Here is a 144,179-nt window from a genome sequence, read left to right on the forward strand (position 1 = left end):
CAAGGTTGTAATGTACTTGGCTTGGCCGATCCTCTCCAGAAGATCGTTAATGTGTGGCATTGGATATGCATCAAATCTTGACTGAGCATTCAGCTTTCTGAAGTCAATGCAGATGCGTAAGTTGTCATCTTTCTTCGGGACGATAACAATTGGGCTGCTCCACTCACTCTTGGAGGGTTCAGTAACTCCCAACTCCAGCATCTTCTCGATCTCTGCCTTCAGGGGTGCCACCAGCCTCTCAGGAATATGATATGGCCGCTGTCGTGAAGGTGTTTGTCCGCCCAGGCCTCTGATGGAACAATCAGAGGTACCACCCCAGAAGGTGGTGCAGCTCAGCCTGTTTGGATTCTTCCAGATGAAGCAGATCAACGCCTGCTGGCTGTGCTGACTCTCCCACCTTCGGTTCTGGTTGTTCGTCCCCCTGATCCTCTTCCACTTAACGAATCAGCAGTGATGTTTCCTGTTTGCTGGGTTGCTCTTTCCATTCCTTCAGCAGATTAAGGTGGTAAGTCTGTGTAGCCTTGCCCTTGTCGGGGTGATGAATCTCATACGTCACTGGTCCCATCTTGCGAACGACGCTGTAGGGTCCTTGCCACTTCATCAGCAGTTTGTTCGTAGATGTTGGGAGCAGTAACAAAACCTTTTGTCCAGGTTGCAGATCTGAGGTCCCACAATATCCATGGCGATGCGCTGAAAGTGGACAGATATAACAGGCAGAGGATGTAAAGTTGCCCTATCCCGTCGGCGCACAGCACTGTTTTTTTTTTACATGTGTGGCATGTGGTGCAGTATGTCTGTACATCAGTGTACATGGAGAGCCAAATAAATCGGGAGCTTATGCGTGCATAGGTCTTTTGGAGTGCCATATGTCCTGCCCATGGAACACTGTGTGCTAGGTGTAACACAAGTGGACGGCAACATGTAGGGACAACCAAACAGGTGCAATCAGGGGTTTGCATGTACAATACATCATTGATAATAACACACACACATCAGCTTGTTGTCCCTCGGACACTTTATCAAACAATGGTTTTAAAGGCTTGTCAGCTCTTTGCAATTCTGCAATATTTTCTGGGACCTGCCAGTCATGGATTTCAAGACCCTCAGTTTGGATCTTAGGGGCGGGAGTACCAAGACCTTTTTCCAGTTGCCGTTGGCAACACGTCTTTCTAGGGCCCTTAGTCCCGCCTTGCAGCAGACTATGGTGTAAGTCTGGCAACGGCTGCAGACCTGCTTTAACCTGGGCTCATGTTACAACAGGACAAGCAACATCAACATTTACAAAGGTGGTTACACAGTCTTTAGCAGAATGCAACAGTTCAGTAAGCACTGGTAAGTCTCTCCCCAAAATCATGTCAGCAGGCAAGTCATCTACAATAGCCACATTCAACAGGTAAGTTTGGTCTTGTACACACACATTAATTTCGGTTTGGGGGTACTGCTTAACATCCCCATGAACACACTGTACACTGACCAGGTTATCAAATGGAACATGTGACATATTACTTTTTTAAGCAATGCCAATGAGCTTCCAGTGTCCAAAAGAGCATTCATACATTGTCCATTCACAGTCACTTGAACATATTGTGTTATAACAACAAAAGCCAGTCAGTTTAGCTTTACGCACCGGACACACTGTTGCTTTGTGACCCAGTTGTTGGTAATAAAAGCAAACAAGTCTTTTCTCAGGAACTACTTCCTGTGACTGAGCAACATTAGAGTCAGCATGAGGTTCCCCAGAGCCAGTGGAAGAACTTCTAAAGTTACCTTTTGTGGGTTGAGATCGCTGACTACCACGGTGCGCGTTGATGTACTGCTGAGCCAGTTTAGCAGCATCAAGTCCAGTTGTTGGTAATTGCTCCAGGACTATCGTCTCAGCGATCTCCTCTTTGGTGTGCAGCTCAGGTCTCACCAAACGGCGGTATAAGTTCCACAACCGATGATAGGTTTCAGTCGATGTCTCTCCGCTTGGAATAGTAGTGGCCCGGAACCGCTGACGGTAGGTCTGTGGCGAGATGTTGAATTTTTCCAACAGTGCCTCCCTCAGGTCTTCGTAAACCTCCGCTCGGTCCTTGTCCATGGCAAGGTAGGCCTCCAGTGCTTGCCCAGACAGCAGTGGAACCAGACGATAACTCCACTCATTCTCTGGCCACCTCCAGGTTCTGGCAAGACGCTCGAAACGGCGCAAGAAGTTCTCAAGTTTCTCCCCTGTTGGAAGACTGGTAACCTTGGCTCCGTTCGTGGCGTCAGCTGGCTGTTGTACTGCCTGTCGGTTGGTGAGTCGAGTTCTCTCTGGTAAGGTGTGCTTCTGCGCTGTGCTGGCGTGGGAAGCTCCATCCGTGGACTCTCGACATCACTCGACACCTCAGCTGGCCGGACAGCTTGCAGAATTGATTCCCGCAGACTCTGTAGCTCCATTACATAGCGTTGCTCTCTTTGCTCTTGTGCGCTCAGGAAGTCTCGCATCACAGCAATCATCCCTCCACTAGATGTTGCAGCCGCGGAGACGGGTCTGACTTGAGGTGACGTGGACTTGGGACGAAATGGTGGGAGATCCTCTTCTGTCTCCTCCTCCGTAGACTCCACAGTGTCCCAGGCTAACTTCTCCTCAACCATAGCTTTGGTCTGGGAATGAAGCCCCACTCTAGGCTTCCTGCCTCTAGGCACAGTTTTGCGAGTAGCCATCCCACTTCTGACACCAAATGTGAGACAAAGGGTCTTCGCAGGCCCGCTGTCCGGCGGAAAAAAATTATGGCAATACTCGCGGTGATGTTAGGTATAAAGTGCTGTTTTTTTACAGTGCTCGAGAGGTGAAACAGTCCCAGAGGGGAAAAAAAATGACCAAAGCTATATACAAAAGTAACAAATAAGTGAAAAATGGCTAACAAAACTGCACAAAAAGAACAAAGAAAAAATATGAACCTATATACACACAAACTTCGTCAAAGGTAAGAATTGCTCACGGCACTACAGTTGCACGCTCGCTTGCCAGGTTAACTGACCGCATAGATTAGTTTGGGGCTCCTTTTTATAGTCCAAGCCCCCCTTTAGTTAAAACCATTACAAACATTGGTGAGGTAAGTATATAATTATGTACATTTTCCAATATCCCATATATATATATATATATATATATACATAAATTAACGAAATCAGAAACAAAATGCAGACAAAATAAATACAAATATAGACAAATAATAATAAACACATAACAATAACACTACATTTACATAATACCCCTTATTAACACAAACAATGGACGAGCCGACTTCCGGTTGCTTTGGCCCGACGCACGGGATGGAATGGTGTGGATATGTTTGCGTGTGTGAAAACCAGCGTGCTAATGGCGCGTGTGTGCACCCACATCGCCCCAGCAAGGAACGGAGGAATGAGGTAAGATGATGTGTGTATGAATGTATGTGTGTGTGTGTGTGTGTGTGTGTGTGTGTGTGTATGTGTGTAAGTGCTGCGCTAACCAACAGGGACAGGTCACACTGTCACAGTCAGATTAGGTCATAGGCCTACATAAGACATGTAAAGTTTCTCATTATTACGAGATGTTAAGTCATAATTACGAGAAAGTTTCTCATTATTACGAGATGTTAAGTCATTATGAGAAAGTTTCTCATTATTATGAGATGTTAAGTCATTATTATGAGAAAGTTTCTCATTATTGTGACGTAAAGAATGTTTTATTTTTTTACTCGACTGTGGCGGAAACGGGCTTCCATAGTTTAGAATTTTCAATCCCCTACTTCAAAAGCACTTATTGTTAATGATATGATTACAGACTATAACCTAGATGTGCTGTGTTTGACAGAAACCTGGCTAAAACCAAACGATTACATTACTTTAAATAAGTCCACCCCCCAAGATTACTGTTATAAATATGAACCTCGTCTGAAAGGCGGAGGGAGATGTTGCTGTAATTTATAGTAATATTTTCAGAATTACTAAGAAGTCTAGTTTCATATATAATTATTTCGAAGTGTTGGTGCTTCATGTAACAATATCTAGTGTAAATGATCACGTTTGAGATTTGTGCTGGCTACTGCAGCTATATACAGGGCACCAGGGCACCATACAGATTTTATCAAAGAATTTGCTGACTTTCTATCAGAGTTAGTACTGGCTGCAGATAAAGTCCTAATTGTTGGTGATTTTAATATACATCAATATTGACATTGATGCCGTTGAAATTATGCAGCAGAGCGATGACATCTCAGATCATTATCTAGTCTCTTGTAAACTTCATTTAGCCAAGGCTGCAAAGCCGACTTCGTGTTACAAATATGTTAGACCTATCACTTCTGCCACTAAAGATTGCTTTATTAATAATCTTCCTGATCAGTTTCATCATCTCAGCATCCCAGATAGCTTAGAAGAACTCGATATTGCGACAGAAACTTTTAACTCTCTCTCTTTTCCAGCACTTTAGACACAGTTGCTCCTTTGCGCTTAAAGAAGATTAAAGAAAATAGTCCAACGCCGTGGTACGACGAGCACACTCGGGCCCTAAAGAGAACAGCCAGAAAAATGGAGCGCAACTGGAAGAAAACAAAACTAGAGGTATTTCGCATTTCATGGAAAGAGAGCACGACTGCATACAGAGAGGCCTTAAACACTGCTAGATCTGCTTATTTTTCAACCCTATTAGAAGAAAATAAACAAAACCCTAGGTATTTATTTGAAACAGTGGCTAAACTAACGAAAAATAAAGTTTACAGCCCAGACGTTTCCAAGCAGCACAGCAGTAATGACTTTATGAACTTCTTCACTTATAAGATTGATAATATCAGGGAGAAAGTTATAACTATGCAACCGTCTACTACAGTATCGCATCAGGCAGTGCATTGTAGTCTCCCTAAGGAACAATTCGATTCATTCATTGCTATAGAAGAGGAAGAATTCGCTAAACTCGTTAAATTATCTAAATCAACATGTATGTTAGACCCTATACCGACTAAGCTACTGAAAGAGATGCTTCCAGAGGTCATAGATCCTCTTCTTAATATCATTAATTCATCTTTGTCTCTAGGATACGTACCAAAAACTTTCAAGCTGGCTATGAATAAACCGCTTGTTAAAAAAACACAACTTGATCCTACAGAATTAGTCAATTACAGGCCGATCTCGAATCTACCTTTTCTGTTAAAGATTCTAGAAAAGGCGGTATCTTCACAACTATGTTCCTTTTTAGAAAGAAATGATATCTGCGAGGATTTTCAATCAGGATCACAAGTCTTATCGATAACAAGTTCAGTATGGCGTACCACAAGGCTCAGTACTAGAACCGTTGCTGTTCACTCTGTACATGCTACCCTTGGGAGATATCATTAGGAAGCATGGCATTAGTTTTCACTGTTATGTTGATGATACGCAGCTCTATATCTCTTCACACCCTGACAAAACTTACCAATTCACTAAATTAACGGAATGCATAGCTGATTTCCAGCAATTTCCTACTACTTAATTCTGAAAAAACAGAGATTCTAATTACTGGACAAAAACTTCCTCATGTAATAACCTAGAATACTGTCTAACACTTGATGGCTGCTCTGTGAAGTCTTCGTCGTCGGTTAGGAACCTGGGTGTGGTCTTTGATACCAATCTTTCATTTGAAAGTGACGTGTCTAGTATCTGTAAAACCGCAGTTTTTCACCTTAAAAATATATCTAAATTACGTCATAAGCTCTCAATGAAAAATATAGAACAATTAGTTCGTGTTCATGACATCAAGGCTAGATTATTGTAATGCTATTGTGGGTGGTTGCCCTGCACGCTTAATAAAACTACAGCTGGTCCAAAGCACAGCAGCTCGAGTTCTTACCAGAACCAGGAAGTATGATCATATTAGCCCGGTTCTGTCAACACTGCACGGGCTCCCTATTAAACATCGTATAACTTTTAAAATATTGCTGATTACTTACAAAGCACTAAATGGTTTATCTCCGCAGTACTTGAGCAAGCTCTTAACACATCTAACACATCTCTTAACACTCACGTCTATTGCGATCTCAAAATTCCGGCCAGTTGATAATATTAACAATAGAATATCAAAATCGACTGCAGGCGGTAGATCCTTTTCCTATTTAGCACCAAAACTTTGGAACAGTCTTCCTAACATTGTCAAGGAAGCAGACACACTCTGTCAGTTCAAATTTAGACTAAAAACACATCTCTTTGACCTAGCATACACATAACACATTATAGACTTCTATAATTCAATGTTAGGCTGCATAGATTAGGTCAGCCGGAACCGGGAACACTTCCCATAAATCCTGATTTACTTGTTACATCATAAGAAGGATGGCGTCTAGGCTAATATTAGTCTCTCTGTTTATCCGAGGTTTACCGCAGTCCACCGGATCCAGGCCAGATCCAGATCCGATGAAGGACCTGCGCCTGGACACGATGACAACGCAGTCCTGAAGTGTCAACCAGTCCCTACCTGTTTACTGAAGTCAGCCAGATCCCGGCCGTATCCAGATCAGATGGTGGACCTGCACTTGGACCCATCCATGACGCATCCCTGAGGTGCCAGCCTCATCAGCCCTGTGAAGGCCTCACCGACACGACAGCCATCGGCACTGATCCTTAACAAACTCGTCTCCATACCGGCGTGATGACTCCGACTTCCAACCAGATGGAACTGGATAAATATTCTGAATGTTCTGATCCAATCTGACTTCTGACCTGTAATGCTGCCTGAATCATAATCATACACTGTTAACTCATTGGCCAGAGGAGAACTGGCCCCCGACTGAGCCTGGTTTCTCCCAAGGTTTTTTTCTCCATTCTGTCACCTGATGGAGTTTTGGTTCCTTGACACTGTTGCCTTGGCTTTTGGCTTGCTTAGTTGGGGACATTTCATATTCAACAATATTATTGATCTGCCTTACTTAGGGTGGATGATGATGCAATCTTCTTCTAGAAACAAACTTTTTTGTATTATTTTCATGTAATCACTGTGAAGCTGCTTTGATACAATCTGTATTTTAAAAAGCACTATATAAATAAAGGTGACTTGACTTGACTTTCAGAACCACTGTAAAATCTGCTGAAGTTGTCACATACATTGCTGAATCATTAGGGGGCGCCATTTCCATTATGATAAATGCTTGTTTTTCTCTGCTTTATTTTAGATGTATTCCATGTTAGATTGACAGGAGAGAGTCTTGGTCCATATTCATCCACTGATATTATGTGAACGCTAATACAGAGAAATAATACTGTAAGTGTCCCATTGTGGATGTTAATGTCAAAGGAATCATCCTTCTCATGAAGACTATGTTTTCCTGTCGTGGATCTCCAGCAGCGCAGCATCCCCATCTGTCAGATTCTTAACATGTCTGGTCTTGCAGGTACAGTGTGTGCAGAGCAGACGCAGGTGCAAGACTGTTATTCCATATGTTTCTGAAATATTTTCCACTGATGATAAGTCAGATAACAGAGAGTTGTTCTGAGAAGCAACATATAATTAACGTGTCAATAATTTCTAAGTCATGGTCTAAGTTTTTTAAGCATTTTGGACAGTATTTAGGTTTTTTATAAAAATTTTAAACATGGTTTTTCATTGTACATCCATATATATATATATCGTAATGATAAAATAACTAAATAAAATAAACATAAAATGGCTAAAATACAGTAAGAAATTTGTTGGAGGGTTAGAGCTAAACATTAAAAGCTGATTGTTAAAAAAAGGCAAATGAATGAAATTGTTCATTTTTTTTCAGTTTCTCTACTCATCTCATTTTGAGTCCAGCATAGTGTGACAAAATGCATAGATATGGATCAAAAATGCATAAAATGTGGCAGCTTTTCATTTCAGTGAATATACACCTACAATAAAAAACAAATATTACAATACAATTTGTTGCATTTACAACTATTTCGACTAAATAAGTGTAGAGTGGGGGGAAAACAATTAGTGGCTTTTTCTTTTTTCTTTCTTTTTTTTATATATATATTTTTATTTATGCTTTATTTGCACATTCAGTTTGCAGTGTGGAACAACATAAGTAGAACACAACAATAAGTAATAAGAATATCAGAAGTATAAAGAATAGTAAAAGAAAACACTTCACCAACACCATAGCACAAAACAAAAACCGAACTAGACAGTAAAATAAACGAGAATGGGAAAAAAAAGAAGGAGGCCATTACTTTAAAAATAAATGTAAACATTAAGTACTTAGTGCAAATTGTACATGTTCTGAGTGCTTTTGGGTTTGAGTAAATCAAGTAATGTTTTATCTTGTGTAATACCAAAACATAGGTTTACAATTTAAAACCGTACATTTATGAATGTAAAATCTACATAGGAAAATAATTAGATTTTTTATAAAGCAGGCATTTGAATCTGCTTTAAAAAAAATCCCCAAATAACAGTTTTTGGATTCATTGAGAGATTTTGCAAGATATTGCTTGAGATAAACAAACTGACATCTTTCCAAAGTTGCAGAGTATAACTGCACGACCTAAACAAATGAAGAGGAGTTTTAGTGTCATTCTGACAGAAAATAATAATTGTAAGAAATTTTTGACAGGGTAAATATTATGAATTAATTAAAAATATATTTATTTGAGGAAAAACCTTTGTTGTATGGACCATATATTTTATGATCAAAATGAACCAGTCCATTCCAATATAATTTCTTCCTTTTTTTCCCCAGTGTAACATATCTCACCAATAGGTGCGTTGACAGGTTCAAGAGAAGGTAAATAACCTAAAGAGAGAGTTTTATTTTTGAAAAGCATGAGTATGCAAGATGCAATAGCATCCATAACTGTGGCAAACTCTTTGGGAGTTACTGGTATATTATATTCTGAAAGAAACTCTGCATACCTAAAAAGTAGTCCATCGTTCTTAAAGAGCTGTTTAACATGAAATAGAGCTTATTATTGCTATGCACCGATATCGACGCGACGCACGTACAAACCTTTTTGATTGGTCGACTGGCGTCGACGTCACGATTCCATCACTCACAGCACAGACTGGTTGGGAGAGTTGTGAGTTTGTGTGTGGCGTCGTGTTGCAACTTGCTTGATAAGTGTACACACACACAGTGTCCTTCAGCAGTATTGGACGAAAAAGTGCGGGAAAATGCATTGCGTCAGTGGTAAGTATATATATGCACATTCTTAATTTGGTATAATCAATGAATGAAGTTTGTGAGTTGGAAGCAAAATGTCTTTACAAAACAAACCTCCTACAGTTAAACTCTCCAGACGCTTCTGGTTGTCCATATTGTTAAAATTATGAATTCCACCTGCTAGGAAACTGAACATCCTCTACATCCACTTCATACATCCACTAAATTCAACTTGACACCTGCTGGGTAAGAAATACTGCAAAAAGAAAGAAAAAAAGAGGCTCGGTCAGGTCTGAACAAAGATGCAGTATTTGTATCTAATGCAGTGACATTTGATTTTAATTTATTTGTTTAGGAAATTGAATTACACGTTCGTGGATTTATCTGGACTAGTAGTGTAAACCATGCTCTGCTCATCATCCACTTAATGCATTCAAATTGGAATAAACAGCAGACTAAGTGTAAATGCTTGTAACCAGTGCTGAGCTACGCAAGAGAGAAATATTACTGTAACTGAACTGAATTCACATGTTCTTTATGTGCATGCAGAAAACCCATCACTGTCATGGAGCTTATTTGTGGTAATGATAGCAGTGCCTTGTTGTAGTTGTGATGTGATGCTTTGTGTCATGTCAGTTATGCAGTCATTATGTGACAGGTGAGTCATGAGGAAATTATATCTTTGATATGATGTACACACACACTAGATGAAGTCTCTCCAGTCTTCATTTTGAAGGCACATAACCAGACTGATATCTAATCTTATCTCTGTAATACCCCTTTTATTAGATGCATATGGTTGCGGAATAAATTTATGATGGGTGACAAATTCAATAAAATGAGATATTTTGACAATGCTAATTATAATTGAAACCTTTTCGTTTTGCATGACGCTTCACCCACACCGATAGATGTCAGTATACTGTTCAAGATACAGTTCAAGATAACTGTGATATAATATTACTAAAGTATAATGGTTCCAAATGATCCATTTTGAGTTGTCAATTTAGAAAGTAAAATGGGTATTCATATTTTTTTATATATATATATATATATATATATATATACAATTTGGTGTACAAAATTTTTTAAAGTTTTGGCAGTCTGATCAAATTATGAGATGTAAGCCAGAGCCAGAGATGTAAAAAATCATGGTTATAATTATAATTCGCCGTGAGTTTGATTGACAGGTCTGACCGATCATAATGCTGAATCTGCGTTTTTTTCTGACAAACAAACCAGACAGGAGAGTTAGTAGATTAATGTTTGTGGACTTGAACTTGAAAAATAGTGTGTATTGACATCTTTTCGCGGTTGAAACGATGTTCATTCATGTTTATTATGTGCTATAACTAGTAGGAAGTGATGATCGGCTCACGTGCCGCTTGCACTGAGGCGCTACAGCGATCTGTCCCGACACAAAACAGTATTTTTTGAATTTCTTAAAAAATTACAAAATTTGAAAGCTGAGACTTGTTTCATATCAAAAGTAACCAGCTCTGTTTTGTCTGTCGGCGCATTGTTACGGACCTCTTTGCTCCGCAATGTAGCCTATTTTTCACTGTGTGAGAGCGAAATGGCTTGTCGGACGTAGCAACAGTAACTACGGGTGGTTTTTGTTAGTCTAAAAATGGCCACTTAGTTTGAGTGCACTGCATTGTGGGATATAGCATTCTGTTGGAGTGTGTTGTATATTACACGTTGTGTATATGATTTGCAATAGTTTTATCAAGTGAAATGCTGGTGAGTAACTCTCAGATCAGCTCTGCAGATGAAGTTCACGTGTTTATGTCCTCATGTAGTGAGAAGGCAGACGCCGAAAACACGAGCGTCACGCGTCCTTCAGTGTGTGGCTGCATCCAAAACCGCATACTCTCTTGAGTAGGTACTGTTGTGTGTAGTATAGATGTAATCTGGACGTACTACATTCACCATGTTGTCATTATCATGTGACCTACCAGCTTCAGTTGCATTGCTTCACTGCCATTCATTAATCCTCTCCTGTGGCCTCATGGGATAGTAAAGTGTCCATCGTATGCACACTTCAGAATCTCACTGGAAATAGTCGGTCATCCGGGTACTTTATGCCGACTCTTTTATGAGTACTAAGAATTTGGACATGCTTCTTTTGTCACATACAGTTTTTCACCTATCCTATCGTGGTGAAGAGAGGCCCTGTCCCAAAATGCCACACTTCATGTGCACTTGCGGTCTTGTGGACTCAAAATGGCTGCTGCGTGTGTGTCCGTTAAAGGCCCCCTGAAATCAAAATGTAAGTTTCTTTTAGCTTTTAGTATGAATATGTAAGCCTTAAGGATATAAATAAGCTAGTTTGTTCCAAAACAATGACAGAATTCGCATTTAGGAGATACAAACATTCAAAACTTACAGTCTCTCACTTCCTCTAAAATGGATCAGGGATTTGTATGTCATGCAGACTTCAGTTTCTCATCACATCTTCTGTCCAATCAAATGCTCTTTAGAATCTAAAGCTCCACCCCCTACACTATAAACACCACCTGGCTAAAGCGACCATTGACACGTCAGCATCAGTATGGGTTGGAGATGTGTGTTCGTTTGCTCAAACGCTCAAGTTTTATTACGTTTTCTAACTGTACGTTGGTTAAGAATGAAACACCTTATATATATACACCTTTACTATTGAATCCAACATATCATCAGCGCTCGGATTCGCTTCCATGGTGCTGTCAAGTGCGACTTGGGAGAAAAAAACCTTGGGAGAACCCAGGCTCAGTCGGGGGCCAGTTCTCCTCTGGCCAACGAGCAAACATTGTATGATTATGATTCAGGCAGCATTACAAGTCAGAAGTCAGATTGGATCAGAACATTCAGAATATTATCCAGTTCCATCTGGTTGAAGATCGGAGTCACGCCGGTATGGAGACGGGTTTGTTGAGGATCAGTGCCCATGGCTGTCGTGTGGCTGAGGCCTTCACAGGGGAGAGTCTAGTTGACACAATCTCTGCTGACACTTCAGGGATGTGTTGTGGATGGGTCCACCATCAGATCTGGATACGGCCCGGATCCGGCTGACTACAGTAAACCTCGGAACAAACAGAAAGACTAACATTAGCGTAGATGCCATTCTTCTTATGATGTAACGAGTACATCAGGTGTTATAGGAAGTGTTCATAGTTCCGGCTGATCTAATTTATGCAGCCTAATAATCATTTAACTGATTTGAATAATAGAAATCTATAATGTTCTATGTGTATGCCAGGTAAAAGAGATGCGTTTTTAGTTTAGATTTAAACTGACAGAGTGTGTCTGCTTCCCGGACAATGTTAGGAAGACTGTTCCAGAGTTTTGGTGCTAAATAGGAAAAGGATCTACCGCCAGCAGTCGATTTTGATATTCTAGGTATTATCAACTGGTCAGAGTTTTGAGATCACAATAGACGTGAAGGACTATAATGCGTTAAGAGCTCGCTCAAGTACTGCGGAGCTAAACCATTTAGTGCTTTGAAAATTGATTGGCAATATTTTAAAAGTTATACGATGTTTAATAGGGAGCCAATGCAGTGTTGACAGAACTGGGCTAATATGGTCATACTTCCTGGTTCTGGTAAGAACTCGAGCTGCTGCGTTTTGAACCAGCTGTAGTTTGTTTATTATGTGTGCAGGGCAACCACCCATAATAGCATTACAATAATCTAGCCTTGAGGTCATGAACGCATGAACTAACTGTTCTGCATTTTTCATTGAAATCATATGACGTAATTGAGCAGTAGCCTGGCACGCTAAAAATATAAGCGGGAGAATGTTATCATTGCAAAGTGGTCAGGCTAATGTCTTGTGCTTATTCCACAAGATTTATAGATAAGCTGTTTGATTTATAATTATTCGATTATTTTCAAATTTCACTTAACCTACTGTGCATGAACATAGCTGTTCCTCAATTTGTGTGTTTCCCATTTGAATGGTCAGCGTATGAGGCGGCTGCTGCTTGCGCTGGGACCTATAGGCTTTAGCTTAAATTTTGATGAAATTATTCTCTAATCGGTTGCATATTATGTCGTAGATATATCCCTGGAATGCATACTGCAGTCCCCTTTGTCTTGCTCTCTCAGATATTTCACCTGTTCGCCAAAAATTACTAATTATCTCCTTGGGAATGTCTGACACCGGTGCATAGTAGACGTGCCAGGCGCGAAAGCTTGTCAGGCGTAGCAACAGTAACTAAGGAGGGCGGGGCTTAGCGAAGGGTCAATTTAGATATATATTTTTAAGATGGAAGAATGAGGTTTTACAGATACTAGAAACATGGCTAGTTTTGCTTTATACAGTAAGTTCCATTTGTGACTGGATTCCGTCCACGTTTTCTGCATTGCAGAAATCATAGGACTCACATGGTATTTTCGGTATTTGAAACGCATATCGTACATGAAACTGAAACTGGTATACACCCCAGCACTACTACATTGCTGCTACACTATTGGCAATGGGAATAAATCTTTTTTGCCCACAAAATGTTGCTAATATGACCACAATTTTATTGAATGCTCTTGTAATTTGTTGTATTTCTGCAGTCATAATATATCTGTTGCAATAGCATTCCTCGCACGCCCTCCTTCCCAAACGTGATTTACCATGTTCTTTCTGGATGGAGTGGGCCAGTTTTTGGCGGACATGGGAATCAAATAGTGTCTGTCTCTCTTCCTGCGAAACCTCTTCAGTTCACAGTGACTCATCTGTCCAGCTGCTAGATGGATCGAGAACAAAAAGAGCTTATGTACCATCTGGAGATAGCGCATACTTCTTCACATCTCACACACATAGGCTTAACTATTCCTCATGAGTTATGCCTCCACTTTACGTTCCCATGAGAGAAATATGTTGGGAATTACAACTTAAAGTTCCTGAAACACAATCTTTGATGATTACTGCATTGCTTTTTTGATTATGTTAAATATTATCATGATCGAAACAGGGCAGTTCAGAAGGAATGAATGAGCATTGCAAAATAATTTGAAGTGATATCCTTTTCGAGTCAGTTTCGGTTTACAGAGCTTTATAAAAGGAATTGGGTAGTCTTTGGCATTTGTACCAATTAAAGGGGTGGTTGATTATGTTCACTTATGTTGATGTTATTCACTTTTTAAACTTTAGTTAGTGTGTAATGTTGCTGTTTAAGAATTAACAACATCTGCAAAGTTATGACGCTCAAATTTCAAAGCGAAGGAAGATATTTGCTTTTAAAGAAATTGCTTTTTAAGGACTACAACAAACGGCTGGTAGGAACTACACAACATTCCTCCCAGGATAGTGACATCACTAACCCTCAAATTTACATAAACTCCACCCCCGGGAACGTGATTTATAGATTATCAAGATAGAATATGCTAATCAATGACTAGAAGATAACTACATAGTACTACATAACTACTTATGTAGTAAGCTACATAAATTCATCAACTAACCATTCAGAAATGTCGTCTACATGTTTTCACTTCTTGAGTCTCTCCATCTTTGTCTGACTCCAGTTTGAACATAAAAGGCTATAAAGGTTTTTGAAATTTTCAGTGCATGTCTGTGTGAGGATGTAATCAAAGCTTTTAATCGAAACAGTGCATTTTTTCCTCACCCTCAGAAAGTGACAATTTTAACATGCTATATAAAAATAAATATATGTGGGGTATTTTGAGCTAAAACTTCACATACATCAAAGACGTAGATGTAAACTTATTTTACATCTTGTGAAAATGGCATTATACTACCCCTTAAAAAAAAAAAGAAGAAACTAAAGGAGTAACTCACCCAAAAATAACAATATTGTCATCATTTACTCACCCTCATGTCACTATACATAAAATGCGATTTATATTTACAGTGTCTTGAATGCACCTCTTCTATGAAAAACAAGTTTTAAATTTCTGAATTAAAATTCAATTTGATATTTTTGGGGGTATAAAATAAAAAGTGTGAAAATGATACTGTCTTGATATCATAATTAAGCAAAAAAGCCTCATTAAAAGGATGAAATTATCACGGGAAAACCGATTAAGGGACCATGCACACGCACACATAAATTACTATCACTATCACTTTATTAACCGGTTTAATAGTAATTGAGCTTTGCCCTCTTTATGTAAATCCTGGTATAAATCAGTATTACCAGTCTGAATCTACCTATCCTGTTCTGCTTGAAATTTTCAAGGTTGTGTCTTTTTGTGTCACATTTTGTGGCTGCGTTATTTGCATTCCTGTCTCAGTAAGATCAATTAAAGAAAAAATGGATCCCTTTTTTGCAAACTGACAATTTACCCCGGAGCTTTATGGACCGTAATATTGCTCTATGATTACATCAGAGTCACCGCAATGTTTGTAGGGCACTTATGAACATGATGAACTCATGATATAACATCATGAACTCGTTCGAAACACAATTGAACAGAAATTGTTTTATAGTTTGAGGGAGCGTTGTTATTCCTTCATGATTCTGAAGTGCATTTTTAACCTCTTTATCAAAGTTTGGTTTAACAGTGATTGCATTCAATGGAAAAAGAATGTGTTTTGACAGAATCTCAGTGATTGTTAAAGGTCACTGGTTTTGCTTGGCTGAAGGAATGGCCCCTAAACAAGCATGAAGTTGGTGCCTCACCATGGTGGGATCGCTCGCCGTTTGATTTCTTTTGTGGCTCTTCCAAGCGTCCATTCCTCCCCCAAATGCCCCGACAACTCCTGCCCACCCCAACCCCACTCATGTTTTGTGTGCTGCTCAAACACTGGTCATGTGACTTTTGTCCCAACACAATCGCAGTGCCTCGCCATTGGCCGGTGGCTTTGAAAGAGCATCAGTCTCCATGGTGACGGAATGGCGGCACCACTTCAGATTGTCTCCGGGCCCCTCCTAACGTTTCACACGGAAGCTCACGTACCACATCAGGTGGCCTCAACTGTCTCGCAGTCTCAGACGTGTCTTGCACTTTCTAAAGACAGCATTATAGGTGAGTAACCAGTTTTTATGGGCATGTAGGCATATAGGGCTTAATTTTTCAATGTCTTGAAGTTTCATGCGAACTTGTGGAGTTTAAACATATGTTAGATTTGCAAGAGTTCGAAAAAATAAGCTTGATTTTAGCTGCGCTGTTCCGTTTAAGAGATGTTTTATCACACAAAAGTGCTGGCTTTTCTAATTACGCAGATCTTTTGTTCTTGGTCATGGTAATTAGTATTTTGTGTTACCATGGTAATGTAATTTAGTCAAATGTTCTTCAGGGAGAGGAGGTGAATTCAGGAAACACTTGCCAGAAAATGCTTCTTGATGGTGCTTCTCTGTGTTGTATAGCCTTGAATGAGAGAGTACGGTAGTTTAGTATTTTTGTGTTTTTTTTCTTTCCTTTTTTTTAATGGAGAGTCCTGTTGTTGACTCCAAAATGTATGAATGTCATTGCATTAGATTAAACATATGAAACCAAGTGGCATCTGAAAACAAATGTGGCAAGAACAGTCTCGCAACAATTTTGTACTATTTTGATTTACCCAATTCCATATGATCTCATTTGTACGGTTTGGTATGATCTGCTCTTTTCGGCGTGGATTTAGGAGATTCATACTTAGTTTTTTCCCTTACAAATCATACATTTTATGTTCATAAAATACATGGTCCCAATGTTATTTGTAAAGGATATGATTTAAAAAAATTTATATGGAGGCACTTTTGAATCCGACGGTGTTTGTGTCATCCTGTCCGTCATATTGAACAGTATATCTGTTGTATATATTAAAACCAACAAACTTCTCATTGTGAAGTGTTGTGTTTTAAAAGTGCACGTAATATATTTCTTTAAAACAAATGCCACTTGATTTAGATTTTTTTTTTTTTTTTTAAGATATGATTCATGTATCAACACTTTTGGGCACACAGTTTATGTGCAATGTATTATAATCATTCTTTTGTATATTGATGACTGAGGATGTAAGTACTTGTTGAATGACATGGCATCATTTCTAATTTCAATCCTGAAATTCCTGTTGACCTGTTGCCCTCAGGAATGATTCCTTGTCTGGAATCCACCCAAAATACTGTCATTTACACAAACCGGCCTTTATTATCATCTCTCTGCCACCTAGAGCGTTCCAGAAGCCCAACAAAGCTTCATTCATACTGAAGATGTGCTGGCTACAATTCAATAACATCTGTTGGAAATGTTTTGAAATTTGTATGACATTTGGGTTTTTGGATCTACAAATGAATTCACAAGACTAATTTCTAAGAAATGGAACAAAAACATCTTTATATGTGTCTGTAGCTCTTAGATGATGATGAAGGATGAAAGTGAAATGTTTTGAAAGCGTCATTGTTCTCTGTGTTTGGATATCTGTCAGACAGAGCTGGGGGGCTTTGAAAGACGAGTCCTTTTGTTTCTTGTGCCCCATGACCCCTCAGGCACATGACAGGTGATTTTGTTCATACCCCTCTTCCTGAGCTTTTGAAAGCCTTTCTGACAGAAAAGAAAAACAACCGGCCCACCCAAAACCGCACCTCCAAATTTTGTACCTCTCGCTGGAGACGTGACCTTGAAGTACTTAAAGCTGTCTTACAGTCCCAAAGAACTCCAGATGCTCACATAGTAGTTTTCTTTAACAAGACAAACATTACTGTTGTCATTGCTCAAACTTGTAGTCAGGGATTTGCTGGTCTTAGCTGGTTTAGTTGGTCTCCCAGCATGGCCAAGCTGGTGTTATCTGGTGTTTATCTGGTTGGCCAGCTGGTCTCCAAACCTTACAAATACCCCAAACCCCTCTAAACCCAGCAAACAGACTAGCTTGGCCCAGGCTTGGACACCAGCGAACTATGGAAACCTAGATCTATTTTTATTTTTAACATTCTTCGATGAGTAGAATGCTAAAAATTAATAGATGAAAGAACATTTATTTGAAATAGAAATCTTTTGTTACATTATAAATATCTTTAATGTCACGTTTGATCAATTTAATACACCCTTACTTAATAAAATGATTAATTTCTTTCTAAAAACAACAACAAACTAAAAATGTCATGACCCATGAATGGTAGTGCATATGGACACTAGCAAAAATAGATATATGGATGTTAGTCAGATGAGATCTAACTGATACACTGTAAAAATGTTTCTCATTTTTACAGAAAAAACTGGCAGCTAAACTGGCTATTGCCAGAATAATTAAGTAAAAAACAGTAAAAACGTACTTTAAAGTCCCCCTGTAGTCAATAATTTTATGGCTTAAAACTTATCTTTGATCACCAAAATGACATATTTAAAAGTTTGTTCCTTGAAAAAAAATGTCTTCATGCCTTAAAATAGCTTGAATGTAACACCCTTGTCCCTTGTCTCATTTAGTATACACGGTTCTATGAATATGCAAATTAGCCCCGCCTCCACTCACTCGCACCATCTCAGAGATCCACTCGTTGACAATAACACTTTGACCTGATTGGTTACAAGGTAGTTTGTGACGTCAGAAACACCAGCGATTTCAAACCGTGCTTTTGAGACTGTCTTTGTTTTACTGCAGTTTTAAGGAGAAAATATGAATTTACACATGGTTTGTCTTAAAGCATATTAAAAACACCACATAGACATATAAACAATATTTAAAGCTTGATTATTCTTTTTTTACCACAGGGGCACTTTAAAACAACTGTAATTTACAACAACAACAAAAAAAACATTTTAAACTAGTAAGTCCACCAGCCCTTTTCTGCTGAATTAGCAAGGCCATGTTTTAACATATACTAACATCACCGTAATAACTGGTGGTAAAGAGAAATCCACATGATGAATCAAAGTTCATCACAAGTAGCTTTTCCACAAGCTGATGGAAATACTATGTAGAAAGTGCATTATGCACACAGACACAAACAAATAATGCAATACACAATAATTTATCAAAAGATGTAACATAAAATCCTAATGCACATAACCGATAACAAAAAACTAAGTAGAAACATATTTATTAAAATTAAAAACAATAAAATGTGATGTGTCAAACAGGGATAATTCTGGTTGATAATTTAAGTATTCCCTTTATGGCAGATTAACTAACAGTAAATGGCCGATAGTAAAATTCTTTACAATTGTCTATATAAATTTACCAAAAAAATTAAATTAACTAATTTGAAAGTCTACAAGTAAATTCATACATCACAACATTGTAATGTGCAGAATGAAAATGAATATTCATCTTGAGATTTGCCAATGATTTGCCAATGACTTTTTAAATATTATATTTAAGTATAGAAGCAAAATAAGCATTCACAATTACAACTGGAAAAAAATCTCCCATTTTGACCGATATTGTGCATCCCTAAAACTATCAAAGACCAGTTAGAAGTCCATTTAGATTCTGGTTTACCTTTTAGATGCAACTTTGGTCTCATGTAAAATATCTGCCAAGATACAGTAAGTCAGGAGAAAAAGTTTTTAAGGCAGAAAAATCAGCGTCAGCAATTAAATGAGCAGCAGGTGAACATAATCACATTTATTCTTTTCAATCTCACTGTGAATCTGACAAAATAATCAGCAAATCATCATCGTTTTGTAACTGTATCAACTGTAACTACAGTTTGTTTTTCAACTTTGGTTTGAGGAAATAAACTAAATAGTGGCATGAAAGTTCAGATTTAATTTGTATTTTCTGGGTATTATAGACTTTTGTGGTTCTGAGTGTTTTAGTGCAAGCTTAACTTCTATTGAAAGATGAATATTTCTTCAAACTCTTATGTTGTTGAATATAATTTGCTTTGAGTGTGCTTTTAAAATAGACCTGAAACTCAAGCCGTTTTGAATTGTCTTCAGCCTAAGGAGAAAGGAGAACACTTTTATTGTTGACAATGTGATTTTGGGCTTTTCTTTACTGAGTTATTGGAGTTTAACTGCAAAATGAGAAGTGTACGTTGCACTGCACAAATCCCAGCAAATGACAAAGAACTATGTCATCATGCGGTGACCGTAATGACAGAGTTGGGCTATATTTAACCGCGCTTTCCTATAAACAACAGTCAAGCAGTGCTACCTTGGTTTGTTCCTGCTTTCACTTCATCCTGCACTTGATGCCAAAGCTAAGCATTGCATCTTGTGGAGAAGCTTTGTGCATGTGTATAAATCACAAGATTGCATTTTTAAAGCATCGTATGTTGCCTCCTGACTGAAAGGTTGTTCCAAACCATTTTGGATTTTGCTTTTCTTTGCTTCAAAAGAAGTAAAAAGTAAAACGTTTAATAACAAAGTTCATTTAAAAAAAAGTTTTAATTTTTTTTTTTTACTTTTTCAAAGTATTGTTGTGCATGTGATGGACTTGATGATGGTGAGATCAGATCTCTGTGTGGAGCACCGGCTGTTGTCAGACTCCTTGTTTATACAAAAATCGTACTATAATTACAACTAATGGCAAAAGGAATGTTTGAAAATGTAAACTGATATTTCCTACTGACACACTACAGCAAAATAACTGGCTTAAAACTATTTTAACGTGTCTTTTGCACAGTATTGTGTGTGTGTGTATGTATGTGTGTGTGTGTGTGTATACAAGACGCATATTTTTTTCCATCTCAATGGCAAAAAGTTTCACAATCACCCTGAATTCACCCTGAATTATATATATATATATATATATATATATATATATATATATATATATATATATATATATATATATATATATATATATATATATATATATATATATATATATATATATATATATATATATAGATGTTTTTCTTCATTCCTTCTTCTTTCTTCATTATGTGAAAGAAAAAGACAGAAGACCGTACACCACAACACCGCTCATACCATTTAAAACCACAACCTGTTCACACAATGTTGGCATGCCTGTTTATGGGCTGCTTTTTTTCTTTTCTTTTTTTTTTTGTAGCCTTCTGTCAAGGTCAGATTGTTTTGTTAAACAAAAATGTTTCACTTCTCTCTTGAAGAAGAGCTTTGTCAGTTAATTGTAATAAGAAAGATACATGTAATGCAAGGTTCATAGCCTTTCCAAAGCCATTGTATATGTGCAGTTAAGGGAATAGTTCACGCAAACAAGAAAATCTCACCATTATGTTGTTCCAAACCCGTATGACTTTCTTTCTTCCATGAAACACACAAAAAGAGTTTGGTTTTTCGGGTGTACTAAGGCCATGTTCATTCAGATGGTCTTGACAGAAACAACAAAAAAAGAACCACATAAAATTGGATTTTTTTTTTTTTCACAACTGATTCAATTCACATATGGAAGTAGTTTGAAATGAGATTCCAATCAGATTTTTACAGATGTGACTCAATCTGGACACTCTGGCTGTTAAACTGTCTCTCTTAACGCAACACACAACTATAACGTCAAAGCTGATGATAGAAATGACAGAAGTGTTCATACGGTGTTCAAATGGTATGTCCAAAGATTTGGGCATTTCCCTGTGGATGGAGGAGTTCTGCACCGCGACTCTTACTAAAGAAACCCATAGGTTGGTTATGTCTGGATACACAAATCTTTTTTGATCACTTGCAATTAATAGTGTGGACAGTCTGCCTGAAAATTTTTTTTACCCTAATTCCCTTAATCATAGTGTAAAGCGTTGTATTTAGTGTGCACTGTTATGGGTTGTTAATGTAGTATGCAGTGGTCTGTTTGAGCACAGCACACCTGTCCATGTTTTGTCCACTGATCTAAAGAGACTCTAGAGTGTTTCTGTCATTGGATTCTTCAAAGTGCACCTGTGCTTTGAAAACATCTCCTGGACGAATGATGAAATCTGTTTGAGGGAAACTACTGGGTCACATCTGTTCACTTTTTATGTTGAAACAAGCTTAACCGCTGAGTGCACTTTTCTTTATGATGGAATATTTATTCTTTTACAATGCAACAAACGGCTTTGTTTGCGAATGGAAATGCAATGACAAGATGGATTAGGCAAGGAAGTAGTCGCGTTCCTATTCAGGCCAATCCTTTTGCAGTTGAGTTGTGTTTCCTCATAAAGCAGGTCATGTGGTTATCTCAGGCATGCTTTCTGATGTCCATAATATCAAATGATAAACAAACAAATTGTACTCTTGAGAAATCGGTTTAAAATGATGAACCAGTTTTATTACTCCCTCATAGAGTCCGGCATTTTGTGAACACATGACCAGACAAATACTGCTTGCTGAATCTCTGTAACATTCTCATTATTGGACGTTTATGTTTGCCAAATTATTTAATCTTGGGAAGAAAAAACATGCCTTTGAATAGTGCTGTTGCATTGGCAATGATGTTCAAAGTGACTCTACATCCACACCAATAGGTGGCAATAGAGAGTCCAAGACAACAAAATATTAAAAAGTTATTTGGTGCACATTTAATTCACATTTTGAAATGGGGTTGTAACCTGAAACTGAGGGAATGTTAAGTAACCCTGACAGGACGGCTCCAGAAAGCGTGGGGGGTCTGAGACGCCGCGGGGGGGATGGGCCGAGATTACAGGTTTGAGAAGTTGCCCTCAGGAATGCTTCAAAAGTGTCAGTGGAACGTAAAACAGATAAAACCAAGAGTTATAATCACCCTTAATCCCTTAATGTTGGCCACTAAACCTGCCTCGTTCACACTTTACTAAATTAGAAGAGGTTTTAGAGGCCAATGAACTCCACGTGTTGAGCATAGACGGCTGTTATGTGATAAAGCAATGTATGATTGTTATTGTTATCACAGTGCAGAAGGTAATTGTATTGCTCTTGATGGCGTACAAAGTGAGAGGAAGCATTAATAATTGACTGCTGGTTTTGTTGCGTGTCGTTGTGTGGACAAATAAGGCCAAAGGCTCAGTTGGCACTCATTACAGTCATTGTGAAATTGCTGTATAGGGCTGTAGATACCAGATGTTTACATCTACAGTATTTAACTGCTCGATGTATCTGTGGTTGAATTTCGTGCAGGTCACGTTTCCCAACTTCAGAAGAAATACAATTATGCTGTTTTGCCTGAATAAAATTAAGCTGATTTAGTCAAGTCAAGGCACTTTTATTTATATAGCCTATAGCGCTTTTTACAATACAGATTGTTTCAAAGCAGCTTTACAGAGATAACAGGAAAATGATGCAACAAAGTTTGTTTCTAGAAGAAAATAGCGTCACAGTCCAGCTTAAGTTAGTTCAGTGATGGTTAATTTTTGTTGTAAAAAAAGTTATTAATTTAGTTCATGTGTGTATGTATATATATATATATATATATATATATATATATATATATATATATATATATATATATATATATATATATATATATATAATATAATATAATATAATATAATATAATGAATATTAAATTAAATGTCCCCAACTAAGCAAGCCAAAAGCCAAAGGCAAAAAAGGCGACAGTGGCAACAAGGATATGCATGTATAGCCATATTGTTTTGCATTTTGACCTAATTCTCATTACCACTATACATAAATCTTGTCTATTATGTGGAAGCTTTTATTCGTCATGCTAGTACTTGTACTGCCTTAAATTTTATAACCAAATATTCAAGAAATAAAGAAATAAATGTCTCTTAAAAAATATATATAATGCATAAATATTTTTTTTGTTCACACATTTTAGCCCTTAATTTCTTTATTTGTATTCATTAATAAATGTATTCATTAATACCTTTTATCATTTTTATTTATTTTTTTCCATTTATTTTATTAATTTATTTAACAATAGAAAAATAAAGATAATTTATTTTAGAAAAAGAAAAAAAAGATAAAAAAAAACAGTAAGATTCATTACTGTATTATAATAATGAGAAACTAACAAGATCATTATTGATAATGAAAATAAACTCGAAAGTAAAACATTTGGACACATTACAGTAATGAAAAATGATCAAGAAAATGAGTTGAATTTTCACAAACTTGAAATGGTCTTATAAATTGGCTTAATTTTTTTAACAATTTCTTTCATTTATTTGTTTTTGGATTGTAATATGACAGATCTCTTTTCAATAGATTCACCCACATAACCATAGTGATTTGATTGAGCTGTTTGTCCACTTGAGTTTTTGTTGTATGGTTTCAGTGGGAAGCTGATGGTCCGGTTTCAGTGTATCGTGTGTGTGTGTGTGTGTGTGTTTAAGCTCTCATCTACAACAGTGCGTATCATTATCTATTGAAAAGAAACATCACAGATGAGATCTCCTGTCTCCATTGATTCTCCAGACAGCAGTGAGATTAAATGCAGTCTTTTTTTATTTCTAGAAATAAAAACAGAGACCTCCATGAAGTCTTCTGAACTGTGAGCAATACAGCTTTCCTCTGGGTACCAAAAGTGACAGAAATCTGTTTGAATAAGCTGAGCATGTGACTTCCGTCGCAAGCATCTGGTTACGCTCACACACAGATAGAAGCTGTGTGAAAAAACACCTCCAAATGCTCACTCATGCAAGTTTTGCTCATTGCACGTTGTTAGTTCATGTGATTTAATGCAATACTTAATGTTAAAAATTAAAACCTAATTAAACCTTATTGTAAAGTATTACCAACATTTCATACAAATAGTGTATTGTTATTAATGAATAATGTTTTTTTTTTTTTTTTCTGTTTGGGTTATGTTTGTGTTAGCAAAGTTTTTATTATTAGCTCTAGAAAACGAACTGAGGTCTAAGTCAAGTATGTCCTCATTAAGTGAACTAAATGGATGGGCGTGGGTGTGAAAGACGTCTATAGTGAGGGGACAGAAACTCAAGACAAGACAGTCCTCCTACCTGGAGATGGGGGCGGAGCTTAGAGAGAGAGAGAGAGAGAGACCGAGAGAGAGAGAGCTGCAGATGTGAGTGGGAAGTGCTGTCAGACTCTTGAGGAGCGTTAAAGACCCAAACACACACACACACACACACCACCTGCACGTCTCTCTCAAAGGAGGACATTTCTGCTTTCATGTGGAAGTAGCCGGCAAAGCCAGGAGGAATTCTGTATTTATGAGGTAAGAAAACTGTCCTCCGCTTGTTTGTTTGCAGTTGTAAATCAACCTGTTGTTCCTGAGCCGCTGCTGTGACGTCTGTGAGATCTCCGGCTCGAGGATTATTTTACATCAAGCCTTGTTCAGAGGGAAACTTGCTCTTTAATAGCTCAGGAGGCATCAACTCTTTTTCAGACGTTTTTCCTAAAATATACACAAATGAGAACTATAAAATGAATGTGGATGTAGCCTAGCTCATTTCATTTGGTTTTAGATGAATCGTGGCAAATCTGAGCACTGTTTGAGACATTGTTGAGATCTATTCTGAAACCCTATAGGAGACACATCTGAGATTATTGGAGTCTTTCTTTGAAGAAAAATCTGAGCAAAAGTCTCACATTGTTCTCCATTTTAAACGTATTTCTTTATTCTCATTTCATAGAGTTGGGTTGTTAAAAAATATCTCCTTAGTGTTTTTTTTAAAACATATTTTGGAGAAATAAAAAATTTGACTACATTGAGTGTATAAAGGAACTATAAAAGGAATATGGAAAACATAGAGTTTATAATCCAATTCTTAACATTTAATAGCAAACTTTGGTATTTTAGAAAGTCTTTGAGACTGTCGAGATCTCTTCTGAAACTGCAGAGACACAAGTGAGACTATTGGAGTCTTTTTCTGAAGAACAATATGAGCAGTTCATTAAGCAAAAGCGTGGATAACAGAAAATTAGATCTGAGAAGGATCAGATGAGATGTTTATAATGAGATGTTTGATGTTAAATTGCAAACTTTGCTATTCTGGAAAATCTGAGCACAGTTTGAGATCTCTTCTGAAACTCCAGAAGGGAGACCTTTTAAATATGTTTACTATCTTTTCCCAAACATCTCTCAATGAAAAATGAGACATGAACCCTAACATGACGAATAACTGATGATATAGCGTGGAGCCTGGATTTAATTATGTTCCCGAGTGTTCAGAGCTACATTAATCATGCTTCTTTAACAAGGCTCTTCTCACTAAGTCCTTTATGAACTTGCTGTTTGCTTTTAATCTAACCGGATTCCCCTGTCGATCTGTGTATAACCGCGTTCGCTCTGCTAATGACCAGACTGCTTTAAAGTCCAGCACAGACACAAAATCTGGTTAGTATATCATTAGGAGTCGTGTAATATCATTATCCTCTTCAATCAACAAAACCTTCTCAATCATTTTTCGATGTATGCATGACTTGGCCACTCAGAACACCCTAGCAACTGCATAGCAACGCATCCAGTCAGATATTGCAGATGCCGCACCTGTGGTATATGCGTTCACGTGAAACATTTCATGACTAATCAACTTAAATCTTGTGACGTAGAGTCGAAGGCAGCAGGTCATGTTTTGAAATGCCCAGCTCAGCTCTTTGTTAAAGTGTCAGTTCAGCACTTGTTCGTGTTAAGCTGTTTAGGTGATGCTGATGTGATCCGTTTAGACTAGACCACCTCGTGTTACTGATGAGGAACAGCAGGTCCGAGTGCACAGCTGGACATTAGAGATGTGTGGCCATTGATCGGGAGCGAGATGGGACGTGGGAATGTTGTACAGGAGAGTGAGTTTCAGTAATGGTTGTAGTCAAGTCGAGGCACCTTTATTTACATAGTGCTTTATACTATTGTTTCAAAGCGGCTTTACAGTAATAAACAGGATGATCGGTGACGCAAACAGAATTCAATTCTGCTGTAAACAGCTCGAAAAAGACAATTGTAAACGGTCATTATTCAGCTGAGGTCAGTTCAGTGTTGATTCAGTTCTGTTCAATAACTGTAAAGATCATCAATAATTGAATAACTTCAGTTTAGCTATAAAGCATTTCTGGAGAAAACATGAGAGTCCAGCTCAGTTCTCATCCGGTAGTGTCAGTGCAGTCAAATCAGTAATATTGTTGAATTTTAAGTGTGGTTGTAGTTAATTAAGTGGTAATTAGTGGTTGAAGCTTATTTAAAATCTAAAGGCAAAATGTTGAGGTTTGAGAAGAAAAAAAAAGTGTCAGAAAGTTCAAAAGTGTTCAATATTTGTATTTAAAAGGTCAAGTCTTTGTGTACCTACTTAACTATATTTTGGGGACATATTTGTACCCAGAAGTGACCAAAACCTGACAAAATCTCCCTTTAGGGACATCCTCATTTGTAAATCTGGAATAAAAATAAAGTAATTAAAGGCTTATACTATAATATATATATAGTGCTTAATGAGAATTTGGGGGAAATGTACTTATCTTGATCTTAAATAGGTTTCATTTTCTGTATCATGCCATTTTTTTCAGGTAAAATGTGACCAGGCCAAGCTCTTTTTTTAGTTTTTCACTCATATCCCCATGGTAGTAGGAAACACATTGTGGTCTACTCTTTTACTGGAAAGTGATGAACAGTGTGAGTTTCATTGACCCCTGTGGTGACCACTAAGCATCCTTGGCTTTCTCTGGATCAATGTTGACTAACACATGTGAGCTTTCATTAGGGTTTGTGAAAGCTTTTGTATTTTAAGATGGACAGTTTCACCTTACATGCAAATCATTCACTTGCTTTGTAAGTATTCAGTGAAAACCTTCTCCTTGTTTCTCTCTATCGTTATCTGGATCTTTCTGCGACTTGCTCTCTCATGTCGTGTAAGCTTCTGTCTTTCACACTCCATTGACAATCTCAGAAAGGTGTAAAAATATGTTCAAAAGTGTGAAGATTCCCAGATAACACAATAAAAAGCCTTTGATCGCTCTCAAGGTCAGGTTAGCTTAAATCAAACCCATGCACTTAAATGCACTGTGTAAAGACCCAGATGATCAATGTTATAGAAACATTTTCCCAATATTCCAGTTTAGAAATGGTATCAGAAACTTTAAAACGCGGACAGTTTTCTTAATGCAAGTAGAGCATTGGCATAACATTTAAAGATATTCTGCATTTCAATTAACATTTTAGTGTTTAACATTTACATTAAAATGCAATGTTCAATGGTGAATTGTGTTGCTGAATATGTACAAAATAATGCTTTGTCTAGGCAATACCATCCATAGTTATTTTGGGAAGCGGAAACTAGCAACAATATTCTGTTGTTTCAGCATGAAAAAGGTTTACAAAGCACAAAGTCACTCCAAAGAGTTATTCTCTTTCAGTCCGACACTGTTTCTGAACTCTCTGAAACACTTTGATTGTAGTCTTGAGTTTTCTTTCCGGCTATGAACACGTCACACAATATTTCTCATTTAAATAATTTCCGCCCCAAGGCATACGCAAAAAAAGGGTCCTGGCCTGGTTAAGTCGAGTTAGTAGTGTGTTGTAGAAGTGGGTCATTTCCCAAACATGCGCGAAGCTCTTGACCAATCACAACACACTGGTCCAGTCGACCAATCAGAGCACATTGTGCTTTTCAGAAGGAGGAGCTTCATAGAGACAGGAACTGAACAGAGCGTTACTGACAGACTGGGAAGAGAGGAACTGTAACAATGTCAAATATGTGAAGCATTACAGGGGTCCTATTGTGCTTTTTCACTTTTTCAACTTTTGTTAGTGTGTAATTTTGCTGTTTGAGCATAAAAAAGATCAAAGTCCACTCCAAAGGGAGATGTTTTATTGAACAGAATCCATTTTCTAAGAACTACAACGAACAGCTCACTTGGACTACAACACGATATTTCCAGGCTTTATGAAGTCATAATGTTCCTCATTTAAATAATTCCTCAACTCATTTGTTTGACCTTCCTAAGGCTGACGAACTTAGAATGGGTAAAATTAAGCAATAAGCCCCAAGAAACCGTGGTTTACAGTGAATTTATAACAGCTAAGGGGCGTTGTTATCATGACGCGGAGCATTATTTTAAACACTGTTCCTGAACATAATAATCCTGACGTTTAACATCGTACCTATAATGTACAAGGAAACATACCACTCTCAAAAATCCTAAAATCCGTGCTTGCAAATTCCGTTTGTTAACATTGTCAGGGTCTGAAACAGGTTTGAAATTGCCGCAGTCCAAATTGCCACAATTGCATATTTGCACTAGAGCAGAACTCCCGGTTATGGAGGGGCGGGACATTTCCCGAACACACGCTAAGCACTGCCAATCACAACACACTGGGCCAGCTAACCAATCACAGCACAGCACACAGCACAGAAAGTGGAGAGAGGAGCTGTAATAATGTAAAATATGTGAAAAATATATGTAAAACACGTTTTTTGAACAATCAAGCATGAAAGACCCCATTTACACCCCAAAAACAAAATCAAGACTTCATAAAAGCGCTTAATAGGACCCCTTTGAAACTTATTCTAGGAGACCAAAAACAAGACTTGGTAAAAAGGAATGATATTTATCATATTTAGGTTGTTGTTTCTGAAATTATTACTTAACACCATTTGTTGTAGCGTTCCATAAGTGCAATCTATGAAATACTAATCATCTAGGTTGTATCCTTATTATTTAAATGTTAGAGACAATTATTGTATGATTATTACTGGGTGTTTTTTACTGGGTTTTTTACATATTTAGGTTGGTGTAATGTTTCTAAAATCCTTTCAATCAACCTCGATTGAGTTAACATTCTTGGAGTGTTTTTTTTTTTTTTATGCTCCAAAAATATTCTGAATATGTATAAAATACTACTTCATCTAGGCTGTCATTCACATTATTTAAACGGTAGGAACCATTATTGTGGGAACTTTCTAATCTAGTCAAGTAAATCATTTTCTAGTAAAATTTTGTAGTACTGTATGTTTCCACTGGTCAGTTCTTTGTTATAGTTTGACATAACATTCCAGAAAATGTTTTAACACCTTAACTGTATTAACATTTTAAGCTTTCTAGCTACAATGCTTTATAATGTTCCAGATGTGTGTTGTTGAATATATCCTTACCTACAAGAGCAGGTGCAGTTATTCTGCTTTTCTTGTGGTTATTGAACAATGTGAAAGAAAGATGAACCTTTCTTCAATTTGCAAGCAATTGCATTGCTTGCAACTCCAATGCAAACAATTTATGGAAGAGACTGTAGATGTTGACCTTCCCTTCACATTGTGGTATGTGCATTCCTAGAAAGAATTAAAATGACACAATCATAATCATCATAAACATAAACATTTAAATGCTTGAATGCTCCACCTCCGAGAGTGGACCGCTTTACTCGGTGGAGAAAGTGAAAGGTGTTTGGGTTTGGCATTTACTCATATGGCAGCTCCTGTCTGATGCAAGCAAGATGGAAAAGCAAAGCAACCACAAACACTGAGTGCTTACTCAACACACACTAACAACATACTCAAAGCATATAACTATCATCTGAAAATCTGCAAGGACTCACACATTTTTGTCATTTAAGTTAAATTCAAAGTCAAGGGCACATTTTCAGTATGGTTATATGAATGTTTTTCTTAAACAACATACACTGCTTTTATGATGAATACGTTTTTTCATGAAATTTCTGAAGGAAAATGTATTGTGATACTTTTGGGCGTTCCATAAAAAAATGTCAGGGTGGTACAACTGTTCTGATATCATAATTAAAAAAAAAAAAAAGCCCCTTTTGGGAGGGGGAGGGGTGGGGGGCATTAAAGCGTTTTGTTAAAAATATTGTAAAAACTTCAAAAAACATTTGTCTGCCAAATCAAAGTCATGTGGTGCAACCAGCATACAGAAACGCGAAGGGAAAACAGGGAATCATATCAGTAAATCTCTTAAAATATCTGATCATTTTAATTTGGAAAATGTCATGTTTTACAACAAAAAAAATTGGAATTAATTATGAAATTAATTATATAATTCACAACATTTGTAAGATTATATTTTTATCTTTAAAAATATATTTAAATGTTTGTTTTTTAATGTGTACAGTCACATAGTGTATTTAAGGTGAACGGAGAATATGTTCTTACGTTTTGATTATGGGTTGCACCACATCACATATTTTGACTAAATAAATTTAAACTTCAAAACTAAATGAAAGTCAATATAGAACACAAAGATTCAAACGTGGCACATTTAGGCTATTTTAAACTAGAATTTGAAAATAATTGTATATTCATCTTGGTATTTTGTACATGTTGAAAATTAGATATTCTCAGATTTGGTTGTCTGGATCTTTCTCTTCTTTGTTTATTTTTAAGGTGCCTTAACTTTTTTGAAGGCAGGTGATGCTTCTATTTTCTTCCTCGCCTTAGCAGCTGCTGTTATTTTTATTCTACAAAATCACAGTTCAGGAAAAGGTTTAGTCTGTCTCTCATTTTCTCATGTCTCATCCTGACACCCTTTACAGCTTTTCTCACAAAGCTCAGTTGTTTGATAATCTTTGATAATCTGAAAGAGCTTAGATCCCAATCCTCTGAGTTGTAACTTTGTTTCATCCTTGGTTCCCATGTCTTGACTGAAAAATCAATCTCCTATGGTACTTGGATTCACACGCATACTAATTGAAAAGCTTGTCTGGCCCAGGACACTGGCACAGACATTGTCTTTCTGCCTGATGCATTTTGGAGACTTGGAACCATGTGAACAATCCGAATGTTGATGTTTTTCATGTCCCAAGGCTGTTTAGGTAATTATTTCGCAAAGCTCACATAATGAGAGAGTGAGTACGCTATGCTTCGGCGGGATTCACCCATATAAGTATCCTCCCTTGGAAACCACAAGCTGTTGGCCTCTGTTGCTTAGTGCCGATACCCCAAAGTTCCCAAATGCGCCACTGCTTGACTGCAGAAGTAACAGGACAAAACGTTGATTGGCAGTTTAATGTGTCCAAATACGCCAAAAGAGCAACCTGGTCGATCTGTCAAGGAATGTACTGAAAGTTTTATGCTAAAATTCTTTGATGTCAAACATGAATGAGATTTTAACTCCTGGATCCTGACTGTTGTGTTCTTTTGGGTGCTGGAATTGATGACACCTCATCCACGCTCTTGGTGGGAGGTAACTCTTTATCGTGTTTTTTTTCAGCTTGATTGGAATAAAGCTGGCAGGGAGATGTCAAGAATGCATGCACTTCGCAATGCTCCCACACCAGGAATGTGTTGTTTCGCAACACACGCATTCCTCTAACGGTTTTGTCAGTGAATCAACTGTGAGGTTTCCCGCCACAGGGACTGGATGTGTCACCTAAAACTGCACATTCCAGACCTTTTGCAAACATTCCCTGAAACTTGAAAGGTCCAAATACAGACCCTTGACCTTGGGCAAAGCTGGAATGTGGAAAGGTGATGAATGCTTATGCACTATCTTGGGTAGGAGCTGAATTTAACGTGGTTTTTGAACAAATCTCCATGGACACTTCAAATGTTTGGTTGTTTAACAACTGGATCTGTAAGCAAAGCACAATGTCAGTATGCTAGAAATCTCCAAATTTAAAGCAGTACAATTTCTCAGTTAGTGAAGATGGTTTGAGGAATCAAGTATATACAGTAATACAAAAGTTTGTTTTAAAACGGTTAAGGATGAAATACTGTATATATGTAAAAATAAGTATTGCAAAATATTAAAATTGCAGATCTAAGTTTAAAAATTAGATAATCTTCCCTATCAACCTCACTAACTGACTAGTTAAGTATGAAATATTTTATATCAAGATTAAAAACTATTGAAATTGCATTTCTAAATTACAACACCAAACTGATTTACTTTATTACACCACCTCTAAATTGAAGAGAGAAAAAAATCTAGATAAACTTGTTAACCTCACTGACTAGACTACTTGGCTAAATATTAAATACGTGTTTTTTGTTTTTTTGTTTTTTTTTTCATCCATCACTTCAACTTTAGAGCAACTTTAGAACACCACCAAAATTATTTAAGATAAATAAAAAAATAAAAAACTCGCCCGAATCTCTAACTGAGGAGTTGGTTTACCTCACTAAATGACTACTAGATGGTTGAGTATATATTTAAGTATATTTGATTTGAAAAATATTGAAATTTCATCTATCAGTTAGAGCCCCACCAATGTTTTTTTTTTTTTTTTTTTAGATAAATAAAACTACAAAAAAGATGTATCTTTCCCATCTCTAGTGAACATTTATTATTTAAAGATTACAAAGACAAAGTTTTTTATTAAGAATAAAATGCGCTATTGGATCATGCACAATGAATCCATGAATCTACATATTAAAGGAAATTGGATCAACTTTGATTTCATGTTGACTTTAAATGAAGTTTCGCTTCAGAAGGAATTTGATGGTGGATGTACAGTTTGTGCACCTGTTCAAAAATGTTCAGTTCTTTACTGTCTGACCACAAGGGAGTTTGGTCTTGTTTTAATATAGCCTCTCACAGTAGGTGCACCTGTTCTGTCTTGCATTGAAAATAGGCCAATGCCCTAGGACTTCCTTTTGTTGGCGATCTGTCTTTTACACCTCAGGCTTTGATATTCATCATTTAGATAAATCTGGAATGGAAAGCAAGTTTATATAAAGTGTGGAACTCCGTTTTGAATAATTTAGCACAGCAGGCATGTACAAGAGTATTAAATAACTTATGAACCAGAAGTCTCACGCTGTACACAAGTAAATTTCAGGAATGGAGATGGTAAAGTGGACACATACACTGGCTTAAATTGGAACGGCTGTTTAGTGATGTCGGAAAACAAGTTCTTCTGATTTCATTTCCTCTATGGAAAAACACATTTAATTGGATATGACAAACTGCAAAGCTGCACACAAGAGAACATAATGTTTCAAAGCTGGTTTCTTTAGGGCTTGTCGTACAAGGCTCGTACTATTTTCTCTGCAGATTCCCTTATGGTCTGCTTACACCTGGTTGGTTCCTCTCATGAGAAGTGAAAACCACCCACCTGTCTTTATGACTTGAATTACAACCCATGCATTATGCTTATGTCTAACAGATTATTTTCTTGTGGTCGCACACAGAATTATTTTTCCAGATGGTTTCAAACCCAAGATTGACATTCATTTACGATCTTTTTGCGAAGTTGATTCGAAAGACCAAAATGCAACTTCCCATTGACGGCCTGACAAAAATGCGTGCCCACACACTTGCAGTCTCTCTCTCTCTTTGTGTGTGTGTGTGTGTGTGTGTGTGTGCATCCCACTTGTTGAAGCCAAGATAGGGATTTCTGGGCAGTGAGCAGAGACAGCCTTGTTTGTTTTCCCAGGCTGCCTTTGTTTAGGTTAGAGGTGAAGCCTGGTCACTTTTGGTGCCCTCAACATTCCTCTGTCTAGAGGCGCTCATACCATTCATGCGGTCGGAGACATCTAGAAATCTTTATCCTTAATTTATTATACAGTAAATCGTAAATGACTGGAAAAATCATGAGCCCTTATTATATCGCTGTGGACTTGGAGGGACTATTCTGCATATGTAGCAATTTTCTAAACTTATTTGCTAAAATGAATCTACATTTGTGAGGGAGAACATTGTACACATTTTGGTTACAATACAGTATTATGTAAAACTCAATCAGATTGCAATTCCGTTTAGCACCACTAGTAGAGAAGAAATGACGCACTTCAGTTCAATTTGTAGTAATGCTGCTTTTAATATAAGCTACTCCTCAACACATGGTCCAAGAGCTGTAGGCTACAGGACTGTGGTAGAACATATATTATAAAATAAAGTCTTGTTTTGTGTCTGTGATGTTGTTCTTGTTAGCTTTGTGTGTCCTTATTAGCTCTGTACTTTATGGTTTGTACTGTTGAGAAATGTTTGGAATTTGTCTCAAAAACATATCCGCCAAAGTAATGTACTGTAAAATGTATAATTCAGCAACGGAACTGAATAGTGGTGTTTTGTCCTGTGACTATGCAGTCTCAGTCACCCAGTTGCCCTGCTGTGGGGCTCTGTAACCGGAACCGAACAATGAACGGGGCTCGCTAGGCTAGTCGCATCATCTAGAGCCCTTGTGTTCTCACTATCCTCAATTTAAGTTTGGATGTGTGTCTCAAATGCAGAGAAATAGTCAGGCTGACAGAGAAGATCTCAGAATTAAGCACGTGTGAAACCCTCATCGCTGACAGAGGAGACAACACTGAACATGTAGGCTGTGGAAGGGACAATAACAGGAGATGACACGACTCACCGTGTTTGTTAACTGATTTCGACTTACCAAAGTTGTTTTAACTCATAAAAAATGAGTGTGAGAAATAAAAAAAGACTGTAAACACATATGACAAGTTAACAGGCTAGTGAAATGCTAACGTGTTGTGCTTGCGATACCGATTTAAATTAATAGCTAACGATGTCAGATTAATGTGATAGGCAATTTTAGACAATATCAGATATATGGTGATGAGTAAGTTATATTTAGCAATATAAACAACAAGGAATGATATAGGTTCAAAAGAAAGCTATACAGAGCTACAAACACAAACCACTCAGCAGCGAGGCATACAGGAACCGGTCTTACATGTCTTACATGTCAGGGTAAAATATGAGCAAATCTATGGTTGAATTAATGAAAACAAACTGTTTTTGGAGGAACATTTACCAATGAATTGTTAACTATAAGACCAGTAAATAAAATAAAAAAAGGAAATTTTAAACATGTTCCCTTTAAACATATCTGTCTGGATCAGGAAATTAGACAAATTGCAGAGTTATGGACTAGGTTCAGTGTTCTGATTGCGTTTGTGCTGGCAACAAGGCAATTATGAAAGAATGTGTGTTCAGGTTATGGATGGAGACTCTCAATGCACGCTGATCCGGCTGTAACTCATGTGTGAAAGCAATGACATATTTATAGGTGCATGTTTGTTCAAAGAAGACTAATCAGGTATTCAAAGAGGAAATGAGGACAAAAATGTTAACCACCAACTGACTCATCTGTAATGTTGTTGGCGGGGGGGCATGTTCAGAACTTGCCTGGAGTTGTTTGATGGTTATTTTGATGCAGAAGTGTGAGTGGGATTTCCATGAATGGATGGGACAGTACGGTTGTTACAGAATTATGCAGCCAGCCATGAATTTTTTGTGCTAATTAGTTTGTCCACAAGCTGGCCACACTGGCCCTGTCGCAATTTTCCTTCCATTGCTGACATATTTCCCATTGAAAAAGGAAGTTGCAGAATAACCATTAGTCTTTAGTTTACATCACAGCTATGGACAATGATTAGCTACTTATTGCTAGTCAGTTACAGATGGTATTTGGGGGTGGAACATTGTGATTCTAGAGTGCATTTTATTGGTCAAATATTGGGACATGCCTACAAATTTAAGGTGATGTCATCAATATTTTTGGACGGAGCAGAACACGGACGAGCAAAGTATACTTATGGTCTCTGGTGTGCGCCTAAATGGCCAAATATACACAAAAATATGTCAATGTCCGTTTTGGTGAGTAGATCCATGCATTCTGTCTTAAACGTGGTTTGAAATCGCTGGTGTTTCTGATGTCACAAACTACCTTGTAACCAATCAGATCAGTGTGATCATCAACGAGTGGATCTCTGAGCTGGTGTGAGTGAGTGGAGGCGGGGCTAATTTGTATATTCATAGAACCGCGTATACTAAATGAGGCAAGGGTGTAGAGTTACATTCAAGCTATTTAAGGCATGAAGATATTTTTTCAAGGTAAAACCGTTTAAATATGTAATTTTGGTGATCAAAGATGAGTTTTAAGGGATACAATTATTGACTACTGGGGGACTTTAAAGCCTAATGCAAATACCTGCTATTGTCTGTGTCATTAATATTAAACAAAAGACAAAGACGAAACCACTCACTGCTCTTGATTGAATAACTTTAGTAGTTTTAATAAGAGTCAATGTATATTTAAAGGTCCCATTCCATGGATTATTTTTATTATTTAATAATGTTTCCAGGGGTGCCCTTATAATGTTAGTATGTTTTTTAGATCAAATTTTTTTATAATTTAGAAATAAAAGGCATATTTCCTAGCCTGATTTCATTCCCTGGTTTGAACACTCTGTTTGAAGGGGCGTGTCTGCTGTGAGACTTCAGTGTAAACGCCCTCTGCTGTGATTGGCTGACATGCTTGCATATGAAATATCTGGCATTAAATGTGGAACTATCTGGAAAACTTTTACTATTACAGCTATTATACGTTTTTACTATTACAGCTATCTGGATTAACGAATCGTGAGAAGTTTTTTAAGTATTTAGATCTATTACCATCACATAAAAGGTTGCAGTTATGAGCATTGAGCAGATGACAGCCTGTTGATCGCGTGAAAGATCTTATCATTGCAACGCAGTTTCTGCACTCACTAATGATTTCACCAATGCAAACATGATAAATACAGTAAGAGCTTCGTTGTGCAGTGTAACAGCGTCATTGATTTCATAACGAGTTTTGGCAAGTGTCCAGATAAACTCGCGCTGTGTGATTGACAGCTTGGGCGATTGGAAAGGGATTGTTCTTTGATCACTTTCTGTATATTAATCACAGTTTAAGTAAGATTATTTTCATCCTACTAAGAGAAACGAACGATGTGAAGAGTGATCGCTACTTCCATATTAAATCACTACTTACCGCTTGCTGGAATATAGTTGAAATTGCCCCCTTCGTCAGTATGAAACGCTGAGAGAAGTCTGCTTGATATTATTCCAGGTTAGAAAAACAGTCCGTGGTGAAATGGACAGAGCAAACTAACAACTTCGAATTAAACTTTTGCGGTATCCGATTATAGATAAACATCAACCACGTCTGTTGACATTTCGCCATCAATACGCCTGTGTTCCTGTGGGCGGAGGTTACGGTTCTAGTGACATCACTAAAGCAGGATGTAGAGGGGTGTAGTCCAATCCAGCCGTTTTTTGTAGTCAACTTCTGTTAAATAAAATATCTCGCTTGGCATTGAACTTTGAGCTTTATAATTTTACAGATATTATTTATACTCTAACAACAACATTACACACTAACTAAAGTTTGAAACATGGGATCACATAGAACGGGACCTTTAATGCATACAGTGAAGACTATGCAGTGTTTAACTCAGGGTTTAATGACTATTTTGACAAATGATTGTTTAATGCAATACTGTGTTTTAAATTGTGCAAATAGATAAGTCCATAGTCTGAATATTCTCAATACTGAATATTCAATATTCTGAATATTCAGATCGTGAATCGTGATTGTTTGTTATAAGATTGTGATATTAAATTTTAGGAAGATCTCCCACCCCTATTCTGACTGTTTATTTGTTTTAATTTCTATATAAAAGACCATTATCCAGAGATGTTGCTGATGCATCACTGCTGCTGATTGGAGATGCCATCCTAATAAATCACTGATTGATCCATAAATGCTAGTCGAGACAGTGATAATTCTTCACACACACCCATGACACAATCCCTCTGCTTCCTCAGCACCTCATTCATTCAGTGATCGACTGCTGAGGAAACAGTCAATCAGAGCAACAGCTGACAGTGAGAGCCGTCCCACCCTGCCTTGTATCTTACAACTGTTTTGTTTAAAGCTGCTGAAAAATTAGACATGGTTTTTTTTTATGGCTGGGTAAAAACAGATGTTTTCTCACTCTCACAGGTATTTTGTAAGAAAGAGCAGTTGTTGTGCATAAATGGGGGCTGCAGATGAAGTGCATCATGGGATATATGCACATCAACAGCTGTAGCAGAAAACACTGGCCTTATTGCATGTGATACAAATGGCCTTTTCTGTCAGTTCATATTAATAAAGGTATGAAATGAACACCCACCATGAGCCAAACACATGTCATTTTGCTCTTTTATTGCCATTATGGCAAGTGACCCGTAACAAAATTTCAGCTTGACGTTTGACAAGATACTCCATTGCTTAGACACAAAGATGTGTGCTTAAAGAAATGCATTGGATTACATAGAGAATAACAGACAAAACAAAAGCTGTACATTTTTGTTTAGTTGCGCAAGAGCTTTTCGAAGAACACAAAGAATTTTTCCCACAGTTATGTTTACACATATTGCGGCTAATATTTGGCTGATTACTAAGGTGTTCTGGGTAGTTGCTTAGGGGGTTTTGAGTGGCTGTTAACAAGTTGCTATATGGATGCTGATATGTTCTGCAAGTTGCAGGGGTGGTTGCTAGGCTTTTTTTAACACATTGCTATGTGGTTGCTTGGGTGTTTGGGGTGTTGTTGACATGTTGCTATGTAGTTGATATGGTGTTTTGGGTAGTTGCTAGAGTGAGATGTTAATACGTTCCCATGCAAATGCTAATGAGTTCTGGCTGGGTAATTGCTTAGGGTGTTGCTAGCTGGTTGTTAGGGTGAGTGGTTGTTAATATGTTACTATGCTGATGCTAAAGTGTTCTGGGTAGTTGCTTAGGGTGTTGCTAGATTGTTGCTAGGGTGTTTTGTATGGTTGTTAACACATTGCTATGTGGTTGATAGGTGTTCTGGACGGTTGCTAGGGGATTTTAGGTGGTTAGTTGCTATGGGATTTTAGGTGGTTAACACATTGCTATGTGGTTGATAGGATGTATAGGTAATTGATTGGTGGTTGCTAGGCTGTTTTGGGTTGTTCTAACACATTTCTATGTAGTTGATAGGTTGTTCTGGGCAGTTACTAGGTGGTTGCTAGGGTGTTTTGTTTGGTTGTCAACACATTGCTAGGTGGATGCAAGGGTGTTTTTGTCTATGTGGTTGATAGGGTGTTCTGGTTAGTTGCTAGGTGGTTGATGGGGAGTTCTAGATGGTTGTTAACATGTTGCTATGTGGTTGATAGGATGTCTAGGTAATTGATTGGTGGTTGCTATGGTGTTTGGGGTTGTTAACATGTTTCTATGTAGTTGCTAGGTGGTTGCTAGGGTGTTTTGGATTTTTCATATGCCAGGCCTGAACTGTTTGGAAAATATCAGTGCATTCATGTCTGTAGCACAAGTTTAATACTTCAATAGACATAGTCTTCATGTGTAACTTCAATTTTGCCTCATGAATTATTTGCACTTTTGCGCTTTCACATTTTGCGTATTAAACAGCTGAATTGCTAAAAGAGAGCACAGCTCTCCTCCCTTGTGGGGCAAGATGGTGTTTACGTGCTTCATTCTGCAGATGTGCTTGTGTGAATCTACTCTATCTCCCCCGAGAGCTTCACTCCTCTAACTGTCTTAATACATTTACACTGATTTATTAATGCCAACTTCACACAGTAGTGTTTGGATAAGAACAGCTGGCTAATAAACTCTGCATCAAGAGAAAGCACCACGCCTGCACAACAACAGCGTGCTTGTTCCTCAGGACATATTCCCAACAGCCCGCAAAACATAAAGAGGATGATGAGAGAGAGGAACGGGATCATTCTAGTAATCATAGCTTCTTGAGGCGGCGCTCAGAAGGGAGGAGGCAGGGATGTTTTAGACTTGTCTGGGGTGGGTCTGCATTTCTGAAGCAGTGGGTCTGGACATGTGCGAGTGATTGTGCTTTAAGATGGAAGTTCCACCCAAATCTCAAATGCAAGCCTGTTATGAGTCAAATCACAATGCTAAAATATATATTGTTCTGATCTAACACTAATCCAGTGAGCATAAGACCAAACTGTCCGAGTTTGGCACCTGTTGATTCTTCTGTGCTTCATCTTTCACATTCCAGTACTTCATTGGCATGGTAACTTCAGTGGTCTGCGTTGAGGAGTTTACCCTGAGGCCACGGACCTGATTTTAGTATGAGCCTGTTAGAGGTACAGGAGACAAAAGGAGATTTGTTTTACTCTCCGCTCCGCTCACGTGGCCCAACAAGGTGGCATTCCTCTGCTTCAGTGTGGATGAAAATGAACCATTTCAGAGTTTTTGAAGAACAGAAAAACAATAGATTAAAGAGGCTTACAAGAGCAGGTGGAAAGAAAACCGATATCAAGTTTAGGACTTGAGTTTAGGAGTAACTTTTTTACCTGCACTACTAGGTTTTGTAATCTGGCTCTGTTTACACCTGGTATTAAAGGGGTCATATAATGCCATTTTTGTACAAGCTAATATGATTCTTTAGGGTCTAAATTAAAAGTTTCTAAGATACTTTAATTTAAAATTCTCATTAGTATTGTAAGAAAACACAAATTTTACCTGGTCAAAAACAGCTCTGTTTTCAGCATGCCGTTTAAGTGCATGTGTCTTTAAATGATAATGAGCTTTGCTCACCCCGCCCCTCTGTTCTGTGCATACACCGATTTTAACACAATAACACAATAACCATAATGCATTGTTCATTATAAACGTGGGATTATGAATTATATTGAGAATGTCGTACATAGAAAACATGCCGTAATGTACCCTGAGTGTAAACAGCCGCATTTATCGTGAAGCGTGCAGCAAGCGATTTGCAAAGATTAATATAAAGATTAATATAAAGGTTAATAAAACGTTACACTCACTTCTTCTTCTGGAGGTGCAGCAGGAACACGAATAGTTGGTACCGATCCTTTTTTCAGGAGCAGCTTCTTTGCAAAACCAGCTTTATACTGACCCTCGAGCAGTCTGGTGTGTGAAATGATTCGCGCAAACATGAAAGCATTGACGTTAATCGTGGGGAATATTCCCTTCGAAAACAAACTCACGCCACTGCGTCTTCAGTGGTTCGGATTTAGGAACATCAAAATGACTGCTGTGTTCGTTATTACACCCAAGAACAGAACACCACAATCGCTTAGACGCCATTCTGCTCATAGACAGTGCTCGCACCGGTCCGCGCGGACTATGATTGACAGCTCGCTCACGAGCGAGGGCGGGTCTGTGTTGAAACGCTGCTGTCAATCAACAATCGTGGGAGGGGCGTCCGACCATGTGACCGGATTGCTTTTGTAGTGTAAACGCTCATGTGGTCGAATGAGTTCGAACAGCCACAAAAGACCGTCTTCTCTTCGCCTACTGACCTAATGCGTAACATTATGGGAAGCGCACTAGCCAGACGGGATTTAAACTTGGTCGACTGAAGACCCATGTTTGGTTTGAAGACGAAAAATGTACCAAGCACGATGTTCTCTCACTATTCCTGATTTCTAACACACACTCACAGCATTCGTTGTGGTCTTGAGTCAGAGCAGAAACTAAAGCTGCTGCTCTCCGTAAGTTTTTCTGTTTTCTCCAGTCGTGTTCATATGTAAATTGCGTGAGCTTATTTCATCCATTAGATCGAAAGATCTGAAAAAACCTGTACATTTACACCCCCATAGACCCTCCCCTTGAAGAAATAAGGACAGATGTGGACAAAAGAGATGTATTAAAACACCAGGTGTAAATGGGATTGTGTCTCCTTGTGCCTCCCTTGTCTACCTGTGATCCAATCGACCAAAACGCATCTTAACACCGGGTGTAAACAGAGCCTGTCATTACACTGTTTGTGCCCTAAATATCAAATGACTCGTACAAGTTGGTGTGCTCTGGCTGGTTTCTAATTATTTATTTAGATGGCTCAAATGCCAAGTGGCTGCTTTCAGAAACACTTTGTCATACTTGATTGTGTGTTAAATAGAGTGTGTGTGTGTGTGTGTGTGTGTGTGTGTATATATGTATATGTTTTTCTTATGTATATATACAGTACATACATACATACATACATACATACATACATACATACATACATACATACATACATACATACATACATACATACATACATACATACGTACGTACATCGCACACGCACACACAATGCATAAGAAAAACATATTTATATACATTATATATTTAGATTTTGGGGCCAAAATATGACCCAGACATGTTCCTGTGAGTTGCTCCTCTCACCCTCATTCTCTTTATTCTCTATTAAACCTGACTTTAAGGCCTGGAGATAGAGCATCCGTCATCTGGTACTTACCAACTGCTAAATGGTCTGCTTTGTATCTCAGCACTGTTTGTTTTCATTAGTTAATGCAGTAGACTTTACCGTAGAATTTCCTCACAAAGGGTGTACTAGGTAACAGTCAAAGTGCACAGAGACGACATTCATTTTGTCTCACTCTTATTAATCTCACAAACTGGTATTCACTCAATAACTGCACGGCTAAAACGTTCAGATGCTACGCCTTACCTTAGCATTGCCATCTGTTCCTGCTGTGGGGCTTCAAAGTGGAGTCAGAAACACATGCAAGCACATGCAGTCTCTGAACAACTAAGTTCTGCCTGTCTGTTCCCTTAAGCATTCATCTGCCAAAATGCCTTTGAAGAGAGCCAGCAGTGCAGTTAATTGGAGCAGAGCTATGAGTCCATCAACCTCCTGCTAATAATAACTCTTGAAATTTGCTTACCCACTGGACCTGATGTTCAATCATGATTTCATGTCTCATGGCTGGAAATCCTGCAGAGTTTGAGCAATCAGGTAGAAACAACTGAAGTAGATAATAGCTTGATTTTTCTTTATGGATGTTTTTATGGATGGACCTTATTTGACAAGTTTAGACTAGAGAGTGACTTTGGTCGTTTTGTCTTCTGAAACTCCACAGATGAGGACGTAGTTTTGGTCTGAACATTGATGAGTGAACCTTTTTAGCGGGGTCCCAGGGCTTGTTTGTTTATTGATTTATTCTTGCAAAATGGTCTTTCGTGGTTTTTACCTATCCACACATGCAAAGTTAGTTGATAACATAACTCCAATAAAGTAATAGCCTAGTTAACAATTACTTGTTTACATAGGATATGATGTAGCTATTTTATATTATTTAAGCATTTGGGACCTTATCAGTTTGACAGAATTTTCCACTTCAAAGTGCCATGGAAAGTCAAACTAACTTTACTTTGAAATTGTTAATTTCCTACTCCTTAACAGTTTATCAGACTTTTAATGATTTCGGCCATGTTGGAATATCTGAAGGTCAGGTTTTCTTGTCAGTCATCCTACGAACAGAACCAACGCTATCTCACGACCAATTCGTACGAATTCGTACGAATGATAAAAAGTTGGCTAATTCGTACTAATTCGTACGACCTCACTCGTACGAATTTGTACGATTTGTCTATGGGTAGGTTTAGGGGCGGGGTCAGGGGTAGGTCATTCGTATGAATTCATACGAATTGGCCAATTCGTAAAATATGTACGATTTTGAAAAAATCTTACTAATTCGTACGAATCACGTCCAATGAATTCGTACGAATAAGCCACCTCGTAGAATTTGTACGTTTTCCCGTGAGATCGGGCTCACAGAACACATTTTTACACATGGGGAAAACTGATTGTTTGTTTTAATAATTCAAGAAGGTCCAGACTTTAAAGCTTTTGATTCTAACTTGTACTTGCCCTTATGAAACTGTACTATAGTTCTTTTAATTATTTAGCTGTAGCATAGGTTACAATAAGGTTATAATTATAGGTGAGACCATTGATGTCTCCTTAGTAGGCCAATGTTGACTTCTGTCTTTTTTTTATTGATCTATAGCTTTTGTTATGAAAAATAGCAACCTACACATTTAGAAACTATAGCTACAACATGCCACAGTTGTAATATAGTAGAAAAATATATTTCATTAACAGATTATTTATTATAAATTCTACAAGTTAGTCAGAATTTACCACAATAAATACAATAAAAAAAGTGATAAATTCTAGTATGGGTGGTCATGAATAGATTAAAAAGTTTTCTAAATTATGTTGGTGCAAAATGAGATTATTTCCTCTTTTCATCTGTCTTTTTAATTTATGTGACTGTTTTAGATCATATTTTGCACGCCACGAATGCACAATTAAATAAACCAGGCTTCAGTCATATTGCGCTGATAATTCGTCCATTCAGTTCGGAGGGAAACTTAGCATGTATAAAAGCTCTGAACGTGTGATGTATATAATTAATTAATACCCTAATTCTTATTAATCCATGGATTCTTGTGCATTGTTTTGTTAGTTGTTCTATTCATATGTATGTCTCATGGATGTCTTCGGCCATTTGTATTGTATTTGTACATCTTGTACCACGGGGGCGTCGCTTTTTTAGGATGGCGACGTCAACTTAAAAATAATACTTTTTAAAAACTGTTGAATCAGACCTGCAAGGTATCACTGAAAATGACAATAGATTTTTGAAGTTTGTAATGTAATCTTTTTCAGACCATGAAAACATGTTGCAATAACACTGTTGCTGTTTTGTTATTTCAGAATCCAGACATTGTCATGCATTGCTGATGTAAGCTGATCTGTGTCCTGTGTCTCTGATGGAGCTGAAAGTTTGGGTTGATGGAGTTGTACGAGTGGTTTGCGGCCTGTCGGAAGAGACGTCGTGCCAAGATGTAGTCATTGCACTCGCCCAAGCCATTGGTAAGTACCTCTGCGAATGAACTTACTGTTGTGAGGTTAGACATTCAAAGATCTGGGCTGGTAACCCAGCCTGATCTCATGAAATGCGTCTCTATAACACGCATTGTATTTTTCATGCAATTTATACGCGAAAATGAGTTTTTACGTGCATATGATACGCACTTTATGGCGTGTAATACCCACATACCTCACACCACTAATCCTACCCAAGGGGCTTACAGTGCGTATCATATGAACATAAAAACAAATTTTCACGTATAAATTGCACTATAAACACAATGCATGCTATAGAGACGCATTTCATTAAATCTGGGTTGGGTAACCAGTAGATTGTAGGTTAGAAGCCAACAACGTGGTGGTCAATGAGCCCTTGCCATAGTGCCCTTGAGCAAGACACTTAAAGTAACCCTAGGACAGTTCCCCCAGATCCTAGGGGGTTGTCCACATAAAAAGGGTACAGAAAAGTAAGTAGGTCTGATGCATTTTTTTGGTCTCTAACTACCCCTGTGCTCTCTACAGGCCAGACGGGTCGTTACGTTCTCATTCAGAGATTGAGGGACACTGAGCGCCAACTTCTGGCCAATGAGCGCCCACTGGAGTCCCTGGCCAAACTGGGCCAACATAGCAGTGAGGTGCAGTTCTTCCTGCGGCGGACTGGTCCCAGCAGCAGTGAAGAGCAAAGTCTGCACAACCGCACCCTCCCTCACTCCAAGCCTTCCACGTCAGAACCCAAACGGGGACTACCGAAGAAATCCTTAACCTTCAACTTGGGCCCTTCCTGTTCTCCTCGTACAAAAACTAAAGACTCTCGTAAAACACCCTCTCCTGAGCAGAGGGCATCCCCAGTTCCTCACACGGCGTACCTTCCAGCGCCATCTAAAGAGGAGGTGTTTCGGCATGTTCTCCAGCAGCAGGAGCAGCTCCGTGCCCTTGAGTCCCAGCTGGTGGATCTGGACAGGGAATGCGAGACTTGGGACCAGACGTCTACAGAAGAGTCGTCCCTGCAGGCAGAGATAGAAGTCTTGGAAAATACCTTGTGGAAGAACCAGCAAGAGTTGGTGGACGAGGAGTTCTGGGAGGAGGAACTAAAGCTAGAGATCGAGAGGGAGCGTGGGATGAAGCGGCGGTTAGGAGAGCTGCATGCTAAACTGGATGACTGTGGGCAAAAGTTGCATGAATTCAACACTCGTGCAATGCAACTTGAAAAGGACGTTCAGAGGGAAATGCTACAGGTGGACACCTTGCCCAATCAGCCCGATTCAAAAGACTCTTTGGGGGTAGTCAAGGCAGATGTTCAAAGTCGACAAAAGCAGGGGGAGGACTTGGAGGCAGAGCTTGTAGAGCTTGAGAAGGCTTTGGGGAGGGCGGAGACTCTGCTGAAGGTAAGCAGAGAGGGCGCGGCTCAAGAAAGAGGTTTATAGCTGTTGGTGGAAAAATGATGGCAGGTATTACTGTCCCCTTAGGCAAAGGGCGTACAAGCAATGAACTGAAAATCTGAAAGTGAGCAAAGGAACTCACCTTTTGAAATTATTCAGATGTTCACACTCAGAATGTATACATTCAGTCTTTTAACCTACTTTTCTGTGCACAAAAACTAATGTTTTTATTTGGACACGCATACATTTATTTTATTTCCTGTGTATTTTATGCCTTGAAAGGACAAAATAAAGGTATACACCTATTAAATGAGTTTCCTTTCCTGCTAGGCATGTATGAATTTCACACTGTAGGTAATTATGCACCAGACATTTCAATATTTCACTATTCCAGTGACTTAAATCAAAGACTTCCAGTTCTGTGAAGATGATCTGAACTACTTCATATCGCAGTGCCACTCAAAAATCTTCCTTTATGTCTTCTTCCAAAAAGCAAGAAAATCAGCCATGACTAGCCGGATCTTACATAATCAAAATCTATTCCCATTAGATAAGTGTTGTGAAGTAAGACAAGTAGGCTGCTCTGCCTCCACGACCACACAGTGAATTATGATAGTTTGCGAATAGAAACTCAGGTGATTACTTGAGTCACATACTTTGTGATTACCTTTGACTTGTCTGTATTTTAGTTTGGCTTGTCTTGTTAAACACATGAAACCTACAGCCGTAAAGGTGTCAAACAAACCCATAGAGGACAAATCCTGAGATTACTGTAAACACAGCCAAAGGGCACAAACTTACTGCCTTGGCTGTTGTTGCTGTTAAAACATGGCGTCCCCTTGTGATTGCTGGTGGAATTACAAGAAAGAAGTTCATAAAGTTTTGTATTCAGACAACATTCACAGGATTAAAACGAAAGGTTTGCATGGATTGATTAAAGGTACTACAAAATATTTTATTATAAATATAAAAAAATAATTTAATAAATACAAAAATCTAAAATGTATCCAATCTTAGGCATCTTAACAACATACTACAGTGCAGCAACTCCAAAAATGACTGAGTTTAATAATTCATCTTCATAATGATTTAAACTGTACTTGATTTTATTTTCGTCAGCAGGCTGTTTGTGATGGTCTGTTCTCTCTGTGTGTAGGCAAAGCAGGAGGAAGTGGAGGAGTTGAATAAGGAGCTCAGACAGTGTAATTTACAACAGTTTATCCAGCAGGCTGGAGCCCTGCCCACCCACACTCAATCCCGCACAGACCTTAATGAACACCCAGAAGAACTGGACCTGACTCAACAACAGCAGGACAAACACAATGGTATGGCCTGCACATACACACACACACACTAAGGGGCTGTTTACACAACACCATTTTCAACTTAAAACCTAAAACATTTTATGCGTTTTGGCCGTTCGTTTTACATGACAACAGCATTTTGGGTGCCTAAAACGCAAACTTTTGAAAACGGGTTTCCTAAAGTGCAAGTTTTTGAAAACGGTCTCCATATAAACAACAAAAACACGAATCTCTGAAGACGATGACGTCATGCACATGCGTATTACCTGTTTAGTCTATAGTGTTTCGTCGCCATCTAATGGCCTGCCAGGAGAATACAGCATTTTTAGTCGTTTTCGCGGATGGGGATCGTTTTGACAATGTACGCGGAAAACTCAAAGGAAAAACGTCTCCGTTTTAAGCATATCGTTGTCTTGTAAACGTACCCTAAATCTACTGCACGTACACATACATAATTCATCAGAGTAAATAAATGAATACTAGCATACTGTTTACTGCATACTACCAACTAGTTGCATGCTAACATAGCACTATAGTGTTTTTTAATACAAAAATATTTCCAACAGAATTACTAGATGATGCTCGCTAAATTAAACATGTAACAGGATGAGATTGCATACTACTATTTTAAATGTTTATCCTTACTGTTTCACATATATATTTTAAATAGTATATACTGCACAGTAGACAAGTATTTCATTCAAAACTAGGGATGCACGATTTATCGGCCACCATATCGGTATCGGCTGATATATGTTAATTTTTAATGTTAGCGTTATCGGCCCGATGAGAAAATGATGTTCGATAAGAAGACCAATATATTAAAGCCGATAAATAATGGATTTCCGATGGAAAGCCGATAAATTATTTCCTTCAGCTGTTCGCCATGATGGTTTTGAATTGCTTGAAATATGATTGGAATCACTTCAAAAAAGGAAAATACAGTCAAGTGCAACGCAAGTTTGTCATATATGCTACATAAAATTATGAGTACGTTATAATTGTGTGCTTGGGACAAGGCTTTTTATGGTGAGGCTTTTGGTTTTGTTATCAGGCTCACAAAAATTATATAAAGATTTGGACTTAGATTTATTGGCCAATATATCAGTTATCAGCTTTCAAGTATAAACAATTATCGGTTATCGGTATCAGCCAAAATTTTCATATTATCCCTATTCTGAACATGTGAATCAGTATGCAGTATGTAATGGTAAATTGTCACATTTTGTTGTCATATTACCCAATTATGATTGTTAAAAATATAGCATTTGGTCATCTTCTTGGATTTAAATATTAGAGTAATGTGAAAACTGATCAAGAAAAATATGTCAAGAAGGAGATTCCAAACATCTCAGCTGGAAATGGAAAGTGCGTTGCATTGTGGGATACAGCATTTCTTATAATGATTTTTGGTTGTACACTGCATTTCTTTTTGTTATTCCATGAATACACATAGCGTACTGCACAAATAGTACAGTACTATGGTCATTATATGGCCAGCACAGATATGTGTGTTTATATGAACGTCTGATGTCGCTGTTGTATATTTGACCCCATTTTTCATTTGCACAGATTCCCCCCCTCGTCCCACTGCTAAGCAGTTCCTTGGTCACCCTCGAAACCTGCAGCACCCGCTGGTGTCCAGCCTGAACCCTGAGGGTGTGTATGTGTGACAGACGCCCGCTGCTGCTTCCCTGCTCCTCAACCCCAGCGGGACAGTCCTGTCTGGTGCCTGCATGGTGCCCCCCCCCCCCCTCCCCCAACCGCACTCTTTCCATCAACATGCCTGATTATTGTAGCACTTTAGCTGAAAGGCATTGCGTCAACTAATTTACACAGCATTACCGATATATCTTCCGTCTCTGTATATTAGTATTATTAATATACAGTATATGCTGATTTTGTTTAACTACTTGGGTCTATAAATATGGATGTTACATATTACATTGTCAGTATGTAGTGCCTTTCATAAAGAAGTGTTACTATGACCTGTGTTCTTCAACACTTTAGTTTAAGGGGTAGTGGGCTGGTTTCAAATTACATCTTGACAAGCTGCTAACAACTTAAGTCTAGTTGAGATATTTTTGCTTATGAAGATGTAATTTGACTTAAAATTTGCAAACTAAAGTGTTTCTGCAGTGTTCCTTTGAGCTCTACACACCTCTCCTTTTTTACGCTCTTCTGTCCCAGTTTGGTGTCCTTACATTGTGTGGTTTTGAGCCCTGTTTCGCTGATTTATAGTGCCTCTCTCACTCTCTCTCTCTGTGATCGTGTGTGTGTGTGTGTGTGTGTGTGTGCTATTAAAGGGATACTTCACCTTATATATAAAAATTCAGTTTTCATTTACTTTACTTGGGGTTCCAAACCTGTATAACTTTCTTCCATGTAACTGAATGTTTTCCCAGTGATGAGCTGGACTCAGCATAACCTGAATGTGTTTGGGGTTCCAATCCAAACCTGGAGCGACGTGTATCAGTTGAGAAGAATTTTATTTTTAAAGGGATGGTTCACCCCAAAATGAATTTACTCACCCTCATGTCGTTCCAAACCCGTAAGACTTTTGTTCATCTTCGAAACACAAATGAAGATATTTTTTATGAAATCTGAGAGATTTCTGTCCCTCCATTGAAAGTCTCTGCAACTACCACTTTGACGCTTCAAAAAGTTTGTATTGAGCGGTTTAGTCCAAATTTTCTGGAGACACAATCACTTTATATAATAAACTGATTTAATTTAGTCTTTTATTCACATATAGACACTCATCAACACACACATCAGTCGTGGTAAACGGAAGCTCAAGCATGTTCGCTTGACGCGCGAGAACCAATGAGGTTCATTCTCGTTACGCATCACGTTTGAGCTTCTGTTTATGTTTGTTGGTCAATGTTTATATGTAAATAAAAGCCTAAATTCATCATAAATGCGATTGTGTCTCTTCAGAAAATTTGGACTAAACCGCTCAATTCATATTGATTAGTTTTACGATCTCTTTATGAACTTTTTGAAGCGTCAAAATGGTAGTTGCGTAGCTGTCAATGGAGGGAAATTCTCTCAGATTTCATTTTAAATATCTTCATTTGTGTTCCAGAGATGAACAAAAGTCTCACGTGTTTGGGACGAAATGAGGATAAGTAAATGATGACAGAATTTTCATTTCTGGGTGAACTGTCCCTTTAAGAATGTTTTGTGAATCTCGCCCCTGATTACTATATATATGGTTTCGAATGGAAAAGCAGCAGCTTGAACATTTCGCGAAATATCTCCTTTTGTTTTCCACGGAATAAAGAAAATCATATAGGTTTGGACGTCATGAGAGTGAATAAATCAAGACAAAATCTTCCATTTCGGGTGATCTATCACTTTAACACGTCTAATGATGTGACATGTTAAAATCTCTTGTCTCCTTAAACAACTTTTTGTCCACAAGATGCGCCGAGTGGACAATGATCCAAAACAGTCATTTTATTCATTCTGAATGTTAATACAAAGATTGTGACCAGTGTACATAAAAGAGTCATTTTGAAAGCATCACGTTTGTGGCATATGATTGTGAACGAATGGCATTTACAAGTATTCAAAAATATAAACTATTTCCACTCAAACAATTACAAAGCTGGGACTTTTTAAAAGTGGAACCAGTGGCTAGCTACTTATTCTAAGGAGAAACTTTCCCATGATGACATTTTCTTTGTGCAAGAACACGTAAATGACAAGAATGTCATCAGTAGATGTTTTAGCAGTGATCAGTTGTTTTTTTCTGGTCTGTATCTGGACTGTTGGAAAGTCTCTGTGTGTATTCGCTATTTCCAAAGAACCAATGATTTCGAATTCATCCTTCCCACACATTATCAATGCCTTGTGCTATATTACATATTCATCCATAAGACTGAGTCGGTATGTTTCTGGTTTAGCGACTGTTACATACAGAGTGAAGTGAGACGTTCGGGCTTTTCTCTGGGTTTGAAGTTTCCCGCTGCTGTGTTCTCTCGGCTGCTGTGTGCATGGGAATGTGTCTGAAACCTCCACAGATGAAGTATTTTTGTACCTATCATGGTTTCTAAACCCAACAGCCTCACTCAATGTATTTTCTATGTGTCTTGCAGTCCTGACTTCCAGGGAATCGTCTTGGCGGTAATAAACCTGAAGCACAGGGCTAAGGATGTAGAATGACTTTCTGCTTAAATTCATCTTAACTGGCATCAGTATAACAGTTCATGTTATATATATATATCCTGTATATATGAATAAATATATATATTAATGATATATTTACTACTTTTTGGTACATTTCAAAACATGTATTTACTGTAAAATATTACCAGATTTTATCTCGAGAACTTTTACTTTTGTCTATGTATTTAATAAAGACTGTGCATTGTGTCTTAGATGTCGGTTTGTCGACGAGACTCACTTTCCATTACTGATTCACAAAGTTCAGATGTTAAGAGAAAGCAAACACAGGGAATGTTTTCTAACACTTACACTGGGTTAATAATATACATGTTATAGGCTAACATGAGTGTTCATATCACACAACTACAGTCTACCATGTTATTAGTTTAGAACTAAAACCATGAAATAAAATAAACTTAAACTGAAATAAAATGTTACAATAAGGGTACATTTGGTAAGACAACATTAACTAACAATAAACAATACTTCTAAAGCATTTATTAATCTTACTTAATGTGAATTTCAACATTTACTTATTCATTAATAAAATCAAAAGTTGTATCTGTTAATATTATCTAATGGACCTGAGCTAACACACACAGTTGTAATTTTATAACATGAACAAATACATTTCTCATGCACTGTTAGTTAATGGATTAACTAAAGTTAACTAATAGACCTTACTAGAGTGTTACCAAAATTGCTAATTATTCATTTTTCAGTTTTATTTGGTTTAATTGATGTATTAAAATAACTACTAAAATGGAAAAGAGTAATAAAAACTATATAGACATTTAAAAAATAAAAACTATAGAAAAAAAATTAATAAAACAAACGTAAGTTTTCTAAAACGACACAGAATATACAATGGGGTCCAAAGTTTACACTTGTTTATTATTATTATTATTACAAATTATATTAAGATAATCTGAGTAAAACAATTAAGAATAATTTTCTGAATTTCTTGGTATGTGTTATTATACTTAAGTTGGCCTGACCTCCACAAATATATATTTTTATTTAGTTATATTTTTTATTGTTATATTTAGGCATTATATGCTTGTATACTTATATTTTACTACAATACATTTCACATTTAATATACATAATATTAATATATTATTTCATTTATTTAAAAATTATTCATATTTTCATTGATGTTGATTTATTTATTTATTTTATTCTAATAATTTGGAATTGTAATAAAGATTTGTTATTTATTACGTTCTTACATCATCACCTATTCATGTTACGTATATGGTCTGAATCTGATCTGATCAAATATGGTTCTTGGAATTAAGTTTAGGAGACACTAATCTAAACCCAGAACTGTCCTATAGTGTATAAAAATCTATAAAGACATATTTTTATAAAGGAAGTCATAATTTCATTAATCCACTAACAGGAAAAAACTCTGCACATCTTAACTTATAATATCACAGATCTGTTCTTCCACTTCACCACAAAGGTTTTAAATACCAAGCATGATTCAGTATAAAAAACCCTGATTTACGTATTTGTCTGAGTTGTTCTCTTTTAGCTTGGCTGTTTTGATATCATGAATATGAAAGTGGATTATATAGATAAGATCAAGGAACCGTCAGCCATGGTGGATAAGCCTCCAATCCTCTCATGCCTGTCAGCAGGAACTATAGGATAGATACACACACACACACACACACACACACACACACACACACACACACACGTAAAGGCGCGGCTATATGCTCATGAATTTACATTAATGAGAATTATATTTTTTAATTCATCATTTTCACATTAATACACCAAGGGGGTTTAATCACAACAAAAAGGCAGGTTCAAAAGTGATTCAATCAAATCAAATCTCAAATCTGTGATGAATTCCCTTAAGTGGACCAGAGCCATTAACGGCACTAATGCAGTCCGAGACACACGAGACACAGTAATGATTTGAATGGGAGTTTTTCCCCAATAATGGCCATACATTATAAAGAATTTGATTTAATCTTAGGAGGCAGGATTTACATTTTATGGAGCTAAATGTATAAATGTAAGCATTTATCACCTAAATTTTGTCAGATTTATGTAACATAAAGTGCAGTTTGTGCTTTTCAAGACAAAGCCTGGATGTATTTTTGACCAAATTTAACATTAAAAAATTTACTTGTTAACTTATGTCATACCATGTTATCTGTTTCTTTAGCACAATCTCACCACAACCTTTAATATTCTGTTGCTAACAATTTGTATTTTGAAACATTAGGATTTTTTATATATAAATAATATATATGTATATATTCTTATAAAGCTTTTATATATATATATATATATATATATATATATATATATATATATGTATGTGTGTGTATGTTTGTATATTGCCTATATAATATGAAATAATATAGTATACTGCAACATTAGGATTTTTTTAATATTTTAATTTAATATAAGGTTTACAAATCAAATGTCTAAAAAAGTATTAATCCCCCCTCCCAAATGTAACTTTTAAATTGTTAACAACTTGTTAACTTTGCGTTTCACCACGTTACCCTTAGTTAACGTTTCTTTAGTTAAAATCTTACATCAATATTTTGTAGCTAAAAGCATGTTTATATTTAAGAAAATAAATATTTTATATTTTTAGAAATATAATATATACGGAAACTTTAAGGTTTATATTTTCTATATTTTATTTGATAGCCTATATTTCCATAATATCATATAGTGTCAAATCATGAAAATCTCAAACACATTGAAAAGGGAAAATGTCTAAACCACATACTCTACAAAACCAAAACTGAAAAGGGTGAACAAAATGAAAGTTTAATGACAAATTAATGGACGATTACTGTTTGTTCAACGTGTGAATATGATTCAAAGTCGTTTCGATTGACAAATAGTGACACTCCCACAGCTACTGTAACTGGACTTGTATTACTGTACCTACAAGTTCAGAAGTTCAGAGCTGCTGGTTGCATGCTAAATATATTGGTAACATTACTAAGCATATAAACAACTTAATATAGAGATACACGTTAAAAACTGAGCACTGAGCACATGTCTACTGTAGATCTGTGACTGTCTGATGCCATTCAACATTTACATTTACTGTACATTGATTATTCAGGACATGTGCTCATGGGAATCCGACACGCTTGGTTTCACGCACAGAGAATTACCAGTTGAGTTACAGGAACAAAAAGACTCGTCGAGGGCCAGTGGAGCCAAAAGTGTCCCTCCAGTGACTGTATCCGTCCGGGAGTCTTCCAATGGGACAGTCCCAGTCAGGCACACATCCAAAAGCTGGTTAGCCGCTGTCACACGCACAGTGGAGTGGAGAACAGGCGCAATGTGCGTTAGTCAGTGGCTTACCTGCTTTCAGAAATCACAAGATCTGATGGAGTCCGGAGTATATCACTGCCAATGTCTGAATAAATATGATAAATATATAGCTGTACAGATGGATATGCATATACAAAATTATTTCTTATAATTATATTAGGCTACTATATGATAATTATATGAGTTATAAATAATCTAATCTATTCTTCGACCATGTGGCTTATGGATGAAACGCCTGAATTTGTTAGTAGCCTACATATAAATAAGGCATTTTCCAACCATGTTTTGAATCAAAATAAGTCTCAATTTTTTATTTATCACTTATGGTAAAATATTGATGATGATAATATAATATGTCAATGTATCGCTATATATGTCTCATACAAGAACAATAAAGCTGAAATATTAAAGGATACAATTATACAAGGTTATCTGTTTAACGCATGTTCAATAAACTGATAAAAATCATTTTGACAAACAATTAGAGCTAAAAGCCACACTTACTCACCTTAACTTCCCAATAACCCCAATTATTACTCGAAGAAGAGCAAAAACAACATTCCTTAATGGTGTCCTATCAAAACACACGCAAAGTAAATAATTTCTCAAATAAAGTATTAAATTGAGGATAGTACACTACACCAGCGGAGAAGTTCAGCTATCCCAACCCTGCCCACTCCCCTGCAACTGCAACCTGACCTGCTTATGCAAAACAGCATTTGATTGACGTGATAGTCAGCCAATAGTCGGCCGATCCCTTCATTGAGACCCCGTCTATTAAATGGAATTATCGAATTACAGCGTCAGAGGGGCGTGTATATGACCATCACGTCGTTTGGTGGATGTTCTGAGTGTTATAGCGGGGTGCGGCGCGTTCGGTTTTGCACGTCGTACTTTAGGAATGAACCATTTTCGGCGTACTTACTTTCCGCTTTTCTGTTATATTTCGAGTAATATCCGCATTACACTTTGCATTTTGATTTTTGCAAGTGGACTCTGATGTACTATTTCTCAGCTGATACAATTATATATTGCTTTTACGTGTTTTTTGGAAAAAAGAGCTCCACCCGCGTCTTGAAAGTGGTTGGACTCTGTTCGCCTGTGTATAGTAAAGCCATGAAGCTAGTGTGGATGTGCACGTACGAAGGATGCAAAGAGAGAAGGGGGGAAGAGAGAGAGAGAGAGAGAGAGAGAGAGAGAGAGAGAGAGAGAGAGAGAGAGAGCGAAAGAGACTGAGAGAGAACGAGAGATGGCGCGAAAAGTCATTTTGAAAACTCTATTTTAGAATTGTTTTCCATTTACATTAATTTACAAATAAACTAACGAATATGGATTCTGCCCCTAAAAAATAAAGGAAAAAAATTAGATAGGAAAAAGAGGGCGCTTACATTTTTTTTCTGTTCTCTTGCAAATGTATTGCTGTCCTCTTGGAGAAACTTTCCCCCACCTCAAAAGTTTTGTGAATTAAGTTTCTTGGGGTAATGCACGGAATTTTACAAAAGAACGTAAAAGCATTTTTCATGCTCTTACTGCTTGTCTAAATAAAGTAAATAATGCAAATATTTGAATACTGTGACTAAAATGAACGAATAAATGAATAAGGACAACAATCCTATCAGAATTCACCAGTCAATTTGGAGACTGCATATTGATCAGCTGATGAAAAAAATATAGTGTAAATTTATAAATAATGTTTTATGAAATTATAGGGAAGGCTAGAGAAGTAAACAAAATTGTAAAAAACAAACAAAAACATAAACAAACTTTATGGTCTGTGCACACGCCTGTCACAATCTTCCACATTTGAAAGTTCAATTCATGAATATAGCTGCAATATCTTCATATCTCAGCTGCTTTTTAAGACCTTCATGCCATCTATGTTGTTAGGGTCTATAGGCCAACGCAAAATGTAGCTGACACCATAAAATATCCATGATGGAGACTAAAACACACACAAAAGAATGAAAGGCTTAAACAATAATACTTAATACACACTAAGCATGCTTACGCACACATGCACACACATTTTGTCGCAGATATAGATATTTAAAATAAATTATATGTAACAAAAGGCTTACTGTAAATCTCCTCTGTACAACACCATTTTCAGGTTTCACATTAATCATTATGTGGCACAATTGTCAAAACAGAGCTCAGTACAAATGAAGTGATAAACTGACTAAATGTGATCTTAAGTGTTTTTATAAGGGTCTACATATGAATGCAAAAGCAAAACATGTGAAAAGAACTTTTAGTAAGTAGAATGACAAAATTACTATTATAACCAGCAGATGGCAACAGAGGACCACTCATTGGCTCACTTTGGCTCACACAGCAAATACATTTTAAAGCACACACACACACACACACACACACACACACACACACACACACACACACACACACACACACACACACACACACACACACACACACACACACACACACACACACACACACACACACACACACACAAGACAAATATCTTTTCAATGTTATCAGGATATGTACTTGTGAAAATGGTTTATAAGCATTTCACATATTTCTTTGTGAACTAATTATATAAAACTGTATTACCAGCGCACAATTTAAAAAAATGGTTTTAAGCATTTCTATATCGGCCAATGCTGGAAACTCATAAAAAGATTAAATTGAAAAGATTTCCTGCGGGTCCCTCTAGTGGACAACAGTAGCATTACAGCCTCATTTTTCAGTTGTTTTCCTCTGAGCATCAGAATTCCTTCAAAATGACCTGTTCTCCAGTTTATACTTTGTGCACACAAAATGTTACTAACAAACAATGGGCATATATATATATAAATTGTATCTGCTAAAACAGCTTAATCGATCTAATGACGTTATGCCCAAAACACACCCATTACTCATCAAGAGAATAGGAACAACCCTTTTAGACCATGCGCTGGGCGCGCCGACCATTTTTCCCATTATTAAACTAGCAAAAGTGGATTCGGACACGCCCAAAATGCACCATGCGCTTTAGACCATGAGCTTAGATCGTTAAAATAGGGCCCTAGGAGTTAGGAGCATTTTTTGCGGTTTTGATCGATGTAGCGCCTCCTGTTGGCCAATTGAGTTCATAACTTGCCAATGTCTCCCCAAATTGAGACCTACCATCTGGCCAGGTTTTAAGTCTCTAGGCCTTACGGTTTGGTCTGCACGATCAGCTTTACGACAGAATAATACTTTTTTTTATTTATTTTTTATTAACAAGACATAGCCTACAGTAGCTGCTTATACTAAATAAGAGACCAATGACATGTATAAACACAAAAGTACACATAAAAGAGACCCAGACCCAGACAGCTTATAGAGTGTATAAATTATAAGTGTTTATATCTAATGTTTTGGAATTGGATTTTATAAGGAAGGGGAGAGGAAAGGAGGACACATTTTTCTTTAATAATATATCAATACTGCAGTGCTACCTCTACTACCACCACCACTAACAATCATAATAGTAATAACAAATTTGTTATTATTGACATACATAGAAAATAAATGAAAGTATAGCATATAGAACATTATAAATGTATAAATGACATCAATCTAAAGATAATTGTAGAACAGTATATTAAGTAACACTTATTTATCTATTATAGAAATAGTCTGTTGTAATTTATACCAAATACAAAATACTAATGCCAAATACTGACACACTGGAAATACAACAAAGAAAAAAGAGGAAAAGAAGACAACAAATTTAAGGGCAGTAGAATTTAAATTATGATAAGAAAAGTAATCGACACAAGCTGACAGGATATAAGCTACATATGTTATATAAAGCGGCAGAAAATGTTCCTTAAGAGTTTCTTGTGGTTTATGACAAAGAGGAATCAGTTCTCCTATTTAGGTATTGAAAAAGGGGACCAGGTTTGTTTGAATGAATCTATATTATGTCCAAATGCAGTTAATTACTCCAAGTTTGAGTGTACTTAGGGTTAGTAATAATAATTATATTAATATTATATATTATATTATATTATATACAATAATAATTGAGCCAATGATTTATTGAGAGTTCTGTTCTGTCTTTCCAATTAAGTAGAATCTGTTTCTTTGCTATGGACAGAAAATAGGGTTTCTTAAACCCCTACATATGAATCTAGTCGTGCTGAATTTGCTCGGTAAACTTTCTAATTAATATTCATAAGCCAAAACCTTTACCCAAGTAGAATTAATTGTTAAATTTGCCAGCAATAAAGCAATGGGCGGACCTCACAAAATTGGTATTAATATTCATGAGCAATTCCTTGCCATAGTAGGATTCGTAATTTCTCCAACCGGTACCGTCAAAGACAAACGCCGAGTGGACTTCAAAACACAAATAATGTCTTACACAACCTTACAGGGTAGGTACAAATACTCAATATTATAACCTCCCAGATGAATTCAATAAATGAGACATTAACCGCCTATAAAAGCTGCTCTATACGGCCTGGATAGTGCATATAACAAAAACAGCTGATGAGTTAAATTTAGACTAAGGACAAGAAACACTGATAGCGTGTTAGCTTTAGCATTAGCTATGGTGCAAGTGCACAAGGCTCACTTTCACTAAATAAAATGACTTTTAGTGTTTTGCATTGAATGTTTTTCATGTTTACAACCTCATTATATGTGTCCTGGAATGTGTTGGTAAAATGAAGCAGGCTAGTGTTTTTATTAGCTGGCTTGATGTTAGCTGTTAGCATCGAGTCAATAACATGTCCGTACAATAGAAGCATTGAGAGTTATGTGCATTGAACCATCTGAATCAAACTACAAAATCAAGAGGAGATTTAAGCCTGACGTGAAAAAAAATAAACTAATAGTTTGTGTGACACTATTTCAATTTTGGTCACATTTGGAGTGGATGTTCACATTAGATAATGCTTATGTACCCTACAGGTTGTTCAGTGCTGAAAAATATCTAGATTAAATCAGTGCATAACCATGGATGAGGAGGACAGCCAGGATGAGCTGATCAACAGGAACGTCTCCCATGGGAAAGGAAAAAGACCTGTCATGTCCATCATCTCTGATGACGGTTAGTGGTCTTGTGTCAGCAAATGGAACAACACAGAGCAGCCTAATGTGTTGTGGGCCTTAAATAATGTTGTCCCTTTTTAACCCTGTTAAGTCTGACATGTGAAAAAATAGTCACACTGTTTATTGAACCTTTATGTTTTGTATCGTACTTGATATATGGATAAATCAAGTAAAGTTGCTTCAGTTCAGTTACAGAAAGTGTTCCTCTTGAAATATTACTAACAATATAAAGAAAATCAGTAAAGATTTCACATTAGAAACAGGTTTTACAGCAAAGTCGTCGTGTTGATAATTTAGAGGCCTTTGATACAGTAGGCTTTATTGCATTTGGTATAAAAAGAAAATATTCAGTTTCCTCTTTCACTTTACATGACTTATCTTCCTGCATGTCATTCCAATTCAGAGGACAACTCAGAAGACGAGGGGGAATCAGAGGAAAGAGAAACGGGCAGTGAGGAAGATGATGATGATGATGATGAAGAGATGGATGTCCTTGATGGAGAGGAGGAGGAGGAAGATGAGGGTGAAAGTGAAAGTAAGATTTAACTTCAACATGCTTGTATTGACTTTTTTTATGCTTGTCAATTTAACAAGTTCATTATATTGAACGAATTGAAATGTAAAAAAAACAGAATATTGACTTCTAAAGCCACTTGTAATATTTATTTTATGATTTAATCACCTCAAGTCAAGTCATCTTCATTTATATAGCGCTTTTAACAATGTAGATTGTCTCAAAGCAGCTTTACAGAGATAAATGTATAGTTTAACGTAAGATTGTTTGGCTTTATAGCGGTTCTTTAATAAAGTCATTTTCCAGCTAAAGTTAGTTTTGATTGATTCGCTTCCGTCGCAACGATCATTTGTTTTTAAATTAGGGGCCGCTAAGACGACACCATTCTCTCTACACAGACTTTAAACGCGAACCTGTGAGAAACGCTGATGGCATTCAGATGCGCATTAAGAACGGGTTCCATAGTTATGTGCGTTTGAATATATGTGTGCAGGTTTGGAATTCCCTACAAACCAAGCCTAAACAAAGTACTGGTGTTTCCTTATAGTTTTGATTCAGAATTTTATTTTATTTTATCAATTCGGGGTAGATACGCAAATTGAGTTTTCCCGACGACGCTTTATCACCTGCCAGATTAATGTCTTTGATTTTAAAACCAAAATTTACCATTCTTATTTTTTATGGAATATTGAAGTGTTTATTACAAATGATTTGACTATGCACATCAGAGTTGGAAATTAAAGGGGGCTTGGGGCAAAAATGCCCCTGCACAGTTGAGCTAGATCGTGATTAAAGTGCAATTTAAAATGAATGAAAAGTATCGATTGCGGCATTACATTTACAGTAGATTTACTCATGTTGCATCATATTTCATATGCAGCATTATAACCAAGCACACACATTTCTGTTCAACTTATGAATGCAATGTCCAGTCAGATTCAGAGTTGTTCAGTGTGCGCTTACTGACTGAATTCTGAATCTGCATTCGCAAATTCTCTCATCATAAACAACAAATTGCAGAAAAGATGCAAATATAACAGATTCATTTTACAGTGTATAGTATAATTTTTACAGTGTAGACCGCTTCAGTTATTGTAACGGCAGTTTTTGTGAAAGTGCATAACTTGACTCGCTTCGGTATTCTTTGCTTGCTTTCTTTGTTTAATTTATTCCCAATTTGAATAACTGTTTTGTTTTTTATGCTATTGAAATAACCAGAGCCGGACAGTAACGGAGTACATTTACTTGAGTACAGTACTTAAGTACAATTTTGAGGGATCTGTACTTTACTCGAGTATCAATTTTGGGGAGTACTCATGACTTTACTCAAGTACAATTGGGAGGCAAATATTGTACTCTTTACTCCACTACATTTCTATCCATAACCGTGAGTAGCCGTTACTTCTAAAAAAAAAAGAAAAATCTCGGAAACCCTCAATTTGTTGTTTACCTCTCAAACGTGATTGGATTGTGCAGGCGCCACTGATTGGGACAGCCTATCAGCAATCACCTTCAGCTTTCCGCCAAAGTCAACTCCATGGTCAGATTTAGATAAGAGACGAAACCACGGACGAAACAATGGATGAAGACGCAGGTCCATCCCGGGAATGTGCCAACCCGTGGCCCCACCTCGCCAGACTATTTCAATTTTCTGAACAAGTTAATAATAGTTTTCGCTTCAAGTGTTTGCTGTGTTTACCAATGTAAGCACTGTGGCAGTAGTAATGCAATATTTAGAAAATGTACTCTTGATACTCAAGTACTTTTAAAAACAAGTACTTCAGTACTTTTACTTAAGTAGACATCTGACTGTAGTACTTTTACTTGTACTTGAGTAAAATTTAGCAAGGGGTATCTACTTTTACTCAAGTAATGAAGCTGTGTACTCTGTCCGCCTCTGGAAATAACCAATGTGAAGTCTTGATTTTCTAATCCGTAAAAAGCAATGAACACTTGTATAAATGGTTCTTGGCTTGTTTTGTCTGTAGCCAAAATATGATGTGCTTTTCCCCCCAAAAAACTTTCTGTTAATCAACATTATTAATCATTATTCTAATATCAAGAGAAATAATCACACATATATTTACATTAAACAGCATTATAGGACCCACTGAAGTGCACTTGGAACGCGCGGCTTTGTTTGATGCGTTGACGTCATTTCCACTGAAACAGGAAGTTAAGGCTGGACATATTGAATGGCTCCTCCCCCTTTTCAAACAACCAATAGCGTTTAGTTTACCTCACAGACTGCGAGTCGTACTTGACAGCTCCATGGGTGCGAACCCGAGCGCTGATGATACGTTTGATTCAATAGTAGAGGTGTGAATAAATTCTAGACATTTCATTCTTAACCAACGTACAGTTAGAAACTTGAATAAAACTCCGACGACACATCTCCTACCCATATTGATCCTGATGTGTCAACGGTCGCTTTCGCCAGGTGGTGTTTATAGCATGGGGGCGGAGCTTTAGATTCTAGAGAGCATTTGATTGGACAGAAGATGCGATGAGAAGCTGAAGTCTGCGTGACGTCAAAAAAATCCGTGATCCATTTTAGCGGAAGTGAGAGACTGTAAGTTTTGAATGCTTGTATCTCCTAAACGTGAATTTTGTCCTTTTTTGGAACACACCAGCTTATTCATAACCTTAAAGGGATACTCCACTTTAAAATGAAAATTCTGTCATCATATACTCACCCTCATGTTGTTTCAAACCTGTATGAATTTCTTTCTTCTGCTGAACAGAAAGGAAGATATTTAGAAGAATATCAGTAACCAGACAGTTTCTGGTCTCATTGACTTCCATAGTAGGAAAAAAATATACTATGGACGTCAATGAGACCAGAAACTGTCTGGTTACTGATATTCTTCTAAATATCTTCCTTTCTGTTCAGCAGAAGAAAGAAATTCATAAAGGAATCAACATGAGGGTGAGTATATGATGACAGAATTTTCATTTTAAAGTGGAGTATCCCTTTAAGGCTAACATATTCATACTAAAAGTTAAAGATTTCAGGAGGCCTTTAAACATTGTGTAAATAAACACAAATGCATTATCAGATGCAGCTTCTGTTCCACCTTTGCAATATAAAAATGTTGAAAAACATAGCATTGTGATTGATTGTAACTGGTTCAATTTTGACTGGTTTAATTTAAATATTTCACATAAAAAAACACCACCACAGATACATTTAAAAGGGAATTATAAAAATTGCCCCTTAATTGACCCTTTTGCACATCAATATTTGAACCCCTTCCCCATCACCCCCAATTTTGGCAAGTGCTGCATACATGAAATGCCCAAAATAAAAAGGTTACTGCTCATAAGTAATTCTGAATAGAAACATAACACACATACATTTAGAAAGCCAACACTTGAGAGTTTATAGTTCAAGACTCAAAATTAACCAGACTGTTATTAATATTGAGATATATAAGCTCAAACATATTTTGAACTAAAATAATCTGGGATCACCAGTGATCCCTGATAGGTAAGGGGTTAATCAAAACCATTAATTTCCCCTCCCCTTGATAAGCTTGTGAGAGCGATTTGCAAACGACAACAATAAATTCCGGATGGTCAAAATCGAGTCCTACTCTACGTTTGTTTGTTTTTTTTCTCCTTCGAGAAGCCGTTTCATTTGGATAAACATCACAATACAGAAGAAAGAATGATTGCATCTTCCGTTTCTTATTGACTAAATTTCATTATGAATGCAAGCTAAAATAAAACTAATTTAACCAAAAGCATATCTATCCATAAAATATTATGTCAGTCTTATAAAAGTGCTTTCCAGCAGATATCAGATCATGTGGACCTTTAATCGTTGGGAGTGATTGTGTTTGCATTTTGCCTTAAAATATGCATAATCATAAGACCTGCCACACAAGCTTCAAACAAACACGGGAGGACTGTATCCTGTATCCTCAGATGAGGACTCTGGGAACGTCCTGGAAGGAGCTGCAGGGAACGCTCCTGTGGATGCAGCTGACCTGAGCTCAGACGAGGACTCGGAGAAATGCCCCATCTGCCTGAACTCCTTCCACGAGCAGCCCGTGGCCACACCGGAGTCTTGCGAACACTACTTCTGTCTCGACTGCATTCTGGAATGGTCAAGGGTAAGATTGACAAGCTTAAACCCTTTACGTAACTCGTACATTAAGATCTCGTCCATATTTGGTGATTCTCTACAGTTATTCAGCATTATTCATAATATGCAAATACTGCGGAAACATCTTTATGGTTGATGCAGTATTATTCATAACACTGTTATTTTATTAGGGGTCCAAGCACTGAAGTGTTGGAACACTATTGTGTTTGTACTGATGTTCTTATTTTTCCTCCCTAAAAGTGTATGGGTGTCAAAGACCGTAAATTGTAGAGACCCCAAAATTGGCAGAATGGTCCCAATTGAGCACCGCTACTCAGACGCTCTGACACACACCCGTCCGTGACTATTTGGCGCTATAATGTGGCAGTTTGGATTTTTGAACCCTAAGGGCTAGAAACATATCCTATAATATGACTCGGATACCTAAAAAAAAAAAACATGACCGCCAGCAGGCAATCAAATTTCATGGCTAAAAACATCACATCTGAATGGCCTACCATTAAAAAATGTATGTATTTGTACTAGTGATGCGTGGATCGCGGTTATATCTGTGGACACTGCGGATAATCCATTATCCATTGATAATCCGTTGATTTTAATAAAGACACTTAACTCTCATTTCACGATAAATACAACAAACGTGTGTCAGTATCTCTTCAGGGAAAACCAATCAAGGAAAACGTATGCCTAGAGCACCTCCTAGTGGTCATTATATGTCATGTCATATCACATGTATATACTAATTTGCAGACTCTCATTAAGCTACGCAATTGTGGGGTCAACTTGTTAAAGCAGCAATGGAGTTAAAACAGATCTGAGAGAAATTGCAAAAAGGAGAATTAAAAACTGTTAAAAACCAAATATTTTTGGGCTAAACACATTTCATTTCTTGTGTGTGTGTTCGGGAAACTGCAGTGACGAAAACAGTGACATTCAGCAATGGAGCTTAAGCAATGGACATTTATTGTTGTGAATAATAAAACAAACACTGATGTGTTAAACTGCAAGCATAAGTTTATGAGGCAATGGATATAGAAATAAATTATAATAATGAAAAGAGCCTTAAGATAAAAGATTTAGATAAATGATATCTTCACATTCATTTGAATTTGTCCTGTGACATCCAATGACATGCGATTCTTCTAAATTTAAATGTTGAATATATGTCCATACATTTTATGATCAAACCTTAAGTTTCAGTGAAGATTCAAGATGGACTTTGCTATAAAAACAACATCGTAAGATCCATTTAAGTTGGGTCAACCTTGCTTGGACCCCGATGATCATTGACGTACTATCAGAGTTATTATTATTTTTTCATTTTATGAATTAATTCATTTGGAATTGATTGTATTTTTATATATATATATATATATATATATATATATATATATATATATATATATATATATATATATATATATATTTATTTTTTGTTAAATGTTTAATAATTTTGTTGTTTGTTTTTGTCATTTTTATTAGTGTTTCTTTTAATGCCTATATAATTTTTATTTCAGTTTTAATACAATGAATTAATTGTATTAGTTCATGTTAGTACATCATTAAAAAAATATTACCTTAGCAACTAGTTGGTTTTAAAGAAGTTGTTTTCTTTAGGTCAGTTAACGTTTATTTTGTTTCAAGTAACACAAATGTTTTTAATTGTTTTAGTTAACTATAATAACCCTAGTTCATAAACAATAATGCCAGTTTTTATTTTTAATATTTTTCTCAGAATGCCAACTCCTGTCCGGTGGACCGAATAGTCTTTGAGAACATTTTCCTGAGAAAGTGCCATGGCGGGAAAGTTAAAAAAACAGTGAGTCACATACCAGATCTGTCAGATTTTATGACAGGATTCTGTGATTCCATTTGCATTTTCCACATTTTCCAAAGAAATGTATTGTGAATAATAAACCCAAATAACTACATCTGAATTCAAAATGTTGACACATATTGATTTCTATCACTTATTTATACAGTACATGATATCACAACATGGTTTCACAAATGTGAAAGTTGAGTGATTATTAGACCCGCTCACTGATCTCTGTAGATTTATAGATCAGTGTTTCAAATCGCTTATAATGTAAAACTTGTGTATTATGAGCTTTCCCCCTTTCTAAATATAACTTTTCTCTGTCATTCATGTGCTTGGGCATCGTAATTCCGATTTTTCCGACTCCACTTGAAGGACACAATGAACATACCATAATATCAGCCTCAGTTAAGCAGATGGGAGAGTATTAGTTTGTGTGTGTGTGTGTGTGTGTGTGTGTGCTTAGATTGCAGTTAAGAAGCCTGTAAAACCTGGGGAGGAACAGCTGGAACTGGACTTGGATCAGACCAGCTGTGAGGTTTGCGGGGGTCGAGACCGTGAAGATCGCCTCCTGCTGTGTGATGGCTGTGATGCTGGGTAAGAAATTAATGACAAACCAGGGTTGTGGACTTGAGACTTGGACGTAAGTCCCTAATTTGATGACTTGCGACTCGATGGTAATGGTACCAAACTTTTGACCGGTACTGTATAGTACTTTAAATATTAAAATAAAAGATGAATATAAAATAAATATATAAATTCACTATAGTAATACATTCTGAGACACTAATTTGGGCGAAGAGCACCAATGACTTGTGGACTTTTGGTGTTTTGCCTTGGTTATTTTTCATGTTCATAATCAACTTCCTGGAGTGTGTAATGTAAATGAAGCAGGTTAAGTGTTTTGACTTGATAAAAACACTCAATAACACTGGTTTAGGTCTAGTACAGCGGTGGGCAAATGTGGCCCTTAAGATCCACTTTCCTGCAGAGTTTAGCTCCAGCCCTAATCACACACACCTGAACGAGCTAATTAATGGTTTCAGGAACACTAGCTATAAGCAGGTGAGGTTTTTGCCTTTTGTAAATGAGACGTATAAGAGTTTTTAATCTATTAATTCAAAAGATTGTTTCTGATTTACCAAAGGATCAGTTTGCCCGAGTAATCTCTATAAAATGATGAAATAATCTCCTTATCCATTGATCACAAATGACTGATTGGTCCTCTTGACCAGTACTGAGGTACATGTGCTAACTTCTTATTTGGGACTTAAGCAGCGTTTTGGATTTGAATAATGACACTGACAAACTTTTTATAGACAATGAATTAAAAATATAGAGTCTCGTTTTAAAATCGGGGAAAGGGATTTAAGTTTTCAGGAATAGTCAAAAAATTGTATCATTAAAGGCATACAATGAAAAGTCATCCTATTTTCCAAATGCTTGTTATTGATCTTATTGTGAATAATTAATTTGTGCATGTTTCATTCCTCAATTCCTTTTTTACCTCGAAATTCAAAACATGTGTAACTCTCTCTTCCAGTTATGCTGGGTACACACCAAAAGATAATCGGGCTGATTTTGGGCCGATTTCTCCCCTTCCGACAATCCTAGCTATGTCCCGATTATCTTGATGGTTTAACAGATTATTTTATCAGATTTTCCCTTGGTGTGAGGTGTGTTAAGAGTGTCCGAACCTGCTCGGAAGAACGTCGGAGCCGCTCCGATCGCGAATCGTTGTTTAATATTTACGATCAGAAATCCTGATGTGTGGGGGGAACTCCGAGGACAAACACGTGCACACTCTGGAGATTATCACGTGAAACGAAACAATATCCAATCAGAAAGGGAGATGATGGAAGACACGGTCATTCTCACACACACACTCACACACACACACTTGCAGGAAGCTTAATGTTAAGATTTAGTATTCATAAGTGTAAATTTCGAGGAAACAAGCCTTTGTTTTTCATTTTAAGAGCAGAAATTTTACAATACCTAAACACAATATTGGGTTTGAAAAATAAGAAAGCTGCAAAGTGCGTTTCAATCTGTAAACATTTTCAAATTTTTGTTTAACTTTTAAGTTTGTCACTGTTTATGTATATGTCTTTTTATGTTTGTTTATCGGCTTTACTCTTTGTACCCCCCTGACTGTAATTGTATAATTCTTAAGATAAAAAAAATAAAAAGATTAAAAAAAAATAAAAAAAAGCTGAGTGTTAAGGGTTCAGTGAGGTTCTATAGACTAGGGATTAAATAACTTTTTCTAAAGAGACAATAAATCCAATAAAGAATAAATAAAGACAATAAAGAATGAATATATTTCTGTATAAAAGGTTACCGTATATATATAATGGTAGGTACAATGGTTTTTTCACGTGAATTTTCTGTGAAAATCATTCCAAACACTATCGCAATTTCTTCCTACATATCGTCCGTCATGCTTATTCTGAAGTCTCACGATATTTTGCGAGATTTCCTGTGTTCACAGTCGAGACTCTGGTTGAAAATCTGTTTGTGTGTGGTGTGCTGTCTTTGTCACATCATGGCACACCACACACTATAGGAGCAAAACGCTTAAATCTAGGATTTTTTGTCCTCATGTTTGTGGTCTGTCACATTTTGAAAATCTTATAAGATGTAAAAAATCTTTTGGTGTGTACCCAGCATTAGACGTCAGGCTTCTCTGTGGTGATGTATGCCGGGCTGCTCCAGTCATGTGGTCCACTTAAACTCCACCCCTTTCTTACAATCAGATCTGCCCTCATCCAATCAACAACCAGCATTTTTTTCTTTTCCGAAAATCTGTTTTACTCTGAAATACGTCACAATACAGAAGAAAAGATCTGTCGCTACTTAAGTTTCATTAAAATTACTCCTGATTTTAAAAGGATCAATTAATTAACCATTAATGTTAATACTGCAAGACACTCAAAATATCATGCGCATATAACTACATATTATTATTATTGTCATTTGTATCAATAATGATGATGATTATAATGGTAGTAATATATAATATGCTCAAGAATGGCAAATATAGGTGTTTTCCTCTTTATACATTTTCATTCCACTATATTTGAATACATTTAGGGTGTTTGTTGTTTAGTACTTTAACATACGGTCATATTTATTAGCCCTGCCTATTTACGGGGACGCCGGTTTTATTGTTTAATTTCCATTTGACTACTTATTCTATATTATTCTCCCTTTTTTATGGAAGGTACCACATGGAATGTCTCACGCCGCCTCTGGACGCTGTACCTGTAGAGGAATGGTTCTGCCCAGAGTGCATCGCCAGCAACCGCACATCAGGTCATCTTTCATTTCTCACAACCACTTCTTAACATTACATTTATGATTTGTTACATATTTGTAGTAATAACCATCATTTTCATCTAATTGTTTTAGGTTCTGAACAAATTAGTGAGGAGGAGAGCAGCTCTCTCCCCACCACCAGCCGTTCCCGGGCCAGACCGACCCGAGCGATCGCACGGACCCAGCAGAGCGAACGAGTTCGGGCCAACGTCAACAGACATCGGATCACACAGGCACGCACAGCAGCGCAGGTTTGCATGATGCTTTTGCTTTGCTCTCTAACCACAAGTGTGTAACATGGCTGAGATGTGTGTGTCACTGGGATGATGAAGCAGGTCTAACTGGTTTGTTTAATGCTTAAACAACTGGATACTTTGGATGTTTATGTTGTTTTGTTCAAATACAAGTGAATGGGATACTTAAATGCTGGAACAAGCATGAAAAAACAAATCACTTACTTTTGCTCAATTGGTTGGGTTTAGTGGTTGGACAAACTCTATTAAACTTTGGGAATGTTTTGTGCAGTGCTGTACTATTGTTGTTGTGAGCTAAGTGAGTGCTTGATTTGTGTGGTATTGTGTTTTAGCTCACTCCCAGATATATGATGCAGTCCACATGGTTGGATGAGACCATCAATGCTGTAGTGGCTGGACTCAGCACAGCCGTGTATGTGCGAGACTTGACCCCTCACTCCAGAACCCGCCGGAGGAGAAAGACAGGTGAGACAAATAGACCCACCGTTTGCACCTGGTATTAAGATTTGTTTAGGTAAATGTGTCAAATCTGAAAAAAAATACTTTACAAAAATGAAAAAAAAAAAGATATACTGTGTGTGCGTGTATATGTGTGTGTATATATATATATATATATATATATATATATATATATATATATATATATATATATATATATTATATTATATTATATTATATTATATTATATATATTTGTGGGAGAAACTAGTTTTTTTGTACTTTTTATGCAGCAACACATAGTGATGTGGTGATTGTTGTACAAAAACGTTCTGGCATGGTATAGATTTGTTAAAGGCTTTTGGAAAGAGGTCTCTTATGCTCACCAAGTCTGCATTTATTGGATCAAATACAGTAATATTGTGAAATTTTATATAAATTCAAATAACTGTTCTCTATTGTAATATTATTTTAAAATGTAATTCATTCCTGTGATCAAAGCTGAATTTTCAGCATCATTACTCCAGTCTTCAGCGTCACATGATCCTTCAGAAATCATTCTAATATGATGATTTGGTGTTCAAGAAAAAATTCTTATCGATGTTGAAAACAGTTGTGCTGCTTAAAGTCCCCCTGTAGTCAATAATTTTATCCCTTAAAACTCATCTTTGATCACCAAAATTACATATTTAAAAGTTTTTTCCTGTGGAAAATTCTTCTTCATGCCTTAAAATAACTTGAATGTACTGTAAGTCTACACCATTGCTTCATTTAGTATACGCGGATCCATTAATATGCAAATTAGCCCCGCCTCCACTCACTCACACCAGATCAGAGATCCACTCGCTCAGTCCCACTTACTGAGGTAAACGCTGCACAATGGTATCGCTCTTTACAATGTAGGACACATAACGGTAATTAATATTTACCATATTAACAAACCATGTTCCTGTTCGCTATCTCAGAGTCAGGCAACTGCCTTCTAACAATCAGTATCATGAACAACTCAAAACGTCAGTGGAGGAAGGCATTTAGTTCATCATAACATCGTAATATACATCATACACCCACTATATTGCTAAATGTACCCGCTTTTTCATATCACCAGAAAAATATACCGAGATAACCTGGCATCTCTCGAGACTCCGCTGCTTCAGAGCGGTCATAGTTAATGATATGCTAAAGCCCACCGGCACGTTGATGTGATTGGTTACAAGGTAGTTTGTAAAGTTAGAAACAATAGCGATTTCAGACCGCGTTTTTGAGACTGTCTTTTTTTCCACTGCAGTTTTAAGGAGAAAATACAAACAATGGTGCTGACTTATGAATTTACACATGGTTTGTCTTAGAGCATATTAAAAACACCACATAGACATATAAACAACATTTAAAAACTTGATTTTCACCACAGGGGGACTTTAATATTTTTGTGAAAGCATTTTTTTTAATCAATGTTTTTTGATGAATAAAAAGTTCAAAAGAACAGCATTTATTTGAAATAGAAATATTTTATAACATTATAAAGGTCTTTACTGTCACTTTTGAACAATTTAATGCATCCTAGCTGAATAAAAGTATGTATTTCTTTCAAAGAAAAATAATTACCCCAAACTTTTGAACAGTAGTGTTGAAATCAGAGACCCTACTCTAAAATAGCACATGGTTTACAGAAGACTCTTTTGAGACGTGTGTTACTACCTACTTGCTGTTTCACCTGACCACTTGTCATTGGTTAACCTGAAATGGATCATAATACCATGTGTAATCAGACGTTTTAGTTTTCATTAAACTGGATGTTTAGTTCGGTGTGATTCTCTCTGATCTAAATGGGATTCTCTTACCAGTTAGAAGAAGGAAAACCAAAAGCAAATCCTCAGCAATATCTGGGGGAAAAACAACAAAAAGCGTGGGAGTGAAGAGACGGAAACGCAGAGGAAGGAAGACAAAATTTAGAAGAAAACTGGTAAGTTCTTGGCAGATGTAGAACCACAAAATTGTAACAGTTTTTGTTCTTTATTTTTGGGTTGTTAAAAGGTTGCTGTTATGGGTTTTTGAAAGCTCAAATATAAATGTTTTGCTGATTAACAGTATTGCTTTACCTCTTCTATGCAAGAACACGTGAAAGTTTGCAATTATATGTCTGCCAAAAAAAGTGATAAAACCAAAAATGTTTTGCCGCTTCAGGTCAAAAAGAAGGAAACTAATTCGAGAGGTCGTATTGCACGGAGTTTAGGAATTAAGAAGCCCAAGGCTGGTTCCATTATTCCCTCAGTTTATCGGCCTTCAGAGTACAGTTTAGGAAGTATGCGGGCAGAAATCGGCGCAGCCTCCCTCTCTGTGTACGGAGATCCCTTTGACCTAGACCCCTTTGATGATAGGTGAAGTTCTATTGGTTGTATATTTTATATTTGTTAACTATTTTTAAGTAGTGAGCGCCTGAGTGTCTAAGTTAATCTTCCAATTTATCTTGTTAGGGAGGATGAGAATCAAGTTCCAACACCATCCTCTGTTCTGGAAGCTAAACGCCGTGGCCTCTCCCGTTCTGCCTTGCGGTCCCATCAGCCTGTGGCCAGACCCATATCTGCCGGCCTCTCCAGGTAACTACTAGAGGGGGGGAATCACTCTTTATGGTCACGATGGAGGAAACAGATGATTTCTACTTCAAGGTGATGAAAATCACAATGAAAATATGTTTGAGGATTAAATGGGTGTTTAAATCCTGGTTGTGTGGTGGTTTCCAGGCAAGGTGTGAGTGTCCCACAGGAGGAAGATGTTGCCCCTGTATCAGACCTGCTGGGGAGTATCCTCAGTGGTCAGAGCATGCTCCTCATGGACAGTTCAGATGTGGTCATCAACAGAGATGGTTCCCTCAAAGCAACCAAACCTGGTAAGTCATGCTTTGGAGACATTGGGTGCTTTCACACTGGCAGTTTAGTTTGAAACGGGAGACTGTTCGCGTGAAAAATTGGTAATGTGAAAGCTGTCGTGTACCCGGGAGTCCACCAGGGTACCGAACCCGAGACGACCTGTAGGAGGTGGTCTGAGTTCAGATGCACTGGAACTGTGGTGCGATTTCGCTTGAAATATGTCAATAAAACAGCTTGAGAACAAAGTCATGTAATGTTATATTTACTTCAAAGCCATTCATTGTCCAAAAACTCATTAGTCAGCTATAAAAATAAACTTAGGAGCATTCTGATAAATATATGAACTCTATTCATTGTATTTTTACTTAACCTGTTCTACAATATTTAAGGTTTATATTAGGGTTGGGCCGATAGACGATACCATCGTCCATGGCGATGGCTGACAGACATCACGATGTTGAGCCGGCATCGTGATTTATTACATTTATTATTATTTATTAAGCACTGGATTTATTATAGCACGTGAATTCATCAGTTTCTCCCGAAATACATGAAAGTAAGTGGCCGGTGAACTGGGAGAAGAATAGTTAACTTCATAGTTACTTACAGTATCTATCTGATATGAATAAAACACGTCGGCAAATATATTTTAATAGATTGTTATTGCTGCTTCCATAGACACCATTGTGTGTTTTATAAACTATAATTGTATTGTTTTGCTATAAATTATATGTATTTAAATGTCTGTAACCTAAAATAAACATTATGTGATTAAACACTGAATAGTTGTGATATATGACAAGCGCTGAGCGTGTCCGTCTTTAGCTCAGCGCCAGCCATAGCGTGAAAGCACAGTTTGAATCACGTCACTGTACATTCGCTCCTTAGTGGTCAGTTGCTGCAGAGCGTGCCAAAATCAAAATGGCTGATGAGATGTAGAGGAAAATATCTAGTGGAAAATGAGAATGTTACGTTGATGTTGCATGACTGTCATCCTTTCAGAAGTCAAATGTTTGTTCGTTCCTTTCAGTGTCCCTGTCCTTGCCGATGAACACTACCCCTGGAGAATCAGGCTCAGGGGAACCAGGAAACACACCAAACACAGAAACAAGTCTCATCCACCCCTCTGAACAGGCTGGTCCTTCCTCCAGCCCATTGAGGAGGCCTCCACCAGTACAAAATTCTCATGGGTCCTGTTCCTCACCACAGAATCCCACATCTCCACCCATACACTCTCCGCATCTTCCTCACTCTCACCCATCTCCCTTGGGTCATCCCAATCTGCATCCATGTGCTCTTCACAGGCCGATCACCTTAAATCCACCAAGACCTGGAAATGGTCACTTGAGCACTAATGGGATTAGAGGTCAACCGCTCTCAAGGGTGTCAAATAGCTCTTCTGACTCTCCCCATCAAGACCAGGAGGGAACTGCCCGACAAACGCCTGTCAGAAAGCCCCCTCCTAAGCCTGTATGGGTGGATGTTTCTGTATTGCCAAGGATACCAAAAATTAAAAGGGACAGTACCTCCAGTGCAAATAGTAGCAGTGACAGCAGTAGCAGTACTTTGCCTGGGTCTTCAGTGACCAGCTTAGCAGGCAATACAGGTAGGGAACGTACTGTTGAACAGCAAGGAATGGGTACAAGTCAGCAAAACAGGACAGTGGATGCTCAGAGGCAAAGATCAGACAGAACTGGTGCTTCTTCTTCATTTTCTAGCTCTTTCACCTCCAGTACATCATCTTTCAGTGCCTCTTCAAACTCGTGCCCGTCCTCTTCTTCCGTCAGTTTTCGTATAAACTCTAGCAGAAACCCATGGCAAGCTCGGCGACTTTCTGCATCAGGAGGGACTCTGTCTGGGAATGAGGAGGAATCAACAAAGAAGAGTAATAAAGGTAAACAGATGCTGTTGTCATTAAAAACAAAGGCCAAAGAGGAGAAGAGCAAAGAGGAGAAGTGTGAGGTCTATGATCCCTTTAACCCTACAGGGTCTGATTCATCTGATAATGAGCCAGAAGGTGAGGGTCTTGATGTTAGCACCCAAAATACTGAGTCTCGGGTGCCAGTTGGAGTCAGTCAGGATGCCTGTCATCAAATCAAATCTGAGTCTGTGAATGCGGACTCTGATATGGAGAGAGACTCGGAAATGTGTGCAGAAGTTAAAACGGAGCCAGATGCTTGCAGAGACAAACCGTGCAAACAATCATCACATCATTCAGACCCAATCCACAGTTGGGTTACCTCAGGATCTTCAGATAATTCTACTATATGCAAAGCTAGCATAGATCCTGGAAGTCGTGAAACTCCAGAAAGTCCATTTCGGAAAGCTCAGGAGCACTCCAGATCAAGCTCGTCATGCAGTGACAAAAATGTTAAGCTGGAGGTGAAGTCTGAGCCTGAGGCTGAACCTCAACCCGTCAGGCCCCAATCAAAGTCCCTTGAAGAGTCTTTTGCAATCCAAGCATCCAAAGGAAATGGGGTGTGTAAAGAGCTACCTTCAGTCAGTGGTACCTTTAATGCTACTAACATAAAAATGGAAAGACCTCATCAGTCCCAGTGCATGGATAGGAAGCCGTCACCATCAAACTCGCAAAGCCTTTCATCTAAAGACTCCCATAAAAAGAAACACCCAAGGTCAAAAGAAAAGAGGAGGTCACGCTCAAGGTCAAGGGATCGGCGGCGATCCCGTTCGAAATCAAAAGAGAGGCAGCGCTCAAGATCGAAAGAGAGGAGATATCCACGGTCAAGAGACAGGAGGTGTTCCTCGAGTTCCAGCAGTAGAGAGAGGAAGACAAGTGGGAGAAGAGGGAGTCGTGAGAGGAATGACAACCGAGGGAGAGAAAGACGAAAGAAGAGATCAAAAGAAAGAAGGCGCTCTCGATCTCGCTCATTTTCTAGATCTAGATCCAGAGAAAGGAGGAAAACATCAAAGGATCAGGGTGAGAATAGGTTAAAGAGACAGAAGTCAAAATCAAGATCAACGTCTAGAGAGCGAAAAAGGCAAGAGGATCGATCAGAGACCTCTCGACGCACAGAAAGGAGCTCCCATAAGTCAGCAGAGCCCATGTCCACTGAGTTACACGAGTCCGCTGTTGGTTCAGTCAGGTCTACAACAAAGGTGAAGACAGAGAGGGGTGCAAGAGCACATAAACATGAGACTACTTCAGTTAAACCATCAATTAAACAAGAGACTCAGTTGGTTGACATCACAACTCGTGGTCTTGGGTCATCAAGACATGGTGACCAGACTAGAAGAGTTAAAGAAAGCAAGGAAGATGTTTCGCTTGAGCTGCTTAAGTCCGAAAAAATTAAACAAGAGGAACCTTGGCCCAAGGAGTTGAAAGATTTCAAAAAGGAGGAGGAACTGTGTGGAGAAGTAGATGGTGTTAAAGAGATGAAAAATGAAGAGATGTCTTTTAACATCTTCAGCAAGGAATCACCAAATCTTAATGAAATTAATTTGAAAAGTGCGGATTTAGAAAAGAGACACGCCGGCTTTCAGGATGAAATGAAAGTGCAAGAAATGGTTGAGCCAAAAAAGATAAAAATCGAGCAAATATGGCCTGATGAAGATGATTCACCAATCTGCAGTGACAACCCTCTCGTCATCAGTTCGGGCACACCTGACATAGATGCTGAGAACTGTAAAAAGGAAATTAAATTGCAAGAAATGGTTGAGCAACAAAAAAAGATAATCGAGCAAATATGGCTTGATGAAGATGATTCACCAAGCTGCAGTGACAACCCTCTTGTCATCAGTTTGGATACGCCTGACATAGACCCGGCCAACTGTAAAAAGGAGCCCATTGAGTCCTATCAGTCGCCGCTCTTAGAGGAGGACATGGAGGTGTCACCTCTCCAACCACCAGACCCCCCAATAAAACAAGAACCTGTCATGTCATCCGATGAAGATATTAGCATTGATTACTTGATTGATAACTTGGACTTCATTAAGAAAGAAATGAGTGAGAGCTCTGTGGGCGACTCAACAGAAGCTGTCGACCCCAAGCCTGCCGTTCCAGAGGCTCCTGCTGGGAATGAGCAAATGACTGAACCCATTACAGCTGGTGCGAAGCCTAAGCCGCAGGGAAAGCGAGTTACTTGGAATTTGCAGGAACCAGCAGAACCCCAGTCTGAGAAATTAAGCAGTGAGTAAAAATGTTTGATGCACTACTTTACACATTTAGTCACATCAGGCTTGGTCTGAAGCATTCAGGCTACATAAAACTGAAATATTTTGAAAATTAGTCAAATTGTTTTGAATGTTTTCCCATGGCTTATTTAGAACTTGCCCTCTTCAAACTAAAACTCAAGCAAGAAGGGTCGCGAAGGTCTGCTACATCCCAACAAACCTCCAGTCAGGTACAAACTTGTCTTATACTTTATTTCTTCCAGTGTTTTAAAGGGATAGATTCCACCCAAAATTAAAATTGTCATAATTTACTCACCCTTGTTGTTTCACACATATGACTTTAGTCTTTGGAAGACAAAACAGAATTTTTTTTTTTTAAACTTTCTTTTGTGTTCCACATACTACAGTATCATGGGTGATGAAATGTTTTACTCATCCTATAGAAAACAATTGTAGATGTTTCCTATTATTCTGTAAAACATCTATAATTGTAGATGTTTCCTATTAATTTCCTATTATCAATGTAAAGCCGCTTTGGAACAATCTACATTGTTAAAAGCGCTATATAAATGAAGATGACGTAATCTGAATACTGTAAAAAACAGATGTGTTTTGAAGGCCTCGTGGCCTTACATGACTGAGAGAAATGGGATTTTACCTAAAGTTGTTTGCGGTTGGCATCTGCACTGTTGAAGGCCATGTGAATCAAAAAAGCACCATCAATCTTCTCTTGATAAAAAATAATGAGGCAAAAACACTGAATAATTATTTTGTGGGACAATAAAAATATGTTTTTGACTGGTTGGCAGTCAGCCATCCACCCTTATAAAGAGAAGATAGCCCAGTAATGAAGTAACTGTGCCGAAAGTGTTGGGGAGATTTCAGGAAGAGAAAAGGGAGGAGAGCACCTGCAAATGAGATCATTGGTTAAAGCTATAAAAGTGTGAGTTGCGAGTGAGAACGTCAGATGTCCTGTAGGTGTCTCGGCTTTGCCCAATAAAGTCTTATTTTGATTTCTGGAACTCTACATCTTGAGCATTACTTTTGCAAGATTGAGAAGACTTTTCTCCATGACAGGAGCAACTCTAGTAAACAGAGTTTTATTGAAGAAACCTTTTAAGAGCTCTTAGAACAAGTTTTTGTGCATACCAGTGCATGTCATAATTGTTGCACCTCATATGTAGTTGCTCTAAGAAACCAGAGGGTGTCATCGTGTCACCGTTCACATTCACAATTTGCAACTTGATCTCTCAACATGGTGAAAACAAGGATGATGCAATCCCTATTGTACCCATGTGATAGAAACTGAAAGCAGCCTTATAAGGCTTCACTTCAGAAGAAATGAAAGTTAAGGTTACACTTGGAAATTTCTGCATCCTTCATTCCCAAGGAGTGACCTTGAATACAAGTTTATCAAGATTTATGATGGTCATTTTGTGGCTCTTCAGCAGTTGACATTAAATCTTTGTCAAGTTTTGCATTTCTCAGCTCACATAATTATAATTAAAATATGTATTGAAAAAATATTTTTTTCAAGTTTGTGCTTGATTAAATTATTACTTCACATTACCTTGAGCGAAAGTCGAGACCTTATTAATCTTTGAAGCGGTTAATGGGATTTTTTTTTTATTATTGTGGGCAGTTTCGAGCTTGAGTGATGTTATGGGTACTTCAGTACTACAATAATCCCATGAATCTATTTCATATTAAAGGATAAAGCTTCATCTAAGGCTGATACAAAACTCACAGCAACAGTCTCCAGCCTTCCTCCCCAAGAGGAATCCAGCAAACCAAAATCCCACAAAGAAGGGGACCCCGATCCGAAAGAGAAGGTCAATAAAGCGTCACTGCACAATTTCATCACATCGATGACTCATTTAATTCGATTGCCTTGATGTCATGAATTTTTAAACATTATTTCTCTTTCTGTAGTACATGAAGAAACTTCATATGCAAGAGCGAGCAATAGAGGAGGTCAAGCTTGCAATTAAGCCCTTCTATCAGAAGAGGGACATCACAAAGGAAGAGTACAAAGAGATTTTGCGTAAGGCCGTTCAGAAGGTAACTGAGACGTCAGATGTTTTCTTTTGCTGCTTTTTTTCATATTCACTTTTCTTTTACCACCCAAGTAAACCCAAGTTTTGCAATTTCCTGACTGAATTATGAAAGAATTATGTTGTTATGTGAAAATGATGCCATTCATGTCTTGTTTTCCCTCATTAACTAGGTGTGTCATAGCAAGAGCGGTGAGATCAACCCGGTGAAAGTAGTTAACTTGGTCAAAGCCTACGTGGATAAGTATAAACATGCAAGAAAACACAGGAAAGAGGAAACTGGGGAAAACCAACAGGCAGACGTCCCACAGGACTTCCAAACTTCAGTGTGAAGTCAGTGGTAAAACGGCTACGTCCTTTTCAGACAGTATCATTAGCAATCAACTGTAGATTTGATTGTTTTTAAATCTGTGCATTTCTACAATGACGTAGGAAACTCTTAAGGGCTCACCGTCTTGTTATCAGTAATCAAATGAACCTTTTTGAACGTTTGTTTGTTTTCTTTTGAATGTAAAGATCATTTGAAAGTATCTGGGTGTGTTTAGACAAGATATGTTAAAAATCTATACGTTGCCGTTGTTTAAAACAAGTCTTCAAGAGGGTGTTGTTTCTTTGCTATTTTAAGCTTATCCAACTGGAAGTTTAAGACATTAGTCAGGCTCTTGCATCATCAGACTAAAATCTAAATCATTTATACACACACACACACACACACAGTACTTGGTGAACATCAAAGTTCCATCATAAACAAAAGAGATTGGAGAGCACATACAATTATTTAATTTTTTTTGGTATGTCACATATGTCGTAAACGCATAAGATCCTCTGGGACGTTCTGTGATCTTTCCGAAAACTTACAAAGAGCATTTATTTGAGTTAAAATATTGTTCTGATATCTAGTCTTTATGAGACTCTGAAATCTATTTGGTTGACATATTTCTTTAAAATCTTTTAGTTTACTAATATAAGTAAAACAGGAAACCTGAAGTAGAAAACTCACCCTCATCGAATGGTTTTGTTGTAATAGAAAAACGATAAGGTTCAATCATGATAGATCTTTTCTGTTCAGATGAAAAGTGACTGCTTAGCAGATTTCCTGATAAATCCTGCCAGATGAATGGGTTTGCCAATTGCTGTTGTTTTTTGTTCTGTTAGTGAATGATAGCTTTTACAAATGACTTTCAGCCTAGAAAATAACCATTTATTTATGCATTACTAAAGGTTCAATGAAAAGCTCAATGAAAAAAGATCGTAAATGATGGCTGAAGAGTGTAATTCAAAAGGTTGGGATTTTCTGAACCCTTTTCATTAATTATGTCATTTTAATTGCTTGAGAAATGTTGAATTGATCTCATGTAACTTCAGTTGTATCAGAAGCGTGCAGAAATGTGGCAAACCGTTGGTCTTTTCCTTGACAGAGAGGATTCAGTTCTCTTAACCCGAGTGAACTTTATCATGTGAATCCAAGCAGTCACAGAATACATGATTCGTGATCCACTGTTTGTGTAAATATTTTTATTAGATCCTTTATTTAATAAAAAGAAAAATCTTTGGCATGCTTCCTTTTTTTTTTTTACAGTCCTAAAATGTGCTGATATTTAAGGATTCATGCACACTCAAGTGAACATAATGTTTAGTTAGACACTTTCAAAAAGATTGGTGAATTTTCAATTTTGAGTACATCTTATTCACTATCTTAAAAGGTAAATATATAAAAATAAAACAAAACATCACATCACATTTTATATATATATACACACGTTTATTAGACTTTATATGTATGATATTTTTACATGTCTCATTAGCCACACAGAGATATTGGTATCAGCATTATCTAATAAACTAACACCCATAACAGTCAACCACTACTTTTTAAAATGACTCCATTTAATGATGTCAAACTTTATAAACATCAACATTCATAAACAAGGCAACAGACAAGAAGCGAATTAAGCCCTTTGGGCAAAGTGTGAAAGATTCTTCACTAGAAGACAATATATTAAAACGAGGCTGAATCCCTCATTAGAAAATGTTAACAAGAAGAGGTTTCTGAGCATTTGAATAATAGTTTCATTGAGATTAAACACCCTCAGAATACCCCATGGAAATTACCTCTGAAAAATTCTCTCGGTTTGCGTTGTGCTATGAGTTTAACGGTAGCAAAGAGAATATATGTAAAAATGAATGACGGTTGAGTAATTTCATGCTGAAAACAGGAACTTTAGTCCATTGAAGGCAGACCCAAAGAATTGATAAGGTCATAAAGGCTGTTGTGGGAGATCTGCAAGCTGACGTTATCATTTTGAAGAGAGGATGCTCCATCCATCTGAGCTCTTTCGTGAAGTTCACGGCATATCAGAGGTACAACCTGTGGAGATGGAAAAAAAGATGCGTTATAAGTAACGCTTAAAATGCAGACAAAAAGACAAAGTGTTTCTGTTTTGAGATATTTACTTTGACTGTAATAAGTTTTTTCTCCAGTGGTTTTCCATCAGGGAGCTTCTCCCCGAAGCACAGGTAGATGGTATAATCCGGAGACCCCCGTCTGTTCTCTTTAAAATCCATCAGATCTGAAAAACAATCGTGATATTCTAATCAGAAAAACACATGGCTGTAATACAATACAGGTTGTTCTGGTCTGTTTTCTGCTGAACATCTAAAGGAAGCATTTGTTACACTGTCAGTTACAACAGAAACTTGTCCATCAGTTTGTAAAAACAGGAAAAACACTTACAATGGAAGTCAATGGGGGCGAGGGTTTAAAAGCATGAATGTGAAGCTTGTCATTTTGTTAAGCATTTTGTAAATGAATCTGTCACTACTAATGCTAGCATGTGTAATATTAAAGTCATAGGTTAAACTTTCTAAATTGTGTTAAAGTAGCATATTTAAAAATATTATCCTCTGTGCTTGTACACTTCGACTGTAAGTGGTGACTTCCATAATAGGATACAAAATAGGACCTGAATTATTTTTTCAACAATTGGTCATTGAAAGGGGTTTACATTTTTTTTTTTATTTTTTTTTTATTAATTGTCTATAAGTATTAAATTTAATAACATTTAGGCTATTTTTAAAAGAGTCCCAAAATGAGTAAAGGCCCGTTCGCACTATATATATATATATATATATATAACGATAAAGATATAGTCATAAAAATCGTTCTCAATATTAAAGAATAGCAGAGAAACAATATCATTGGAATCACTTTCAGAATGATTTTATCCAGCTGATTAATGATAAAAATATTGATAGCCAATCAGAATCCATCCTGCTGTAACGAGTTTGAGCCTTTAAAGTGACAGACAAGCACGTAATTAGAATGAACGTAACGATATCGTCCGCTGGTGTGGACAATAGTATAGTTATCTTTATAGTTAATGTTCTTGGTGTGAAAGGGCCTTAAAAGGGTTGCATATTTCACATAATCTGTCACTCGGTAGCTAGTTTGGGACCAAATACTGATTTATGGTTTGTGATAAACTCATATTTTCAAAAGATTTAAGAAGAAAAAAAAAAATTCTGCACTATAAGTATGAGGTACTACAGGTTTGAAGGTTGAACTTTATGCATGCAGTCAATTCTGCAATTTAAGAAAAATATATATATATATTTTACATATCTTCCTGCCATGCTGTAATAATGACGCCACAATTTTAAGGAATATTTCATTGGAACAGTCATGGTAACCGGGTTGCAAATGGTGGACCCAGCTATAAATTATGTTTTTGGTCATTTTAAAGTAGTTTACAAATTAATTGGTTATTAATTCAACATATTATAAAGATCATTCAGTATGCAGTAAATATTCCTTTCTCGTCGTTTATACCTCTTACGAACTTGTCAAAACTGAGCAGTAGCTCCTTGTTGTTCTGATGCAGTTTTCTGGGCTCTGGGTTGTGGATCTCGGATGGGTCACTGGTGCTGACGAAGACTTTACACTTGTCCTGACGGAAGCCGTAGATGCCGGACTGGTTGACCTCCAGCTGCAGGCCTCTCTGAATGCTGTCGAGGATGCGTTTCGTGAAGTGAATCTGTACGTGGTCGATCAGACCCTCGGTGGTCGGGAAGCGTATTGGCGCTCCTCTCAGCTCAGATGGGTCACACTGGTAGTGAAACTGAACGAGTGGCGAAGACAGGCGAGTTTTCAAAACTTCTGTTCTTCTGTAGTTGATCGATATCTCCAGGTCCCAGAGAGCAGGAAGGTTCCCTTGGTGCGCTAGAAGTAACATTATATAACACAATTTAGAGATACACTACTGCAATGCAATGTTCTAGATATGAACAGTCAATGGTTCAAATAAAGCTAACGCAGTCTCATGGCAATTCATAACTATTTTACATTTGGCAAATTTGTGGCAAGTTCAGCTGAATTTGTAATCTGAATCATACGTTTTTGCCCCACTTACAGATAGGTTTGAGGTGGACCTTAAAGGGGTGGTATAATGCCCTTTTCACAAGATGTAAAATAAGTATAAGTGTATGTGAAGTTTTAGCTCAAAATACCCCACAGATATTTTTATATAGCATGTTAAAGTTGTCACTTTTTGAGGGTGAGCAAAAACGCACCGTTTTGTGTCTGTTCCTTTAAATGCAAATGAGCTGCTGCTCCCGGCACAGAGGGCGGAGCTTCGAGAGCTGGCACTCACACAGACATGCACTGAAAATTTCTACAACTTTTAGGCTTTTATGTTCAAACCGGATTCAGACAATGATGGAGAGACTCAAGAAGAGGTGACAACATGTAGAAGCAACAGGACGTTTCTGAATGGTTAGTTGATGAATTTATGTAGCTTATGTGTAGTTATCTTCTAGTCATTGATTAGCATATTCTATCTTGATAATCTATAAATTGTGTTCGGGGGGCGGGGTTTATGTAAATTTTAGGGTTGGTGATGTCACTAACCCTGGAGGAATGTCATGTAGTCCCTACCAGCCGTTTGTTGTAGTCCTTAAAAAGCGATTTCTTTAAAAGCAAATATCTCCCTTTGCTTTGAACTTTGAGCGTTGTAACTTTGCAGATGTTGTTTATGCTCAAACAGCAACATTAAACACCAAACAAAGTTAAAAAAGTGAAATCATAATCAACCACCCCTTTAATGTTTGCTTTTCTCTTAAAATTGCTTTTGTACTAATCAACCGAATTCATATGAAATATCCAACTTGTGTAAAACAGTTACGATTTCTCATGGAATTGGGTTGAATGAAACTGTTTTGGCATCTGCAACAGCTTGTTGTGTTACCATTAGTGTCGGATTGCTGGACTGGGGCCGGTATGTTGTTCTGCATGCATGGATCATCTGAGTAGGGCGTATCAAAGTTGCTCCTCGAGGGAGTCTGTATGTTTTGTTGGGATGAGGTGTCCCATGGAAGGGGTTCTGTGGATAGAAAGGGTATATTGTGAATCTGCCAAAGTAAGAGCCTCATCTACATCACTTCCTCCAGACATGGAGCAAAACTTATATAATGTAATGTTTATAATGAGTCAAGTGAAATCAAGTCACCTTTATTTATATAGCGCTTTATATACTGATGGTTTCAAAGCAGCTTTACAGTGATAAACAGGACAATAATGATTCAATGATGCAAACAGAATTCAATTCTGCTGCTCTAAAAAGAAACAGTGTCATTGTTCAGCTGAGGTCAGTTTAAAGTTGATTCAGTTCTGTTCAATAACTTTGTAAAGATCATCAATTATGAAATGAGTTCAATTCAACTATTAAGCAGCTCTGTAGAAAACAATGATGTCATCATTCAGCTCAGCTCAGTTCACAATTGTGTCAGTGCAGTCAACTCAATAATATTGTTGAATATGAAGTGTCCCCAAATAAGCAAGCCAAAAGACGACCCAAACTCCATCATGCGACACATGGAGGGGAAAAAGTGTGGATTCTAAAGGAATCTGCAAAATTTGTAGTTTAAGTGGGTGTGATTATAGACTGATCGTTACAGTTGCGCCGCCATCTCGTCTACTGTCCACGATTCTTTTTTCAAGTTTTGTGCGATGGTCGAAAGCAAGTTGTTTAAAAAAAGTTGTGCGAACAAATGATCTAGCGGGTTTGGTGTCGCAAATCCAATGATGCTGGCAGTGACGATTCTCTCTGACCAATCAGTGATCTGCAGTGTTTACACGTCACATTTTAGTATTGCTACGGCTCGCTTAGAACCTTAACTGAGGTGGTACTAAAAAAAGTACCAGGTACTGTACACAGTGAAACCCCCATCAAAAGTGAGCCGTATCATGCAGAGGACAAGCGCCATTAGTTGCACAATCATGGTTTGTTTAAAATCACTAAAACTACTAAATGTTGTAAAGATAGTGCCCAGACACCAAATAGTGTCGGCCCAGATCCGGGCCACATCTGGTTCATGTGGATTCAACGCGTACCAGACGTGGGCCGGATCTGGGCCGACGATGATTAGATAAATGTAGATAGTCAATTTTTTACCTGCATGTTGATTTAGATGCATTGTCTCCACTTGGCTGAGCAATTCCTGCTGTATCAGACATAATATAATATTTATTTATATTTTTTAAATATATTTAAATCATTTTATTTATATACACTACCAATGTGTAATAATTATGATTTCTTTCTTTTTTTACCCTTTATCAGCATAATTACTCCAGTCTTCAGTGTCACATCTTCAGAATATATATATATATATATATATATATATTTTTTTTTTTTTTTTTTTTTTTTTTTTTCAGGATTCTTTAATTAATAGAAAGATCAATTATTTGAAAGCGAAATCTTTTGTAACACTATAAAGGTCTTTACTGTTGCTTTTGATCCATTTAATGTATCCTGAATAAAAATATCTCCCAAAAAATATATATATATATTGAATTTCCACCAAAATATTAAGCAGCAAAAACTGTTTTCAACATTGACAATAATAATAAAGTTTCTTGAGCAGCAAATCAACATAATTAGAATGATTTCCAAAGGACAATGCGACACTGAAGACTGGAGTAATGATCCTGAAAATTCAGCTTTGATCACAGAAATAAAAATATAAATGCAGCCTTGGTGAGCCTAAGAGACTTCTTTCAAAACCATGTTTGGCCAGTAGTGTATTATTTATAATTCATGTAATATTTACAAATATTTCATACTTAAAAAAATTATGAATTCCATTTATTATGTACATATTATTATGTCTGCTGCCAGTGATAAATCTGGGCCTTACCTCTATGTCCATGTCAGACATGTAATCAGAAGCGCTGTAGATGTCAGCAATGAATGGTATCTGAAGTTGAACTGGCTCTGGCCTCTGTATCTCTTGGTGATCTGAAGAACAAGGTTAACCAGAGCTTTAAAATCAACTCATTTTCCCATGACAAGTGCAGATTAAGCAATTAAACTCACTTTGAGGACGGATAATGCGATACACTTTGTGTTGGTCCTCCGCATCTTTGGAGTGATCCTCTAACATCTCAAAGTTTTTTAGACTACGAAGCGCACAACGGAAATTTGTCTTCCATTTCGCTTTGTCGTAAGGGTTCTCCTTGATCTTCCCGCTGACCACAGCCCACTCCTGAACAGACCAAAAATGTTACATTTATTTCAAGTTAGTGTTATTACAATTCAAATGATGTTTCTAATGATTTGAATAACTTTTAGGGTGAATTCCACTTAATTGTTAGGAAATCCCGCCCCCTTTTTAAAAAACCCACCCCTTTTTAAAAACCCCACCCCTTTTAAACCCCCACCCTCTTTTAAACCCCCACCCCCTTTGAAGATCTTCAGACTGCAGCTATATTGTTCATGCAGAAGTGAAATGTGAGATGAAAGGAGGAAGTTACCTTAAATATTTGAACATCCCCATCCCCAAGGTCTCTTCTAGAGTTGTGTTTCCAAGGGATCCGAAATGTATCGTTGCCTATCATGCGCAATCCCTCATACTTCCCACTTTCCACCTGCTCTATAAGCCACGGGCCGAACTGAGGTTTGCCCATCATGCTGCTTAAAAAAAATCAATGGGAGATCAAAAAGAGATGTGCTTAGTGACGTCATTGTATGTCAGACAGCTGAATGTACTTCATTTTGTTAGCTAAAGTTTACTTTGATAAGCAATTTTTTACAGGTTGAACCCTTTTTTAATTAATAAATATTCAAATTACTTACAAACTCAAATACAACATGTATGCAACATTGCAGTGTTTATTATATTCTGTAATAAAATGTAAATATAAGGAACAATATTAACTACTTTATTTTGATTTTATTGAAACTACTAAAAATAAAACGTCCAAAATAATAGCCAACAATAGCTATTTCTTTTTTAGAATTTCATATTACCTTTCACTTTTTAAACAGCATGCAAATATGAGCATATATAAAAAAAACCTATCATTTTAATATGCAAATCTGTAACCCAAAACCTGTACCCACTTGATATCTGCAGCTCAAATCGAGGCTATTGCATATTTCCTGGAACAACATTCCTATCCGAAAATGTAGTCCTGGCCTAATCCCTAATCGCCCAATCCCTACCCTTGAATTATCTCTAAAATCAGAGGGAAATGACAGATGAATAACACTGATGTAGAAGCAAAGTGTAAACTTGTTTACGCTCATGTAAACTTGGCATAAACCGTAAACTAGTCCCTCAAATCTGATTGGTTGATGGAAATGTAGCTCCATGATCCAGGAACGTGTTGTATTTGGTGAAATCGCGTTCACTGACACATGCGTCAAACGCGAGCGACTCTTTATAACACGCCTCAGGTTTAAACGCTCGTGAAAGCCGAAACGCGTATTGGGTCGTGCTCGTGCACTAGGTTTTGAGACAGCCTATATTTCATAATAATGATAATAATTTAATCATCTTACCTCTGCATCGCTGCTATGATTAGGTCCTGACGAAGTTTTTCTACCGCGTAGTTTACATCGGTTTGGTGTGTGTGTTGTGTTTTATACCGTGTCCGTGAAGCGTCACACAGGCACACCCCCTTGCAGACAGGAGGGGTTTCAAGAGAAAGCGAGATATAACTGAAAATAAAACTGACTTGGCAATAATTGGTCTTATTACATCATCATCATTTCCGTTTAAGGTGAAAGCTGATGATGATGATGACACCTATTGGCTTTACAAATAAATGAGCATGTTTGTGATGCCGGGTTTTCCTCCACTTTCATTTATTTTAGACATAAAGACTCAGGGGTATTCAAACTTTTTTGATGCCAAGGACACCAAAATATGATGACACTAGTAAGTAAGTGTGATATTATAAAGACAAAGCGATGTTTAAAAATAAAAAAGGCCTAACTGGCATTTATTATGCCATTGTAGTACAAAATAATTAAAATATTGTCTAGATAATATTCAAAATACTTTGTGAAAAATAATACGCAGCACAACCGTGATAATAAGAATAATGAATGACACTGAAGACTGGAGAATTTCGACTTTGCCATAACAGGAATACATTTTATTTTAAAATATATTAAAATTAGAAAACAGTTCTTGTAATTTTATATGACAGTATTACTGTTGAAGTTTTCCGTGACCCCTAGACCCCTACATGCTATTGCATTTTAGTGTTGTTCGAGTTTTACGGATGTGATAGAAACTTTTTGAATTTGTATGTACTTGTATGCCAATTTAACATTCAAAACAACTTCTTTTGTGATTGCTCAATGCTACTGCCAAATGATATTTTGACACAAAGGCCTTGTTTATTGTGATTGTAATGTCTTATCAACATGTAGGCCTACTTAAGCTATTGCCTATTGTGTACATAGAACTGTAAAAGTACAGAGTTCAAACAGATCCTGCATCATGTTCATGATGGGAAAGCACTTATGAACTTTAAACAGTATGATGTATTATATATAGCACTACTCAGATTCCAATGGAATGTCTTTTGTTACACGCACCCTTCTCTGACGTGTGAATCAGACAATACACCCTATACCCACCCTATACCCTTTTTACACCTATTTAGATGAGATTAACTTTACTGTTACCCCATAATATGTGTTAAATAATAATACAGTCACAATTTCAATAGAATAAATCTATTACATTTGCTCTATTTACTGTTGTTTGGGCCATTTTGACTGCAAAGTCAATGAGGTCCAAAACACTGCATTTGGACCCCATTGAATTTCATTGTATGGACAAAACCAGACATTTCTCAAAAGATCTTTATGTTCCACTGAAAAACAGAAAAGAAAAGAGTCACGTTTGGACGAATGACATAAGGGAGAATAAATGATGACCATTTCATCCCTCTAAGCATATTTTCAGTGCTATTTCTAAATCCTTTGGGACAGAGGGTTAATGCTAATCATTTAAAATGCTCAACATTAAAGAAATGAAAGTCTGATTAATTCCATGTTGGTTCAATATACATCTAAATACAATATTCTGTTTTATTTTATTGAATAATTGCAACCTTTGGTCAAGAGGGATTGATGTCACGAGAGCACAGTTTCAGGGATGCGTGTAGTGTCTTGAACAGGTGTGTTTCTGCACACTGTCCTCATGTATTTGGCAGGGCAGCTGTAAGAGAGGAACCTGAGAGAACTATGACAGCGCTGTTATTAATATTGCACATTCACTGCACTTTCCCTTGAAGTTCGGAGAGCATGTGTGTGTTGTTTAGCAGTGGAAAAAGGAAATGAATCTCAGAGTAAGGGTGCACTTCTCTCTACAGACTCCTAGGAAGAGCTTTCCTCCGGTGTTTGGTTGTTTCCCCAGTACTAAAGTCTCTTGACCACAGTCAGCTGACAGGGTGCTCCTAGCCTACATCTAGCAATATAGTGTTTTCATATCCCTTTTTTGGTGATTTCATGAAAAATAGAGAGAAAGTGTCAGACACCTGTGACTGCATGGAAATAAAAACCTATTTATTCAGAACACCATTGCTGAAATCTCAGCTGGACAAAACTGTGTGATCTTTCACCAACACCAAAGTAGTTGTATACCACTTTTTATCCCATTATTCTAAAACTACTTGACTATTTTTGTGAATGTACATTTTAACAGGTAAACATATATAATATGATAACAACAGACAGTGTGACTAGTTTTGGATTTTATCAAGTTATGGTAATTGTTGCATTAATGGTCTGGTAACTGAAGGTCTACTAATGATCAATGGTTGTTTTCATCTTGTCCAATTCTGCCCTCTGCTGGTGATAAAACTCACTCCTACACAATCTATCTATCTATCTATCTATCTATCTATCTATCTATCTATCTATCTATCTATCTATCTATCTATCTATCTATCTATCTATCTATCTATCTATCTATCTATCTATCTATCTATCTATCTATCTATCTATCTATCTATGTGAAAAGTGCCTTTACATGCACATGAACTTTAATGACATCCCATTCTAAATCCGTAGGGTTTAATATGGAGTTAGCCCACCCTTTGTAGCTATAACAGCTTCAACTCTTCTGGGACGGCTTTCCACGAGGTTTAGGAGTGTGTTTATGGGAATTTTTGACCATTCTTCTAGAAGTGCATTTGTGAGGTCAGGCACTGATGTTGGACGAGAAGGCCTGGCTCGCAGTCTCCGCTCTAATTCATCCCAAAGGTGTCCTCTCGGGTTGAGGTCAGGACTCTGCAGGCCAGTCAAGTTCCTCCACACCAAACTCGGTGTGTTTATGGGCTTTATGGACCTTGCTTTGTACACTATCCATCCATCCATCCATCTATCAGTTAGTTAACGTCTGCTACTAATGCTTCAGGTATCATGATATAATGATTAACAACACTTTTTACAGCACTTAATACAACATGTTAACTTAAATATTAATAGACTTTAGCATTTAGAGTTGTATGGATTAACATTAGTTATGTTATTAACATTAGTTAATTAGTCAATTACCTCATGTTAATAGTTAATTGTAACCAGAAGAGATCTGGTGGCTTTGATGGCCATTTGAGTAGTGAACTCTGCAGTCATGTTCAAGAAACCATGATTTGAGTTTTGTGACATGGTGTGTTATACTGCTGGAAGCAGCCGTTTAAAGATGGGAACCTGTGGTCATAAAGGGACTGACATGGTCAGCAACGGGTTGTGGCGATTAAATGATGTTCAGTTGGTACAAAGGGGCCCAAAGTGATGCTCAGTTTGAACTTCAGCAGATCATTTTGACCATGTCTAAATGCCTACATGCATTGAGTTACGAGTATGTGTGTGTGTGTGTGTGTGTGTGTGTGTGTGTGTGTGTGTGTGTGTGTGTGTGTATGTACCTACTTAACTATATTTTGGAGACAAATTTGTACCCAGAAGTGACCAAAACCTGACAAAATCTCCAAAAATCTCTCTTTAGGGATGTACTCATTTGTAAATCTGGTATAAAAATAAAGTAATTAAATTTTTTTTTTTAAATGTAAAAATGCTGAAAGTTTTCTGTTATGAGTAGGTTTAGGGGTGGAGTTAGTGTAAGGGGAACAGTATAATACTGAAAATTTAGTACAGTATAAAAACCATTACGTCTATGGAATGTCCAAATTTAGATAGTTAAGTAAAAGGTGTGTGTGTGTGTGTGTGTGTGTGTGTGTGTGTGTGTGTGTGTGTGTGTGTGTGTGTGTGTGTAACATAAATATAATATATGAAACAATTATGGATTAATGAACCATATTATTCAGTTAACATGAATTAACATTAAACTAAATGAAAAAAAAAACATTGCTAAGTCCATTAAACTAATGCATCAAAAAATGTATTATATGTTTTAGCGATTCATTTTATTGTTCATAAATGATCAGGATGTGGAGCAAAATACAATACTAGCAAGACTTTTAAAGCACTGTTTTGGGTAGCAATGCCTCTTTTTACCACTAGAGGGAGTCAGATTTCTGCAAACACACTAATATTTAACTATAGGCTTCTACTACTGCAACTACCATGAGTAACAGTAATAATTAACAGGAGGCATTAGTTGAGCAAATAAAACAACAAACTGTCAGGTCTGCAGCACAGGTTGTCTTCATTTGTTATGACTTTAGGCTGTTATTAAAATGTATAGGCTTTTGCATTCCATTCACTTTCAAAAGTATATGGGTATATTTTTAAAAATAGAATAGAAATAGCGAGACCTGTGCTAAAGAATCAGATAAACAACAAAAGTCCACAAATGACTTTTCATTCAGAAAGACACTTGCAGGGGCAGATGACATCTCAGTATTTGAATATCGTTTGTATGTCACAAATAAATATTTTATCATTATATAGTATATAAATAAATACAGGTCTGAGACCACATTGTGATTTTTTTTTTTTTTTTTTATTCTGTAAAAGATTGGATTTTGAAAAAAGTAAATCAAAGAAAAGTTATTATGTAAAATAAATAGGATTTACGATTCCTAAGCTTTTGCAAGGTCAATATTTAAAGGTAAGCAAATTTGTCAGACTTGCTTTCTCTTTGGAACTCAAATCATGAAACTAACGCAATCACCAGGTTCCTGCTTGAGTGGCTACTGTGCCATTAAATATAAGGGCTGGATTTTAAAATGATGCTGTTTTTTTGTTTTTTTATATTATGAATCAAAGTCAATAGCATGCATTTTCATTAGTGATCTTAGACTTTTGGATTCCGCTGATAATCACAATCAATGCCTTTTACATGCAGCCCAATTCATAGTGTATATTTTATTACATTTCTGTATGTTGGTATTTTTGTAAGTGAATTTGTACTGGATGTAACAGACCACAAGAGGACAAATCTAAACTGAACGCTTTCAAAGAATTTTAGTTTCTTTTCAAAAGCATCTATAAAGCCATTCACCTTTTATTCAGCACATTTTGTGGTCTCTGTCATTCAGTTTAAAAGCGTTTGAATCCACCAATAGGCTTTGAGGCTGCAGATATTGGGATGTAAATGAGCACACAGCGCGTGCTGGCGCAGTGAAAGCGTCCGATTGTTTATTGAGCTCGCGGAGCCACGCGCCCGGCTCGCGGAGCGTCACCCGGCGGGGGCGGAGTCTCGCGCAAGAAGCGTGCGTCTTCAAAGGGGGTGGGGTGTCGGACGCGTGTTGAAAAAGCAGAGGGCTGCCAAAGTTTGTATCAGATACGAGGGACAGCAAGACTCGGACCACAATACTCCCGAACGACCACGCGAAAGGCACGAGAGTCGTGCGTCGCCACTTTTTGTGTGTGACAGTGATAGTGTGATAGTGGATTTCTTGTTACACTAGACTTACCAAAAGAGATGAATACTGCAACGCAACTGGCGCAAAGTGCATGCAACGCGTCCATCACCCTGCAAGAGTGCGCGCTCCCGAGTCAAACCAAGTTGAAGGTGCTGAAAAGACAGCGCTCGAGCTCACCGGAACTCCTGCGCTGCAAGCGGAGACTCACGTTCAACGGGCTGGGATACACCATCCCGCAGCAGCAGCCCGTCGCAGTGGCGCGACGCAACGAACGCGAGAGGAACCGCGTCAAGCAGGTCAACATGGGATTCCAGACGTTGCGTCAACACGTCCCCAACGGCGCGGCCAATAAGAAGATGAGTAAAGTGGAAACGCTGCGCTCGGCGGTGGAGTACATCCGCGCGTTGCAGCAGCTGCTAGACGAGCACGACGCGATCTCTGCCGCTTTCCAGTGCGGCGTTCCGTCGCCGACGCTCTCGAACTCGTACTCCGCAGATCCAGAGTCGCCGCACTCGTCCTATTCGTCCGATGAAGGGAGTTACGAGCACCTCAGCTCTGAAGACCAAGAGCTGCTGGACTTCACCACTTGGTTTGATCGCTACTGATGAGATTTAACTATCCTGCACCCAAACTTTCCAAGGGAACTTCTTCTCATGACTGCTGGAAAACCCAGTTTAGGCCTACATGTATTTTGGAACATGGCTGCTAGTTTCTTGCTGGTCTGTTGACCACCTTAAGCTATTATGGTGGTTTGTTGCTGGTCCGAGATGATCTTAGACCAGATTGAAACCAACCACTGTTTCAAAATAGCCTAAACTTCACAGATCGCTGGCTCAGCAGGCAGTGCCGTGGCTTAGTGGTTAAGCTGGAAAAGGCTGTAGGTTCAAACCCCAGTGGGGTCCATGAGCTTCTACAAAACAATACAAAAAGACTGCTGAATGAACACATTTCATAAGTGCAATTGTGGGCATGATATGCCGAGGCATATGTTCTTTATGTCCTGTTATGTTATTTTGATAAAACAAACTCCCCTAGTCAATTCCAAGAATGTCAAGTTAATGGGAATATTGATTATTCCCAGACAGCAATATAGAGTCGGCCCACATCTGGGCTGTGTGGAATCCATGTGTGCCAGATATGGGCCAAAACTATGTTGCTGTCTGGGTTACCTACAACCAACTACCAGGTCTGCTTAAGGACCTACGTTGAAATTTGTACAATAACTTTTTTGTATTGTTAAAGATGAAGATATATTTTTTTGTAAGCCTCTTTGTGACAATGAACACTGTTAGTTTGTTGTAATAATAACCATTCCGTTATAGGTCAAAGTTGTTTTTAACACTGGAGAAGATTTGATCTGTCGATCTGTATTTATCAAAATTGTATTGTTTAGATGTAGTTCTTCCTGTGAAACCATACATGGCAGATTTATTTCAATGCACTTGTCCATTTTTTTTAGTAGTGTACATAAGTGATTTAACAAATATATTTTGTGGAAATGTTTTTATAAATAAATCTGCTCTATTTATGCATACGTCAGTGTTTCTGGTTGATTTTCAGCTTGGGAAGACAGTATGTTTTCCCTGTTTGACAGGTGATAAAACATCCCTGCGGATGTGGAAGAATCCGTCTCTTTACAAAGACACTATATGGGCTTTTCCACCCTTCTAAGGACAAAGATTTCTTGTCTGAGGGCGATCAGTCTAAATGAAGCTAGTTTTTCAGCCCTGTCAAACCAACTCAAAGAAGTCGTTTTGCCTTTGTGCCTCCTCATTTATGCATTTATATATATAATGACACTGCTTATTGTTAATCATTGAAATAATGCCTTGGATTTCACCTAAAGGCTGATACATTTCAAATGGGGACAATAAAAGCACAAAGACCCCATTTAATGATCCCTCAGTAAGAGTTTTAATAAGTGCAGCTCATGCATAAAAACTTAGATTAGTTGGTAACACTTTATTTTACAGTGTCCTTGTTACATATGTTACATGTATTTACCATAGTAATAACAGTAAACTCTACATAATTACATGCAGCTAACCCTAAACCAAATCCTAATCCACCCTAACCCTATAGTGAGTACATGTAGTTGCTTAATATTACTCAGTACTTAAATATATAATTACACTGTAACAATGACAATTAGTTTTAGTGATCTATGGTTCTGCAAGGCAAGATAAAGATCTATTTGAGCAATTAAGGTCCTTCAAAAACTGTCAAATACTAATGCCCCCCCCCCCCCCCATCTCAAAGGGGGCACTGATGCCCCTTGGCCACCATAGAGTTGTTCTAAGCAGGTGTGAGGCACGTGCCTGTGTTTGGTGGGACACATCTGCTCCACCCCATTGGCTGGCTGATGAACCCTCTCGGCTGGAGTTTTATAAATAAGGGAGTGATTTATGACAGCAATTATTCATCTCTTTATGGATTCTTCTATATCTTTTAGGGCACCAAAAGAAAAATATACTCAGCATAAATCACCTACTGGTGGGCTATTGTTTTATTTTGAAATATAGTTAATCTTTGCTGACCTTCATGGGGTCCAAAATGACACGTCACTGTGTTTAATACCGGGTCGACTTTAGTTTATAAGAGAATGAACTCTTGAAGTGTGATATTAAATGCAAGTGCTGCTATATTCCCCAGCAATTTTGAAAACGCCCATCAACATGAATTGTCACAAGAAAATAATTTGATCCAGACCAATAATACAATAAAAAAGAATGCAAAAACAATAATTAAAACTCTTGATAAAACAAAAATATAAAATCTATATTTTTCGACAGATTTAAATCTAAATCTGTAATTTATTCCTACGATCATCATTACTCCAGTCCTCAGTGTCGCATGATCCTTCAGAAATCATTCTAATGATACTCAAGAAACATTTCTGATTATTATCAATGTTTTTTGTTTTTTTTTAGGTTTCTTTGATGAATAGACATGAAAAAAAAAAAAAAAAATCTTTTGTAATATTATAAATGTCTTTTTGGTCACTTTTGATTTTGAATTAAATGTATCCTTTCTAAATAAACCTATTAATTCCCTTAAAAATTCGTACTTTGAATGGAATTGTATATTTTAAATATGTTTTTTTTGTTGTTGTTGCTGTATTTATCAGCCTATTAAAGGGCCCATAGCTGAGTGATGCTTCCAGCAACACCTGAAGCACATGTGGGCGGAGCCTGACCATAAACTACACTAACTGTGGATGAGAATCCAGCCACTGTTGCTTGTAAAGTGATGAAAGTGGACTTTGTCTTGGCATGTAGTGGCTTTCTTCAGAAGGTAATCCCACCTGGGTCTATTTTTATGGCCCATTGAGCAATATTTAATTTCAAAGCCTGAAAAAAAAATAAAAAAATCATAAACATTTTTTGAATGTTTGAGCAAAAAAAAAAAGAAAAAAAAAGCTGCCTTTAAAAATCATATGAAGGTATCTCAGTAGGTGTCTCGTGTCACAGGATGTCTGTCAGGAGCAACAAATCACACGAGACGGGATTAGAAAACTTTTACTCATTCACTTCCATTCTCACATGTCAGAACACAACACTTCAAAATAGTAGTCACAATGTAGTTGGAGTTTTGTTTCCTAGCCACTGTCGCCTTTGGCTTTTGGCTTGCTTAGTTGGGTACATTTAATATTCAACAATATTATTGATCTGCCTGCATTGACACCATTATATGAGAACTGAACTGAGCTGGACGATAGCATCACTGTTTTCTCCAGAGCGGCTATATATAAATGAACTAAATGAATCACTTTTTTACAACAAAAATGAAACTTCACTGAACTTACTTAAGCTGGACTTTGACGCTATTTTCTTCTAGAAACAAACTTTGTTGCATTATTTTCCTGTTATCTCTGTAAAGCTGCTTTGAAACAATCTGTATTGTAAAAAGCGCTATATAAATAAAGGTGACTTGACTTGAATTGACAATATAATTCACTTACAAACACAACAGTCATGCTGAACGTGCTGAAGCATAAGTTACACAAAATGGGAAACACTTCGGGAGTTTTGAAGTCGTAATCTGATTTGTTGGATTCTGGGAGAGTATTCTGGATTCAGCATTCACGAGTGTCAACACGACAACTGGCAAGTCCACCTGGAAACAAAGCTGTCGGGACGCCAAACCCCCTTATGAAAGGAGAAGCTGTTGTCATGTTTACAACGGTTACAATGAGTGCTTCTCAGGATCAACTAAATGCTGGATTTTGTGAAGGTCATGGCATAGACTCTTTAAAAGACATCCAAGAGTTTTACACGCTGGTCTGTTATAGGCCTTACTCAGAGCAGCACCATGACAGGTATGAAAGCAAGGCTGTGAGGAATAGACTTACCGTGTTTTTAGTAGCATCCCTTGTAAAAAGTTTTTTGTCTACTGAGATTTCTTGGAAAGATATTTCATCAGCAGAATAATCCAAAAGCACATTAAATAACCCACAGAAGAGATGTTAACCCTCATTCCTGTTAAAAATCAAAGATGGCGTTGCTGTAAATAAGGTCTAGGGGAGACCGGGGATGAAAGTAACACCTTTTGCTTGAGCAGCGGTAACTCAGTCGTTTGTGCTATATCTCTAAAAATGTTATACATTGTATAAAATCGTTTGTCTGCTACAAATATAACTCACGATGTACAACACAATCACAGATTATGTGAGTTATTGTCAAACACAAAGATTTCCGTTGTTACAACTTAGCCCACTACTGGGGTGAGTTGTAACACAGTCTTGGGATAGATGTAACAGTGATGTCGTGACCTAATGGATAGCGAGTCCGACTGGTTACCCAAAGGTTGCTGGTTTGATTTCAGTACCGGCGGGAAATGACTGAGTTTCCCACCACAGCATAATGGCTGCGCACTGCTCCGGGTGTGTGTGTCAAGGTTTGCAGTGTGTGTGTGTGTGTTCACTACTCACTATTACAGACTATACTATACAGACTATAATGTAGATGTGCTGTGTTTGATAAGAAACCTGGCTAAAACCAAACGATTACATTACTTTAAATGAGTCCACCCCGCAAGATTACTGTTATAAACATGAACCTCGTCTCAAAGGCAAAGGGGGAGGTGTTGCTGTAATTTATGGTAATATTTTCAGAATTACTAAGAAGTCTATAGTTTCAAATATAATTATTTTGAAGTGTTGGTGCTTAATGTAGCAATATAAGTGTAAATGATAAATCACGTTTGAGATTTGTGCTGGCTACTGTATACAGGCCACCATACAGACTTTATCAAAGAATTTGCTGATTTTCTATCAGAGTTAGTATTGGCTGCAGATAAAGTCCTAATTGTTGGTGATTTTAATATACATGTAGATAATGAAAAAGATGCATTGGGATTGGCATTTAAAGACATTCTTAACCTCAATTGGAGTTAGACAACACGTGTCAGGACCTACTCATTGTCGTAATCATACTCTAGATCTAATATTATAACACAGAATAAATGTTGATGCCGTTGAAATTCTGCAGCAGAGCGATGACATCTCAGATCATTGATCTCAGATCATTATCTAGTCTCGTGTAAATTACATTTAGCCAAGGCTGCAAAGCCGACTCTGTGTTACAAATATGTTAGACCTATCACTTCTGCCACTAAAGATTGCTTTATCAAAAATCATCCTGATCAGTTTCATCATCTCAGCATCCCAGATAGCTTAGAAGAACTCGATATTGTGACAGAAACTTTTAACTCCCTCTTTTCCAGCACTTTAGACACAGTTGCTTCGCTTAGAGAAGATTAAAGAAAATAGTCCAACGCCGTGGTACAACGAGCACACTCTGGCCCTTAAGAGAGCAGCCAGAAAAATGGAGCGCAGCTGGAAGAAAACAAACCTAGAGGTATTTCGCATTTCATGGAAAGAGAGCTCGATTGCTTACAGAGAGGCCTTAAAAGCTGCTAGATCTGCTTATTTTTCAACCCTATTAGAAGAAAATAAACAAAACCCTAGGTATTTATTTGAAACAGTGGCTAAACTAACGAAAAATAAAACTTCAAGCCCAGATGTTTCCAAGCAACACAGCAGTAATGACTTTATGAACTTCTTCACTCACAAGATTGATAATATTGGGAGAAAATTATAACTATGCAACCGTCTACTACAGTATCGCATCAGGCAGTGCATTGTTGTCTCCCTAAGGAAAAATTCGATTCATTCATTACTATAGGAGAGGAAGAATTTTCTAAACTCGTTAAATCATCTAAATCAACAACATGTTATGTTAGACCCTATACCGACTAAGCTACTGAAAGAGATGCTTCCAGAGGTCATAGATCCTCTTCTTAATATCATTAATTCATCTTTGTCATTAGGATACGTACCAAAAACTTTTAAGCTGGCTATGAATTAACCACTTATTAAAAAACCACAACTTGATCCTACAGAATTAGTCAATTCCGGGCCGATCTCGAATCTACCTTTTCTGTCAAAGATACTAGAAAAGGCGGTATCTTCACAACTATGTTACTTTTTAGAAAGAAATGATATCTGCAAGGATTTTTAATCAGGATTAAGACCATACCATAGTACTGAGACTGCTCTCATTAGAGTCACAAATTATTTGCTCTTATCATCCGATTGTGGTTGTATCTCTCTATTAGTGTTACTCGATCTTAGTGATGCATTTGACACTATCGACCACAGCATTCTTTTAAATAGACTAGAAAATTATGTTGCCATTAGTGGAATTGCATTAGCATGGTTTAAATCATACTTATCTGACCGTTATCAGTTTGTAGCAGTAAATGAAGAGATGTCTTATCGATCACAAGTTCAGTATGGCGTACCACAAGGCTCAGTACTAGGACCATTGCTTTTCACTCTGTACATGCTACCCTTGGGAGATATCATTAGGAAGCATGGAATTAGTTTTCACTGATGATTCGCAGCTCTATATTTCTTCACACCCTGACGAAACTTACCAGTTCACAAAATTAACGGAATTTATAGCTGATATAAAATTAACGGAATTTATGTCTGATATAAAAGAGCTATATATTTATAGCTCTGGATGATAGAGATTTATAATTATTGGACAAAAAATGTCCTCACGTAATAATCTTGAATACTGTCTAACACTTGATGGCTGCTCTGTCAAGTCTTCGTCGTCGGTTAGGAACCTGGGTGTGCTCTTTGATACCAATCTTTCATTTGAAAGTCACGTGTCTAGTATCTTTAAAACCGCATTTTTTCATCTTAAAAAATATCTAAATTACGTCATATGTTCTCATTGAAAAATGCAGAACAATTAGTTCATGCGTTTATGACATCAAGGCTAGATTATTGTAATGCTCTAGTCTACTGGGTGGTTGCCCTGCACGCTTAATAAACAAACTACAGCTGGTCCAAAACGCAGCAGCTCGAGTTCTTACCAGAACCAGGAAGTATGACCATATTAGCCCAGTTCTGTCAACACTGCATTGGCTCCCTATTAAACATCGTTTAAAATATTGCTGACTACTTACAAAGCACAAAATGGTTTAGCTCCCCAGTACTTGAGCAAGCTCTTAACGCATTATAGTCCTTCACGTCTATTGCAATCTCAAAATTCCGGCCAGTTGATAATACCTAGAATATCAAAATCGACTGCTGGCGGTAGATCCTTTTCCTATTTAGCACCAAAACTCTGGAACAGTCTTCCTAACATTGTCCGGGAAACAGACACAAAAACTGATTTGTCAGTTCAAATCTAGACTAAAAAAACATCTCTTTGGTCCAGCATACACATAACACATTATAGACTTCTATAATTCAATGTTAGGCTGCATAGTTTAGGTCAGCCGGAACTGGGAACACTTCCCATAAATCCTGATGTACATGTTACATCATAAGAAGGATGGTGTCTACGCTAACATTAGTCTCTCTGTTTATCCAAGGTTTACCGCAGTCCGCCGGATCCAGGCCGTATCCAGATCTGATGAAGGACCTGCGCCTGGACATGATGACAACGCAGTCCTGAAGTGTCAACCAGTCCCTCCCCTGTTTACTGAAGTCAGGCGCACCGGCCGTATCCAGATCAGATGGTGGACCTGCACCTGGACCTATCCATGACGCATCCCTGAAGTGCCAGCCTCATTAGCCCTGTGAAGGCCTCATAGACACGACAGCCATCGGCACTGATCCTCAACAAACTCGTCTCCATACCGGCGTTGACTTCCAACCAGATGGAACTGGATAAATATTCTGAATGTTCTGATCCAATCTGACTTCTGACCTGTAATGCTGCCTGGATCATAATCATACACTTATGATTGATAATGATATGAACACTCATTGGCCAGAGGAGAACTGGCCCTGACTGAGCCTGGGTTCTCCCAAGGTTTTTTTCTCCATTCTGTCACTGATGGAGTTTTGGTTCCTTGCCACTGTTGCCTTGGCTTTTGGCTTGCTTAGTTGGGGACATTTAATATTCAACAATATTATTGATCTGCCTTACTTAAGGTGGACGATGATGCAATGTTCTTCTAGAAACAAACTTTGTTGTATTATTTTCATGTTATCACTGTGAAGCTGCTTTGATACAATCTGTATTGTAAAAAGCGCTATATAAATAAAGGTGACTTGACTTGACTATTGTATTTTCTTTTTAAAGGACTTTAAATTTAGCATGTTTTTGTGTGAGTGATCATGTGTGTATACTCAATTCCTGTCACATAACAGTTCCGTCACTAGCTATCCACCTATTTTATGTACATTTTGGAATATCACATAAAAAACGCTGGATGGAAATATAATATTCATAAATTCTAAAAATGTCCACAAAAAATTGTATGTGCTCAATTGAGGTGGAGTGTTTTTATCTGATAAGAAGAACTTGCACATAAATTATGATGGAAACATATTTACCATATAAATTCCTCAATGCACAACTCATTTAAATGAAAGAAACTCACATTTTGTCTTAACAGGGGCTGTGATTTATAACTGAATCATCATAAAGGGTTGGTAATAACATTTTTAATGAACTGTTACAACTATTCCTTGTTTCAACACCCCTAACAGCCATATCTTAGCTAACTGTTTTAGCATGTGGGTTTGAAGTTAGCATGAATGCAAAGCATCAAATTAAACTAGAGAAACAGCAACTTCAGATTATGCAAGTCAAATAACTGTATCTACAATACAATAATTGCTAGGCAAAAAACAATCAAATAAAAAGGTTTACTTTTCTTCCTGAAAATCTGTTTTTTGGTCATAAAATGTACAATGTTGATCACAGTAACGTGCTCAAAGCTCAAAGAGGTGATGCGAGTGTATGATATTGATGACATCACCACAGCTCTTTTCTGATGCGTCAAACTAACAGTGTTACAAAACCGTCCCCTATCGTAGAGACGATTGCTGCGTCCCAATTCAGAGGCTGCATCCAAGACCAATTGTGTTACCGCGGCATGAAGAAGGCCGTCCCAGTTCGAAGGCTCCTTCAAATTTGTCCTCCAAATGCGTCCTTGGTTTCCCGTGAAATGAAGGATACAGCAGATGGATCCTTCGCAGCCTTATCGACCTCAGAATTCATTGCGCACCTGTGATGACTGGATTTTCTTTAGAGAAATTGGCAAATTACACTTTTAAACATGAGTATTGGGTTTCAACTTACTCAAATATCTAATGAGACAAATGTAAAAACAAAAATAAAAACAAAAATTGTAATATTGTTGACATTACTAAGATACAATTGTATGTAGTTTATATTATTTGCGTTTTGAGATTTATCCACTCTGGGACCCGGTTTAAAAAATAGCGGTTTAAACACGTCTCCGTGTGTACAGGCTCTAATTCTGCTGTAGTTTTTTTTGTTTTTTTTTTTTTGTTTACTTAATGTTTAAAAAGTCACACAAATCAGTATTATAAACTTTATTTAGATGTGCCCTGAATTTTATTAACTGTGCTGAAAATAACCTAATAGAAAACAAATGAAAATTATTTAAAATTTCTAAAGGTATCTTTTTAAAATAAATAAATGAATAAAATTAAAATGACTCAATTTGTAAGATTGACTGTATTGTTTGACTATTGAATTTTTAAGTGTTACATTTTCACCTTTACATTTAACAGTGTTTTTGTTTAGTATTTGTACTGCAAATTCCCCAAAAATTCTGTCTTCCCTTATCTTGCATGTTAACATCAGGGGCTCACAAGAGCATCCCGCCCTTCCATCTACGGATAAAATTCTTCTGCTTTCTCTAAAAACCTCAGGATGTCTATAAATCCTAACAAAAAAAAGTAAATCACAAGACGCATGTCTTTAAGGAGGAGGGAGATAAAACTTGCTTTTCACTAAAAAGTTAGAAAGAAGACAGTTTGAAAATGCAGAGCCTAACACTTTGACAGCACTAAGCTGTCTAAACTTCAGACGACCTAACCGTGTCTCACAGAGTTGAGGACAGGGGGTTTGAAGTCATTTGCATGAACCATTGTACCACACAAGTTTGGCTTCTCTTTTTTTTTTTCTGATGAGAGCCTTTTGGCCATTTACTTCCACCCTGGCTGGCTGTTTGGAGCTGTGAATGGCCTTCACTCCAGGCCCACACAAAGAAGCCTTTGTGCCACGGCTGCACCATATTCATCATGTAATGCCTGTTAGACAAATCTGATTGGACGCTCCTGTCACTTTGATGTGTGTTCAGGGGGCGAGTGGTTTGGTAGTGGTGAATTTCACTCTCTTGCTCGCTCTCTCTTGACCTTTAGGCCTAATATAGATGGGAGGTTCGGGTGCTGTGCCGGGGATGGAGACCCTCATTATGTGTGAAAGCAATTTCATAACAATTTCTTAAGTCGCACAAAAAACGGGTTGAGATGATTGACGTTACTTTACTCTGGCCTGAACAAAACCCAGATTTGAGCAGAATAACAGATGAATGTGCAGAGTGTGGACTCAATTCAAACAATTTTAATCCCCCCCCCCCCCCACGCACACTTTATTCACCCCTCGAACCCTCTTTTCCCCCCTCTTTGTGGCTCTTTCACTCTTTTCAGCTTTCTCTCCTTTTTTATGCCCAGCATTCCTGATTTTCAGGGTAATTCCACACAGACAGAGCTGCTAATTAAGTTCATTAAAGCAGGGGGCTGCTAGACTTCTGATAGTGAGCTTATATCTGTCTAATGACTGTTGGAGCTGGAATTGGACCCATGTTGGGTTTGTTGTTCACTGAATAGGCTAAAAGATGAACCAGGGGGGGGTCTGGCTGTTTTTGCACTAGGTGCTGCTGTCGAGTGGAATCTTTATGCTACTGAATCCAAACTGAGTTTTTAGATGTCCTTCACATAAAAACCATAATATTTAGTTGTATACTTTAGCCCCCCTAAATTTCCACCCAGCCCATGCACAAAAAATTCGCAGTTAACTTTGTAATATGTAGGCTACACTAATTTGTGACCGCCTCAGTCCCCTTTAAAACTCATATAAAAACTCATGCCGGCGGCAGGCTTTGGCTCATCATTCCTGTATTTTAGTCTGCGTTATTCGTTCTTCAATCCCCAGCAGCGCCAGCGTCAAAAGCAGAGGACAACGTGTGTGCATTTATTGATAGATTGTTATGATATCTGTGTAGTTCTTTGTCATAAATTCAGTTTACACAATATGGTGTGGGAACAATTCAAGATGCTTTCCCGTTTTTTTCTAAATGTCATGAGACTTTGTGACTTTTCCTACTCTTGCTATACTTCATACTTCAGTGCAATAAAATTGCTAAAATTTGTTATAATGTTCATTTGATAATAAATCCAAAAGCAAAACACAAGAAAATAACTGTGAAAGGGAGTGGAAATGGCAAATTAACTAATGAGTGGTCCTCTGCTGTCATCTACTGGTTATAGTAGTAATTTCATGTCATTTTCATGTTAAAAGTGTTTGTTTTCCACCAGTTGACAGAAATCCTCCACTAAAGCATGGCACATTTTCCATGTTAAATCCATGAATGAAAATGAGAAATGTAGATCTTCTTTAAAGTTAATTTTACTGCACAAATGTAGAGTTTTTTTTTTTTTTTAAACAATACATGTTGAAAAAAAGCACCCTCTTATTGCCTGTCTAGACAATGCAGTAATATAAACTTAGTCTATATTCTTAATGGATATTAATGAATATTAGCTGGTTATAAAAAAAAAAAAAATATATTTAGGGATTGACTTGATGGGTAGAGTTGAACCTGCTGTATTTTTCAAGTCTACCCTAGTATACAAACAATATATTATTATTGTTTTTTTTTTAAATTAAATCATACCCTCATTGGGTGCTGAGTCCCCCTAATATTGAAATCCTAGAATCGCCTTATGGTATTTACTTTAGTAGTACTACTATAGTTTTCCAGACATGGTAATATGATGGTACTATAGATGGCAGCTTACTTGGCCCATCAAAAAAGCTTAGAAAGTGTCCGGATCAATTAATCCATGCAAATGTGTATGAAAAATGCACCTTTTTTTTTACTTGACCCAATGACTTGAATACACTTCTCTTGTTTTTAATTTCTGAAATATAACATAAGGTCAACAATGTCAGGGTGGTACAACTATTTCATAATTAAGAAAAAAGAAAAAACTTTATTAAAATAATTAAATTATTATAGAACTAAATTTTTTCATAAAAAAGAAAAAACTTTATTAAAATAATTAAATTATTATAGAACTCACTTGGCATGTTTTTTTTTTGTGACGATTTCTTATAAAATATCATTGTTTTTCTTGAAATGTCAGATCATTTGAAATGACTCTACAACACAAATTTATTTTATGTATTTTATGGAAGCCCATTTCTGCCACAAAATAAAAAATATATGCTTTTGTAAATCATAATTATGACATAAAAAGATACTAAGAGACACTAAGTTATAATTATAGGATAAAAAGAGCCCGATCTCACGGGAAACCGTACAAATTCTACGAGGTGGCTTATTCGTACGAATTCATACGACCTGACTCGTACGAATTAGTACGATTTTTGCAAAATCGTACATATTTTACGAATTGGCCAATTCGTATGAATTCATACGAATGACCTACCCCTGACCCCGCCCCTAAACCTACCCATCACGTGGGTTTAGACAAATCGTACAAATTCGTACGAGTGAGGTCGTACGAATTAGTACGAATTAGTACGAATTAGCCAACTTTTTATCATTCGTACGAATTCGTACGAATTGGTCGTGAGATAGCGTTGGATAAAAAGTCAAAATTATGAGATATAAAGACAATTAGGACAAAAAATAACTGATTTAGTTGGCTTGGCACAGTTTCCAAAACATAGACAGTTCTCAAAACAGACATTTCTTAAAACATTTCACACATTTCACCTGTTTTCAATTTTCTCAATGTTTTCAGCAGAACTCTACACATAAAAGCCCTAATTTTTCACAGTTTTAATTGTTCTCATTCATAAAGCACAAACACATAATATAAATAACTCAAGCATCAAAATGTAAACTCAAGTAAAAACACATTTATCCATGAGTAAACATTACAGTAAGTAGCAAAACTGATGACATACCAAATTTAGAATGTCAGGATATAGAAAGGAGCAAAGGTGATTATGTGCTTTAGAAAATGCATCCTAACATCTATGTTTTTTAAAAAGTATTTCACAATTGCTAAGACACGAAACCCAATTCTATGAAACAAATTCTCAAAGGCCTAAACGAGTTTGTCGAATAATTAACTTTTTCTGCAAAAAGTTCAGTTCAAATCTCGTGCACTATTTTTGCAAAGCCCTAAACACATTCTCACTCACTAAAACCCATTTCGCACTGTGATGCACTTATGTTTCAAAACGGTAAACACAGGCAGGCAAAAGTTAAACACAATTACAACACAGTTGTCATTGTTTACACAAAATTGTTCACACTTATTTCTAATGATGTGACTAAACCAACTGTACATAATACAAGTCAGTTCAGAGTGCCAAAATTGACTCAAAATATTGCACTGAATGTTGATAACAATGGATGGAAACAATATAAGAGGAAGAGGAGAAAGAGTATGTGTGTAAGAAGTGATGAACAAGGAGGAAGAGGATGAGGACGAGAAAGAGCAAGGTGTGGATAGTGTTGTCCAGGCTGGATCCGGCACACCAGAGGGGTTTTCCCTTTGCTTGCAGAGATGACATTGTCTATGATGTGAACAAAGTCCTCCGGACGGACCAACATGAAAACATGAAATGAATCTCTGACTAACCTTGATTCTGCAGTTGCACAACTCTTCGGAGAGAACTGTAACATGCTTTTCGTTTAGTTTTTTTTTACAGTTTTTTCTTTTCTTTTGCAGTTGGGTCACTGTATTTTCACAGTATGCAAGTGCTGAATATACATTCAATACTATACAATTTTCAGTACAATACTATACTTGCAGTGCATACAGTATACAATTTATTAACCTTACACTGTAAAAAATTTGCTGTAGTTATGCAGCTACTTGCCAGTAACTTACTGTAGATTTAAATTGATGCTATTTACTGGCAACAGTTTGTTCAAAGTTAAATGAACATTAAACATTAACAAGTCTTTGTCTTTACAGAATAAAACTATAAAATAACAATCTAATGCAAAGCATTCTGGGAACCAGAAATCTTCATCAACCTTTTTCTGTTTTTCCTTCAGATTTTGGTTCCCAGAATGCTTTGCGTGAGCCTGTTATTTTAGTTTTATTCTGTAAAGATAAAGACTTTTTAATGTTTAATGTTTATTTAATTGTGAACAAATTGTTGCCAGTAAATAACATCAATTTAAATCTACAGTAAGTTACTGGCAAGTAGCTGCCAGTAATACTGTAATTTCTACAGATTTTTCTAACAGTGTACTTCTGTAAGTTGTCATTACTATACTTTTTTTACGTAATTGCAAAATTTGTTTACTTTGTTACAATATACTTTTTTTTCTATAACTGCATCTGCTTCTGTGTTCTCCATTTTCTGATGTAGTGTCTAACAAATGATCTGTTCATAATTTTGACTCAATGTGTGTATGATCACTGTGCATTGTTTCATTTTGAGCACTGATAAAATGGGTTTGAGGCAATTGTTTGATTTTGCCAGAAGATTCAGATGTTCTCTGAATGTGGCTTGAAAATTTGGTTTTGTGTTTAAGGTTTTGGGAAAGTCAGTGATGGTTTCAAGAAATGTTTTAGCAATTCAGAAAAACTGTAATATGGCAAAATATCTACATTTTTATCATAATTCATAGATTTAAAGTCATAATTATGACTATTATGCCCTTATCATGATTCATCATTTACCATTTATGATTTTTTTCCTCTTATTGTGCCAGAAATAGGCTTCCTTGAAGGTTTAGTTCACCAAAAAAAAAAAATGTCTGTCATTAATTACTCGCCCAATGAGGTTCATTCTCGTGTTACGCAGCACGTTTGAGCTTCTGCAATAACCAATGAGGTTCATTCTCGTGTGTTAAGCAACAAGTTTGATTTTCTGCAAGAACCAATGAGGTTAATTTGTGCGTGTTACGCAGATAGTTTGATCTTCTGCAAGAACCAATGAGTTTCATGCGTGTGAGTTACAAAGAACGTTTGAGCATCTGCAAGAACCAGTGAGGTTCATTCTCGTGTGTTATGTAGCACGTTTGAGCTTCTGCAAAAATCAATCAGGTTCATTTGCGTGTGTTACACAGCACTTTTGAGCTTCTGCAATAACCAGTGAGGTTCATTCGCGTGTGTTATGTAGCACGTTTCAGCTAAAGCAAGAACCAATGAGGTTCATTCTCTTGTTTTACCGAGCAAGTTTGATCTTCTGCAAGAACCAGTGAGGTTCATTCTCATATGTTACGCAACCCTTTTGATCTTCAGCAAGAACCAATGAGGTTCGTTCTCGTGTTACACAGCATGTTTGAGCTTCTGCAAGACCCAATGAGATTTATTCTCATGTGTTACGCAGCCCGTAACGGAGCACGTTTGAGCTTCAGCAAGAACCAATTAGGTCCATTCTTGTTTGTTATTCAGTACATTTGCTTCTGCAATAACCAATGAGGTTCATTTGCGTGTGTTACGCAGACCTTTTGAGCTTCTGCAAGAACCAATGAGGATCATTCTCGTGTGTTATGTAGTGCGTTTAAGCTTCCACAAGAACCAATGAGGTTCATTTTCGTGTTACAGAGCCCGATTGAGCTTTTGCAAGAACCAAAAAGGTTCATTCTCGTGTAACAGAGCACTTTTGAGTTTCCACAATAACCAGTGAGGTTCATTCTTGTATGTTACACAGCACATTTGATCTTTTGTAAGAACCAATGAGGTTCATTTGCATGTGTTACACAGCATGTTTGAGCTTCTGCAAGAGCTAATGAGGTCCATTCTCGTTTGTTATTCAGCCCGTTTGAGTTTTGCAATAACCAATGAGGTTCATTCTCGTGTTACGCAACACGTTTGAGCTTCTGCGAGAAAGAATGAGGTTTATTCTCGTGTTATGCAGCACGTTTGAGCTTCTGCAAGAACCAATGAGTTTTCTTCTCGTGTTACGCAGCAACTTTCAGTTTCTGCAAGAAACAATGTGGTTCATTCTCATGTTAAGCAGCACGTTTGAGCTTCCGTACGAACCAGTGATGTTTATCCGCATATGTAACTTAGCCCATCTGAGCTTCTGCATAACCACTTCTTTTTTTTTTTCTTTTTTTTTTGCTACATGTAATGATATGCTGTGTAAATGTCAAAGTATTTCACATCTTGTTTCACTGGAAGTCATCTTATTGTGCCTATCCCTGCTGAAGAGCCACATAATAAATGTCTAAATAAATTTCCTCACATGTCTGAGCATGCCCAAAATAATTCACAAGTGAACCTGCTTATTAACATGGCTAATTATTAGCATGGCTAAAACAGTTGTAACAGTAGTTACATCCAACATAAATTTGTCAGTAGTGTGCATCCCTGCATAGCTACTTAAATAAATATATATTCTCTTTTGTAATTATACAGAAACACAAACAAACTACATTCAATGTGTATCTTTTATCTGTATTATATAAAAACAAACTGTTGAGATGTGAGGTCACACAGTCAGATAAATGTGGTTATATTCTTAAAATACTATTCCTTCTTACTGATAATGCCCCACATTGCTCTTTTCCTTTTTCCATTCTTGGCTTTTTGAATAATGTCCCAGCAAATAGGATTAGTGAGCACCATTTTGTGGGACTCTTTTCATTTCATTAGTTTGTGACCTCTCCAGTTAATTATCTTGATCTGGCCAAAGACTGGGCATACTTTAACCGCCCTGAGTGACACACTGCCCAGAAACACACACACGCACAAACAAATACACACAATAGTTAATGCACCCAGGGTGAATGAATGAAAAGGCCAGAGAAGGCAGAGAATGAGAGAGAGAGATTGAGTGTGGCATTGATCGCTATAAGAACCAGGTTGAATTGATGTGGAATCTTTTTTGGAAGGAAGTGAAATGCCTTAATAAGCCTTTTGTTGAAATATGCAATTGTTGCAGATTGATGGAGTGCTCTTATTGACAAGGCAAAATGGCATTAAGCTGATTTCAGTGGAAAGAAAGAAAAAGGAATTAATGGCACCTCTTTTGAAAAGGTAGAAAATAGCATTAAGTCACATGTTACCTGAATTCAGGAAGCCCCTTTTGTTCACTTTCACATTTTTTCTGCAACTGAATATTTACAAAGATAGCCTGTCTGCACTTTTATGGTCTCCTTTAAATTAGGGTTAATTGTAGAGTTAGCTATAGTTTAAGCCCAGTTTTGGCTTTAGCGATAACTTTTGTTTTAGCTTTAGTCTATGTTTTAATATTCATTTTACCTTTTTGTTTTAACTCTAGTTTACAGTAAGCTTAGTTTTGTCTTTAGTTTTAGATTTAACTTTATTTTAGCTTTATTCTGCCTTTTAGCATTCATTTTAGCTTTAGTTCAAGTGTTTGCTTTAGGTTAAGCTTAGTTCTGGCTTCAGTTTTAGATATAACTTTACTTTAGCTTTACCTCAGTTTTGGTTGTTTTAGCTTTTTTTATTTTAGGCTTTATTTTTAAAAAGTTTTTTGGCTTTACTGTTTAAATTTTGCTTCCCATCCACAGACAAACAAAGCAACAAAAACAAAACATTAAATGTTCCCAGATATGTTGAGAAACAATCTTTATTTACTGTACATATAGGCGAATGTATAACTTCTAAAATTAAATTACTATTATACTAACACCCAATGCTATTATATTTTACTTTTGACTGATGTACGACTTAATAGGTGTTGTAATTTGTCAGTCAAGACTGAACGCTGGTCCAGAGCGCCTCACCTGATGGGCCTCTCTCGGTCTCTCTCTCTTCTGCACCTGTCTCTCCAATACTTAGCTATACAAATCCCCTCTTATTTGTTCACTCTGTTGATGTTTGCAGAGACGGCTTCAGTTTGCTGTCTGCTTCATATGCAATATTGAAAACAAATGCAATCAAATCCAGCCAGTTTGCATAGTCCATCTCTATTGTTTGACCAATTAACAAAGAGGAATGAAAATCCTTTAAAATGTTTTGAGAGAAAATACTAAAAAGGCCTGTATTTTGCAACTTTTTTTTTCTTTTCTGAAAGCCAGAATAGTCTAGTCTGTCTGGCTATGCATGTAAAGAGAGTCCTCCTTTTTGTTCCAACTGTGGCTGTGAGCCAAGGTCTTCAAACATACCCACTCACCACCCTCCACAAACCAACAGCACCAACCTCCACCCCTCACCCCGTCCAACCCAGACCACCTCGCTGGAAAAGGGCTTCAACACAGGAGACGGTGATCATTTAAAAAGCAGGTGTTTGGAGTTTTAAAGAAAACTCGAAATGGACATCCTTTCACCCGTGAGTTAAAGTAGCCAGTCGGCCAATTTAACAATGGCACAGGATCTCTCTCTCAGACGGACCAGCAGAATAATGCTGGCCATTCTGATTGATTGGTGCCTCATTTAGATTTGAAGTGTGGATAAGCCTTCTTTTAGACTACGGTCAGGTCTCATAATTGTTAATCTGTGAAAAGTATTCATTAAATATGACAGCAAGAGATGACAAAGACAGAAGTACACCTATTAGTACTCTAAGCATTGAAGAAATGTAGACTCAGCACTTTTCACATTCAAACGTTGCAAATAAAGTAATAACATATTTTCCTTATTTGAAATTAATAGACCAAAACGTTTTTTTTAAGTATTTATTTAACAAATGTTATGAATCATTCATTCATAAATTACATTACATTTGTGGAGAGTCACACCACACCTGAAATAGCTAACCTTGCCGGATATTTAAGAGACTTATTGATCTTAGTTTAGATGATATTTTTAACGGAATGTAGTCTCAGACACCGAGAAATGCAGATAACAATGAGCTTTATTTACAGCAGAATGGTGAATACGGGTGAGTATGCAGATCAAATGGTGACAGAATAACTTGGTAATGATGACTTTCCTTGTATTACAGGTGCACTGCAGGAGATCGTGGATGGTTGGATAAATGCACACACCTTGGCGAGTATGATGGTGATGGTCTTTGCTGGTATCTGACAGCAGAACAGGTAAGCAGTCTAACATGGTCTGATCAAGAACGGACCATGATGTGAGACGAGGTGTGTGCTTGATGAGAGGCCAGATGGGTTGCAGGTGGGAGTCAAGGATTATGGAAAATGTAGTGACTAAGCAGCAGGCCGATGATATTGTGACATTATAATAAAAGATTATGCCAAATAACTTACATTTTTGTTTTAAAAATTCTTTTTTGTGGACAATTGTATCACCCTGATTTTTTTTACTTTTAAGAAAAAAAAAAAAAAAAAATTAAATTCTAAAAATAACATGCTGATCCTAAAATAGGTGTGTTCAAGTCATTATATGTATGAATTGAATGTATTTTTTTATAAATTAATAGAGAATATTAATAGTCAAAACCATCATGACCATTATGCCATTTTCCCAGATGATAGTTATTCAATTCATTATTTCTATAGTAATTCATTGTTATGGAAGCAGACTCAAGATATGGACATGGAAGTTAATAGGAGTTTATTGACAAATAAGAGTGGGAACAGAATGCAGGTAAGTGATATGAACAATGATAATTTGCAGAGCGGTGTGCAGGCATTGAGTGGACGGTTCTTCTTACAGGTATGAAGACTGATGGTGGATGACAGGAACATCAAAGAGAGTGGAGACGCTGGAGTGGAGAATGGTCATTGGCGAATCAGATTTGGCAGTCATAATGTCCTCTTTATGTGAACAAGACCAAACAATGAACAGTGGTGAGGAGTGTGTGTTTATAGTGGTAGTGATGATGGTGATGATGAGGTGCAGGTGTGTGTGTGATTAGAACTCAGGTGAGGGAGTGCACTGTGATTGGCTGGTGTGAGAGCCTGGCTGACCTAACAATATGAAATATGAATTTCTTTACAGAGTAATTCATTATAGAAACAAAATCTTTTTAGCATTTAGCTGTGTTGTGGTCAAGTTAAGCTTAACGCTTAAGCTTGATTTTTTTAAAGCTTGATTCAGAGTGTATAACTTGGCATCTGTCTCCCTTGTGTAACCATTAGCCATGTTTAGTGTAGCACTTAACCATGAGTAAGAAAATCCCACTTGAGCACATTTATCTGAGTTTGGAGATGGTTTGATTAGATATTGGTGAGCTTTTGTATGTCAACACACACAGATGCCAAGCCTTTTACAGCACAGACAGAGCCCATCTCCAGGGGTTTATGGGTAATAAAAGGTATAACACCATTTTCCCTCTGGTTTCGCTCTCCATTGATCCACCACTGGGCATATTGTCCAAATCTCAAGTAAGGCCACTAACATGAATATGGTAATATCATATGGTATTCATTTAGTACTGTTATATGCAGTATTATGATACCACTTTTTTGTGAGGGGTATTATGATTATTTTGTTAGCAATAGTTGATTATCCAATCAATATTACTAACTATAGGGGTGTAGCAAATTTTAATTGACATTTTTCTGTTCATCCTGGATAATGATTACTTTTTCCATACATAATTCCAGCCTTTTCATTGTGGTTGGAGTTGGAGGAAGTTGTGCTTGTGTAAGTGTCTGTTTAACAACCAACATTACACATGAATTATGTTGCAATTCTAGAAACCCATCCCAAAACTCAAGGACATTGCCACTTACAAAAAATGTTAGTTATTTATATAACACATTTCATACACAATGATTATTCAAAGTGTATTAAACAGGTAAGATAAATAAAGTCAACGTTAAATAACTGATGATGATAATCAGATTATTCAAAATGTACACTTTCTAGAGTGTTTGAACTACAAAGTTAATGAAAAATGAAAGAGCAAGGACAAAAGAAAGATACTTTACATGACTATATTTAGAATATCTCTGCTCTGGTTGGTATTACTTGTATGTGTAAGTGCTGGTGAGTTTGTAAACAATTGTGTATTCCACACAAAATCTCATTTAGGTCTGAGGAATGCTAGGTTTGTCCTTCTATTCTTCGAGAAGGTCCTTAATCAGATTCCTGAGTGGCAGGTTTCAGATAGCGTTTAAATGGCACAGCGTGAGAACTGAAGTACGTATCTGAAAACTGCACTCAGTCAAATCCTGTCACAGTAGGAACAGGCGGTTAACTTAAAAGAGTTTGTTCTTCTTATTAATGTCACTGTGCTGTAATGAAGTTAGTGTGATCAATCAAGCCAGACCTGGAGCTGTTCATTGTTTAAGACCAAGACTGAGCCATTCAAATGAAAGTGGCAGGCTTACTTTCTTACTGTATTTTAAAAGAGATTTAGAAATGTTGAGTTTTACAAGTTTGCTAATAATAGGGGTTAAAGGATTTTAACAAATAATAAGAAATAATAATAACATAAATAAGACACTCTGAGGAAGGCCGAAATGCATCAGTGTGCATGATGTGAATAAAGGCTTTTTAACTTTTTGGACTTGAAGAAGACATAACATTAATAACTTTAAGTTTTAAAGGGATAGTTCAAACAGAAATGTACTAACCTTCAAGTTGTTCCAAACCTGTATGAGTTTCTTTCTTCTGTTGAACACAAAAGAAGATATTTTCAAGAATGCTGGCAATCAAATAATAAATAATCAGTCGGGAGCCCTAATCACTAGGGTTGGAAATCCAATTCTGGAATCCAATTTTGTGAGGACCTGACCTTGAGAAATGTTACATGCAAGACCCCATTCTTCCTCGCTTGGAAGAGAAAGCGCACACAAGAAAAAACTGAGGAGTGATACATGACCACAGCATTTATAGTCAAAGGGATGCATCCCTTTTATGTTGAGTCGCCATCATTTAGGTAGGTGTTACATTAGAGGGGAAATTATTATTAAAAATAATATTTTGAGCTAGCCTAGCAATGTTTGTTTATTCCCAGGAAGATGACCAGGGTGCTCAACCCAAAGTACTCTTCCAGGGACAGCTTGACATCTTAATATCTGCATGGTACAGGGTAGAAAAGGAAAACTTAATAAGGAGCTAACAACTGCAGGGAAAGTTGCACTTGACAAGTCTCTCCAAAGATCATTATCTCACAGTAACGGCACACTACATTCTTGAAGGGGAAATGAGACAGAAAGTTTTAACAACAAATGCAGTATATGAAGCACAGACAGAGCCAGGTGTTGCTAAATTTCATTTCACTTATGCTTCTGTCCTAAATTTGCCCCAATACTCACTTTTTTGTCTTGATATGAGAACCGTTTGGAATTCCCATTACTTGATGTTGGAACGATTTCTTGAACATTACCCTGCTATTCAGCCAGCTTGGATCAGTGTTTGAGAAAGCCATAGAGAGTGAATGGTAAGAAAGAAGAGTTTGCATAATTCTTTTTTTGCTATGAGTGTTATGACTGTAAAGATGACTGTAAACTTCCTTCCTTTCCTTCTTTGTTATGTAACTCTGAAAATGTATTCTTTCTCAAACTGACTTGCTTGGAGCTGACTGAGGAAGATTTCAGAAAGGGGGAAGACTTCATACATCTGATGAGAATTTTGTACACTTCTACACATTGTTTCTTCAGAAAAGAGTCATACGTGTGGTCAGATCTTACCAATTCTTCAAAAGCTTGGGAAGCACTTCACAGTTATAGAGGATGACACAGTATTTGTGTCCAGCATTAAGCAGGCTGGGAAAACCAAGCGATACCTGGTAAATACATTTTTTAAAGGATAATATGCTTGATATCTTCCTTGTTTTTAATAAATATTTGTCTTACAGAGGGATAACATCAGAAGCTTTCTGAGGAGGCCACTGCATTGGACCCACGTTTTAAACACAACGTTGAGGACAGCAGCACTGTCTGGCTCCAGATAAAAGAAAAGCTGATGGCGGCAAATCTGTCAGAGTCTAAACAGGTGAAAATTGTGATATTTACAGGGGGAAAAAAATATGTAGATCTAATATCTTTAGTCTCGACAAAAAAAGTCTAAATCTTAATTGCACTGTCTCTTGCCAAGAGGGGATTGTGGACAAGAAGGATTTACAGTGCAGTCAAAAAGTGGAGGAAGGAGAGAAGAAAACAAAGAGAGAATGACAACACAGACAAAGGAGAGTGAGGAAGAGGACGATCATGTAAATGTATAATAAAAATAGCAAGCATTATATATATATATATATATATATTATTAACTAAAATTTTAGCTATGTATTTTTTCATTTTTCTTTAGTATGTCTTAAGTAATACGCCTTCTCTCTGTAGCCACCTCCCTGCTAGAGGACCATAAAATCCCCCCAACTTTTTTCAAATGACAATGAATTGAAATTGAAATCCACAGAGAGCAGCAAACCATTGTGTAATGTTTGGGACTTGTAATGAAAAGAAATAAACAAGGAGAGAGGACGACTCGTTCACAACATTATCAACACGTCCTTTACTCTTCTTCTTTTTACACTTCTTTAATAGCGGACAATTCTCTCTTATAGCCTCTAGTGGACTGGTCCACTATTGCAGTCTATGAACACTAACACAGAACATAACACATTGTCCATTGAGATCAAAGTGGATGCAGAGCTAAATATGTACCAAGACATGCCTTCTACAATGATCTGATGAATCTGATGACTCAGCTGCCTGGTGGTGGAAACAAAAACAAAAAATATATAATTTTGTGTCAGACCTTGCCTCCTCATTTATGTGTGCAGGCCTCTTTAACTCCAAGTAAAAGGGTTTTCTCCACTGCTGGAGACCTATTTGCCCTGAAAGGTCTCGTATATTCCCAGAAACGGCAGATATGTTGATTTTTCTAAATAAGCACTGGTGGACCCCTACATTTGCACCCTTACAAACATGTCCTCTGGAGTTATTTTTTAAATATTTATTTCTTTATTTGGTTGCAGCTAACAAGTGTTGTGTGTACAGTTTTGCACATGTAGCTCTTAAAGAGTACTCAGATTTTATGCCTAGTGCTGTTTTTTGTTTATTTTATTCAGCATGGCATAAAATAAATATGTTTAATAAAGAAATGTTTAATTTTTTTCTTTTTTTTACCACATTGGAATCAAAACTGGGAATCGATAAGAATCTGAATCAATAAGCGGAATCGGAGTCGATAAAATCCAAACGATACCCAACCCTACCAATCACCTCTGATATTTTGAGAAAAGGCCAATGAAAATTGCCAAGTGGAATTTGCATGCGCAAACCCCCCCCCCCCCCCCCGGACATACAGGTATAATAGGAGCACGCTGGTACACTCATTCAAATATGTTATTCAGAGCCGAACAAAGTGTCTTCTATACACAAGCACATTTCCATTCACCTCATTGAGAAGGACTGCTGGTTTTATGGTGCAGAACAGCGGCCTCTTTCCACACCTCACATGGATAAGTGCAGAGAGAGCTTCCCCTGGGTATTTCAGCGATCCAAAAGAGCAAGGCAAAAGGAGAGTATCTTTTTAAAGATGCCTTTCTGCCTGTGTGTTTCTGGGTTCAGTCGATATCTCTCGTCCTCGGACTGCCACAATCTTTGTCCCATGTGTTTTGGTCACACCCACACTGCATTTGTGGATGGTTCATGTCCTCACTGCAAAAACATGACAATGGCAACATTGAGATTGCGGCTCTCTTTTCTAGTAAAAGTAGTCACCTCAGCTGCTCCTCGTTCTTGGTCTTTCTGCAATGCATGTGGCAGGTAGTGCATAGGGTGATCTGAAGGCAGCAATGGGAGTTTCTGCGTTAACACAGTCACTGTGACAAGCGTGTCTCATAAATGAGCATGTTCAGTCGGTGATGAACTCTCCCTGTTTGGGGGAAAAAATATGGTGTCCTCGCCGGTGGTTACGCCACTCGGGTTGATGCATACGAGACCATTTCAGCATTGGCTACAGAATTGAGCTCCCCGTGAGGCATGGCAGAGTGGCACACACCGCTTGGCCATCACGCCGATTTGTCGTTACTTATTCAGCCCTTGGACAGATCTTGCATTTTTAGGGGCAGGAGTTCCCCTAGAACAAGTGTTCAGGCGTATTGTTGTCAAAACAGATGTGTCCTGGGCAGGACCTTGACTGCAGTGGCACATCAACTGCCTTGAGCTGCTGATGATATTACTGTCCCTGCAGAAAATTGCTGTGGGCCACTCACATCCCAGGCGAATTCAATTGCGATGAGTGAAGCCTCAGGGGGAGTGGAGACTTCATCCCCATGTGGTTCAGCTGATTTGAATTCGATTTGGCAAAGTGCAGGTAGATCTGTTCACTTCCCAGGAATCCTTCCATTGCCCTCTGTGGTATTCCCTGACCCCCTCGGCTGGCACATAGTTTCCCCCAGTGAGCCTGATTGCACAGACGTTGTGCAAAGTCAGGGAGGATGGAGAACAGGTCTTGTTGGTTGCGCCATACTGGCCCACCCGGCCCGGGTTCTCGGAGATCATGCTCCTTGCAACAGCCCCTCCCTGGCAAATTTCCCTGAGGAAGGACCTCCTTTCTCAGGGACAGGGGACAATTTGGTGCCCGTGGCCAGACCTCTGGAATCTCCACGTCTGGCCCTGGACTGGACACAGTAGACTTTAGTGGCCCATCACTAGCGGTGATAGACACTATCCTGCAAGCCCCCTTTCCTGGGTTCTCTAACAGACACCTCTAGAGCATTAGGCTGGGCTGCACCCAATACCTTTGCGACAATATCCAGGAAATGTTCTATTGGGTACGAACAGGTAAGTAACGGGCAACGGGCAGAGTGTACCTCTTGCATATAGCGCCTTTTCCCTCTCTGAGGTGATAACATGCACTTTGTCAACGTGAGTTCTCTGTAATGGTAAACCATGGATGTATCTTACATTTCAGCACTCTGCGGCAGTCGATTTCGCCGATGGAATTTTCTTTCCATCTTTATTTTAGTGATTTCTGATTGGGTAATTTCCCATGTTTACAGTCCATGAGTGGGTGGGGTTTAGGAGAGTTCTTTCGGACAGTTTATTTCAATCAGGTTCTTTTACATCCTCCAAATGTAACAAATTACATTCCTGTATTTTGGTTGGCGTATTCAAATGAACATTCTCTGCATCTTGATTCCTGCTTCCTGCTTCCTGCAAGTGTCTGAAGTGTGACAGAATACCAGAACCCTTCACTGATACGACAACCATGGGCATTCTCCTCACTCCTATCTACCCTGTGGATTTGCTTATCTCCCTTGCACAAGATGGCCACCCTTTAGAGGAGTATGTGGAAGAATTCCTTGAGCTCGCCCATCTGGTGCCCTGGAACGATGGTACTCTGAAGTCAATAGTTTGGGCTGGACTGGACAATCATATATTTCGTAAGGTACCTGCAGCAGCTACCACTTGTCCCTAGCCCAATTTATTGAGTATATGCTGTGGCTGTGTGGTTCTTCTCTCACTGTTGGCGAGGTGGAGAAGACACCATCACCACTCAGCCACAGTCCACTCCAGTCCTCCTAGCACCAGCGGTCTTCACTGAACCACCATCATCCCTCATGCCAGCCCTAGAGTTTGTTCCAGTGAGTAATGTTCCTGAGCCCATTCCAGTGAGAAAAATTCCCACTCCAAGGATTACAGCATTTCCAATTCCAGTGGTCACAATGCTTTCAGTGAGTGATCTTCCCGAGTCCATTCCAGTGAGAGAAATTCCCCAAGTCCATTCCAGTGAGAGAAATTCAATAGCCTGCCCTTCCTGTCTGCCCTGGTGGGATCGAAGAGGTGGTCCTTGCCATTTCTATTGCTGCTCTTATGAGGTTTGGGCCACACACATATCCATTCAAGCCCCTAAGCACAGTCCAGTGTGGACCCCATCTCGACCACAGTGGCCATTTATATAGAGACTATTAGCTCTGTGCCAACAGCACTACCCTGGCGGCTTTCTGAACTGTCTGTTCTGTTGCCTCCCTGGCCCCCTTAACTGCCGGCACCTCCCTGGCTCCCTGAGGTACCAGAGCCACCCCTTGTCAGCCTCCAGGGCAAAACCCTCCCACCCCTGTGGATTTATTATGGTGCGGGGCCATTTATTATGGTCGCCTTCTGGGAGGGGGATGTACTGTCACGTTTTGAGTTTTGTTTTTTTATCTGTTTCTCTGTTCTGTTCATGCTTGAGTTTATTTGTTAATCTTCTAGTCTGTTAATTAGTTCAGTTCTCTTCCGTTTTCTCCCGGTTTGTTTCTATGGTTTCTAATTGATTAGGTCCCTCAGGTCAGGTGTGTCTCGTTAGTTTCTCCATTTGTCTGCAGTGTATATAAGCCCTTAGTTTGAGTTAGTCTTGATTCCGGTATTAGTTGTGTTAAGTTGTTGTGCCTTGCCTTCTCCTACGAATTCTTGTATTTGGTTCGTGTATTAAAATAAACTGTCTTTGGATCTTGATTCCTGTTTCTTGCAAGTCTGATCTATACAGTGTGACACTCAGTAGAAAACAGTGATGTCATCCAGCTCAGTTTAGCTCTCATCCAATAGAATCAGTATAGTCAAATAAATAATATTGCTGAATATTACGTGACCTCAACTAAGCAAGCCAGAGGTGACAGTAGGCACTACTGGCACTACAGGATCTGTGGCCACATGACTTGTCTGGTACTTGTGGTGTTTGCTGAGGATCTGTTTCCATATTGACTTCTGATGTGGTCACTGTGTGAAGAGTTTTGAAGGAATTACCTATACTGAGAAATGGGTCCTAGTGATTGTAAAAAATTGTTTGTTTAATTTTCTTTTTAAACAGCATGTTGTGTCAATTAGGTACTTTTATTTTTTTATTGACATGGCAGATTGTAGCAAAAATGACATTATTACATTAATAAATAACAATTGACATCGAACACAATATAGATGTAGTGAAGAACAAGTTCCAGTGAAATATCTGGACATATGTAATCATGTGGCAGTTCCTCTCTGCAGATGATGAGGTTATGATACGTGACAGCATCTGAAATAAACAATTGAGTTTAGAGTTACATTGTGTCTCTTCCATTTGATTATGTAAAAACAATTATGTTCATGAAGGCCAATGTTAGCAAAAATGGACAGTATGCGCTGTCCATTTACCAGGTTAAAAGGAAAAAAAGTGATATAAAGTTATGGGATAGCTTCATGCCAGGGTTCTTCAGGATGATACGGTTCTTTAAAGAACTTTTAAAGAACCATATTTTTTTAGAGGGTGCCTTTCAAATTAAAGCAGTGAGAGGCATTACTAACATCCTATTCTTGGTATCAGCAGGATCACCTCAAAGGCCATTGAACAAATATATTTGCACATTCCTGTGATCATGCAGCAATTAGCAAATCCTTCGTATGCTAATATTTGACTGACTTTCTCTGCAGCAAGTTACTAGCAGCAAACACTTTGTTATCCAAACTCTAGACACGTGTGTAAAATGACAAATAGCAAAATTAATTCTAGACCTGCTGATTAAATCAAACAGTGTGTTTGTTTCTTGTCATATTCAATTACCCAGGGTTTAGTTTATTTAGGTTTTCATAATTGAAATCACATTCTTGAACGCTGATGAGCAAAGCAAATTATGCGAATGACTTGACTGCACTGAATGTAGATCATGGCGCAGAATTCATTAAGAAGCCATATTGCTTCTCTTTCTCTCTCTCTCTCTCTGTATGTGTGTGTGTACTCTGAAAGGGACCATCTGCTTAGTGTGACACTAATGAAGTGAGGGAAATTGCAGGACAATAGCTCAGTCTCTTTCACTGACGCAGTGGGCGGCTCAGGCATATTTCTCCTGCTCTGCTCAGGATGGCTTCACTCTGTCTCACTGTGGAGGCATGTCTAAAACACGTCCAGCCACAGGTACAATACAATACATGTACAGCCAGCACACACACACACACACACACACACACACACACACATACACACACACACACACACACATGCTGTAAGTGCAGCATAGACTTCTATTGTTTTATATAAACTAATAATTACTTTTAAAATGATATTTACTTCTTAAATTATAAATTAAATAATTGTGTGTTTATGTATAAAGTATATAATACAAACTGGAAAATTTGATTAGGAAAAAGGTTTTGGATTTTTTTTATAAAAAAAATAACTTTTTGGGATTATGGGATTTTTTACAGTAAAGTAATAACATATTCTCCTCTACAAGCCACACGGTTTGCGCTATTATTCCCTGATGGTTCTAAAATAAAAATCAGGTCACACTGCTGTAACATGTACTGTCAACTGCATATTTGCATTTCTCCTACAGAATTGGTGGGGAGTGAAGCAACTGACTCTCCGACATAAACTGAATGCCCAAATTAGGAGTTCTCAGAAGAGAGGTGGTGAATGACGTTACTGTAACAACCTGGCCTGAAGCAAAACAAACAGGTAAAATGTGTCTTTAATGTGAATATAATAACAGCATTTAAGAGTCAAATCAATAGCTTTCTGTGCCAAATCCACAGTAAGTCCATTTACATGGGGATCTTAACTGCTTTATGTTTAATGTGATTCTGTTAGTTCACAAAAAGGGGAACAATCACCTTTGACAGTAGTTAAACAGTGTGAGCGGTTTGCATGTTACCAGTTCAGAAGAAGACATTTGCAAATTTCATAAAAATGCAAAGTGCTTTTGAGTCAGTTATTTTCATATACAGAAGTTGTTGAGGGTAAATTTATTTATTTATTTATTTAATATACTTTTTGTGTGTACTATACCGTTCAAATGCTTGTGTCAGTACGATGTTTTTTTTTTATTAAAATAATACTTGGATTCAGCAAGGATGCATTAATTTGATCAAAAAAATGACATTAATGTTACAAAAGATTTCTATTAAATGAATGTTTTTCTTTTGAACTTACTTTCTATTCATCAAAGAATCCTGAAAAAAATACTACTAACAATGATTATTACATTAATAGTATCAATACTAATACGTTAAATATTTCATTGTTCTTATTTACATGTTTTATCAATATTCCACAAAAATATTAAACAGAGCAATGGTTGTTTAATGTTAACTTCCTCTTAATCTCCACATCCCATACAAGTATGGGTCAGTCAGGCTACAAGAGACTTGCACTGCCAATGCTTAACAATCTCATGCGTCGAGATCTTTTAGCAGCTGTTGTGTTTGTCATTTTCTCGCCCGTCATGCCTCCATCCTCATGCAGACAGCCACGCTAACCTCTCGAAGAAACCTTGTTTTTATTTTCCCTCTCTGCTTTTAGAGGCACAGAGCTGATTATTAGCTCTCCTCGCTTCCAAAGAGGCCTTTTTTCTCAGAGATTTGAGAAAGCGTCTCTCTCTTATGAGCTGAAGGATAAGGCTACTGTTATGCAAATGATGAGTCCTGCTACTAATAGGGTCTTTATACCAAAGATTTTAATTCCCTTTTTCAGTAAATGGTTGCAAGTAGAAGTTTTCTCTTTTTTTCAATGCCCAAACAGGATAAATACATCAGTCTTTTGCACCGAGGGAGAGGCTTCAGGGTGGCGGTGCTTGCGTACTGTAGAGTGCAAATTTGGACCCTTTTTAGTTTGTTTAGGGGACGTTTAGGGGGGCATTGGCGTTGTACGACAAAGACACAATGACCTTATTCATTCAAGGCTGATTTCAACAAGAGAAGCAAATAGCTGTCTTATATGATACAAGAAACATTTTGTATAGGTACCTTGTCTATTACAAGTAATGTGTGCAGAATGATGTTACGACGATTTTTACAGGATGCTCAAGGCCATTTAACGAATACCATAGTACGACCATGGTACCATGTCCAAAAACTGTGGTAAACCTTGTGAAAGAAAAGTAGGTTTTAGCACACGTTAAAGGGCCACTGAAATGCCCTAAAACACGCAGCATTATTTAATGTGTTGACGTAATTTACACTGAAACAGAAAGACAGAGGGACGTATCGAACAGCTCCTCCCCATTTTAAAATAGCTAGTAGCTTTTGCTTTATATCACAGCTCAGCCAGAGCCGTTGAGCTCGGTAAAGCAGCAGTTTCCTCCTGATTTCCTCCATATCGCTTAAAATACAGCATTCTGTGCAGAATTCAAATGGATCTGATACTTTCTGGTATGTGTAGACTCGCGCAAATGATCCGCTCTGTGTAATCGTGTCTCTGGACCGGAGCTGCTGCGTGACACTAATGTGAAACCAGACTTCATTCCCCTTACAATAAGAAGTATACTTTAAGTTCATTTTATGAGGTATACTAGTTATAAGTAAAGTTCAAATATATTTTTAAGTATACAGTACTGTGCAAAAGTCTTAGGCATGTTAATACCCCCCCCCCCCCCCCACCCCCCCCCCCCCACACACACACAAAAAAGTCAGTTATTTATATCTTTTGCTAGTGTGTCAGTAGGAAATATCAGTTTACATTTCCAAACATTCTCTGTTCCATTAATTGTAATAATCCAGTGAGATTTGTGTATGCACAAGGAGTCTGACAACAGCCAGGATGATCTGATCTGATCTCATCATCATCGAGTCCGTCTTAACTGCGGGAACGTCTCCAAGATGCTTGAAGAAACCTTCCTGCAAAGCTACCTGAAAAACTATGTGCAAAGGGTCGTTACACCATATATTGATTTGAATTAGTTAATAGAAGTTAAATCATAAATAAATTCAATTTGTGATTTATTTTTTAAAGCATTCTCACTTTACAGCATTTTAACACAAGTGCCAATACTTTTCACAGTACTGTAGCTTTGCAGGAAGGTTTCTTCAAGCATCTTAGAGACGTTCCCGCAGTTCTTCTGGATTTAGTCTGTCTCAGTTTTTTCTGTTTCTTCATGTAATCACAGACGGACTCGATGATGGTGAGATCAGATCATCCTGGCTGTTGTCAGACTCCTTGTGCATACACAAATCTCACTGGATTATTACAATTAATGGCAAAAAGAATGTTTGGAAATATAAACTGATATTTCCTACTGACACACTACAGCAAAAGATATAAATAACTGACTTAAAACCATTTTTGTGGGGGTGGGGGGGTGGGGGGGGATATTAACATGCCTAAGACTTTTGCACAGTACTGTATATGTAGTAAGTATACTAATATCAATGTACTAGTAGTAAACTTGTGTGCTATGCTTGGTACTAAATTGGCCCACTTTTTAGTATATAAAAGTATACGTTTAATTGTACTATAAGTGTAACAATTGCACAACTAGTTCAGAACTATGTTAACTAGTTTACTATTTTAATACTTGTAGCACTTTTTTTTGTTTATGAACGATGATCAAAACACAGATGGAGAAGTTCGAGTCCATCAACACCCCTAAAGATTCACAGCCGTTTCCTCTTCCTGGTTCGACATTTCATTCAGTAATATTAGACAGTTTTGAACTTATATGCTGTTTAATGTTTGATGATCAAGCAATCTTGTATTACTTGTTTTTGCTTCTTCTTCACCTGTGTTTTGATCCGGAGAGAAGATGTGTAATAGCACCCCCTACCGTATAACAGTGAAAACATGGATTGCCGAAAAATTCAGTCAATGGCGTGGAAAGAGTTAAGTAGATTTGAAGCAAATTCCTATGTATTCTTAGCCTGACGTCGTCATACTCAATTCTAGTCAGAATGTGAGTCTGATACTTCTCCATTGAGCTTTGATTATGGGGCGTGTTTCAACCGAACCAGGAAAAAAAATTCCTCTGCACTCAATTGGATAGACCTACAACCAATCAGAGCAACGGAGTAAGTGACGTATGTTTTTCATTCATGTTTCCGATCGCGGTTCTCTGTTCCTCTTTTAAAATTAATGCGCTGTCGATATCTTCTATAACAGACGCGATGGCGGAATCTACACATGATGTTTTATAAACAAATTTCAGGAGGAGCACATTCAAATAATCAATCCAATCAACCGTCTATCAGCATGAGAGGAAAGCATATATTTATTCACTCGGTCAACTCACCTAACATGACAGTTTTCAGCATCCCTGCACTCACTCTTGGCTTGTTCTTCCACAGCCAGGAATACGGGGGGAGTAGGCTACTTTGGGTTCGGGCCGAATACCGAGCCCGAAGCCTCTCCTCGGACAGCACGCCAAATATGCATTAATTCTATCTGACTTATTTGTAAGCGTGAACTCGTGAAATCTCAATTCTTCAGCGGCAGTCATTTGAATTCAACCCAAGCGCTCGTTGATGACGTGGATGATGACGTTACCGTTGCTTATCTGTCCATCATCGTATAAAGCCCGCCCTGACAATTTGATTGGTCCGAACAATTTTTGTTCGGGCATAATAGCTCCTCAACGGAGCGAGTCCAGACCGAACTTCCCGACCAAAAAATATTGTGGGCGGGGTTCGGGCTGGCACCCAGGCTAATGTATTCTACCAGTGGACTAGCCTACACAAAAATTCACATACTCAGAATTAGGAACATCTTTTTCTTTATAAATCAATATTTTCAAACAATGTAAGTTGATAAGACTGTATGTAAAACTATGTGAAAAAGGTATTAATAGGCTACTCAATCAAAAGATTAAACAACTAAAAGCCAAGTATACTTAATTATACTTTTAGATATAACTCGATCAAAAGATTGAGTACATGTAGTACAAATAATCTTTGACCTTTCTGTCTGTAAAAATCAAGTACTTGTGCAATTTATATATATATAGAATAGATAGAATAATCCAAACAATCAAAGGCAACGTAACAGAGTGCAGGCACAAATAACAATTCCAGACAACGGAAATGAGGAACTTAAATCCACAATGATGATTAAAAGGGCCCTATTTTAATGATCTAAAAACATGGTAGCATGGCGCAAGTGCACTTAGGGCGTGTCCGAATCCACTTTTTCTAGTTTAACAATGGGAAAAATGGTCTAAAAGGGTTGTCTCTATTCTCTTAATGGGTGTGTTTTGGGCTTTATGTGCAATAAACCAATCAGAGTCTCATCTCCCATTCCCTTTAAATGCCAGTTGCACTCGCGCCATGGCGGATTCGCTATTTACATGACGGAATTTGATAGTGAAAAGACCGAACGCTTCTCCAGAGCGCAAACGGATCTGCTCGTGCGCAAGGTTAAAGTGAGACCATTTACGGGACAAGACGGATTCCGCCATATATTTATGTACACAATAATAATCTTTTACATTGTAATCCTTTTATTTTTAATATTTGACATGTTTGTATTTACCCTGTGTGTGTAATAAACAGTGTACGCATGTTGTGGACCCGCCTATAGGCGCACATTACTAACGTGCTCTTTAAATAACAAAAAAAATATTGTGCCATTGACTTTAGACCAGGTTTCATTTGGAACAGTGGGGACAGTCTATTTCAGTTGCCTCAAAATAGCAATGCTCCAACAATGCACCTGAACACACCTCGTTTTCAGACCAGCATTTGCTATTAAAACAACATGGCGCAGGACTAACCAAAGACTAACATGTGTGATCGTTAAATGAGTGTCCATGGCAACTAATGACTGGCAGGAACAAAGGAACACAGGAAACAGGTGACTGGAAGTCCAATATGAAACCAAAACCAAAACATAGGCAAAACTGGGCAATAATATGTAAATAATATGTGTCGACTAGCAAGTCGACACATCAAGATGGTTTATTTAAAGCATTATTTAAACTTATTTAAAGTTTATTATTTCATTAATATTAACATTTCTTTGTCATGAGTGCAGTTCCAAAGTCCTGCATCCTAAAAGATATAGATAGATAGATAGATAGATAGATAGATAGATAGATAGATAGATAGATAGATAGATAGATAGATAGATAGATAGATAGATAGATAGATAGATAGATAGATAGATAGATAGATAGATGCTTAAGTAGTTAGTGTCATTCTCTTCACTGGAGTCTGGATGTGGATGTGGCGGGCAGGTTGGCTCATGTCTCATGCAAAGCGTTATGGGGTTTGGGTGGAGAAAGGTCCTTGGGGTCTTGCTTTCGTGACTGCAGGTAACTCTGTTTTGCATAAATTCCTTTCTGTGGTGTCTCACGGGAGGGAGGAATCTAGTAGGAGAGCAGTACAAAATTCAGATTAAAAATATTATTGATCTTGTTATTATAATGTAGAAAAATATTATTACATAAAATAAATAAGAAATAACAAGCAAAGTATAGAGCATAGATGATACTGTTTAGTTGTTTGTGTGCTAGTTTGCCTATAGCTGTGTTTATGTGTGACTAGTATAAAGAACAGTTCTTTAATTCTGTGCGGCATTCAGTGCCACAATGCTACATGATGTATTCTGACGGCTTTGTCAAGCAAAAGAAAGCTTTCGGCTAGCCCTACTACCTGCTATACTGCCTTACCATGGTGAAATGGTTAGCAAGGCCTGGAGAGCAGGAAAAGGTAACACACACACACATATAATTAATTATTGATTTAATTCATTTTTACTTCAAGTACTGGAAAGTAAAATATTCTAAATAATAATAAAATATTATGCCAAACTACCAAAGAAGAAGCTTTTTTTCTGCATTATGATATTATTCCACTTATACCACCTTGACATGTTTTTCTATATGTCACCCAAAACATATCAGAAATTAAACACATATTCATCATAGATATTATTACAAATCAAGTGTATGTCTTGCATTTTAATGTATCCAGTCAATAAATTAATGTAATGTCATTGACCCCAAATTATATAATATATAAACCCAAATATTATATAAACAAAGCATACATAAAACAAAGCAAAATAAGCGTGCTTAACTGTATTGAATGTATAGATGTAATTCTTAAAAGTATGTTATATAATTTGTATATGTTATTCCCATTATGAGTACTTTTTTTTAGAAGTATGGTGTACGTCTTTTTCACAAGGAAATGCTAATGTAATCATGGGTTCACACACTTTCATGACTGACAGCCCATATATGCAGGACTTCTATGGTTAGCGGTTTTCAGAGAAGCATAAGGGCATGACCCATCCTGGAGTCAAGTTTGTTGGAAATAAAACCAGTGCTTCAGGCTCAAACTGTTCACATAACCTCCTCCCCTCCTCCCCTTCCAAGCTACAACTGTACTCGGCCCCCAAACCATGGTAAATACCACTGTCTGTCACGTCATCACACTGCTGTAAGTTATACACAACGGAACATCAATTTTGTGAAACATTTTGGTCAATTTAAACAGCTATTGTGGGACAGTAATTAAGTATCTTGATAATATATAATAAATAATTATATGATAATATATAGACTTGCATCAAAGTAATGTTGATGACAAAGGGTCCCCTTGTGAAAAAGAAATGTGCTGAATTATATTGAATGTGAACTTGTATTGTACCTTAAATGACAGAACTCAGGAGAATATAGGGAAATATCAAAACTACACACAAATGAGATAACACAATTATCACAAATAACATTACACAAATGAGAACGGACTGAGAATGAGGAAGAACACAGAGTATAAATACACAGGGAACTAACAAGATGATTAACAGAACAGGTGAACGTGATGACAAATTAAACAAATTGGAAAAAAACTGGGTCAAATGACAGGAAAGGGGAAGATAGAACCAAAACAATGATAACAGGACCATAACTGTGAAAATAATATTAACAAAATGTAAGGTGAATTAGGTGTACTTTTAAAGAGAGCCCGAGGATGAATGAAATGTCTTACTGGTCTGGAACAAATGAGGGTGAGTAAATTATGGCATAATTTTCATAATTTTGGCAAACTAACCCTTTAAGTGGGTTAAACTTCAAAGTCTTAACACACTTAAAGGGTTAGTTTGCCAAAATTATGAAAATTATGCCATAATTTACTCACCCTCATTTGTTCCAAGACATTTCATTCATCCTCGGAACACAAATGTCCCTCCATAGACAGCCTACGCAACTACCACTTAAAGCACATTCAAACAGCTCATACAGAGATTGTAAAAGTAATCCATATGTGTAACGGCACAAACCTATAGCACTTCAGCCCGCCAAAACGGGCTACCCGTCTACATAAGCGGGCTGAGAATGCTATTTTCTCAGAATCTCAGGTGCCAGCTCAAGTGCAGTACGGTAGCTGGACCATATACTCAATGCTCATTCCTGTTATCTCAGGGAACCGAGGTTACGTTAGTAAGCAAACAGAAACTTTAGCCATATGACTCTTTTGATAAGGTTCACTCTCATTTCGCCACTCTTTAGCTGACGCAATCGAACCGCGCCGTGCTACAAACATAGAAAGAAAGACCATCCTACTCTCGCAAGGCAGCAAGACTAATATTAGGGCGAGAACATCTGCCTTAAAACACAAGGCTCAGGCCATGAGGATGTACAACGAGGTCGAGGACTGGTTTAGACAGAGAGGACCCGTGCTTGGAGATCAGGGACATCCAAGTTATAAAATCTGGCGAAGGTGGGTGGTGAGGACCAGCCATGCCCCTGGTGGAGTGGGCTCTCACTCCAATGGGGCACTGAAGGCCCACAGAAGCTAACGCAATTGCATCCACTATCCAGTGTGATAACCTTTGCTTCATGACAGGGTTCTCTTTAGTATGAGCTCACAAAATACTACTCTGATTGACGGATCTGGCCAGAGCGCTCGACATATACTCTTAGAGTCCGAACCGGGCAGACTAAGTGCAACCCGTGCTCTTCCCAGAAACAGGATTGGAGAGGGTAATGACCTGTGTGCTGAACGGAGTAAAGAGCCGCTTAGGCACAGAGCCATGTCTCGGTTTGAGGACGACTTTGCAGTCGTTTGGCCCAAACTCAAGGCAGGACGTGGTCACCGTGAGCACCAGCAAAGCTCCCTGTTGCTTGACTGATGCTAAAGCCAGCGGAAGGGCAGTCTTAAGCGAAAGAGGGCCACGGCTCGGCCGACTGTAGCGGCTCAAAGGACGGGCCTCAGACAGCCCTGAGGAATGTGGACAGGTTCCAAGTCGAAATAGTACAGGGACGAGGTGGATTCAGCCTTCTGGCCCCTTCAAGAACAGTATCACTAAGTCGTTCCTGCCAACTGACTGGCCGAAACGAGCCAGTCATCGAGGTAATTCAGGATGGCACTCCTTTCTGTCTCAGAGGGGAGAGGGCTGCATCCACACACTTCGTAAAATGGAAGGACAGTATACTAGTAAGCCACCCCTTCAAACGAGAATCTTAAGAATGGTCTGTGATGAGGGGCTTTCTGGATATGTAAGTAAGCATCTTCCAGATCCACTGACAAAACCAAATCCCCTGGACAAACCTGCAAGAGGATTTGTTTTAATGTTAACATCTTGAATGGCCATTTCATCAAGCTGTGGTTCAGATGTTGCAGATCGAGGATGGAAAAAGCCAGACTCGCTGTGAGGTGGTGAGCTACGCCCCCCTTCGCCAGTAAGCTCTCTACTTCAGACCGGAAGAGATGCATATTGCTGCCCCGTACTGAAGTCTGAGAACCACATCCTTGAATCAGGGAGGTCTGCGAACGAATTGAAGCGAGTAACCTTGTTCGATTGTGTTCAGAACCTAGCTTGACACACACAATGGCTTGACACACCAAGCCTGAGCCCGGGTGGCAAGGGGCTTAAGCGTTTTGGGCGGCAAGTCTCTGCACTGAGGCAGGGGGCTGACGTTCCCATTGTTGAGAAGTTTTTTTTTAAGGGGTTTGGTTTTTATTTTGTCCTCCCAGAACACCCTATCAACCACTTATTAACAAACTGAATGTCTGAATCTCCATTCATACCTGTTTCTCCGTCCGATTCCATCATGAAGTCAATGCTTATTTCTCAAACAAAGCTGAGGACTGATGGCTGTTTAACACTGACAGAAACTCTGGCATCTTGTATTTATTACTACACACTCCAAACTATGCAGCACTTCATTGCGTGTCCATGTGTGTGTGTGTTGTTGTTGTTGTAGTTCAGGCCTAGAGCTACAGTTATACATATAGACTCAACAGTCGCATTCCAGGTTTCTTTTCACAAGTTGACAGCTTTTATTCACTAGATTACACAAGTACAACATAAATTAAAACATGATCACAACAAGTCACAAATCTAGGCTGTTTTGAAGGGTTCCATGGTGGTTATTATGCTTGAATCTCTAAGATACTCAGTTTTCCCACCAGTTTTATTGTGAAAACCATAATTCTGTATCATTCACATGGTGCTGGATGAGTTACATGCCAAAGTTTAATATGTTTAGGGGTTTGTTCAAAACAGTGTTTCCTACTGACTACTGACACCCCTATCTGAAGGCATTGACAGTGAATGCTGATGTCTGTTTGATAAGAGAGCAGATAACTCTACAGTAGCTCATTGCTGTCAGGACAGTGACAGGACAGTGAATGACAAGCGACCTGGAGGTCAGGACAGAGACATGAGGTATGTGTTAATGAATATAATGGGAAGAAAAATGGGAAATAACATAGGCTCAATGGAAAAGCATGTCTTTACCTATATTTTTGCAAAACTCCATTATACATATACATAATATAATACCTATACATATTCACTTCTGTTTCCAGCTTAAATGAACATTAGTGGCAGTATAAACCAACACACCAACAAGATCAGTTGCACAGGGAACTTGGACATCTTTAGGTTTCAGCGCCATAGAGAAACATTAGAAGATCCGAAGCTCTCATCGGTTTGATGGTGTTTATGCTACAAAAATGGTAAAACGATCTGCCTGGGGTGCTTGTAACACTGATTCCAGGTATCCTGAGAGGATGGGCAATGGAATTAATTTTTACAGACTAACGTTAGTGCACGATTGTTCATCTGTTATATGCAGCTGGTTCACATGGTGTATCAATCCAATGATGTGGGCGCAGTAACTGGTTCTCTAAGGATTCAACCCCAATCCCAATGAAGACGAAAAAGTTTATCTTCTGGTTGTCATACACTCATTTAGTTACAAGTTAGTGAGTCCATACTAACGTACAAACCCACATAGTAACATTGTGACGGCCCAAATCCGGCCCACATCTGGCACATGTGGAATGATGATCTGGCCCACAAGCAGCATGGAATGACGGCCCTTGGACGGCTCACTCCTGTTTGCCAGATCTGGGGCGCAAGCAGGCCGTAGCAATGCTACATGTCAAAGTATTAAACCAGAACTGGATCTTATCTGAGCCACTAAATCTGTGTATATTATATATGGAGTCATCTCAGCCTTAATAAGCCTGTTAACAAGCAGAATTACTAAAGGAAAGAAGATAACAGAAAAAGAGACGAGCAGAACCACAAGAACCACAACTGACTTCCAGCCACAACCTTAGATTAAATCAACTGAAGATAAAAGAAAACATGAAATCTCTCAAGATCTCAGCAGAGAAACATTCACTTAATGATGTTTTATTAACAAGGTTCGGGAGGAGCACGTTCAGATAATTAACACAAGTGGAGAGCACTCAGCAATCAATGGTAAGAGGTGTATATATACTCAGCAGTCTCACCTCATTCCATTGACAGTTTTTGCAGCATCCCTCCACCACCCCTTCTCCACGCTTCTAGTCCTAAACACTTACATACGGGGGGAGTACTCTGGGTTCGGGCCGAACTCCGAGCTCGGAGCCCTCCCTCCGGACAGCACGCCAAATACGCATTAAACTTTACCCCTTCAAATTATATGTAAGTGTGAACTCGTGAATAACTAACTGTTGACACACACAGACATCAGCAATCAGCACATGAATCTCAGCAATGGTAACAATCAGAGAAAAGCTACTAAATGTCATAATAAAAACAACATCAAAAAATAAAAGCAAACATTTAAAATTAAACAAAATAATAGGACAATTCAGCTTCATAATTTGTTCATGCTGCAATGCATGCTGGTACCCAACATGCATTGCAGCAAGGTACTTTTGATTGTCACCATTGTTGAGATTCATGTGTGTCACCATAGATAACTTTTTTCTGCTCATTTTTGTTGAAATTTTCTAACTGATTGTTACTGCTGGATCTCATGCAGTACTAACACAGGGTTTGTAACGAACAAATATGAATGACACAACAAAACTATTATATTTGATGCAAACATGCCATCACACCATGGCTTTCTTCTAAGTCTTTGAGCTCTTTTATCATGACTCATCATGGTTCTCACGACTTGCAAATGCAGTGATGTACCTGGTGAACTACTGAGAAAGTTTACTATGTCAGAAAAGCCATACATGCTCCTTTAATCATAATTTGTGCAAAAAGGAATAAAAGTTGATAATGCTTTACTGCCAGTGTTCATTTTAGCTTGAAACTGCAGTGAATTGTATGTATAGTTATTGGAGTTTTGCAAGAATGTTTCCAAGCTTGTGTTATGGACAATTTTATAATCATTTTTATAGCTTGACAGCCAGGACGTTCTGCAATATAACATTTTATTATAGTTATAACAGAGGAATGTGTCATAAGCACTTTGAAATGACATGAGGTTGAGTAAATGACAGATTTTTAATTTTTTTGGTGAGCTATTCCCTTAAGACGTCTTTTTCCATTAAAGAGACAAAGTCAAGAAGTAACTGATTGACAAGTGTAATTTTAGAAAATAGTCACATTTTTAAGAGGTTTTAAAAGAATCTTGCTGAAATCCATTATTTCAATGAGATATAGGCCTACTGATAACTTATCTGTGAATCTAAATAATCATAATGGGGCACGCACAGATCTGGGGTTAAACGGTGATCTTCGTTACTCTAGAGATGTGCCAAATTCCTTGATTAAACTGAGTAAAGATCAAATGCGCTACCTTTAGTTATGACTCCCCGAGGCGTCTACTCAACTGTAGTTATCAATCAGTGAGAGCATGTCAAAGAAAAATTACTGTTGACAGATGACTTTCTCCTTTGCATTAATACTTCTGTAAGAAATCTGATTCAGCTGATTTATGTTGTGGTCAGGAGGTGCAGGTTTCTCATTCATAAACATACATTGTAAGTGAATAAAATTGTGTTTATACTAATTCAGACTGTAGGTTCGATCTGATACCAATTATCATCATGATCATAATGAAGACAACATGCTTTTGTTACATTTTTCAAAGCAGTTTCTACAGGTTGAACCCATGAACCCATGAAGTGCAATCCATCACAAGAAACAGATTTTGTTTTGTGTCTTGACTGAAGTTTTCTCATCTGAACTCTGAGGAACCATGATCACTAACAAATTTCTCAATGAGTTTTCAGTGTGAGAAAAACAATGACTTGGATTTAAATCCAAATCCACCCTAGAAATGATTAAATGAATAACACAAACTTTGATAGTTCAGACAAACTGAAGGTAGAAATGTATTTTCATTAACTTTGTGAAAGGTGAGAAGAGGAAAACATTAAAATTTACTTTACATTAATGAAAATAAAATAAAATAAAAACAAGAAATATAAACCGCTATCATTCAGGACAATATTTCCATTTAGGTTAGCTTGAAGTACTAAAATAAATTAAAATAAATAAAACATTTGGAAACAGTCATTCTCATCATTGTTCTGTTTGGTTACACTGTACTTTTTTAATACTGAAAATATATATATTTTTTATTATATCCAGAACATCCAGAACACACTTAGACAGGGAGAAGATGGAGAATACTCGTGAGAATGGTGTTGTGAAAGAGTTGTCGGGGCTATTATTGTGCACCACTGCTCATAACATTCGGGCCTCTGGCCATCCTCTGGCAGACAGCCAGTTGGGTGGAGACAGTGCTGTAAATGTGTGTGAGTGTTTAAAATTGCACTGTCCATAAAAAAAAAAATGTTTTTTAATAGGTGTCTATTATATGAATGAATTACTGGAGGCAAATACCTCAAAAAAAAAAAAAAAAAAATCAGGGATACACAGGATGACCTTTTGTACAAATCAGCTCCAGGCACATTTCTGTCATGAGCTGTATTTTATTTTACCCTTTGAATGATTTCTCGAGTTGACTGTGCTGCTTTTAATGACTTTGTTTACAGTATGTTTGTCATGAGTTTAGTATTTAGTATGTATGTGTATATATGTACATTTATTCATTTTAGCTGACGCTTTTATCCAAAGCAACTTACAATTGCTATATATGTCAGAGGTCGCACGCCTCTGGAGCAACTTGGGGTTAAGTGTCTTGCTCAGGGACACATTGGTGTCTCACAGTGGATTCGAACCCAGGTCTCTCACACCAAAGGCATGTGTCTTATCCATTGCGCCACACCACCCCATGTATCACACACACACACACACAATCTGCCATTCAAAAGTTTGGGATCGGTAAGATTTTGAATGTTTTTAAAAGGGGTCTCTTATGCTCACCAAGGCTGCATTTATTTGATTAAAAAAAAAAAAAAAAAAAAAACGTAATATTGTGAAATATTATTACAATTTAAAATAACTTTTCTATTTGAATATATTTTAAAATGTAATTTATTCCTGTGATCAAAGCTGAATTTTCAGCATCATTACTCAAGTCTTGAGTGTCTTCAAGAAACATTTATTATTATCAATGTTGAAAACAGTTATGTGCAATTTTTTGGGACATTTTAATTCATCCAAGTTAGTGCACACTCATTAGGTGAAGTGAGTAGTGAACACACACACACACACACACACACACACACACACACATCTGGAGCAGTGGGCAGACTTTTTTTTTTTTTTTTCTGGGGGCACCCAGGGAGTGATTGTGGGTGAGATGCCTCACTCAATGGCATTTCCTCAGTCATTCCCTGCCGGAAATGAAAATTGAACCCTCAACTTTCAGGTTACCAGTCTGACTTTATAACCCAGGGGTTCTTAACTCTGGCCCTCAAGATCCACTTTCCTGCAGATTTTAGCCCCAGCCTCAATCAAACTCACCTGCCTGTAACTTTCAAGTAACCCTGAAGCACATACAACGACAATCTGGCACAGGACTGCAAATAAATAGGGAGCAAACAAAGCTGGTAACAAGGGAGGACAGGTGGCAAATGAATTAATAATCAGGTAACAAGATGGGCGGGGTTAGATAACAGACAGGCATGAGCAAACATACATGACAAGCCATGTGCTCACCAAATGTGACTAAAACGTGGCCAGTGAACACAATCACAAGCCATGTGCGCACACAAAATGAGACACAAACTCACAGCTCTTCACACAAAACAACTCACATGGACGAGTTTTCGAACACACTCGAAACCACGTGCAAGACAATACAGTAGCGTCAATGCTCTGTCACAAAACCAAGAATAAACTAGATCGAAGTGACAGAACCCTGACTCTAACCATTAGGTCCCCCTTTTTTGACCTGCTGAGGTTGATCAACATGAACAAGGTTAAGAACCTCCTTTTACTAACCATTTACTGTAAATAATAAGAGTTTCAGGCCTTATTATAATAATACGATTTCCTGCACTCCAGTTACTCACCTGAGATCCTCCTTCTGCTATGTTCATTCTCTCTAGACTATTTATATTTACCATCAGTTCACATCACTTACCCCTTCCATGCTGTTGTTGATCATCTGTGTTTTCTAATAAAGACTGCATTGAGGTCACTCTCATCTTCAAGGTTGGGTTTCCATCACACAGCATAAACATGATCAGTCACAAAAACATTAAAGTTATTCCACAACATTATATCACTATTTCCTTAATTAATAGTGTGAAGGATTCATTACTGTCCATTCCCAATGGTTACATTTGGCCTCCATTAACAGTCTAATTGCTTTTACTTAAACATATGGAAGAGATACAATGTGACTTTTGTGTCATTGTGTATTTCTAACTTCATCATCTGCAGAGAGAAACCGCCATTTTACACTTTACACCACAATACACACATAATTATGAATGTCACTATGTGAAGAAGGTTCACTGGGAAAAAAACGGTCCTCAACCAACATGTTTGCAAAAAATAGATATATACGGTTCAATGTATTTTCCAGATAAAATTAATATTAGTGGCAGTAAAACACCATCAGTCTTAATTCTTGTTCACACAAATCATGAAAATAAAATTAAAAGGTTCTTTTAAACAACATTAAGGTTCTATTTAGCACTTTCAAAGCATGTTTTCTATGGAACCAAATATATGGGTTCAATTTAGTACCAAAAGGGGGTTCTGCTATTTTTACAAGCCGAAGAACCGTAATCTGGTACTGTTTAGCACCATTTATCTTAAAGTCCCCCTGTAGTCAATAAATGTATCCCTTAAAACTCATCTTTGATCACAAAAATGACATAGGCTTTTAAATGTTTGTTCCTTGAAAAAAAATTATTCATGCCTTAAAATAGCTTGAATGTAACTCTACACATTTAGTACACGCAGTTCTATGAATATGCAAATTAGCCCCGTCTCCAAGGGTGGCACTTTATTTCACAGTCCTGTTTCGCGTGAACATACAATGTGCTTATTGTAGTAATGACTTTAACTACACTGTTAACCCTTGCTGTAAAAAAAAGGCCAAATTCTGACAATATCATACCATTTTCCAATAAAACAGTAATATACCGTAGAAAACAAAAATAGCCTACAGGAATATACTGGAAATTAACAGCGCTCAAAATCGACACTCAGAGGCTGTTTTCACAATCACACCCTATACCCTCATTCACTGTTCCCTACATTAGTTCACTAATACAGTCCTCTTGACAGAGTGAATGAAAAGAAGAGAGTGAATTGAGACACTGATGAACACCTGATAAGCAGAATCACTGAAGGACAGACAAACAAGAACAGAAACAAGAGAAACACAAGAACTACAACTGACTTCCAGCCACACTGATTGTGAAACCAGTTTACAAACCAGTTTAACATTATTTCTTTCATACATTTACAAAAGTTCTTGTTGAGAATTAACAGATATTTAGTTGGTGATGTTTTATTAAAAATAATAACATTTGTTGTCACCATGATGGAGATCAGTATTTGCTTTAGTTGGTCTCTTGACCCTTGACTTTATAACATTAGCTTCTTTCTGGCTGCTTTAACTCTGAGTTTATAAAACACATTTGTTATGGCAAGAAAAAGCAAAGAGGATATTGATCAGGTGTTTTAGGCTGTTGAGATGATGCTATTGTCATCCTAGACATGTCTGATTCTCTTATGATAGTCTGTATATAAGCATTGAAATTATGGGCGTTTAACATTTATCATATATCTGTTAATCTACAACATAAAATCCAGCAATTTTTCAGTAATCAGTCATTCTGAAGGATATTGAACATTAAAAGGACATTTAGTGCATTAAAACATTTTGAACTCCTGGTTCACTCAGACACACACAGACATCAACAATCAGCATATGAATCTCAACAATGGTGACAATAAAAAGTTTCATGTCGCAATGCTTGCTGGGTTCCAGGATAGTATAAAACTCCCAGCATGCACTGCTGCATGAATAAAAAATGATTGCCACCATTGTTGAGATTCATGTGCTGATATTTGATACCTCTGTGTATATACAATACAGCGTAGCTCTGTTTCTTTGGTTGTGCATGATGTGTAAAAAAAAATCATCACTCATGCTGTAGTTTCACAGTGGTGGTAATGTAACTATTTTAATACATGATTAAGCTCTGAATGAGATAAGTGAATGAACAGGCTAAACGATGATTTTGTCATCATAATCAATGTAATCACAATCATTTACAAATCATGTGTGTGTGTGTGTGAACAAGTGTGACCTGCAAAAACACAGTTTAAGCAGCTAAAGAGAAACTAATGTTAAAAAGTCAAGGGTCAGTATCCCAACTAAAGCAAACACTGATCTCTATAATGGTAACTTCAAAACAAACATTTTCAATGAAACACCTCAACAACATCTTCTGTAGATGTATGACAGAAATAAAATCATACTGGTTAATAATAAGTGTAATAATGTGTAATGACTGGAAGTCAGTTGTATTTCTTGTGTTTCTCTATTTTCTGTTCTTGTGTTTCTCTTTCCTTCAGTGATTCTGCTTGTTAACAGCAGGTGTTCATCACTAATGCTCAACAATCATTAACATATTCACTTAATTATCTCACTGCAACACTGCCTCAATGTTACTTTTTAGTCTTTGTGTAGTGTGGATTTTCCTGTGGGATTGAAAGGGTTGACAATGTAAGACAATATAGTCAGACTGGCAGATGTGGTTGCCAGCAATGTACTGTAAATTTATAGCCTCCTACCGTTAATTTACAGCTCTTCTTTTTTACAGTGTGTTACCGTAATAATACCATGAAAGGTAACTCATATCATTTGGGAAACTGATTGCTTCAAACAGTTCGAGTTTATAGTATTTATACAGATAGTACTTTGAACTTACTTCATTGACCCTTGATTTTTTAACATTCAGGTTTTTTTTTTTTTTTTTTTTTGCCTGCTGTGTGTTTTTAGACACATTTGTTGTGGCAAAAACAAAGTAATCAAAAATGATATCAGGTGTTGCTGGCTATGTTTTGATTATAACATCATCACACATCCCATGTCTAATCCCTTATCAAAAATGTGTTGTTTTAATGTATATTATCATCACTGTGAAACTACAGGAAAAAAAAACTCAATAATAATTTATTAATGCCGCAATGCATGCTGGGAGTCATGGATAATCTTTTGTACTATGCTGGTACCCATCATGCATTGCAGCATGAAACTTTTGATTGTCACCATTGTAGAGATTCATATACCAATTATCAATGTCTGTGTGTGTCTGACTTGTACAGAATTTCAAACTCAAACTGTTTTCAAAATCCTTCATGTTTTCTGGTTGTCAAAACACAGAGAGATCTCATTCTGTAGAAGCACAGTGATATCATAATCAAAAATATAAAACATCACCCATATAAATACATTAGACAATAAATGAGAGCAGTGAATTGAGCTATTAGATGACATTAACAAACAGCATTTGTCATCTGATCCTGTATTCTTTCAGCTCTTTTGCCATAGCAAATGTATTTTAAAGAAACAGTTGCAGCAGTCAAAGAAAGACTAATGTTTAAAAGTCAAGGATCAAGAGCCCAACTAAAGCAAACATTGATCACCATCATGGTAACATCACTCTGTCACTTTTTAATAAGAACTATGAAACTTTAATAAGACTAGAAATAAAGTCAATCTTGTTAGTAATTAAGTGAAGCTGTTTGTGGAGTTGTTTAATCCTCCTCTGCTGAGATCTTCAGACATTTTAATGTATCTTCAGTTGATTTAATCTTTTTTCTGATCTTCTTGATGAAGTTCCTAAATGTAAGTTAGGGAGGAGGGAGCCAATCTAATCTTTCAATCAACAGCCTGAGTATATAGCAGCCGCTTACCTCTCTAGCATCAGCTGTTCCAGCATCCCTCCACCTCCCCAAACTCCACCTTCATCTTACGTACTTTGCCTTTCGTAATCATATCCTACATTTAGCCACTGTGGGGCTCGAGTTGAAGCTGCTTCATCGAGCCCCTCATCAGTGGACAGCAGGCCAAATAAGTTTAACCTTAGATCTTAAAGATTTTATGGGCAAACAAACTTGTTAATTCCTCTTTCCTCCAGTGATTCTGCTTGTTCAGGTGTTCATCAGTGTCTGAATTAACTCACTTGTTTTTGTTCACTCAGTCAAGTGGACTATATCAGTGAACTAAAGGGAATAGTAAATGAGGGTATAGGGTGTGATTTGGAACACAGCCGCTGAGTGTCGAATTTGAGCGTTGTTAATTCACGGTATATTGCAGTATAATGTACTAAATTAACTAATTACTTTTTTACAACAAACTGAAATATCATTGTATGACGCTATTTTTTTTCTAGATCTGCTGTACAGCAGAAACAAACTTTGTTGCATTATATTTCTGTTATCACTGTAAAGTTGCTTTGAAATAATCTGTATTGTAAAATGCGCTATATAAATACTTGACTTGATTTGTACAGAGACATTTAATGGCATCAAGATGACATCTTTTCTGGGAAGCAAGACAATGAACAGGCCTCATTCTGCACATGCTAAAACAGAGTGGTTTTTATTTCAAGAGTGGATGTGCTTGACTGTCTCTTATTGTCTCTTATTGAAAATGTCAATGCAGGCAGATCAATAATATTGTTGAATATTAAGTGTCCCTAACTAAGCAAGCCAAACGCCAAAGGCAACCGTGACAAGGAACCAAATCTCCATCAGGAGACAGAATGGAGAAAAAAAAACTAGGAGAAACCCAGGCTTAGTCGGGGCCAGTTCTCCAACAATATTAAAAATTGTTTATGATATATCATAGTTAGGATACTTCTTCAAAAAAGATTTTTTTTAACTGAATGATTCTAACCAGAATTCCTTATGATCTTCAGTCCTAAAGCAAATTATTCACACCAAGGACAATAACTATAACTATAACGATAACTATAACATTTTATTAATCATTCCAATTTTATGATAATAGTGAAGTCCACACCACAACTATAAAGATATTCAGATATTCAGATATCTTTTTTTTTTTTTCAACTGATGAATAATAAATAAATAAAAATAATAAAAACATTGACAATCAGAATCAGAAAACTGCATTGCACACTTATAATAAACAGAACATACTGTTTTGTCAGTTTGGGCACTAATATAGTTATAATTATTGTTCTTTGTGTGATCAGGGCTTTAGTCTTCTTTGTTTAATGCAGGATAACAGGACATCCATCAAGTGTATCCCCGAACTTCTTCAGTATGCACAGAACAATTTGTTTTGCATCTTGTCACAAGAGGAACACACTGTGCATGTCAGCAAGCGTTTTGTTGGCAATGGGCATTTGAGCACAGTCAAAGCCAGGGAAGGTCACGCAGTCAGCAGGGGGCGGGGCTGATTGTTGCTCCTCCCCTTCGCTGTGGGTGGATGCATGATGGTCCTGATGTGGAATGTTGGACAGATGGGCTTGGCAGAAAAGACAAC

The 144,179-nt window shown here is 37.5% G+C and overlaps 4 protein-coding genes and 1 long non-coding RNA gene across 7 annotated transcripts; 3 read left to right on the forward strand and 2 right to left on the reverse strand.

The window, feature by feature from the left end:
• The first annotated feature begins 9,002 nt into the window (after positions 1 to 9,002).
• On the forward strand, positions 9,003 to 52,234 carry rassf7a (Ras association domain family member 7a). Of its 3 annotated transcripts, none has more exons than XM_084396682.1 (6): positions 9,003 to 9,125; positions 45,012 to 45,170; positions 45,690 to 46,552; positions 47,703 to 47,871; positions 49,423 to 49,509; positions 51,954 to 52,234. In XM_084396682.1, the coding sequence occupies exons 2-6, from the start codon at positions 45,068 to 45,070 to the stop codon at positions 51,983 to 51,985; spliced, it is 1,254 nt and encodes a 417-aa protein (XP_084252808.1). In that variant the 5' UTR covers positions 9,003 to 9,125; positions 45,012 to 45,067; the 3' UTR covers positions 51,986 to 52,234. The 3 variants fall into 3 exon arrangements, with proteins under 3 accessions (XP_084252808.1, XP_084252810.1, XP_084252809.1); XM_084396684.1 differs by lacking the exon at positions 9,003 to 9,125 and adding an exon at positions 15,974 to 16,065 and having other exon boundaries at positions 51,954 to 52,093; XM_084396683.1 differs by lacking the exon at positions 9,003 to 9,125 and adding an exon at positions 24,915 to 25,033 and having other exon boundaries at positions 51,954 to 52,093.
• A 2,569-nt stretch (positions 52,235 to 54,803) lies between these two features.
• On the reverse strand, positions 54,804 to 56,038 carry LOC311282716. Its single transcript, XR_014625976.1, has 2 exons — positions 55,856 to 56,038; positions 54,804 to 55,432 (listed from the first exon to the last, which is right to left on the reverse strand). It is a non-coding gene; the product is annotated as an uncharacterized lncRNA (long non-coding RNA).
• Positions 56,039 to 59,623: 3,585 nt separating this feature from the next.
• On the forward strand, positions 59,624 to 81,456 carry phrf1 (PHD and ring finger domains 1). The gene is made up of 18 exons (XM_084396503.1): positions 59,624 to 59,717; positions 60,256 to 60,394; positions 60,800 to 60,931; positions 64,841 to 65,028; positions 66,757 to 66,840; positions 67,307 to 67,437; positions 70,067 to 70,158; positions 70,255 to 70,412; positions 70,748 to 70,880; positions 72,697 to 72,815; positions 73,037 to 73,230; positions 73,327 to 73,449; positions 73,594 to 73,739; positions 74,750 to 77,866; positions 78,004 to 78,080; positions 79,563 to 79,682; positions 79,783 to 79,911; positions 80,078 to 81,456. The coding sequence occupies exons 2-18, from the start codon at positions 60,301 to 60,303 to the stop codon at positions 80,234 to 80,236; spliced, it is 5,196 nt and encodes a 1,731-aa protein (XP_084252629.1). The 5' UTR covers positions 59,624 to 59,717; positions 60,256 to 60,300; the 3' UTR covers positions 80,237 to 81,456.
• A 192-nt stretch (positions 81,457 to 81,648) lies between these two features.
• Positions 81,649 to 88,840, reverse strand: irf7 (interferon regulatory factor 7). The gene is made up of 9 exons (XM_084396518.1): positions 88,745 to 88,840; positions 87,715 to 87,871; positions 87,278 to 87,446; positions 87,099 to 87,199; positions 86,354 to 86,402; positions 85,148 to 85,282; positions 83,734 to 84,123; positions 82,359 to 82,474; positions 81,649 to 82,272 (listed from the first exon to the last, which is right to left on the reverse strand). Exons 1-9 carry the CDS (start codon positions 88,750 to 88,752, stop codon positions 82,126 to 82,128), a joined length of 1,272 nt encoding a protein of 423 aa, XP_084252644.1. The 5' UTR covers positions 88,753 to 88,840; the 3' UTR covers positions 81,649 to 82,125.
• A 4,952-nt stretch (positions 88,841 to 93,792) lies between these two features.
• On the forward strand, positions 93,793 to 95,167 carry LOC311283596 (achaete-scute homolog 1b-like). The gene has a single exon (XM_084398110.1). It carries the CDS (start codon positions 94,089 to 94,091, stop codon positions 94,632 to 94,634), a length of 546 nt encoding a protein of 181 aa, XP_084254236.1. The 5' UTR covers positions 93,793 to 94,088; the 3' UTR covers positions 94,635 to 95,167.
• The last annotated feature ends 49,012 nt before the right edge of the window (positions 95,168 to 144,179 follow it).

This window comes from Rutilus rutilus, assembly GCF_951802725.1.
Source record: "Rutilus rutilus genome assembly, chromosome: 23".
Classification (NCBI taxonomy): Eukaryota; Metazoa; Chordata; class Actinopteri; order Cypriniformes; family Leuciscidae; genus Rutilus; species Rutilus rutilus.

Bases quoted from the DNA above. Each gene is read 5' to 3' on its own strand.
- rassf7a (XM_084396682.1), top strand. From the start codon at position 45,068: ATGGAGCTGAAAGTTTGGGTTGATGGAGTTGTACGAGTGGTTTGCGGC. The intron at 46,553-47,702 runs GTAAGCAGAGAG...CTCTGTGTGTAG, and splicing joins GGGCGGAGACTCTGCTGAAG to GCAAAGCAGGAGGAAGTGGA. The intron at 47,872-49,422 runs GTATGGCCTGCA...TCATTTGCACAG, and splicing joins ACAGCAGGACAAACACAATG to ATTCCCCCCCTCGTCCCACT.
- phrf1 (XM_084396503.1), top strand. From the start codon at position 60,301: ATGGATGAGGAGGACAGCCAGGATGAGCTGATCAACAGGAACGTCTCC. The intron at 60,395-60,799 runs GTTAGTGGTCTT...ATTCCAATTCAG, and splicing joins GTCCATCATCTCTGATGACG to AGGACAACTCAGAAGACGAG. The intron at 79,912-80,077 runs GTAACTGAGACG...CTCATTAACTAG, and splicing joins TGCGTAAGGCCGTTCAGAAG to GTGTGTCATAGCAAGAGCGG.
- irf7 (XM_084396518.1), bottom strand. The intron at 87,200-87,277 runs GTGAGTTTAATT...CTTGTTCTTCAG, and splicing joins TCGCATTATCCGTCCTCAAA to ATCACCAAGAGATACAGAGG. The intron at 86,403-87,098 runs GTAAGGCCCAGA...TGTCTGATACAG, and splicing joins TGTCTGACATGGACATAGAG to CAGGAATTGCTCAGCCAAGT.
- LOC311283596 (XM_084398110.1), top strand. From the start codon at position 94,089: ATGAATACTGCAACGCAACTGGCGCAAAGTGCATGCAACGCGTCCATC.